This window comes from Salvelinus alpinus, chromosome 23 (assembly GCF_045679555.1).
Source record: "Salvelinus alpinus chromosome 23, SLU_Salpinus.1, whole genome shotgun sequence".
Classification (NCBI taxonomy): Eukaryota; Metazoa; Chordata; class Actinopteri; order Salmoniformes; family Salmonidae; genus Salvelinus; species Salvelinus alpinus.
In genome coordinates this window covers 40,739,991-40,884,169 of record NC_092108.1, presented here as the reverse complement: position 1 = coordinate 40,884,169, position 144,179 = coordinate 40,739,991, and the positions used below count along the sequence as shown (strand labels likewise).

Sequence of the window (144,179 nt, the reverse complement as noted above, 5' to 3'; positions counted from 1 at the left end):
GAGAATATTCCTCATCATCGATCAGGCATGTTGGAGAATATTCCTCATCATCGATCAGGCATGTTGGAGAATATTCCTCATCATCGATCAGGCATGTTGGAGAATATTCCTCATCATCGATCAGGCATGTTGGAGAATATTCCTCATCATCGATCAGGCATGTTGGAGAATATTCCTCATCATCGATCAGGCATGTTGGAGAATATTCCTCATCATCGATCAGGCATGTTGGAGAATATTCCTCATCATCGATCAGGCATGTTGGAGAATATTCCTCATCATCGATCAGGCATGTTGGAGAATATTCCTCATCATCGATCAGGCATGTTGGAGAATATTCCTCATCATCGATCAGGCATGTTGGAGAATATTCCTCATCACCATCATTGTCTTTTTGACCGTTCACTCAAGGGATTTATCAATTTAACTTTTTTCAATGTTTACACAGTTTTGGTTGAAACATCTCCAAAAATAAAATACATTTTGCAATGAATTCCAATAGCTTACTGCCAGCTGTTAATTTCTCTCTTAGTTTGCATGGTATTTTAGTAGATGTGTTTGTGTGCGCGCGCGTGTGTGTGTGCCTGTGTGAGAATGTGGAATATTTTGACATAATGTATACACTGAGTATACAAAACATTAAGAACACATGCTCTTTCCATGATATAGACTGATCAGGTGAATCAAGGTGAAAGCTATGATCCCTTATTAATCACTTTAAATCCACTTCAATCAGTGTAGATGAAGGGGAGGAGACAACAGGTTAAAGAAGGATTTTTGAGCCTTGAGACATGGATTGTGTGTGTGCCATCCAGAGGGTGAATGGGCAAGACAAACAAATGTAAGTGTCTTTGAATGGATGGTAGTAGGTGAAAATGGTTAACTTTGTTAAAGAAAGACCCTAAACTCTCGTGTATTTTCTGCACTATGCAATGATATGGGGAGCGACCATGTAACGCTTTTACAACATACAGAAGTGCGCTGGTTATCAAGGGGTAATTGTTGTTTTTAAATTGAGAGACGAGCTTAAAGTTTTCTTTACTGACTATCATGTTCACATGCCTGAACGCTTGCATGATGACGAGTTTCTCACACGACTGGCCTATCTGGGTGATGTTTTTTCTCGCCTGAATGATCTGAATTTAGGATTACAGGGACTCTCCACAACTATATTCAATGTGCGGGACAAAATTGAGGCTATGATTAAGAAGTTGGAGTTCTTCACTGTCTGCATTAACAAGGACAACACACAGGTCTTTCCATCATTGTATGATTATTTTGTGTGCTAATGAACTCAAGCTTACGGACAAAGTCAAATGTGATATAGCGAAGCACCTGAGTGTTCTGGGTGCGCAATTACGCATGTACTTTCCCGAAATGGACGACACAAACAACTGGATTCGTTATCCTTTTCATGCCCTGCCTCCTGTCCACTTACCGATATCTGAATCATGAGAGCCTCATCGAAATTGCAACAAGCGGTTCTGTGAAAATTTAATTTAATCAGAAGCCAATGCCAGATTTCTGGATTGGGCTGCGCTCAGAGTATCCTGCCTTGGCAAATCGTGCTGTTAAGATACTGATGCCCTTTGCAACCACGTAACTATGTGACAGTGGATTCTCGGCCCTCACTAGCATGAAAACTAAATACAGGCACAGACTGTGTGTGGAAAATGATTTAAGACTGAGACTCTCTCCAATACAACCCAACATTGCAGAGTTATGTGCATCCTTTCCAGCACACCCTTCTCATTAACCTGTGGTGAGTTATTCACCATTTTCGATGAACAAATAAGGTTTTATATGTAAGATGGTTAAATAAAGAGCAAAATGATTGATTATTATTACCCTATTATTATTTGTGCCCTGGTCCTATAAGAGCTCTTTGTCACTTCCCACGAGCCGGTTTGTGACAAAAACTGACACTCATTCTTATGTTTAATAAATGTATCGTATAGTGTGTGTGGCAGGCTTACAATGATGGCAAAAAACAACATTTGAGAGTGCGCTGACCCTGGTGCTAGAGGGGGTACGCAGCTGGAGGTTGAATGTTTGAAGGGGAACGGGACTATAACAATTCTGGGAACCACTGCTCTACAACATCCGTAGAGTACGACCCTACCTCACAAGGGAGCGGCGCAGGTCCTAATGCAGGTACTTGTCCTCGCTCATCTGGACGACTGCAACTCTCTGTTGGCTGGGCTCCCCGCTTGTGCCATCAAACCCCTCCAACTTATCCAGAACGCAGCAGCCCGCTTGGATTTCAATATTCCCAAGTTCTCTCATGTCACCCCGCTCCTTCGCACACTCCTCTGGCTTCCAGTTGAAGCTCGCATCCACTACAAGAACATGGTGCTTACCTACGGAACAGGAAGAGGAACTGCCACTCCCTACCCTCAGGCTATCCTCAAACCCTACACCCCAATCCGAGCACTCCGTTCTGCCACCTCAGGTCTCTTGGCCCTCCCACCCCTATGGGAGGGCAGCTCCCGCTCAGCCCAGTCCAAGCTCTTCTCTATTCTGGCACCCCAATGGTGGAACCAGCTTCCCCCTGAAGCTAGGACAGAAGAGTCCCTACCCATCTTCCGAAAACATCTGAAACCCTAACTCTTCAAAGAGTGCTTTAAATAATCCCCCCCTTCTAGCTCTGACTCTACTGATAGCTATGTTATTGAGGAAAAATGTACTTTCTATGCCTGTGGTATGTGGTTGTCCCACCTAGCGATCTTAAGATGAATGCACTAACTATAAGTCACTCTGGGTAAGAGTGTCTGCTAAATGACCTAAATGTAAATGTAATGTCATCATTGAGGATCCCCAAATGAAACCGAATCAATTGTTTAGTGTCATGACGTGACTGACGGGAGATGTATTCATTCATGTGTGACAATCCAGCACACTGGTGAAGAAAGAAACAGGAATACAGAGATGTAATTGTTTGGCTGGATATTTGCATACATCATTGTGGTTTCTCTCTGGCCCCAGATTGTACTGCACTATTTCTTGGTGGCCATACTTGGTTTATAGGCTACAGAAAGGTCACATACACAGTGGCGGACTTACCATTAGGCAGAATAGGCAATTGCCTCAGGCCTCACATCATCAAGGGGCCTCATGAGCTGGGCATAATTAAAACAAATTATACTAGTAATAATAATAAAACAATTTAAAAAAATCTCTGCTAAGACAAAGGGGCGCTTTCGTTCGCTCAGATGCTTTTTCCGGTGGGATTGTTTCAGCCACTTGAAGAAAAGTTGGTGAGTGCACTGTTCAGATGCTGGAATTATTTTGGATGAATGTGCTTTTTGAAGTGATTTTTTGGTTGTGTTCATGGTACATAAAAAACCCATTGAAAATGTTGGTGCACTCGCTTATGGGCCTCAGACTTGCCTCTGCCTGGGGCCTCCAAATCACTAAGTCCGACCCTGCACATACACATTGCTTTACATGAATAGGAAACAGAGGTCAGCCAAATCTGTGACTCGAGATTTCAATTACTTATTTTTGCTCTATTATACAATTAAAATAGGCCTAAATTGTGATTGGACCCAACATACATATTTTATAATTAATTGACAGTCTTATATCTGAGATGGCAGTTGCTGCTAACTCTCTGCACGTTCTCTTTCAAATTGGCAAGAATAAGGACAACAAAAACATTTCACAAGGTAGCATTGAATTTTAATATTGACAGACTATATTCAGCAAAGTCATACATTTTGTGTTTGGCAGAGTATATGAGTTGTTGGTGAGCTGTCTACAAGCGATGCTTGTTGTTACATTATCGACTTATGCGTGTGTAAAGGTCAACAATAAACAGCTGTATATGTTTTGTTTTGGCAATAATATTAAAACGGAAACAATAAATAAGGCAAATAAGGTACATTGTTAAATTATAAAAGGCTTGCCACATAATTTCAAGCATAAAATGTACCTATGAAATACAGTAGTAATTGTAGTATTCAATACAGTAGTACAGTAGTAAAACTAACACAAGGGTGGCCAACTGTTCCTGGATAACCAGTGTGTGCAGTCTTTATTACTTAAAACTCTTTGAATCAGGTGTGCTGGGCTGGAATGAAACCCTGCACACACTGCTGCTACCCTCGGAGCAAAGTTGTCCATCCATGGTCTCTAACATGATCCTGACCTTATTAACACATCAGTACTCACTCCAATCGTATTGCATATTACTGGCAATTAGCCTTACTGTTTCAGCTGTGTAGCCTTTAAATCAGTCGATTCCGACGGAAGCACCAACACCTGTGTGCTAACATTCACAGATCTTTCCCAAACATGGATAGGCTAAACAAATATCCTATACAGGTCCAGTACCATAATAGAGTAACTATACATCAGCCTGGTTAAGACTGTGTTAACATAAAAAGGCAATGGCTGGAGCTAAGTCAGGGTTTGATCCTGTATACGACCAAGGAACTTACAGCATTTTTATGGGCTGATATAAGGGCTTATCATTCCACAACAATAAAAGTCCCAAAAGGTAAATGTTTTCTCTTTTTTTTCTCTTCAGGACAGTGTCAGTCCGTTGACAGTAGAACACACTGCTGTTGTTTGTTGGTAGAGAACAGTAGATCACAGTATGCAGTGCTGGTTGAGTCAGAGAGTCATCTTCTCATTGATGCAGGAGGGGTGATCTCCAGTTGTGTGTCATGCTGAATGCCAACGTGTGAGACGGAAGTGTGTGTGTAAGTATGTGTGTCAGGACGATCTAGCACTCCAGCTTCAGAGTAAATGGTCAGAAGAAATGAAAACAAATGGTTTTGGGTGTAGGTGTACGTGCGTGTCAGAGAGAATGCCAGGTATCCAGGTTGCAACAGTTCCCAATCTTCCCCAGGTTGATCGCTTGCTACACCATCAACAAGGGAGAAGAGACAATCTATAACATAACAATAATGATGACCATATCATGACATTGTGACCTCATCACCACCTCTACTCCCCGGCCCTGTTCCCCACAGGACCACGCTTGAACTTGACCACCATGACAGTGATGTTGTCTGGGCAGCCGCGATAAAAGGACTGCAGCACAATGCTCTTGGCACCGTAGTGTGGCTCGTCCAGGCGCTCGCGCACAAAGCGCACCGCCTCCTCGTTGCTGAAGGCGTCCCACAGGCCGTCCGACGCCAGGATCATGAACTCGGGCTGCAGCTTGTCCAGGTCAAAGGTCAACACGTCAGGGTCGGGGATGACCACGTTGAGGTTCTTCAGGGGGTAGTCGCCCAGCGAGCGAGACATGGCCAGGATGCCCTGGACACGCCATGAACCGTTGAAGCTTATGAAGCCCCCTGGTGGTGAAGGAATGGAAGTGCAATGCAATTGAATTAAACTATCTGTAACTTTATTATTCCACACTGGGACATTGGTCATTCATTAGTCATTCATTGTGTACACAGAAAACAACACAGAAAAAAGTGCAGACTGAGCATAGAAATGTCTGTATCCTAGTCAAAGTACATAATATCTATAAATATTATATTTACCAAATCCAGTGGCGTAAAGTACTTAAGTAAAAATACTTGAAAGTACTACTTAAGTAGTTTTTCTGGGTATCTGTACTTGACTTTACTATTTAGATTTTTTACAACTTTTACTTCACTACATTCCTAAAATGATGTATTTTTTACTCCATACATTTTCTCTGACAACCCAAAGTACTCGTTACATTTTGAATGCTTAGCAGAAAAGGAAAATTGTGAAATTCCCGCACTTATCAAGAGAACACATGGTCATCCCTACTGCCTATGTTCTGGCGGACTCACTAAACACAAATGCATAGTTTGTAAATGATGTCTGAGTGCTGGAGTGTGCCCCTGGCTATCCATACATTTTAAAAACAAGAAAATGCTGCCATCTCCTTTGCTTAATATAAGGAATTTGAAATGATTTATACTTTTACTTTTGATACTTAGGTATATTTTAGAAATTCAATTAACTTGTGAAACTTACGTAGACTTTTACTCAAGTAGTATTTTACTGGGTAACTATCCCTTTTACTTGAGTAATTTTCTATTAAGGAATCTATACTTTTACTCAAGTATGACAATTGGGTACTTTTTCCACCACTGACCAAATCCAGCAAAGGATATATTAGTGCTTCCTATCATTTGTCAGAGCTAATAACCCTCGCAAGGCTGCCAGCCCAGACGGCATCTCTAGCCGTGTCCTCAGAGCATGCACAGGGGCTTGGCCTCTAAAACCCTCACAAACTTTTACAGATGCACAATTGAGAGCATCCTGTCGGGCTGTATCACCACTTGGTACAGCAACTGCACTGCCCGCAACCACAGGGCTCTCCAGAGGGTGGTGCGGTCTGCCCAACGCATCACCGAGGGTAAACTACCTGCTCTCCAGGACACCTACAGCACCCGATGTCACAGGAAGGCCAAAAAGATCATCAAGGACATCAACAACCCGAGCCACGGCCTGTTCATCCCGCTATCATCCATAAGGCGAGGTCAGTACAGGTGCATCAAAGCTGGGACCGAGAGACTGAAAAACTGCTTCTATCTCAAGGCCATCAGACAGTTAAATAGCCATCACTTGCCGGCTTCTACCTGGTTACGCAACCCTGCACCTTAGGGCCTGCTGCCCTATATACATAGACTTGGAATCACTGGCCACTTCAATAATGTTTACATACTGCTTAAGTTTTCTCATATGTATATACTGTTTTCTATTCTACTGCATTTTAGTCAATGCCACTGCGACATTGCTCAATCTAATATTTATACATTTCTTAATTCCATTATTTTACTTTTAGATTTGTGTGTATTGTTAGATACTACTGCACTGTTGGAGCTAGGAACACAAGCATTTTGCTACACCCACAATAACATCTAAATATGTGTATGTGACCAATACAATTTGATTTGATAAGACATCACTGTTTGCATTTCCAAAGAGGGCCAACAGGTGGCGACTCAAGGCTGCAATTCTTAGTCTCTCTATTTGACACTGATTCATTCTAGTGATTCATCCTAGCGTGCCATTGTGATCTGCTGAAATGTGGGAAACATTTTATGAGGATAATTATACACTGCCTGCCACAGCCAAGCAAATGTATGTGTGTTTTGTTTCTGTGACACAGTTTGTTTTCCTGGACAGTTTGAAGGCCCAATGCAACAGATTTTTATTATCAATAACAAATCCTTTCTGGGTAAAAATGAAGTACATTCCATTAAAATGGTCAAAAAGAAAGAAAAATAGCTTTTTAGCAAAACACTATTTCTGAAGCAAGAATTTTGCTAGGACTGTCTGTGAGTGGTCTGAGTGGGGAGGGGAAAACTAGATGATATTGGCAGAGAGGTTTGGAAACACAGGAAAAAACAGAATTTAGACAGCACTGGAACTTTAAGCCTGGTGCTGGACTGAGAAGCATTTTAATGGAGATTTTTTCATTCAAAATGCTTTTTTAGTTCCGTTCTAAAACAGCCCTGTGAAATTTAGCGTGACTTCACTCTGTAGTATTTACAGTTCAGCTAGGTTTGACACAAACGTCTCTACAACGTCCCCATGGCGTTGTGGTCCTTTTGATCCATGCAGCGCTCCGCTCACCTGCCCTCTTGATCCTCTTGCGCTCTTTGAGCTGGTAGGGCTTGTGGTCATGTGACAGCGCCACCGCATTCCCATCCTTGTCACACAGCACGCCCCGCGAGTCCCCAACGTTGGCCACCGTCAGCTCCCGGTCCGATAGCAGGGCCACCAGACATGTAGTGCCTACGAGAGGGAGAAATATATATATATATATATTTTTAAAGGGACATTACATTCCAAAACCATAGCTAGATCTACACAACCGATGGCCTGGGACGTGGATCATTTTGATATTAGTCTACTGTGAAGTACTGAAAACATTTGACAAACTTTGATTGTTTTTATGTGATGTCCCTTTAAGTTTACTTGAATACATTTTTCACCTGTGTTTCTCATTCTCAGAATACAATATGTGTATCCTAGTCTGCTAATCAACCGCAATACTGAACGCCATAGTGTATATACACTGAGTGTACAAAACATTAAGAACAGCTGCTCTTTTCATGACACAGACTGACCATGTGTATCCAGGTGAAAGCTCTGATCCCTTATTGGTGTCACTTGTTAAATCCACTTCAATCAGTGTAGATGAAGGGGAGTAGACCGGTTAAAAAAGGGATTTTTAAGCTTTGAGACAATTAAGACATGGATTGTGTATGTGCGCCATTCAGAGGGTGAATGGGCAAGACACAAGATTGAAGTGTCTTTAAATGGGGTATGGTAGTAGGTGCCAGGCGCACCGCTTAGAGTGTGTCAAGAACTGCAACGCTGCTGGGTTTTTCAGTTTCCCGTGTGTATCAAGAATGGTCCACCACCCAAAAGGACATCCAGCCAACTTGACACGACTGTGGGAAGCATTGGAGTCAACATGGGCCAGCATCCCTGTGGAATGCTTTCGACACCTCGCAGAGTCCATGCCCTGATGAATTAAGGCTGTTCTGAGGGAAAAGGGGGGGGTGCAACTCAATATTAGGAAAGTGCCTCCAATGTTTCGTACACTCAGTGTATATCATAACAATGAAAGCATCCGAGTAACAGGAGTGAATGCTATTCCTGGCCCTAATAACTTATCTGACAAAGGTTTACCTTTTCATTCTGCCCATGTCCTCCTCTTCCATTGGAAATCCAGTGATTTATAAGGTACTGTTTCCAGTACAGGCATCTAATCCATTTCTCAGGGCTGACAATAAATCTCCCAGGGCAACAAAGGGTAACGACATTGACTTTGTGTCTTGACCTTCAAAAGGTCTTCTACATGGAGACATTTCACCGCCGCCATAACAAATAATACTACATTTGATGTATACGGCTTTTCTTCTGCACAGACAAAAACTGTAAAACATCTAAAAAGTGCTTTACATTTATAGTGTTCCTTGTCTCTCTGTTTTCTCTACGCAGAACGTCATTAGGATGTTTTACAGAGGGGCAACTCTGACCAGTCTTAAACAGGGTTACGTTCAATAGGTGGAAAACAGAGTGAAACAGGGAGGTACTACCTTAACTTGTCCAATAAGAACACATATTTTCGTTTCCTACTGAAGATAACTATCTGACCTACTGTCTTAACCCCTCCCCCATTGTTGCCACCTTTTCATTGTGTGACACCTGGGCTCGTATTCACAAAACGTCTCAGAGTAGGAGAACTGATCTTAGATCAGCACTCATACGGTCGCTCACCTGCTTCGTCATGATTGGCGGAGAGCTTGTCCACCATGTCTCGGTCCACAGCCAGGATGCGCTGCTCCAGGATGCTGTGGTAGGAGAGAACACCCTCCCTCTTCTCCCTGTCATAGGACAGTAGCTGCTGCCTCAGAGACTCTGGCAAGTGGGCCTTCACGTAGTCAGCTGCAGCCTGAGAGAGAGAATGGAGGATAGAGAGAGAATTTCCCTTATTTGGTTGAATTTCAGTTATTTGACTGGTCGACATTCCAACGATTTGTTGATACAACACCGTGCCGTTACATGTACAGAATGTTAGCTTTTTTTCTTATAGCCAAATTCATCCAGACTCAACTTTGTTATGTTTGAAAGACGCACATGATTATTGTCTATACTCAGCAGTGTTCTGAGTAAATTAATGGTAGCCTTGAGATAGTGTCTATGTGCCCATCTTTTACAAGAGCACAGACAGGAGATTTTATTTTATATTTAACTAGGCAAGTCAACGGCGGCTAAACCCTAATCCGTACAACGCTGGGACAATTGTGAGCCTCCCTATGGGACTCCCAATCACGGCCGGTTGTGATACAGCCCGGAATCGAACCAGGGTCTGTAGTGACACCTCTAGCACCGAGATGCAGGGCTTTAGACCGCTGCACCACTCGGGAGATAGCTGCCAAGGTAAACAAAGTATCAGATGTTTAGTTTCAAAATGTCCGTTTATATCATGGTTCAATTTAAATTGAAAGTCAAAACAAGTTCTTCAAATTGAAATACATTGAAATGGACTTGACCCCAAAATACAAGTTGAAAACACTATTTTTTTTATACACACGAAAGGCACGACATGACACTCAAAGATACCAATGCTTTCTAGGAGCTACCAGAAATATTCATAAAGACTAGAGGGTGCCTATTCATTATTTACAGTAAGACCCAGTACTTTAAGAGCATATCTAAACAAAAAGCTATACATAGTGCAGGACCATAGAAGTTATATTTGACCAAGCACATTTTATATATACAGTGTAGAAATGGTTTCAATGTATATGGCAGTATGTCTACACATAATTCATGTGTTTACATACAGCACTGAGTGAATGGAGGCTATTTGTAAGATATTTTAATATGCATGCCCAAACGCACACTTGGTTGAGTTGCTAATTTCAATGAATCATGCCTGGCTGTTCAGGAATTAATTGTGTAAGGGATAATCAACGAGAGGCTATGCGTTCTGTGGAAAATAATGAACGACGTGGAAGGTGTGTTCCACGACGCGCTAGCAGAATGGAACTGACTTTCCACGGAGTTGCATTATTTTCCAGAGAACGCATAGAGCGCCGAGTTCATTATAATTTTTATACCATGGCTATAATTTAACACATTTGCCGGTAGAAATGTGTTCAACATCCACTGAAGTTGCTAGCAAGTTTACTAGATAGCTACAGTAGTTGCCGTGGTAGCCAAACAACCAGACGTGCTAGTTTAGCTAACCAAAACATCAGTCATTGCTTGTCATTATGAAAATCGAATTCAACAATGCCAATAATGTTTTCAATTCGACTTTTGCTTTCAAAAGCAGCTCAAACATAGAAAGTGTAAGAAGGAATTATAGCCATTGAATTCTATCGTGCAAATATACTGTGCATTATAGGTAAATAATGCATGCTCTAGAATGCCTGTCAAGCCAATCAGAAACAAGTACAATGCCATGGTATTGTTAAGCAATAAGGCCTGAGGAGATGTGGTATATGGCTAATATACCACGGCTAAGGGCTGTTTTTAGGCGCATCGCAGAGTGCCTTGACACAGCCCTTAGCCGTGGTATATTGGCGATATATCACCCCCCCAAAATGTATACATTTACATTACATTTAAGTCATTTAGCAGACGCTCTTATCCAGAGCGACTTACAAATTGGTGCATTCACCTTATGATATCCAGTGGAACAACCACTTTACAATAGTGCATCTAACTCTTTTAAGGGGGGGGGGGGGGGGTTAGAAGGATTACTTTATCCTATCCTAGGTATTCCTTAAAGAGGTGGGGTTTCAGGTGTCTCCGGAAGGTGGTGATTGACTCCGCTGACCTGGCGTCGTGAGGGAGTTTGTTCCACCATTGGGGTGCCAGAGCAGCGAACAGTTTTGACTGGGCTGAGCGGGAACTGTACTTCCTCAGAGGTAGGGAGGCGAGCAGGCCAGAGGTGGATGAACGCAGTGCCCTTGTTTGGGTGTAGGGCCTGATCAGAGCCTGAAGGTACGGAGGTGCCGTTCCCCTCACAGCTCCGTAGGCAAGCACCATGGTCTTGTAGCGGATGCGAGCTTCAACTGGAAGCCAGTGGAGAGAGCGGAGGAGCGGGGTATAATATGTAAATATCACAAACTCCTGAGGGTTTGACCTGCACTGTTGGTTAAGGGCTTGTAAGTAAGCATTTCACTGTAAGGTCTACACATGTTGTATTCGGAGCATGTGACAAATAAAGTTTGATTTGCCTTATTGAACTGGTTATCAATGTAATTAAAGCAGTAAAAATAAATGTTTTGTCATACCCCTGCTATACGGTCTGATATACCATGGCTGTCAGCCAATCAGCATTCAGGGTTCGAACCACCCAGTTTATAATAGTTAATAATGACTAATCAATTACCATGGGAAGAGCTCTACAGTGTGCATGAAGGTTAACATTGGTTTCCAGTGATGATGATAAAAAGACTGTATATTGAGATTACTGTGTATTAGGGAAAGGGGGATACCTAGTCAGTTGAACTGAATGCATTCAACTGAAATGTGTCTTCCGCATTTAACCCAACCCCTCTGAATCAGAGAGGTGCTGGTGGCTGCCTTAATCAGCAACCACGTCATCAGCGCCTGGGAACAGTGGGTTAAATGCCTTGCTCGGGGGCAGAATGACAGATTTTTACCTTGTCAGCTCAGGGGTTCGATCCAGCAACCTTTCCGGTTACTGGCCCAACGCTCCTACTTTCTCCTCAGATCATGTTCTCCATACTGAACACTAATTCAGCTGCTAGACGTTCAGAAATATTTCAGTAGAGAACCGTTCGAAACTCTCTCAAACTTGAGGCTCCAACGCTCATGTCGTTTGCATATTCGTTACACTTTGCAATCAACAGTTGTTGTGTTTTCGTCAGTCCTGTAATCAAGGCATCCAATTAACCGAGGCCGATGAGATATTAACGAACGAACTCATTTCACCCATAGTGATAATTATAGGAGCAGATTCATTTGAGAGAGAAAAGGAGAGGGGGGTGTAATGATGAAGTGAAATGGTATAAATAAATGATCAGAAACAACCAACTCTTCATTAGTCACTGGTGTCTCTCTCTCTCTCCCATTCTCTGGATAAGTGTACACAGGGAGCATTGAATAGTGAACAGTAGTTACCCATCCAAGAGCCCAAATGACTGAGCCATGTAAAAGTCAATGCAGTCTTCATGGCTGTAGACTCAACTTTATGTGGTAGAAAACCTTTCAGAGAGAAGTTCCCCCTTAAACTCAACTGTCAGTTTGAATCAAAATAAAATGAAGAATATTAACTTGTAATGGCCTTGTGGTTAAGAGTGTCTGGCCTGAGATTGGAAGGTCGAGAGTTCGAGCCGTGTCATTCCAAAGACCAAAAAATGGGACCCAATGTGTGTCTGCTTGGCATTCAGCATTAAGGAGAGAGATTGGAGGTAAGGTCCTGTGATAGACTAGCATCCTGTCCAGGGGTTGTACTTGTACATCAAGTTGTCTCACATTAGAGAAACAGGAGATAGGCTCCTGCTACTTTACTGGCCTTTTACCTTTTGGTCAAAATAAGGACTGCTGAATGATTGAAAAAAGAAAGAGAGTTGAGAATATGCAACATATTTGCAGTTTAAGGACACACTGCTCAGTTAGGAACAAGCTGTTCTGTACACAGATATTTTTTTGGGAGACATTTCGCTCCATTTGATACTGGGGGACAAGCAAACATTTATATTTACCAACTTGCAGAAAATTCTTTGGAAAAAAGCCCTTGAACACAAACACCTCCTGCGACTTGAAGGCGGAAGAGTGGAAGATTTTTCTTAATTCCTGAGACTTGGGTAACTTAAGGTTCATACTGAAAAGGTGAACATTTATCCGTCTGAGTCTGTTGGGTTTGGTGCATACAAACATACACATGCTTTCTCAAACTAACACACCTCTCCTCTGTTACTCTCACCACATGCTTGCCAAAAGAGCTCAGCTCCGGATAAGTTCATTCAACACCCGGCCCCTTCTGACAAAAAGTTCCACAACACATTCCTATATGCATGTTCTTATAACTCATTCACTCAGTGGTCTATAGTCTACTGCGTGTGCTTCTCTTGACGTGTCTCTGACACTAGTCAGGATGTTGTGCAACCTTCTCTTAGTTGAAGATGGCGCCGGAAGAACTGGCAGCCATTTTACGGGTGACTAACCAATTGTGCTATTATGTGTTTTTTTTGCGTTATTTGTAACTTATTTTGTACATAATGTTTCTGCAACCGTATCTTACGGCAAAAAAAGAGCTTCTGGATATCAGGACAGCGATCACTCACCTTGGATTAGACAAAGATTTTTTCTTCAACAAGCAGGACGCACAGGATGTACTTCAGACACCTGACAAGGACAAAATCCCCGTTATTGGCAGGAGAAAGAGACGCAGGTATAGAGGACACAGGGCGGGGTGCCTCGTAAGGATCCGCCGACGGCGAGTGGGAAATCTGCCCTTACCATCAATATTACTTGCCAACGTACAATCATTGGACTATAAATTAGACGAGGTACGATGACAAATATCCTACCAACGGGACATCAAAAACTGTAACATCTTATGTTTCACCGAATCGTGGCTGAATTATGACATGGAAACATTCAGCTAGCGGGATATACGCTGCACCGGCTAGACAGAACAGCACACTCCGGTAAGACGAGGGGTCTGTGTATATTTCTAAACAACAGCTGGTGCAAGAAATCTAAGGAAGTCTCTAGATTTTGCTCACCTGAAGTAGAGTAGCTCATGATAAGCTGTAGACCACACTATTTGCCAAGAGAGTTTTAATAAAAATTTGTGGCTGTTAATTTACCACCACAGACGGACGCTGGCACTAAGACCGCACTGAGTCAGCTGTATAAGGAAATAAGCAAACAGGAACCGCTCACCTAGAGGTGGCGCTCCTAGTGGCCGGGGACTTTAATGCAGGGAAACTTAAATCAGTTTTACCTAATTTCTATCAGCATGTTAAAAAATTCTAGATCACCTTTACTCCACACACAGAGACACGTAGAAAGCTCTCCCTTGCCCTCCATTTGGCAAATCTGACCATAAATATATCCTCTTGATTCCTACTTTCAAGCAAAAATGAAAGCAGGAAGCACCAGTGACTCGGTCTACAAAAAAGTGGTCAGATGAAGCAGATGCTAAACTACAGGACTGTTTTGCTAGCACAGAATGGAATATGTTCCGGGATTCTTCCGATGGCATTGAGGAGTACACCACATCAGTCACTGGCTTTATCAATAAGTGCATCAAGGACGTCGTCCCCACGCGCGTCGGATGTGGCAGGGCCCGCAAACTATTACAGACTACAAAGGGAAGCACAGCTGCAAGCTGCCCAGTGACACAAGCCTATCAGACGAGCTAAATCACTTCTATGCTCGCTTCGAGGCAAGCAACACTGAGGCATGCATGAGAGCATCAGCTGTTCCGGACAACTGTGTGATCACGCTCTCCGTAGCCGACGTGAGTAAGACCTTTAAACAGGTCAACATTCACAAGGCTGTGGGGCCAGACGGATTACCAGAACATGTGCTCCGGGCATGTGCTGACCAACTGGCAGGTGTCTTTACTGACATTTTCAACATGTTCCTGATTGAGTCTGTAATACCAACATGCTTCAAGCAGACCACCATAGTCCCTGTGCCCGAGAGCACTAAGGTAACCTGCCTAAATGACTAGAGATCCGTAGCACTCACGTCCGTAGCCATGAAGTACTCTGAAAGGCTTGTAATGGCTCACATTAACACCATTATCCCAGAAACCCTAGACCCACTCCAATTTGCATACCACTCAAACAGATGCACAGATGATGCAATCTCTATTGCACTTCACACTGCCCTTTCCCACCTGGACAAAAGAAACACCTACGTGGGAATGCTATTCATTGATTACAGCTCAGCGTTCAACACCATAGTGCCCTCAAAGCTCATCACTAAGTTAAGGATCCTGGGACTAAACACCTCCCTCTGCAACTGGATGCTGGACTTCCAGACGGGCCGCCCCCAGGTGGTGAGGGTAGGTAGCAACACATTTGCCACGCTGATCCTCAACACTGGAGCCCCTCAGGGGTGCGTGCTCAGTCCCCTCCTGTACTCCCTGTTCACCGACGACTGCATGGCCAGGCACGACTCCAACACCATCATTAAGTTTGCAGACGACACAACAGTGGTAGGCCTGATCACCGATAACGACGAGACAGCCTATAGGGAGGAGGTCAGAGACCTGGCCGGGAGGTGCCAGAATAACAACCTATCCCTCAACGTAACCAAGACTAAGGAGATGATTGTGGACTACAGGAAAAGGAGGACCGAGCACGCCCCCATTCTCATTTATGTGGCTGTAGTGGAGCAGGTTGAGAGCTTCAAGTTCCTTGGTGTCCACATCACCAACAAACTAGAATGGTCCAAACACACCAAGACAGTCGTGAAGAGGGCACGACAAGACCGATTTCCCCTCAAGAGACTGAAAAGATTTGGCATGGGTCCTCAGATCCTCAAAAGGTTCTACAGCTGCAACATTGAGAGCATCCTGATTGGTTGCATCACTGCCTGGTACGGCAACTGCTCGGCCTCCGACCACAAGGCACTACAGAGGGTAGTGCGTACGGCCCAGTACATCACTGGGGCTAAGCTGCCTGCCATCTAGGACCTCTATACCAGGCAGTGTCAGAGAAAGGCCCTAAAAATTGTCAAAGGCCCCAACCACCCCAGCCAGACTGTTCTCTCTGCTACCGCATGGCAAGCGGTACCGGAGCGCCAAGTCTAGGGTCAAAAGGCTTCTCAACAGCTTTTACCCCCAAGCCATAAGACTCCTGAACAGGTAATCAACTGGCTACCTGGACTATTTGTATTTTTTTTATTTTTTTTATTTATTTCTCAGGAGGACCGCCTCACTATCACTGAACCCCTTTACACTGATACTGTAAATGGGACCTGCCTCATGTAGACATTGACAACTCTCTCCTGTGGTACTCTGGGCTCAACTACTTGGTCCTGCTGCTGACAGACAGGTTTATTGCCTACGTGGCCAGCCTGGGCACAGTGTACCTACTGTAAAGTGGACCTGCCTCATGTAAACATTGACAACTCTCTCCTGTGGTACTCTGGGCTCAACTCCTTGGTCCTGCTGCAGGACCACTCTACCCAGCTGCTGACAGCCAGGTTTATTGCCTATGTGGCCAGCCTGGGCACAGTGTACCTAAGCATTGGGTCAACAGAGCCGCCTTCCACTCTCAGATGCTGGTGCACCATGTTCCAGCCTCTAAATGGTGAAAGAGCTACGGTTCGGTTTGTTCGCTTCATGTCACAAGAGTAGCCGAAGAAAGAGGCAGGTGAATGTTTGGTACGGGAGTTGGCCAGGTCCTTTTTGTGACAAAGAGACAGGCGAGACACAAAGAGTTCCACTCCAAATGAAAAAGATGGATGGGAACTACCAAGAGACTTCTGCCAACAGATTGTGGTGGAAATTCAACACAAGGGACACCTGAAGCCAATCTTAAAATGAATCACTTTTTATTATCAGCAAGCTGGAGAGGTTACAACAAACTCTGCACACTGTACAGGTCTATCAGAAGCTCTGTTGGGGCGGTCCCAGCAGCTGTCTTATATACAGCTATACACAGACAAGTTATATTTGCATGATTTAGCATAATTAATTCATCACTACCGGTGGCTCGCACATGTGACTGACCAATACCTCACAAGGCTCTCTCTCTCTCTCCAAGTTGAGACCTTGAAACTGAAACACCTCGGTTGTTTCCATAGCAATATTCTGGTCGACTGCCAAGTTGAGGATCAGTGATAGTGAGGATTCCTCCATACGCGATCAGTCCGTCACCTGCACGAACCCATCTAATTAGTGATTAGGAAGTAGCATTGATTTGATACATAAAACAGAACATTTCCCTCACATGATCAAGGAGGCCTAAATCACGTTCACCAACTACCAGCAGATCACAGGCATGGAGGGTTATTTCACAGCCATCCAGGGGAACCTGACGCCTTTATAGTTACAGCGTGGCGTCTTCCATGTTTCCACTTAACTGTCTCTAGTAAACCAAACCAGGCGGGGAAGTTGGAGTCGGTACATTGACACACTGATGCAAATAAATGAACATGGTGTGTATACAATGAACCACGTTGTCTGCTTTTAAAAGCATCAGAGGAGCATGACGATCTTCGGTTCATTATTTATTTATTTTATATTGGGACGGATTTAACATTTGCAGTTCTGGAATTTGTTATGTGTTAAGTTTGTGCGTGTGTGTGTGTGTGTGTGTGTGTGTGTGTGTACTCTGATTTGTGTGTTTCTAGCAAAAATCCCACTGAGAACAAGGTCATAGTAACCCAGCCTGCAGAGTAATAGCTCATGCATGTCACTATGTCACCATGACAACAGAAAACACACACACACAGCAGGGGTGGTAATTGGCCCACAGAGGGATGGGGGACCAGACAGGAATAGGCAGAAAGGTACAGATAGATATGTAAACAGCATGCCCAATCAAACTCCCTCCAGCCTTCACTACACAACATCAACAACCCTATTCAAAGCCTTAAGGCTAAGGAGGTCCCTTATATTAACAGGATCTAGCCAACCTATTTAGATAAGGAATAGCATGACTGACATAGTACTACTAATGGTTTAAAGTTGATGTAGGTTGAACTGGCTTTCGTTTTCAGTGTACATTTAAGACTGGTAATACAACACAAAATAAAATGTTTTTTTAAGCCGTTTTTTTTTTTTATCATAAGAAAGAGCCAATAACATAGAGAACACAGTAAAATCTGCCTGAAGATGATGCCAACAGTTTGTGGACTAAATTATTAGACTACAGGAGATGAGCATTACCAAAAGATAAAAAGCAGAGAGGATTAACGACTACCACATGAACCTCAAAATGGCAGACTTGAATACCTCTCTTCTGTAGTCAATATAAGGTCTAATGTGGGTCTCCTTACAATGCATGCATGGTGGACAAACTCCTAAGAAGTAAATGGACAAGATAGAGCATACTATTTTTTCATCAACATAAATCTTTTAGTATTTTCATTTGTGAAGATAGACACAGTCACCATACTTAATGAGTAAACTAAAGTGGCATTTGTGACTTCTAAAATGCACGTGTAAGAGTGTGTAAAAGTGTTTGTATAATAGCTATGTAATAGTCGCTCCCTATCCCAGTCTGCTGTCCCCACATGCTTCAAGATGGCCACCATTGTTCCTGTACCCATGAAGGCACTCAACGTCAACAAAACAAAGGAGATGATCGTGGACTTCAGGAAACAGCAGATGGAGCCCCCCATCCCATCCCATCCCATCCACATCAACGGGACAGTAGTGGAGAAGGTGGAAAGTTTTAAGTTCCTCTGCGTACACATCACAGACAAATTGAAACGGTCCACCCACACAGACAGTGTGGTGAAGAAGGCGCAATAGCGCCTCTTCTACCTCAGGAGGCTGAAGAAATTTGGCTTGTCACCTAAAACCCTCACAAACTTTTACAGATGCACAATAGAGAGCATCCTGTCGTGCTGTATCACCGCCTGGTACGGCAACTTCACCGCCCTCAACAGCAAGGCTCTCCAGAGGGTGGTGCGGTCTGCCCAACGCATCACTGGGGGCAAACTACCTGCCCTCCAGGACACCTACAGCACCCGATGTCACAGGAAAGCCAAAAAGATCATCAAGGACAACAACCACCCGAGCCGCTGCCTGTTCACCCTGCTACCATCCAGAAGGCGAGGTCAGTACAGGTACATCAAAGCTGGGACCGAGAGACTGAAAAACAGCTTCTATCTCAAGGTCATCAGACTGCTAAACAGCCATCACTAACCCAGCTGCTTCCTACATACAGACTCAAATCATTGGCCACTTTAATAAATGGATCACAAGTCACTTTAAATAATGCCACTTTAACAATGTTTACATATCTTACATTACCCATCTCATATGTACACTACCATTCAAACGTTTGGGGTCACTTTGAAATGTCCTTGTTTTGAAAGAAAAGCATTTCTGGGCCATTAAAATAACATCAAATTGATCAGAAATACAGTGTAGACATTGTTAATGTTGTAAATGGCAAACTGTCTCTAACCAGAATAAAAAGAGGAGTGGGAGGCCCCGGTGCACAGGGGTGGAGCCAGAGGGGTGTCTGGGGTGGCATTGGACACCCCTGACATCTGATTGGCCACCCCGGGTGCCACCCCAAAATTGCATTCGCTACTGGCAGTTTGATGCTGATTGACATCTCATTTCACCTCTTGTTGAAAGAAGGATTTATTTTGACATTCGGCAGCGCATTTTTCAAATCGAGGTCGAGGAAGAGAGAATATTAAGTTGGTTGCGAGATACAGAAGAATAAGAAGAACATCCAGAAGAAGAAGAGAGAATATTTCCACAGCTCCACGAGCTCTCTTCGCGATTGGCGAAAGCATCATATTTGAAGTAAGTTTTAAGGTTTAGCATTGGGTTTAGGCTTCCTGTACAACTGTTACGAAAATTGAGTCGCTGTGTAAGTTAACATTAGACCTTTGGCTCCATTAACAGACAGTTAATCAGATTAGAGAGATCAGTTAACAATTTAGCCTAACATTATGTTTACATCTGTGCTAGTAATACACACATATACAGTGCAGTGTCGTAAGTTACAGTATATGAATGTGTAGCTAATGTGGGGTAACTAGTAAGCTACAGCTGTCAGTGTTCAGCAAGTTAACATTCAGCAACTTGAAATCCATTACCTCAGTTAGATTTTTGTACTTTAACTCAAAATGAACAATTGTTACTATCAATCTGTTAACGTTACTCAAAAGATTACTACAATTTGCTGGTTAGCCTGTTTGCTATCGTAAAGGTGTAAGAAATTATAGCTAGCTAGAATACTTACTGCAAAGTAGGGCTAGCCATGATCTAACTAGTAACTTAGGCTGGTAGTTGATTTTAAGGTACAGTTATGATAATAGGGTTTGTAATTAAGATTGGACTAAAATGTGGGTAATTGGATGCTTAGATGTAACCATAGACTGTCTTATTTTTGCATAGGGTCAATTAAACATGAGAAGGGAGAGATATCGGACTTCTGTTCCTAAAGGACCCAATGGTAGGCCAGGCCAATACTTTAAACTACACATTTTAGTTACCAGCTGTTAGTATCTAATTTTGTGGTTCTCTTAATTATACATTTCCATAGAGATATGACACATTATTTAACGTGTATTTCAGACATTTCAAGATCCAGAGAAGAGGGTCCTGTACAGCCGTGTTTGAAAACATTTCCCAGAATTCAGCATGGTACTAAGAGAAGGGCTTTCAACCTTTCCTGGTATAAGGACAATTCATGGCTTGAATATTCTGTAGGTCAAGATTCAACTTATTGTTTCGTCTGTAGGCATTTTTCTCTGCCCAATACACCTGAATCTGCCTTCACATCACAGTCAGGTTTTTGTAACTGGAAAAAGGCGCTGTTTAAAGATTCTGGGTTTAAGCTCCATTCGAAGGCAGAGCATCATATCAATGCTATGTGTGCTTGGAATCAGCATAAAAGGGATATTGACAGCAACTCATCAATGTTAGATGTCAGAAATGAGGACCGGAAAAAGAAAGTGGAGGAAAACTGTACTTACATTAAAACAATTGCATATGTGCTCCTATTAACTGCCACTCAAAATATAGCGCAAGAGGGGTCATCGAGATTCTGGTGACTCTCACAACAAGGGTCATTTTTTTGACAATCTTAGAAGAAATTGCAAAGCATGACCCTCTCATAGAGTAAAGGATGAATGCATGTGGCAATGCTAAGTACACAAGCCACCAAATCCAGAAGGAAGTTCTTGAGGGTTTAGCTGAGATGGTACAAAGTCAAATAATAAGAGAAGTAAAAAAAAAGGTGACGTTTTCAGTGTCATTGCAGATAAAACCAAAGATTTAAAGAAAAAAGAACAAATGTCTTTAGTTGTGAGGTACTATTACAACGGGGACATCCACAAAACCTTTTTACACTTTCAGTCAGCTGAAAGCTTAGATGCAGCAGGTCTCACAAAAATGATCATTGATTGCCTTGAAAAACATGGTCTGGACTACAGAAATTACCTTGTGGGGCAAGACTATGCCGGTGCGTCGGACCATGAGCGGAAAGCATTCTGGTGTGTCTGCACGGATTAAAAACAGTGCACGATTTGCATTTTATGTGCACTGTAATGCACATAGTTTGAATTTGGTTCTTGTCGATGCTGTAAAATCAGTGCCTGAGGCAGTTCACTTTTTTGCTCTCCTGCAGAAGCTTTATAACTTTGTATCTGGCTCGTATGTTCATCTCAAGTGACTTGCAGTTCAGAAAGAGCTGTATCCACAGCAGCAGCCCAGGGAACTACAGAGACTTACGGATGTAAGGTGGGCATGCAGATACATGGCATGCCGTAATCTGAGGGACAGGCTTCCAGCAGTTCTGAGAGTGCTACAGGATATCACACTTGAAAATAGTGGTGATAGATCAGTGGAGGCAAGGGGCCTTCTTTCTCAGATAGATTTACATTTCATAGGGCTTTTGGTTACTTTTTGTAAAGTGCTTGGTGATGCCAAATGTCTTTCTGACATGCTCCAATCAAGCTCTCTTGACGTAGCAAGGGCTGTGGATCTAGTAGGTGCCCTTACAGACACATTACAGGACTACAGAAGTGAGGGCTACTTTGGAGAACTATGGAAAGAGGTTGAAGAGATTGCAGAGCACTGCAAAATAAGTGTACAAACAGTGTGTAAAAGACAGCTTAAGATTTCACGACTTATACCATCTATTGCATCTTCCATATGCTGCACGGCCATCACTCATCCAAATATTTATACTTACATATTCCTAATCCATCCCTTTACATTTGTGTGTATTAGGTAGTTGTTGTAGAACTGTTAGATATTACTGCACTGTCGGAACTAGAAGCACAAGCATTTCACTACACTCGCATTAACATCTGCTAACCATGTGTATGTGACCAATACAATTTGATTTAATAGTGTTTGTGTAATAACTTTGTAATAGTGTTTGTGTAATAGCTTTGTAACAGTGTGTAATAGCTATGAAATAGTGTGTAATAGCTATGAAATAGTGTGTAATAGCTTTGTAATAGTGTGTAATAGCTATGAAATAGTGTGTAATAGCTTTGTAATAGTGTGTAATAGCTATGAAATAGTGTGTAATAGCTATGAAATAGTGTGTAATAGCTTTGTAATAGTGTGTAATAGCTATGAAATAGTGTGTAATAGCTATGAAATAGTGTGTAATAGCTTTGTAATAGTGTGTAATAGCTATGAAATAGTGTGTAATAGCTTTGTAATAGTATGTAATAGATATGAAATAGTGTGTAATAGCTTCGTAATAGTGTGTAATAGCTATGAAATAGTGTGTAATAGCTTTGTAACATTATGTAATAGCTTTGTAACAGTATGTAATAGCTATGAAATAGTGTGTAATAGCTTTGTAACATTATGTAATAGCTATGAAATAGTGTGTAATAGCTATGAAATAGTGTGTAATAGCTTTGTAACATTATGTAATAGCTATGAAATAGTGTGTAATAGCTATGAAATAGTGTGTAATAGCTTTGTAACATTATGTAATAGCTATGAAATAGTGTGTAATAGCTATGAAATAGTGTGTAATAGCTTTGTAACATTATGTAATAGCTTTGTAACATTATGTAATAGCTTTGTAACATTATGTAATAGCTTTGTAACATTATGTAATAGCTTTGTAACATTATGTAATAGTGTCTTGTGAGAAAGAGAATCCCGCCTCCAGGCTCACTGAGGACACTGGAGTGGCAGATGGTTCACCAGACATGTGGTCTGGAGGCTCCTTTGGGAATTCACTGACCCTTGACAGAAAAAGGGGGAAAAAGGTTCACACCCATGTGTGTGACACACAAAGCCTTAAGACAGCCTCTTTGTGTGTATATGCAATTCAACTCCCATGTATTTGTGCTGATGACAACACAAGAAAAACAAAAGGAGCACAAAGATGGTGATTCTAGTTCCATCAAAAGGTACTGGGTAGGCTGCACACACAGGGCCTACTAAATAGTGAACAGGCCAGTGGAAACTGTATGACAAATTGCATTGCAGAGGATTCAGATGCTGCCTACTCAACTTCACTCTTATTCTGGTCAGGGTTAGCATGTCCCCAGACTATGTGACTTTCACAATTCTCTGTTAGAGTGATTTAGTTTTATGTATCCTGAAAGCTGGGGTGGGAACACATTATGTATGCACTTACCTCTCTCACTCCAAATCCAAATGAGAATGCTGTAATGACCATAGATATCTATTTTATTTCACCTTTATTTTATCAGGGAGTCATACTGGGACCAAGGTCTCTTTTACAGATGAGCCCTAAATTACTTAAATTACAGAAAATACACACATCAATATAAATACAAAATGGAAGCAGAAAGAAAGAAAAAGACGGTCATAAATAACAAACACATCCATCAGTAATAAGGTACTGAATTGCCCTAGAGGTACCAGAACATCACATTTAAGAACATTTTGAAGATTGTTCCACAAATAAGGTGCAAGAAAGGTAAATCAGCTTTTAGTTAACTCAGTAGAGACCAAAGTCATTTCCAGAGTTAATAACCATCCCTGAGACCAGGTGTGGTAACTCTAATGTCTAAAGTTTAGTAAAGATGTTCGGTACAGTGGGACTTTTTATAAAAGGGCTTTATAAATGAAAACATAGCAATATATCAACCTGTACATGACATCAAAGAGGGCCAACCAACTTTCTGGTAGAGAGTGCAGTGATGAGTACGAAAATTGTTGCCTGTAATAAAGCGCAGTGCGCTATGATAAACTGCATCTAACGGCTTTAATGAAGTGGCTGCTGTGTTCATATTGATGACGTCGCCATAGTCTAGGACCGATTCGAACATCGACTGAATGATCTGCTTTCTACTATTTTGTGAAAGGCAGGACCTATTTATATAGAAAAGTACAATTTTTATTCTCAGCTTTTTAACTACAATATACAGTCTATACAGAAGTATGTGGACACCAAATGAGTGGATTTGGCTATTTCAGCCACATCCGTTGCTGACAGGTGTATAAAATCGAGCACACAGCCATGCAATCTCCATAGACAGACATTGGCAGTAGAATGGCCTTACTGAAGAGCTCAGTGACTTTCAACGTGGCACCGTCATAGGATGCCCCCTTTCCAACAAGTCAGTTCATCACATTTCTGCCCTGCAAGAGCTGCCCCGGTCAACTGTAAGTGCTGTTATTGTGAAGTGGAAACATCTAGGAGAAACAACGGCTCATTGTGTGGTTGGCCACACAACCTCACAGAACGGGACCGCCGAGTGATGAAGCGCGTAAAAATTGTCTGTCCTCGGTTGCAACACGAGTTCCAAACTGCCTCTGGAAGCAACGTCAGCACACAAACTGTTAGTCGGGAGCTTCATGAAATGGATTTCCATGCTCGAGCAGCCGCACACAATCCTAAGATCACCATGCACAATGCCAAGTGTCAGCTGGAGTGGTGTAAAGCTCGCTACCATTGGACTGGAGCAGTGGAAACGCGTTCTCTGGAGTGATGAATAGCTCACCATTTGGCAGTCCGATGGACGAATCTGGGTTTGGTGGATGCCAGGAGAACACTACCTGTCCCAATGCATAGTGCCAACTGTAAAGTTTGGTGGAGGATAAATAATGGTCTGGGGCTGTTTTTAATGGTTCGGGCTAGGCCCCTTAGTTCCAGTGAAGGGAAATCTTAACGCTACAGCATACAATGACATTCTAGACGATTCTGTGCTTCCAACTTTGTGACAACAGTTTGGGGAAGGCCCTTTTTTTGCATCAATCTTAAGCAAGGCATCTAGCCCATCACAGATAGTAAATTGTTGAAATGAAAACAAAGATTCACTAGAAGCTGACTGGTTAACCGTCGAGTCAGCTAGAGGCTGGCAGAGGGAAGAGCAGTCGATTGACTGACCAGAGTCAATTAAACCACCGTTTCTCTCAAATAAAAAGCCTGCCGAGATAAAATGATGATTAAAAGCATCACTTATCCCATTCTTCTCAGTCATGATGCCAGAGTCAGACAGAACTTGCTGAGGCAGGGAAGAAGAGGAATGTGTACACTTCAGTGTGTTTACTGTTTTCCAAAATGTTGAAGGATCACCAGCAGAGTCAAAGATAGAGCTTAAAAGGTAGCTTGATTTAGCTTTATTAATTGAGACCTTACATCTGTTTCTCAATTGTCTGAAAGATTGCCAGTCAACTTGATTTGGCCCAGGGCTGATTTCTCATTCGAATGCGCTCAGATAGCTCAGAAGAAAACCACGGGTTAGATCTATATTTCACTCTGAATTGTTTAAAATGGGCATGTTTATCTGCCAGAGGAATAAATATGGGGGATACATTTTGTAGAACCAACCCATGGTCAGGAATACAGGAGAAAGTGGCTAAATCAGAGTAGTACATGTCATGTCTCCCTCACCCTTGAGGGGATTTTCTTTTAAATGTGTCTTCTTAATTAAATGATGAGTATTTTGCGGTTAATTAAACAATGAGTATTTTGAGGTTTCTTATCTCTAATACATACTATGGGACAATGACCACTGAGATCATATGCAAATACTCCACTGGACAAATATGTATGGAAGTTGTTAGTATGAATTAAATAAATCAATGAGGAATTAACAGGGTTTTTCACATTTAGCCATGTTGGTTTTGAGATCAATTGAGTCCGAATAAAATCAATACATATTGATTAAAATTCACATTCCCTAAAATTCCCTAAAATGACCAACTCCGAGGAAAATGATGATAATGATGCTGACCGTTTAGGCCTATTTTAGGCTGTGTTTTTGAAAGACACCCACACCTTTGATACATACCTCACCACCGTGACCGTCAAATATCCCGAATATAGACGGATGACTCTTGTTGGTGATGTCAGTGAGCACCTCGAAGCGGTCCTCCATGTGGTCACGCCGCCCCTGAATGGAGTACACTGCTACATTGTTATTTTTGAACTCCCAGGTTTTGGAGAACTCCGCGTCTAGGACGTTCAGGCCCCCCAACCTGTCGTTCTGCATTATCTCCGCCACTTTCCCCTTCACCATCTTCACGGCATCCCGGCTAGACTTGACGATGGTCTTCACCTCGTCCGTGTGGAAGAAGTAACTCCATAAGGCCAAGCTAATGCATAGTAGAAACAATGTCTCTGGCCTCAGGAGGAAATAACGCATGATCCGACCCAAAAGAGACAACAGCGTCATTGTGTCTCCTATCATCACACGCAAGAAAACTACTGACTGTCGCTCCCCTCGTGCAATTCACTCCATTATATCCGTTCAATGGGACAATAAAACACTTCCACCATATAAATGTCTGATGTCAGAACTGCTATAAATATCAAATTGGATTTAAATGGTCAATGTATTCCCAGGATTTACTCAGCCGAATATAGCCACACTGAAGTGAAGAGCGAAGGACGAACGTGGTCACAGTCATTGGCTAGGCCCGCTGTCTTGACATATACACGCGAGACTGTCCTCCTGGCTCTCCGAAGGACAGCTGCAGCAAGAGGATCTCCCGACAAAACCCGTTATGAAGCCGCTTTCGTCTGTAGCCCATTGCAGGCTTCGCGAATAACGGGCGAAGACCCAGCGGAATGTGAGGAGTTGTCACCGGGGACGACGTAGGGGTTTGGTGGCCTCTTTTTGCGTTCACCCCGTTTCTTGTGTGGGAAATGCTCCTATTCAGCTTCTACTCACCCGCATCAACAACAACACCCCCCCCCCTCGCTCAGTTTTCAACTCTAGTATGATGACAGCGTGCGCAGCTGCGGCAGAACGTCCTGATGGATCATCACAACACTTGCAGCAAGTGGGGGAATAGCCTTATTATTAATTATTTCTTAAATATAGCTTTCATTTTATTCGAGTAGGCTTATTTAGTTTTCTTGAGGAATATGACACCTTTCAGTCCGGTCTGCTTACTAAAATGTCATTAACTGTAGAGTTGTATTATCATTAAATGTTTTTATTGAAATGTTAGGGCTATTCAACTTATTACACTTGGGTATCAGGTGTGTTGGTGTTAGGATGCACATTGGTGGCTGTCGGGGAAAGGGTTAGTGACCACTAAACACTAGCCTAAACAAACAGTACCACAAGTAATGTTGTCTTGTAGCCCTCTGGTGGCTGAAACCAATTTCCCTTTGTCCCTTATTGAGATGAAATACAAATTGTCCCTCTAAACTGCTTTTCGACTGTAACGCCAGTTTTTCACTAGTGTATACATCCATATAGTACTAAGGAAATTGTGTTGCCATAGCTAGGGCTGACAGTGAGGGCTTGTGAATCAACGACCTCTGCATAATCAAAACAGTTTATATATAAATGATATATATATATATTATTTTTTCTATATGTATACTTTGACAATGTAAGTAATAATGAACTTGCCATGTCAATAAAGTAAATTGAATTTAATTGATTTGTGAGAAGGTGTGAAAGTTCACAGTTAGCCATTGTTATATAATGCCAGCTGAACCATGGCCCAGTGAGACACGAGTACTGGCCCGCATAGATGGAAACAGAAACGTCTGAGCCTTTTGGGTATTTCATTTTTTATTTAAGCTTTATTTAACCAGGCAAGTCAGTTAAGAACACATTCTTATTTACAATGACGCCTAGGAACAGTGGGTTAACTGCCTTGTTCAGGGGCAGAACAACAGTTTGTTAACTTGTCAGCCTGGGGATTCGAAATAGCAACCTTTAGGTTACTGGCCCAATGCTCTAACCACTGTAGTAAATCCTGTATGGAAATGGAATTCAATGTTACATATATATTTACATTGTAATTACATAGGCACGCACATTGTGTATACATTGTTACAGACCTCTTACAAATTATATACCTGTTTTTGGGGTTGCCCATTTTCAAAGATTTGCAAATAAACTCACAATGGAAATAATGATCATGTAAGGGAAGGTCTAACCACAGTTAAGTTAATGAATTATAATACACATAAACATTTTATTCTGTAATTCCACAAACTGCAAATAAATTGTCACATGCTATTGTAGGCTACAATGTAACAATGTGAACCTAAGCTGTAATACTGGCCTACACTGAGTGTACAAAACATTAGGAACACCTGCTCTTTCCATGACATAGACTGACCAGGTGAATCCAGATGAAATTGATGTCACCTGTTAAATCCACTTCAAACAGTGAAGTCGAAGGAGAGGAAACAGGTTAAAGAAGGATTTTCAAGCCTTTAGACAATTGTGACATGGATGGTGTATGTGTGCCATTCAGAGGGTGAATGGGCAAGACAAAATATTTAAGGGCCTTTGAACGGGGTATGGTAGTTTGTTGCCAAGCGAACCGGATTGAGTGTGTCATGAACTACAACGCTGCTGGGTTTTTCACAGTACTTGACTTGGACTGAAATAGGTGCTGTTTATATTTAGATGCAGGAGCTCCACTAAACTTTTGAGCTAATATTCTATAAGAGGAACCAGAGCTGCAGCAGTAGAACATTTGAGGTGCCGGTACTCTGCTCCAGTGAGCTCCTGCCCAAGTCAACCACTGGTTTTTCACACTCAACAGTTTCCCATGTGTATCAACAATGGTCCACCACCCAAAGGACATTCAGCCAACTTGACACAACTGTGGGAAGCATTGGAGGCAACATGGGCTCCTCTTTTCAGTTCACTGCAGCTAGCGACTAGAACGAGCTGCAACAAACACTCAAACTTGACAGTTTTATCTCAATCTCTTCATTCAAAGACTCAATCATGGACACTCTTACTGACAGTTGTGGCTGCTTTGTGTGATGTGTTGTTGTCTAAACCTTCTTGCCCTTTGTGCTGTTGTCTGTGCCCAATAATGTTTGTACTTTGTTTTGTGCTGCTACTGTGTTGTGTTGCTACCATGTTGTTGTCATGTTGTGTTGCTACCATGCAGTGTTGTCATGTGTTGCTGCCTTGCTATGTTGTTGTCTTAGGTCTCTCTTTATGTAGTGTTGTGTTGTCTCTCTTGTTGTGATGTGTGTTTTGTTCTATATTTATATTGTATTTTTACATTTTTAATCCCAAGCCCCCATCCTCTCAGGAGGCCTTTTGCCTTTTGGTAGGCCGTCATTGTAAATAAGAATTTGTTCTTAACTGACTTGCCTTTTAAATAAAGGTCAAATAAATAAATGGGCCAGCATCCCTGTTGGATGCTTTCAAGATCTTGTAGAGTCCACGCCCCGACAAATTGAGGCTGTTCTGAGGGCAAAAGGGGGTGCAGCTCAATATTAGGAAAGTGTTCCTAATTGTTGGTACACTCAGTGTATATAACATGTGAATACACACTTTTTTAGCACCATGTAATGTAACATGGGCAGCCTGGCTGACTCGACTCACGTGGGGACACAGTGAGAGAGAACTGTGATACACTGGTCTGGAAAGGAGCCCGTTGTTAGTGCAGTATTCGTACAGAAGTTGTCTGTTCACCCTGCTATCATCCAGAAGGCGAGGTCAGTACAGGTGCATCAAAGCTGGGACAGAGAGACTGAAAAATAGCTTCTATCTCAAGGCCATCAGACTGTTAATTAGTCATCAATAGCCGGCTTCCACCTGTTTACGCAACCCTGCACCTTAGAGGTTGCTGCCCCATAAAACATAGACTTTAAATCACTGGCCACTTTAATAATGGAACACTAGTCACTTTAATAATGGAACACTAGTTACTTTAATAATGTTTAAATACTCTTTACATACGGCTCTACTCATTTCAACTGTATATACTGTATTCTATTATATTGTATTTTAGTTTATGCCACTCCGACATTGCTCATCCTAATATTTATATATTCCTTAATTCCATTCTTTTACTTTTAGGATGTGTGTATTGTGTGTATTGTTGTGAATTGTTAGATATTACTGTACTGTTGGAGCTAGAAACACAAGCATTTCGCTACACTCGCAATACCATCTGCTACACATGTGTATGTGACAAATAACATTTGATTTGAGCTTTGATTGGTTCTCTCAAAGTATTTTCTCCATGGGGGGGGTTGAGACCCCTTGTTGTTTGGATTTGAAAATCCAACAATTGTATTGGAAGGGGGCAGCGCTCGGGTCTGTATGGGTCTGTATGGGTCTGTCCATGTTGGTGTTTAAGTGAGAAAGAAACAGAGGAGAACCAATCAGTAATGATCGACTAATCTTGCTTACAACATCCTGGAGCCTTTCCAGACTCTGAAGTCAGGAAGACTTTGAGTTAAGGGTTAGCCAGGCTATAATATGGACCAAATTATTACGAAGCTCTCATTAAGATATATATTGGGGATTTGGGGTGTCAAACTCAATTCCTGGAGGGCCATGGGTCTGCAGGTTTCACTCCACAAGACAGAAATGGCCGAACCCAGAGAATTCACTGCAATTTTGCGCCACACAATGGTCACACATGCATATTCATCAGACGTTCTCACTTTCAAGAATAAGATCTTAAGGCAACAGCCGCTGGATATCAAATGTGAGCCGAGATTTGTTTAACAAAGGTCTCTCTATCTTAACTTCCTTTGGTTGATTCTCTCCCTCTCTGTTGAATGAAGAACATAGTTGCGGCCTACCCCAACCCTATAGCTCATGGCTAGTGGACATTCAGAAAAAAGCACATCGAGAATGTGATTAGAGTTCGAAAGCCATTTAAGCCTACAACTTCCCCAAAAAATCCTTACCTCAGAACACCTCCCCAGGTGTTTCTTTTCTTTTCTTTAAAAATAAAGAAAAAGTTGCACTCGGTGTCTGCATTGATCATGACTTCATTCACGGGACAATCAAGCAGGGTCATGTTTCGGTGTAGGAGCCTTGAGTAGGAACCCCTCATGAGGCACCTAAAGCTTCAGAGGAGCACATGCCAATAGCGACTGCTGGTGTTGGTTTCACAGACGAGGCCACAGTACAGCATCGGAGGGGGTTCAAACTTCAAGCCTCAAACCACACCCCATCCGGTGTCAAGATAGAGGGTTGACATCCTACCTATAAGGCCCTCTGAGAGGAGTTGTAAAAGTCAGCAGTACTGGGTTTCCTAAAAGTTGGTGGGATGTTAGATCAAGGTGGTTATGGAGGCTCATTTGAGAAATGTATCCCTCCCTCTGCGGTTGTGTTTTGGTCCCTTTCCGCTTTGAGGCGGTGCCAATGTGGTGTGGTCGCCCTGATGCCTGACCGTACGGTCCTGACACCATCTCATATGGGGTATGATCCATTACTAACAGGTGTGTGTGTGTCTGCGTGTGTGTGTGTGTGTTCGTCTGTTTGTGGCAGCCATATAGAACATCATATCACACATCACAAAGACACAAGGTGAAAGGAAAGAAAGTCCTGTGTTGTAGTATGTTATTCTAGCACATCATGACCATATCCCTCAGGTTCTCACCTTGTGTCCGTGCCAACCCACCCTTCCTCCAAATCCCCAGTGTGTCCCTTAGTCTTCTCTCATTGGTCAAGCTACGGAGGCAAAAGGCTAGCAGACACAATAAAAGGGAAAAGGTTTGTTGTTGAATCCACCAAATGCAGGGAATGGAATGAACAGCAAACCATTTAATTTAAAGGTAAGCACAGAGTGCTTCATTTGAGGTCACTTTTTATGCGAGGTAACTTTTTTGATTAGGTCAGTCCTCAGAATTGGTCATGAGTTGATAGCTACCTGTTACTAAATGTGATTTACTATCTTCATCTATGTTTATTTTCTCTCTCCACTTCTCAGATCAATGCACACCAAAAGCCGCTGACATGCTCTCTCTTCGTTTGCTCGCCATTCTCACAACCCTGCTGGCGGTAGTCTTGATGTCGAACCAGTCATCCGCAACCAGAACAACCCGCAGACCAAAGCCTCAGAATACCAAGAAGCCCCCTCGCGGTAGTGGTACCGGAGGAGGTGGTGGAGGGGGAGGAGGTGGCGACCAGCCGGCCCGTCTGGGCTTCAGGCAGACCACCACCACCATGGCCCCCTCCAGTAGCCTGGGCACCGACGAGACCACAGAGGATCCCATGACGGACGCCTACTCCCTGTCGCCCACTGACAGCACCACCTACGCAGGCGACGCCTACCCCACAGAGTTCCACACAGACTCCATGGCTCTCCCTGGGGCCGGCATGGGAAACTATACCCTGGACTACAGCCACTGCTACTTAAACATCTGCGAGTGCTGCCCGCCCGAAAAGGGCCCCATGGGGCCCCCAGGGGAGAGGGGGCCCCCAGGGCCTGGAGCGGAGAGGGGACTTCCAGGTAGACTAAAGAATATAAATTGTGTCGATTTTAGTACAGAGTGACTAAAAGTATACATAGGGATCGTGACTGTACTGGATAGTGACCATGACTCGTAGTTTGTGTTTGGTGTGCTTGCATACAGTATTTTGTGTGTGTACTCCTAAATAGCTCCTCATATCCCCAACTCCCCTACCTCTGCTCTTCCCCTACTTCCTTCTGTCTTCTTTCAGGTGTACCTGGAGAGAAAGGTGATGTGGGACTCATGGGACCTCCTGGACTGGATGGTATGCCTGGAGCTACTGGACTTGAAGGAGATAAAGGTTAGCTTGCCAACTCTTAAATACAACTTTTAAAGGACCCCCCCCCTTTTAAAGGACCCCCCCTACTATTTCGACGTCATTTCCTGACCTAGAGAGGAAATGCCCATTTTGGTTTCACCTCTGAAGAATGACGAAGGCTATTAATACATATTCACAAATTGGGTTGGCAGAGTTCCCCTGTCCAGTGTCGGTGTTCTTTTGCCTATCTTACTCTTTTCTTTTTATTGGCCAGTCTGAGATATAGCTTTTTCTTTGCAACTCTGCCTAGAAGGCCAGCATTCTTGAGTCACCTCTTCACTGTTGACGTTGAGACTGGTGTTTTGAGGGTACTGTTTAATGAATCTGCCAGTTGAGGACTTGTGAGCCATCTGTTTCTCAAACTAGACACTCTAATGTACTTGTCCTCCTGCTCAGTTGTGCACCGGGGCCTCCCACTCCTCTTTCTATTCTGGTTAGAACCAGTTTGCGCTGTTCTGTGAAAGGAGTAGTACACAGCGTTGTATGAGATCTTCCGTTTCTTGGCAATTTCTCGCATGGAATAGCCTTCATTTTTCAGAACAAGAATAGACTGACAAGTTTCAGAATAAAGTTATTTGTTTCTGGCAATTTTGAGCCTGTAATCGAACCCACAAATGCTGATGCTCCAGATACTCAACTAGTCTAAAGAAGGACAGTTTTTTTGCTTCTTTAATCAGAACAAACAATTTTCAGCAGTGTTAACATAATTGCAAAATGGTTTTCTAATGATCAATTTGTCTTTAAAAATGATAAACGTGCCATTGGAACACAGGAGTGATGGTTGCTGATAATCGGCCTCTGTACGCCTATGTAGATATTCCATAAAAAAATCTGCCGTTTCCAGCTACAGTAGTCATTTACAACATAAACGATGTCTGCACTGTATTTCTGATCAATTTCATGTTATTTTTATGGACCAAAAATGAGATTTTCTTTCAAAAACAAGGACATTTTGAAGTGACCCCAAACTTTTGAATGGTAGTGTATATATGTTATTTTTTTATACAGACTAGCTTAAAAATAAGTGACAAATTGAAAAATTATGATTATGATTATGATAACTTTCTGGTTAAGAATGTGGAGGTGCAAAAACATACGTTTATTGCGCCATGGCTCAGGCGGCCAAGGGGACACAAGGCTTTTTCGATCATCTCAGTCACAAAAAGGAATAACTTTGAATCTGTTTCTGATTCATAAACAATTCAATGCTGGTGGGTGGTAACATTAAAACAAAACCCAGCCCTGAATTAAAACGTAGACAGAAAATAAATTGTATTTCACATCATAGTAAAAGACACCACATTTCCATGGATATTCACAAAGTGGGCAGTTCAGATTTGTCACTTCAAGCCCAAATATATAATACTTTGACTAAAAGAAAGGATGACTTATTGACTTAAATCGTTGTTCAACATCATGGGTAAGCTCTGGCCATTGTCTTTCAGCTAAAAAAAAAGTGGATTTCTACTGGTGTAGGTGTTTAAAGAATGTAATCTTGGTTTTTACATTTATTGCCCAAAGTGTTAGCTACTATGCTATCTGTTATCTCATTCTTGAACACGTCGCTTTCTGGTGCTGATTTCAACAAATCTGTAACTTTGATCTAAAATGGAGCATTAATGCTGGGGACTGATATCTATACCCACACGTTTAAGACACCAATCCTTCTCTCTTTCTATTTGATAGGTGATCAAGGAGACACGGGGATGTCTGGTGCTCCAGGGATACTTGGGAAACAGGGGCAGAAAGGTATACAATGTTCCTTAGATGACATCAGAGTAGAGTAGCCCTAGTATAATGCTATTGCTAGAAGACCACACTCTATTAGGGGAGAACAGTCATCTTATTAGACTGAATGTCAACTGTTATTTCACTATCAAAGACTTTCTTGCAACAGTAAGTGACTAATTTCCTTCTCACAGGTGACTTGGGCCCCAAAGGAGAAAAAGGAGAAACAGGCCTCCCTGGCTTGAAAGGAGACCTGGGAGAAAGCGGAAAGCCTGGGAGGAATGGGACCCAGGGCGAGAAAGGTGACCTGGGTAGAATAGGCCCTGCAGGTCCCTCCGGGTTGACTGGCCCAATGGGACAGAATGGCCAAAAGGGAGAGATGGGGGAGTGTCCAACTGGCGAGAAGGGAGAGAAAGGGGAGGCGGGCTTACCTGGCCCCCCTGGGCCGAGGGGGTTGGTGGGACCCCCGGGAGTAAATGGAACCAATGGTCTACCAGGACCTGTAGGTCTGAGGGGTCAGCTAGGCTCCCCGGGAGGGAAAGGGGAGGCAGGGGGGCGGGGACCTCCGGGTCCCCCAGGCTTGAGGGGCATGCCTGGGCCGAAAGGAGAGAAAGGCCCCAAGGGCCCACGAGGTGTGCGGGGTCCCAAGGGCCCCCAGGGGGAGACCGCAGAGCAGATACGCTCTGCCTTCAGCGTGGGCCTCTTCCCCAGCAAGTCCTTCCCCCCTCCAGGCCTTCCCGTCAAGTTCGACAAAGTCCTCTACAATGAAGAGGAACACTGGGACCCAATGCTCAGCAAGTTCAATTGCACCCACCCCGGAGTCTATGTGTTCTCCTACCACATCACCGTGCGCAATCGGCCCCTGCGTGCCGCACTGGTGATTAACGGCGTGAAGAAGCTGCGGACGCGTGACTCCTTGTACGGTCAGGACATCGACCAGGCGTCCAATCTGGCTCTGCTGCGTCTGGCATCAGGGGACCAGGTTTGGCTGGAGACGCTGAGGGACTGGAACGGAGTCTACTCCAGCAGCGAAGACGACAGCACCTTCACTGGCTTCCTGCTCTATGCTGACCCCAAGGCCTGACCTACGACCTCGCCTGTGAACCCGACTTGACCTCTGCATGACCTTCATCTGACAACTCTGCATCCCCTCCAAACTCTTTGCACTACTCTGCTAAATCATCTCTGTCAATATTGCTATTGCTACTGCTACTACCTATGTTTCTGCGTATTGCTATCAAAACAATCTGACCAAATGCTTGCTGTATTTGGATGGGAAAGGCTGTACGCGTTCTGACAATGCAATAAAACACTGCTAATGCTTGAAATGAATATTGTGTGAGTATATAGATTTGAACATATCTAGACTTCACTGATCTTACCCTTAGATTCAATGAGATCAAGCGTTAACCGGTGATAGCCAACACCCGCATAGCTAATGTTTTGGCGGTGTCGGACATGTAGCTATGTTGGAGCTGTCAAGTTGGTGAGCAGCTGCTCTTAATAATTGTCACAGAGCCACACCTGCCCAACTCGCATTAGAAGTTCAGAGTGAGAAAGTGTAGTCTATACATAAATAATGTCGCAAAATCATAAAACAAAATAAATTAGGATTTCTATTAGCCTAATCGAGGTGTAGACTACATCTCACATTCCAGTGTTTGAACTTGTAAACAAGGCTGCATGGAATTTCTCCTAATGCGTCTCCATGCAGCCAATGGCAATGTCCACTTTAGGTATAATATCAGGAGCTACTTGTGGATTTGACAGCTCTAACGCAGTTCCACCTCCAACACTGCCAAAACAACCGTTATGCGGATGTCGGGCAATGCGGATCTGATTGAATAGAGCCCTTAGTTTTGTCAACTTCCCACTCCCAGCTCTGATTAGGGACAGTTTCACCCATTACTACTTGAATGTGCTCCTTACAGTAATGAGCCTTCATCATTGTTGTGTCATAGAAATACAGCTCCAAGGTCTGGGAGGGATGGTGGTTGATATATGAATGCATTATGTATTAAAGCCAACTAATGTACTCGTATATGGTCACCACCAAAATATGTCTGACTGAAACTTACATTTTATTTCTCCCACTAGAGGGCGCTGGGATATCACAGTTTGAAGAGGAGGGCTGAATGAGGATTGTATTGATTGTACAGTATCATGTAAAAAAAAATCATGTTTAAATACATGAAAATAATGTTGATATTCATGAAAAGGAATATCAACAGCACAAACACACACACATGCTATACATATTTGTGTTACACTATCCAAGCACCAATAGCCAAATAGAATTAGAAATCTAAATAAAGCAGGTTTATACTCTGTTATTACTTAAACAATAAGGCACGAGGGGATGTGATATATGGCCAATATACCACGGCTAAGGGCTGTTCTTGGGCACGATGCAACGTAGAATCTATGACCAGTCTATGACCTCCCTATAACTACATGATGTCATCTTCTTGGAGTTGGATGGAGGGAAAGCAGACTATTTGTTTATGAGATTAATTATTTTAAAAGGCAAAAAAAAAGCTAAACAGAAAAGCATGGAATAAAATATTTCAGAATAACTTAATTTCTATTTCAAGTATTTTTGTTTTGAATATTTAAGCTGAAATAATAATAATACATTTAATTTGTATAGCGCTTTTAATTACAGTGTTCTCAAAGCTCTACATAGGCAAAAATAATGAAAAAATAAATAACAGCAAAAACTATAAAAACATCATACATTTAGTATCAAGGCAGGAAAAAGCAATAGTAGGCTAGGTGCTAAAATGCCTTTCCAGATTAGGTCTATAAGAAAGACAGTCTGTAGAAATGTGTTTTAAGGCTCATTTTAAAAGTTCTGATTGATGGAGTGGTCTCAGATGGTCAGGGAGAGCAATCCATAGGTCGAGGGGGAAGGCAGTAGAATGCCCAGTCCCCAATAGTAAGGAGACGTGTCTTCGGGACTTGAAGCAGTGGTGAGTTGCTGGAGCGGAGAGTGCAAGGTGGCTCTTCGATAAAAATTAGGTCGCTGTTTTAGGTGGGAATCAATCCATTCAAGACTTTAAACACGAGGTGGAGGATTTTAAAGTCAATCCTACAGTTGGCCAGTAGCTAGTGGAGTTCAGCAAAAAAGGGAGTGATGTGGGATAACGTTTTGGTCCTGGTTAGGACTCTAACAGCACTATTCTGGAGAAGTTGTAGCCTCTGAAATGATTTGGCTGGAAGACCCCCAAACAGAGCATTGCCGTAGTTGATCCGAGAGAAGATGAAGGCGATAGTTTGAGCTGGGCGATGTTTCTTAGATGGAAAAAATATATGTTTTGCAGTTATGTTTTATGTGGGCATCAAATGACAAAGAAGGATTAAACTTGACTCACATGTTGGAGATGACAGAGGACATATGGATGGCTTGACCGTCAATTGTAGGGCAGATGTTTCTACCACTGGTGACCAGCTTGGGTGTCCCAATAAGCATAGCCTCAGTCTTGCTGCTGTTGGAGGAAGTTCTCTTTCATCTATGCCCTGATGTCATCTAGGCAGCTGCCAAGTTTTGATAAGGCTGAGATGGTGTCCAGTTTGGTGTTAATATATACCTGGGCATCGTCAGCGTAGCGGTGGAAGTTATAGTTATAGTCTCTGAGGATTTGGCCGAGAGGGAGCATGTAGAATAGGTCACAGCACTGACCCCTGTGGGACACCGCATGTGACTGTAGACTCCTCCGACCTGGACTCTCCAATGGTGATGTATAGCTTCCTGTTGGAGAGGTAGGAGGAGCACTGCAGTGTGCTCTCTGAGACACGGCAAGAGGATGCTGTGGTCAACGATGTCAAAGGCAGCACTGAGATTTAAGAGGAGGAGGCAAGGTGATCTAAAATCTCAAGCTATCAGTAGGTTGCTGGTAACTTTCACCAGAGCTGTTTCAGTGCTGTGCAAGGGCCGGAAACCAGACTGGAACACTTTGTACAGTTGATTGAAGGTGGTTTGCAACTACCTTCTCCTGTACTTTTGATAGGAAGGGGAGGTTGGAGATGGGCCTGTAGTTGAATAGGATGTCATGGCCAAAGTTGAGTTTCCTCAGTAAGGTACCTCCCTGGGCATCAGGGACTTGTTGATGAGGGTGGTGACAAACTGAAGCAGGTTAGATGAGCAGGTTGAGAGTTTGCCTGTTTGATGGTTCGTCTGATGGCATAGCACGATTTCTTATAAGCACCTGGATTAGTGTCCCACTCCTTGAAAGCCTCAGCTCTAGCCTTTTGCTCGGTGCGTATGTTGCCTGTAATCCATGGCTTCTGGTTGGGATATGTACGTATGGTCAATGTGGGGACAACGTCGTCGATGCACTTATTGATGAAGCCGGTGACTGAGGTGGTATACTCCTCAATGCCAATGGATGAGTTCCGGAACATATTCCAGTCTGTGCTAGCAAAACAGTCCTGTAGTGTAGCATCCACATCATCTGCATTAAAGTCCCCGGCCAGGAGAGCCGCTTCTGGATGAGCATTTTCTTGTCTGCTTATGGCCTTATACAGCTCGTTGAGTGCTGTCTTAGTGCCAGCATTGGTTTGTTGTGGTAAATAGACGGCTACCAAAAAAAAAGATGAAAACTCACTTGGTAGATAGTGTGGTCTACAGCTTATCATTTACATTTACATTTTTAGTCATTTAGCAGACGCTCTTATCCAGAGCGACTTACAGTAGAGTGCATACATTTTATTACATTTTACATACTGAGACAAGGATATCCCTACCGGCCAAACCCTCCCTAACCCGGACGACGCTAGGCCAATTGTGCGTCGCCCCACGGACCTCCCGGTTGCGGCCGGCTGCGACAGAGCCTGGGCGTGAACCCAGAGACTCTGGTGGCGCAGCTAGCACTGCGATGCAGTGCCCTAGACCACTGCGCCACCCGGGAGACAAATTATCATGAGGTGCTCTACCTCAGGAGAGCAATACCTCGAGACTTCCTTAAATTTCATGACCCAGCTGTTGTTTACAAATATACACACATCCCCACCCCTCGTCTTACCAGACGTAGCTGTTCTGTCCTGCCGATGCATGGAAAACCCAGCCAACTGTATATTATTCGTGTCGTCGTTCAGCCACGACTTGGTGAAACACAAGATATTACAGTTTTTAATGTCCCGCTGGTAGGATTGTCTCGAACGGAGATCATCCAGGTTATTCTCCAGTGATTGCACGTTAGCCAATAGAACGGATGGTAGAGATAGGTTACCCACTCGCCGTGAATTCTCACAAGGCACCCCGATCTTAACCCCCTGTATTTCCATCTTTTCTTCACGTGAATGATGGGGATATGGGCTTGGCCTCAGGAAGCAGTATATCCTTGGTGTCGTACTCATTCAAAAAATACATCTTCATCCAGTTAGAGGTGAGTAATCGCTGTTTTGATATCCAGAAGCTCTTTTTGGTCACATGAGATGGTAGCAGCAACATTATGTACAAAATAAGTTATAAACAATGCAAAAAAAACACAAAATAAAACACTTGGTTGGGAGCCCTCCCCTCCGGCGGCATTATATTAAAATACTCAACATTCAACACCATAGTCCTCTTCAAGCTCATCACTAAGCTCGGGACCCTGGGACCCGGAACACCTCCCTCTGCAACTGGATCCTGGACTTCCTGACGGGCCGGCCCCAGGTGGTGAGGGTAGACATCAACACCTCTGCCACGCTGACCTTCAACACGTGGGCACCTCAGGAGTGCGTGCTTAGTCCTCTTCTGTACTCCCTGTTCACCCATTACTGGCTGGCCACGCATGACTCCAACACCATTATCAAGTTTGCTGACGACACAACAATGGTAGGCCTGATCACAGACAGCGATGAGACTGCCCACAGGGAGGAGGTCAGAGACTTGGCAATGTTGTGGCAGGACAACAACCTCTGCCTCGATGTCAGTAAAACCAAGGAGCTGATCGTGGACTATAGGAGAAAGAGGGGAGAGCAGGCCCCAATCCACAGGGCTGTAGTGGAGCGGGTCGAGAGCTTCAAGTTCCTTGGCGACCACATCACTAAGGACTTAACATGGTCAACACACACTTGCACAGTTGTGAAAAGGGCATGAAAGCGCCTCTTCCATATCAGGATGCTGAAAAGATTTGGCATGAGCCCTCAGATCCTCAAAAAGTTTTACAACTGCACCAGAGCATCTTGACTGGCTGCATCACCACTTGTTATGGCAAATGCACCACTCTCAACAGCAAAGCACTACAGAGGGTGGTGCGGATGGCCCAGTATATCTCTGGGGCCATGCTCCCTGTCACCCAAGACCTCTATATCAGGCAGTGTCAGAGAAAGGCCCAAGAAATGTCCAAAGACTTCAGCCACCCAAGCCATAGACTGTTCACTCTGCTTCCGTCTGCAAACGATACCGGAGCATCGGCTTTCAGACCAACAGGCTCCAAGACAGCTTCTACCCCCAAGCCATAAGACTGCTAAATAGCCATAAGACTGCTAAATAGTTGTGTAAATGGTTACACGGATTATCTGCATTGACCCTTTCTTGCACTGACTCTATACACACTACACCAGGATTCCCCAACTGATGGCCCATGGGCAAATGTGGTTTTATTTGGCAATCTAAGGTTTCTGAGCAAAAAAAAAAGAGTAGATATATATGTTTTTATTTTCATTGTTAGGCATACAAGACTAAAAACACCAGGAAATCAGCTATTTTAATTTTAGAAATCTGTTCCGAAGTATTCCCATGTATAAAAGAGAGACATATGTGATCGTATACAAATAATAATTCATAATAATTGATTGAATTTATATAGCACTTTTCTACTAACTGAGGTACTCAAAGCACTTTACGTACTCACCTCATCCACCATCAATATGTGTAGCACAGTGATGCACGGCGACCATTTTTGTACCAGAACTCCCACCACACATCAGCTACCAGGTGGAGAGGAGTGATATATGCCAATTAGGAATGAGGGGGATGATTAGGTGGCCATGATGGAATGTGGCCAGGTTGGGAATTTAGATTAAAAAACATGAGCTGGCGCACACCCAGAATAATAGTTTGTGTGGAGGTGCTTACTAACGGCGAATAACCTACAAACTATCAAACTATCAAAATATACACTCCATGTATATTCTCCCAGCAATTTAATGGGTATTTACCAACGTTTCAGCATCACTGTGCCTTCCTCAGGGTGATGTCATGAATACTTGAACCAGGTTATGTAGACACACAGTGCAATTAGTGTAACCAATGACAGTAGTGAGGGGTGTGTCATAATGATTAGGTTAATTCAAATGAATTAGTGAAACTGTTAAAAAATTGTACATGGCATATTAAATATATTACGCTATTGTTATCGCTATTGTTATGGAATATTGTACATCATATTAGCATCAACATACATTCTTTCATTCAATTTCACATAATAATTTCATATTTCATTTTTGTTACATGTAATCTTTTGGTTCAACCTTAATATATAATGAACATCAACAGGGGGAACATATTAGGTGTACGCTAATAAGCTCTAAAAATAATTGTTCTATTTATAAGACTTGTTCATGAAGGAAAATGGTGTTCATAAGAAGGGCCTGAGATCAAAGTCAATATTCAGACCACTGGGGCTCAATGTTTTTTGAACGATGGTGTGCTACACTAAATAAATGTTCAATAGACCTGATGACTGATCATTGAACAACTTAAAAAGGATATTACCGAGATCGCAACCTCAGTTGAAAATTCACAGAAAGCTCTACGACTCGTAGACTACGAGAGGAGTTTAATGACCCTATTAAACTGGATGATCTCATTATGAGTAACGCTGACCTTCAGACTAAGATTACAACCGAACTGAAGGAGAGGAAAATCAAGAAGTATAAAGCGATTTGGAAGATAAGAACAACGGACTAATATATCTCTGGCGAGACTCTGAGCACAAGAAACCAAAAAAACGGAAGAGACAAGCCGATGACAGACCAACTATCGACAGACAACGCTAACTCTGGCTCCTCTACCAACGGTGAGCGCTTTTTCTACAACAGAGGGCGTGGACACCGGGGACAACGTCGAGGCCAACACCCCCAGCACGTAAGAGGGTTCGACGCATACGTCGGGGGAAGAAGAAATCCACTACCACCCCGTGACACCTATCAATTGAGACCCAGGACGGGCCCCCAGTCCAACAGGAGCTAGATGTCTTCAAGTTATCAAGTAAGACCCTGACATCCGCTCACCTCAGTGTTCTGAATAAGGGGTTAACATTTGTACCCACTGCATACATTAATGACTTTGATGTCCAGATAGATCTATTCAAGTTTTTCTGTAATCTGAGATTGCGTGAGTTCTTTGATAAGAGTGAAATTTACATGACTCCACTTGAAATGTCATCCTCGGTGAGATGTATACATAGGTCTACCACGCTAATCAATAGACTTACCTGTCCGTAGACTTACCTGTCCAACCGTGAGTCAAGGAGGAGATGGAGCCTTTAACCCAGTTGAGGTACCTGAGAACTCTGAGAGAACCACATTTAGAGCAAAAAGTTCATTTGTACCTCCCCCCAAACGCAATGCATCCATAGAAACTTTCTGTAGGATTGTTGAAAATGATGTAGGTGACGTACTGAAAGACAAACAGAAACACAAATCCTACTGTAATCCAAGTAGAGACGAGAGAATGGCTCTTAAGGACTTAAAGTCAGATCCTTCGATTATCATTAAAAAATGTGACAAAGGAGAAGGAATTTGTATACAAAACAAATGTGACTATGTGAATGAATGTCGCCGACAACTATCTAAAGGTGACTTCTATCGCAAACTGAATTGTGACCCTACCCTGGAATTCCAGCATATCTCATTCACAGTGGAAAACTGTTTGGAATCAGGACAAATCACTAAAACAGAAGTTGAATTTCTATGTGTGAAATTTCCCAAGATACCAACTTTCTATACAGTCGCTAAATTACACAAACAAGTGTCTCCTCCTCCAGGTAGACACATTGTAGCAGCAATCGACTCTGTGCCATCCAATATTTGTACATTTGTGGATTACCACATTCAACGGATGGTTGAGAATCTCCCATCTTATGTCAAAGACACTAGTCACGTGATCTCATTGATAGAGGGCTTAGGAAGGATACCAGAGGGCACTCTGCTGGCCACTTTTAATGTGGAGAGCTTGTACACTAACATCCCACACACTGGAGACTTGCAGGTGCTACAAAACTTCCTTCAGCAGAGAGACTCTACCCTTGCTCCATCCAATGATCGCATCTTACAACTTACTGAACTGGTATTATCCAATAACTACTTTGTCTTTGAGTCAGACCTTTTCATTCAAATTGGGGTGTAGCCATGGGCTCCCCTTTTTCCCACAACTATGCAAACCTGCATGTGGGACAATTTGAAGAAGCATTCCTTTTTAAAACAGAGAGACACCCCTTACTTTCTAAAATCCTCCCATGGAGGAGATACATAGATGATGCCTTTGTGCTCTGGGAAGGAAGTCAGCAGGAACTAAATTAATTCCAAACTCTACTAAACGAGAGCTCTGAATACCTCAAATTCACCATGCAGACTGATGAGAGAAAAATAAACTACCTGGACTTATGGATCATCAAAGAGAATGATGCATTACACACAGACTTATACACAAAGCCCTCAAGAATGGTCTACCATACAGTCAGTTATGCAGGGTTAAACGAATCTGTGGCCACCAGACAGATTCTAACAGCAATGCTAAAAGAATGACAGATAAATTAAAAATGAGAGGCTACAAAGACAAAACTCTTGATGCTGCAATGATGAAAATATCTCAAAAACCAAGAGCGGAATTACTAAAAACTCAACCAAAGAAGAAAAACAACGCAACCATCGTTTGCACTAAATACACCAAGGGTTCGGAGAAAATGAACGCAATCCTGAAAAAGCACTGGCATATTCTGCAATCAGACAAAACAATCGCACACCTCTTCAAGGAACCCTCACTGGTGGTCTATAAGCGTGGTCGCAATATTGGAGATAGTTTGTTGAGATCTGACCTGCCCCTGAGCCCCCTGAGCCCACTCAGACACTCTTGACACCTATCCCAAATGGGAACTACAAATGTGACTCATGCGCACAGTGCAATAGCACTATAAAAACGTCTTTCTTCAGACACCCACATACAGGTCGAAAGATCCCTGTGAGGGGTATCATCTCATGCAAAACCAAGGGAGTAATCTATCTCATCACCTGTTCATGTGGAAAAGCCTATGTAGGACAAACGAAAAGACAATTAAAACAACGCATAGCTGAACACCGCAGCTCAATCAGGTGTAAGAACATTGACTATCCAGTAGCAGTTCACTTTGTTGAAGCTAACCATCCCATCTCCTCCCTCAAATACACAGGCATTGTGCATGTTGCTCTACCAAGGACAGGAGGTAACATCGAGATCCTACTACTACAAAGCGAGGCTTACTGGATATCCTATCTAAAATCATTGACCCCTAGTGGTCTGAATATTGACTTTGATCTCAGGCCCTTCTTATGAACACCATTTTCCTTTATGAACAAGTCTTATAAATTGAAAATATTTTTTTACAGCTTATTAGCGTACACCTAATATGTTCCCCCCGTTGATGATGCTCATTATATATTAAGGTTGAACCAAAAGATTACATGTAACAAAAATGAAATATTAAATTATTATGTGAAATTGAATGAAACGATGTATGTTGATGCTAATATGATGTACAATATTCCATTATGTTTCTATAGGATAACAATAGCGTAATATATTTAATATGCCATGTACTATTTTGTGCAAATCAATCCCAGAACAACAGCAAAGGACCTTGTGAAGATGCTGGAGGAAACAGGTAAAAGAGTATCTCTATCCACAGTAAAACGAGTCCTATATCGACATAACCTGAAAGGCAGCTCAGCAAGGAAGAAGCCACTGCTCCAAAACCGCCATAAAAAAAGCCAGACTACTGTTTGCAACTGCACATGGGGACAAAGATCGTACTTTTTGGAGAAATGTCCTCTGGTCTGATGAAACAAAAATAGAACTGTTTTGCCATAATGACCATCGTTAGGTTTAGAGGAAAAAGGGGAGACGCTTGCAAGCCGCAGAACACTATCCCAACCGTGAAGCACGGAGGTGGCAGCATCATGTTTTGGGGATGCTTTGCTGATGATGATGTGGATATATTGAAGCAACATCTCAAGACATCAGTCAGGAAGTTAAAGCTTGGTCGCAAATGGGTCTTCCAAATGGACAATGACCCCAAGCATACTTCCAAAGTTGTGGCAAAATGGCTTAAGGACAACAAAGTCAAGGTATTGGAGTTGCCATCACAGAGCCCTGGGCAGAACTGAAAAAGTGTGTGCGAGCATGGAGGCCTACAAACCTGACTCAGTTACACCAGCTCTGTCAGGACGAATGGGCCAAAATTCACCCAACTTATTGTGGGACGCTTGTGGAAGGCTACACGAAACGGTTGACCCAAGTTAAACAATTTAAAAGCAATGCTACCAAATACTAATTGAGTGTATGTAAACTTCTGACCCACTGGGAATGTGGTGAAAGAAATAAAAGCTGAAATAAATCATTCTCTCTACTATTATTCTGACATTTCACATTCTTAAAATAAAGTGGTGATCCTAACTGACCTAAGACAGGGAATTTTTACTAGGAATAAATGTCAGGAATTGTGAAAAACTGAGTTTAAATGTATTTAGCTAAGGTGTATGTAAACTTCCGACTTCAACTGTATATACACACTCACACACACACTACACTGACACGCTCACACAAAACCCACACACATTCACATACTGTACTTACACTACGTACACACACACACACACATATATACACACACTTTTAACTCATCATATGCTGTGGCTACTCTGTTATTTATTCTTACTATTATTATCTATTGTGATTCCTAGTCACTTTATCATGCATTTGTGTACATATCTGTCTCAAACACCTTATAACCCTGCACATGAATCTGGTCATCCCTGAATACAATTTAATTGTTGTGTATTTTATTCCTTTTATGTTACATATCATTTTTGTATTTTTTTACTCTGCATCATTGGTAAGGGCTCATAAGCAAGCATTTCACGGTGTAGTCTACACCATTTGTATTCGGCGCTTGTGACAAACACAATACAATATTATTTTATTTAAAATAAATTTGACACTTAGTAACAATGTTTACTGGGATTAACACCTAAACCGCGAAGTGGGTGACTGACTGGAAAACAACTGTCTCTGGAGGATTAGATGAAAAAATCAGGTCATTGTTTACAATCTGTGTCCAATACTTTCTATTTTAAAACCTTCAGGAACTATGTAAACAGTTCCGTTAAACAGGCGTGCTAATCAGAGGAAAAGAGGACCCATATCATTACTAGCAAACAAAATAGAAAAAATAGTAACTTCTATCAATGCAATCAATGAACACTTGACGATCCATTATTTTCCCTGCATATTTTTGTAGTAGGCTTAAGGATATTCCTAAAATTCTATTTAAATGCTTCGTTCAGGGGGTTTCCATGTTGCATTGGACGTTCAGCACTGCACACACTCAACACAAATATAGAAGTGACTATGAATTTCACACAATGAAATATAAAAAAGAAAACAGTGTTATTGTTTGAAACATTTGTGTCTCCTGCATACCTGTTTTGTTACACCTACTGACATGGGCAATTAAAATAATGAATGTGACCCTCCATGTATTTTTTTAAAATGTTCTGCGTTTGTGAAAATAGAAACCGATACGATGCCAAATAAATGGTAACTGGGACCGTTTTTTTTTTTTTTTTTTTACTTCACTCTGCTTGTTGCGACAAAGACTTTCACATGATACATAGCCTATTTTTTCCACTGAGGTAATAATTTGACACAGGTAGACTTTGCTCATCGTGTTATTGATAGACGTTGCATGCAGAATGTCAGCACACATTTACCCAAACGGGTGTAAACAAACTCCAATCTCGCTTTCCTGACCATTTTTATTTGTTGTAAATTATCTCTTCAAGTGGTTGTCTTCACCTACAATTATCTGTTCTTCTCAAGGTTTCTTCTCTTGCCAGTATTGCTCTGTGAATGAGAAGCGCCTAAACGTAATTTGTAAAAATGTAAATAAAAAAAATAAAAAATACAACACCAGCATAAAAACACAAAGGGTGCAAGAAAAGGTAGATGGGACTTTGTGACAAGTCTAACAAACCAGTTATACTAGCCATCACATCTAATCAATCATCTCATGCCAGGTTTAGACTCAATTGTTTCTGTCTGCTGACCAACTGATTATGTTGCCTCACATGCTTCTACAATGCTTCTACATCTGCATTGCTTGCTGTTTGGGGTTTTAGGCTAGGTTTCTGTACAGCACTTTGTGACATCGGCTGATGTAAAAAGGGCTTTATAAATACATTTGATTGATTGATTGATTGATATTTGTGCACCAGCACTGCCTGTGCTGTTTACCCTTTCTCTGTACATAGGATAGTATGGCCATAGAATGTCCATGCACAAGAAGACCACGTTTGATCAAAATCCAAATAAAGGAAATCATTTCTGTTGTGTGCCATAACTTGGATGATGAGTAAATTACAAGTCAGCCCTTCTCCTGGTGATGGTCTTGAGTCATATACGTTTAATAGAAACCATAAAAAGGAGTGACATCGCCACCTGTGGGTAGAGAACGAGAAAAGCAGCTTTCCACCGTCCTATTTTTCCAGGTCAAAAGATATAAACCATTTATGTGTGTGTGTATGTGTGTTGGTATATACTGTGTGTGAAAATATAAATAACTGCCATGGCGGTGTAGGCAGTGTAATCTGTACCCAGCAGGCTGGATCCCCACTGTGGGAGAGTCAGTGTATTGTTCCTGCAGCGCAGCAGATAACAACTCATTAACATACAGAATCATTTGGCTGCAAGAGCCACTCTGCCATCCATCTGCACTGAGCTGATAAATCCGCTCACACGCGCACGCGCACGTGCACACACACATGCACGTACACACACACATAGACACCCGCACGCACGCACACACACTCACACACAAACACACACACAGTCCCCCCCTGCCTTTTTCTGTCACTCTCTCTCATGCATTTCTCTGTCCCTGTTTTCCTGTTTCTCTATTTGGATGGACAGTATGACTGCAGTCTCCAGGCTGCAGGTAAATGTTTGGCAGTCGAGCCACAGAGTTAGTTATCGAGGTCACAGTCCAGTCAGTCATAGCCTGATGTGGAATACTGGAGAGGTCCTAGAACACCTGGGTGCCTCCGCTTTACTAGAAACACTGCACTTTGGTTTTGCTATATCTGCAGGTGGAGCCGATATCACAATAATTCATACAAAAACATGAAACATATTTTTACTGCAAGATGATCATTAAGTTAAATGGTCGATGTAGCGTTTATGCATTATAATGGCTTCTGTGGTTTACTTTGAAGGTTTGTGCCGCATCATCATGAATGAATAACTCTTCATGTTTCATGTGATTGTTTGGTAATGCTCCAGACGGACTGAGTGTGGAAGGTCTAAAGAGTGTGAACCACTTTCACAATGGCAGGATATCCTGAAGGTCACTGAGCCACTCTGACCTTTGCAGGAAGTTGTCACTTGCTAAGAGGAAGTGAGGATTCCAGACTCCAGTGGGAGTATTTTACATGCCTTGATATGGATTTACTGCACATTGTCCAGGCTGTGTTGAAGGGGGTGGTTCACTGCATTTGTGCTTAATTTAGCCCCCAAATATAGGAATGAGTTGGTTTTTAATTCTTGCAATTGTTGTTCAATAGTCTGAATTATGTGATGGGTGATGCTTCCTAAAAATATATATATAAGTAAATAAAGAAAACTGAATCATAAGAACGCTGGAAAATAAATTGTATGTGATACACATGATTTATAACATACATAATCAGTATTTCTTTTGCCTTTTCCTGTGTTCATTTTATTCAGCATTTTATATAAAAGTCATCAAGTTAACATTGCATATAGTCATAGATATATTTATCATACAACAAACATGTTATTTTTTTACTAAACAGAACATACAATGTCCCTTTGCTTAACTGTAGTTCATAAAATAGTAACCAAAGGTACCAAGATAGGCTACTAAATGTATGTTGAAAAAGCCGTAATGAAATAACCAAACTACAGTGATGTACACCTCACTGCTTACTGACATAAAACTGCTGGTGTTGTTGATCATTCCAACAGAGAGAAGGAGGGCGTATTTAGGAGGCGATATACTTAGTGTACCATACCAAACCACAACTGCAATACAGTGAGAAAAACATTAAAATAGATATTTATAATATACAAAATGGTTGGAAGTGAGCGTTTGATTTCACTGGATCTCAGTTACAGAAATACTATTTGTACCTCTTGACAGGATTCATTTTGAATTTTTATACCTGTGGCTGTTGTAGTTGCTAGCTACCTCGCCGCACATATGTCCATCTACATGCTTAGGCAATGTGTCTCAGAAATCAAAATTGTTCACACAGATTGTACTCGATATGTGTGTGTGTGTGTGTGTGTGTGTGTGTGTGTGTGTGTGTGTGTGTGTGTGTGTGTGTGTGTGTGTGTGTGTGTGTGTGTGTGTGTGTGTGTGTGTGTGTGTGTGTGCGTGCATGCTTAACGGTCAGTTGCCATGTTACTCTGCCTCGTTTTACTCAACGCTAATCAGTTACGTGTGACGGAAATAAATAAATAAGGTACCACATTTGTTATATCATTATATGTGTTTGACATTCATTTTCTAGTTGACATGTTGTTCACCCACTGTTGAATGAATAGTTTGTCATCAGGAGCACAGAGCAGAATCCTTCTCAAAAAGCCACCTGCCTGAAAGCCCTGTCTAAAACATAGGCCACTATATCAAACTGCCTAATCACATCACTTGACATGAACCACTGTCAAAATATTTTGGAAGGTAGGCGTTATATGTACACGTTTGATCGTGTGTTGAGAGTGCTAAATCCTTGCTAAAGATAACACATTTTCAAGCAAATAATAATGGTCTTCAATGTGTGATTAAATGTGCATTTTTTGTTGTTGTGAGGATTTGGCATCAAGCCATTGCTATCAGCGAAACAGTTCTGTTGCTGTCGTAAACTTTCAGAACAGTTCAAATGGCCCTCATTGACAACTGGCAAAGATTGATCTTATTCTTAACCCAAGGTGAGAGCATGATGACATTCCTATTGACATTTCCTGGTGTCGACTGATGCGTCGCCTGCTGGTACCATGGCATCAATTACTTTCATGACGATGACATAGGATGTATACTGATAACGTGATAGTGTAACAGAAGCACACTGTATTTGAACATTCATAATGCAGGAAATATGAGGTGTTCCTCAACCCAGGTCCTAGACAGCATGAAGCATGCAGAATTTACAAGTCTTTCATTTTGTTAACCAACTGACCAAAAAAGGACCAAAAAAGGACATTAGAATCCTGATGAAGTGAAATTCTGGCATCAGCATGCTCCCAGAACCTGAAGCACCGTTCTTTAGATAGAGCTCAGAGATGCTAGGGCCCTTCTCACACTCATCCATATTTGAGTCATCTCTCTTCCGGGGACATAAGTCAATCCCTTTGTTTTCCTGCGGTCCACCATCAACTCCACCAACTCCGTATCCACCATCGTCATCCCCGACACCACGTCACCACCATCCCCACCACTATTATCATCAACGTCATCGCTGGCTGCCGCCATCTTGTGGGCGTGCATTGCGTCGTAGGTCCCTACCGCGCGGGACGGGCACAGTTCTCGGGGCTGGAGGTGAGTCTTGGTCCTCGGTGAAGCTCTCGGGGCTGCCGTCCCCATCTGGCAGACTCCCGCAGCTGGACCCGGGCGACAACGCGCCCTGGAGGAGGAGGTCGTCCTCCCTGGCCAGTCCTACCCCGTCCTGACGGGGGACCTGGGGTCCACCCTCACGGCCCCCCACCAGCAGCCCTGTCCCGTCACCCACGCCCACGGTGGCCCCTCCGTCCTGGTCGTCCAGCAGGTTGGACAGGAAGCTGATGTACTTCATGGCCAGACGCAGGATCTCGTTCTTGCTCAGCTTCTTGTCCGGTGGGTGGGTGGGGATGAGTTTGCGGAGCTCGGAGAACGCCCCGTTGACATTCTGCTGCCGCCAGCGCTCCCGGCTGTTGGTGAAGATCCGCCTTACGATCTTTGGTTGGCCAGCTGGCGGAGGAGAGGAAGAGGGGAGGGGAGTGGAGGGGTAGTAAAGAGGAGTAATGGGAAAGATACAGGATGTGGGAAAGGGGATGCACAAATGAAGAGTAAGACTCAGTCAGTCCAAATGTCGTATTCTCTCAAATTCTGCCTTGATGTTTGTCTTATCTGCTCTACAGAATATACTTGGTCACTTTAGATGTAATCCTTCCTCTTCACAAAGTAAATTGAAAAGCGACAAAGTGATGAGAATGTTTTAATGGTGGTAAAGTAGTCGAGTGAGATACAAAATGAGAATAGTGGCATGACAGAAGCCAGCGTAAAGGTGGTGACGAGTGACTGCATTTTCCATTTCTGAAGACAGCTATACGGTGCCTTGGTTAACGAGCTGGTTATGTATTGTAAAGCAACCCGAAGTGGGACTCTTTAAACACTAGCACAAGATATAACGTAGTGAGCTGACCAACTTATTTAGACAACGGCACTTTTATAATCTGTATACATGTATTTGTCTATGCTCTGCCATATGTAAAGAGGTTCCTGAGTTTGGCACACCGATTACATTATTGGGTTGGCGAGCACAGTGCCGCTGGATGGACTCTAATCTTGGCTTTGCTACACTGATGTCAGAAGTGGGATAGGAGACGCAGCGGGTAACATAAATGTATGTTATTCATTATCATATATTTCCCAATGTGGTTTTTGATATAATGGTACATATAGCCAATGAATAACACCTGCGGCTCGCGTCAGAAACTGTGGGATGCATTTGAGAAATACAATATCCCGTTGGTGTACAGTATACCATTTCTTCCTCTTGGAACACACCCAGCCTCCCGTAATCTGCCAGCTTACTATGCAGCAAAGCCTTGGCAAGGTGGAAGCTAACTCCCTCCACCCTCCCCCATGCTATTTGACTGTGAGTGGTTGATCGAGAACACGAGATGCTGTATCTTACAGATGTTTCTAATAAGCTAAAACCATAGATATCATATACGACATCATTGACTAGTTTTTGGAGATTTGTTTAGGAGTGCTCTATAAATTGATGGTCGGTAGCCTATTTTCTTCAATACCTGCCCATGTTGCGGCCATGTCGTTGGATAAACGGAATGGGATGATATTGGGATGAGGAGAGGATTGAGAAGAAGACTGTAAGCAGCAGGAGGACACAGCAGAGGTGCGTCTTACCATACTTAGAAAGATCTAAAAATGCGCCTACCCTCGTCGAGCTCAACCTCGTAAGGCGCAGGACGGCGCTTTACCCTGTTGCTGGGGTACATGCCGTACTGTTCCGACTCCCCTCCAAGACTAGTGGCAGAGAATAGATATGAGAAACAGGTACACACACTACCATACACACAAACTACTTACACACAGGCACATATACAACAGCTTACCAATATGATGTGTAGGCAATACCAAAGTCTTTCACGAAATATATATCCTTATTATAGCCTGTATAATATATGACATACAGATGGTCTCTGCGTCCAAAATTGCAACCAAAACACATAAAGTGTAAGGGTATTATAGGCACAAGTAGTCTAACCTGAAATCTTCGCTATTCAAACTAATAAACAGAAATAAATCTGACTGCAATTAATCAACACAGGTAGCCTAGAGGTGAAGGCTCTGACAAATACCTTTGTGAAGGTGAATGAGCCAATAGCCTAGTTAACAAGCTACTACATTTACTTTTCTGTTTCTCCGTTATTTAGGTTTATAGGTAGGCTATAAAAAAAACATGTTTTGATGTAGGCTATACCTGTAAGTAATAGCTTACAAAGGATTAGGCCTATTCTGCCACAAAAATAAACGAAGATGAATAACGTATAGACGTCTATAGGCTATAATTATAGGCTATATTATTTAGGGGGGGGGGGGGGGGGGGGGTAATCAGGATAATATTTTTCAAAGCTATTTTATAGTTTATTTTACTTTACCTGTTGATGGCAGCGAGAGGTTGCGCCAAGTTGTAGAGCATTGCTCGCGCCGGGAGAGGGAACGCGTTTGGGCTCAGCTGAACCATTCGAGCGTCGATCAGCGCGTCTCGGTGCGGCAGCGGCAACGGCACGGGTGGTCTGCGAAGCTCCGTGATCGGTACCGTTTGACTGTCGGTTCTCTGCTGTCCCGTCTTTATATCGTCTCTCCTCAAGAGCTCGATCACTGGTACTTCCCTTTTCAGGTCAAGGGCGTCGTAAGCGGTTTCCTTGGCAACGCCGTTGAGGATGATGGTCCCGTTGCGCGTGTTCCGCAGAGGCGCGTCATCTGTCTTAACCCCTTCCCCAGTGAAGTTTTCCTCCTTCGAGTCCTCCAGGTCTTGGCATCCATTCTCCCTGATGGAATCCTGCTTCAGTGGGATGCACGACTTGGCACCGGGACTTCCAGGACAAAGATCCAGCTTCATTTTTTCCATAATTTCATCACGTTGCAGTTATATCCTATGAAATGTCTCTCTATAAATCAGCTGTCGAAAACACCACACTGTGGGGCAGAAAACACTTTGTAAATGCATGCAATAAAAGAGGACTGATATAGAAGCATTATTGTTGTTGATTCAGGTCAAGGCAGTCAACAAAGGCATTTCCCGATCATTTCATCACTCCACGATTCCATCATTATAAGGCTGTTATTACTCTGTGTAGGGCAGTTGGCATAGGCCTACATGTAGCCTATAAAGCACCACATATAAAGAGAAAATGTATTCATTTCGTATAGACTATCAAGAAAATAGCCCCTGAAATGCAGGCATCTGCGCAGCAAATGTTAACATGCTTTCAATTCAGAACTGGTGGTAAATGTCCTCATCAATGCTACAAATATACTGTGATTCGCAACTCCTTGCCATGTTGTTTTGGAGGCAATGGTTGTTTTATTTCCCCCCCACATCTTGGATTAGACCCTAAATAAATCCTATAAGGCTGATCGAAGGGTTCGCTATTAGGAAACAAAATAGACTAGGCCTTGTAATTCTCCAAATAGCCTACCTATGGGCATGTTTGAGTGCACCACACTGAATATTTTTCAGAAAATAAGTAATAAATGTAGTGTGAACAGCGAACACAATGGATATGAATAAAGCGCGGTGCACGTTACGAGAGGTCAGTCAAAAACGTCATTGACTGCTTTTGATGGCCAATGGTGTTGTTCAGCGAAATACTTTCCACCTCACACTACTGTTTTAAAACGTCCGTTATTGTCATTTGAAAAACAGTGACCAAGGCCTATATGGAGCAAGCATTCAATGTGACATTTGAAATGAAAATTGGTGCTGCTGTTTTCGAAAATGACCTTTTATTTAAATCATATATATATTTAAAAAAACATTTTGTGAGAAAAGCCGCCTGAATTGTGAGCATTAACTTGAAATATTTCCTTTTGAAATGACCTATTAGGCCTATTTAATTTGATCATGTGAAAGAATGTGTTATTAACAAGAGAGTAAGTGAATCTCATTCTTAATTGTCTTTATTGTTGAAACAAACCTCATCAAAATGGCTTTTCTCTGGGGAATTTTCTTTTCTATGGTTAAAGCTATAGCCTACGATCCAATAGGCAGTCACTTCGATTATAGATTGCATCAGACATTTGGAACAAAGGTTGACATCACCGAGCTATTGTTCGAATGTTTGATTTATTTTTCGTTCCCTTTTTGGTTCTATCGATGCTGTAGTACTGACATGTGTAGCCTACCATAATCCAAAACAACGAAGAAACCACAAGCCAATCATTTTGAACTGTAGGATAATAATATAGCTTACCATTGTCAATGAGACAATAACAATAATTATTCCTATTCATACAATCATTAAAATAGGCCAAAACAATCACACAAAACCGTTTCGAACCAATAGCCACATAATTATTTATGATTAGCCTATAATTGTTTAAAAATAAATCCAAGAAAATAATAGGGCCTAATGCGTTCCTAATGTATTCTAAAGTGGCCAACCAACGAACAATAACGAAAAAACACTTCAAACATACTCCTAATTGTAATTCAAAAATATTTACCGTTCAAACCCCAGGCATGGAAAAAGGAAATATCGATTAATTTTATGCGCTTACCTTTCCTGACTTCTTGTTGATGCTAGTGTGAAAGTGGAGCCATTTTGTGAGTGGGTCATCCATGTCTGAGTTTTTTTTTAGTGCCGGTGAAGTGCAGTGTGGAACTGGAAGTGAGGTTTGAGTTATTCCTCACTGCGTCCAGCGCGCCCGCTCAGTATGGGGAGCGGAACACGAGCGCAATGTGGCCAGGCGAGATAAGCGCACGGCAGCGGACTCTTCGTTCCTGATAAGCCACTAAACCCATTATTTATGAAATGATTCATTATTATTTGGCTGTCGTAGGCTATATAGGCTTGTGGAGGGCAAAGCATAAAGACATATGGATGCAGCTCCAGTAACTACAACGATGCGAGGTATAGGCATAAGGTGAATCTAGGTGGTTATATTTTTCTGATATTATTCCGCCCCTGGAAAACAAACAAACAACTCTTTAAGGTACAATGTTTATCTTTGTCGTGCATAAGGCTTAATTTAAATTAAGCAATAAAACCGTATAATTTGTAGACCGAGACTGATAATAATAGTCATAGGATATAATAATAATAGCCTAATAATCATAATTATAAACTAATCATAATCATTAGGCTGTAATAATATACATTTCAGTTGAATCTAGGCCTATTCTCTAATATTCTATTCTATTCTATTCATTTCAACATCAGTACTTTAGAGATGACCAATGTGTAATATTTTGGTCTAAGTTGAATACACAAATGGACCCAATACCAAATGACTTCTGATGCTGGAAGGAATTGTTCACTGTCATTGTTTTTATGTAGCTTATCTATGGGGTAGCCATGCCTGGTATTCGTGGCAAATTTAGCGGGAGTCCCCCGGGGTGACATGGCTGAGAGAGATAAAACCCATATCAGCTCGCTTTCATCGGATAAGCCGAGGGAGAAATCAGCAGTGACGCACCATCACTGGAGGACATACAGCATAGGCTATAGGCTAAATGGTCAGGTATTTTCCGCGCTTTTTTTGTTAATTCAAATGAAGGGCGAAACTAGCCTATCATAATTCAGTTTTATTGGAATATCTTACCCCATGTTCGATAAGGATAGGCTATAGCCTAGTAGGCTACGAGTAGGAATATAGGCCTTGGTTTACAGTCTGTCTATAGCCTAACCTACTTTGTCGGACCATCAGAGGTGGCAAGGGTTAGGCCTATTCTACACTTAGTATAATGTATAATAAGACTTACTTGGCCATTAATATGTAGCCTATTCTACAAAGACAAGTTGAGACAGAGTGTGCGGCTGTCCTTCTACTCCAGCACCTCGCCTAAACAGGTGTGCGTTTCTTTCGCCTCCAGAGACATATTTACTGACATGTCTAAGCTTCAGACTGTGGAGAAAACGTCCTCGGCTAATCGGAACACATTAGAACCACTTACTTCCATTGATAAAAATCCCCACCAATATCCCCTCGTTCACTAGCTCTCTGTTTTCACGCCTTGATAGTTGACCGTCACGACCTTTGACATAATATCACGTGCTGTGGATCACTGGTCACGACAAGCATCCTCCCACATCCAGTAAAAGCAGACTGGGCAAGCTGTCGGCTATACAAAAAGAGAAAAACAAACACTAGCCTATTTCCCAACCTTTTTCGTTAAAGTCAATACATTGACTGCAGAAGGAGACACTGCCACACACAAAATAAGAATAACATTGTGAATTAAGTTTCTGATGAAGTTGACCAACGGCGTGGAGCTGAGACTAACTAACATCGATTCGCCCAAGGTAAATAACAAAAATAAAAAGTAAATTAGGAAACGCCCGCCTTGTACGTGTTTGCCCTCTGTAGTTGCGTGCCTTTCTTTGTTTGCTGAAATCCATAGGTTTTCAATAAACGTTAATCAAATAGCCTACAACTTTTATTGAAAGCAAACAAAGGCACGCAACTACAGAGTGCAAACATAGGTACAAGGTGAACGTTTGATATATATATATTTTTAAGTATTGACCTTCGGCGAATCAATGTAGTTGGAGCTAGATTCTACAAAACCTGGTCTCGGGCCCCAAGCTGTTGGTAAAGTTCATAAGAAAGTCCGCTACCTCGGTAGTAGAGATATTTGATGAATGAGCTTTTTCAACAAAGCTTGCAATTCGATTCGCAAGGTAGGCTGTGTGTTAGAAAACCTATTGGGTTGCACTGTCATTTAGCAAGTTACCAAATATTGCAAAGGACGAGTGAGTGCAGGTTAAACAGGTAGCCTAATTAATAAACAGATTTCATTATCACCTTCGAAACAATATGTTATTTATTGTGAAATGCAAAATGACCATTAGGTGCAGCATCTTCTTTCTCCTCTGTTTTATCTGACATCAGTTTTGATTTACCGGTACTTACATTTGCCTGAATCTTCAAAGACTAGGCCTAATAATGGACAAGTATAATTAGGTTGATTATTTCCTTCCTTTGGTTCTCCCAGAGTTAAAAATCTCTCATTATGCTTGCTTATTTCCATTCTCGTGTTTTCGTCATGACATCATCACGGGGCAGTGTCCAGTGTGTTTTAAAAATATTTAAATGGATAATGGAATATTCCAGTATTGCATTGCTCATCGCTGGTTCCGACTGAGAGGCAGGATATATGGATAGAGGCGGTGCTGTTGCGGGTCATGAGACGTGACACCTGATCCAGGGTCAGTCCAGCCACTGCCTCCCCGTTCACCTCCAGGATCTCATCCCCAGCGCCCAGGAACCGCCCCCTACCTGCTCCACATACACACCTGAGATGAGAGAGAGAGGTGGAGAGAGAGGGGTGGAGGGAGGGCGATAGAGGGATGGAGATAAATGGGGAAGAAGGTAGAAAGAATAGGGGACACAATTACTTTCTCCACAAAGCCTAAGCCTATATGCACAATATGTAATGGCATTGGTACACAAACACCAGAATATGTACATTCAAAATCATTAAATAGTATGTCATTGCACACTCAGGTAAAATTCCCTTCCAAGCACCCAACTAAAATCCATTCAATTAGGTGTTCCATGAATATGCACCCTCACATCCACACTTTAACATGAACATCTAATGGAACCCAGTTATACCGCCGAGGTGCTTTAGTATACCTGTGACCGGTCGACCTTTGCCTCGTGAGATGACAAAACCAAAGGGGCCATTTGGGGGTCTGGTAAGCTCTAGGAGAAGGATCCCATCAGGGAAGTCCTGGATGACCCGCCCCATGGGACGCACCACCCGTGGGGCTAACACCTCTTCCACACCCAGGGCTCTCTGGATCACTGTAGAGATAGTAGGATACAGACATTTCGGTGAAATGTAGTGGGGGTATATTTACCCTCATGAAAAATTGGTGGGAGTTCGTCAAAATCGGGTTGCTCTTGGAAATTGGGTTCTTACAATAATCTAGCTATATGGCTTGTATGAACACAAGGCATTTTGCCAAGTCAAACATTGCCTAGTGTGAAATAAGGTCTACAATCTACACTGAACAAAAATATAAACGTAACATGCAATATGCAATTTCAAAGACTTTCCTGAGTTACAGTACATATAAGGAAATCAGTCAATTGAAATAAATAAATTAGGCCCTAATCAATGGATTTCACATGACTGGGAGTACAGATATGCATCTGTTGGTGACAGATAACTTTTTTTTTTTAAAGGTAGGGACGTGGATCAGAACACCAGTCAGTATCTGGTGTGACCACCACTTGCCTCATGCAGCGTGACACATTTCCTTCGCATCGAGTTGATCAGGCTGTTGATTGTGGTCTGTGGAATGTTGTCCCACTCCTCTTCAACGGCTGTACGAAGTTGCTGGATTTTTTAATTTTTTATTATTATTATTTTTTCACCTTTATTTAACCATGTAGGCCAGTTGAGAACAAGTTCTCATTTACAACTGCGACCTGGCCAAGATAAAGCAAAGCAGTGCGACAAAAACAAAAACACAGAGTGCAAATGAAGTAAGGAGGTAAGGCAATAAATAGGCGAATAGTGGCAAAGTAATTACAATTGAGCAATTTACACTGGAGTGATATACTGTATGTGCAAATGACGATGTGCAATTCAAAATACTGGTGTGCAAAAGAGCAGAAAAACAAAAACAAATATGGGGATGAGGTAGGTAGTTGGTTGGATGAGTTATTTACAGATGGGCTGTGTACAGCTGCAGTGATCGGTAGGCTGTTCTGACAACTAACGCTTAAAGTTAGTGAGGGAGATATAATTCTCCAACGATTGGTTGGAACTGAAACACGCTGTCGTACATGTCGATGCAGAGCATCCCAAACATGCTCAATGGGCGACATGTCTGGTGAGTATGCAGGCCATGGAAGAACTGGGCCTGCTTCCAGAAATTGTGTACAGATCCTTGTGACATGGGGCCATGCATTATCATGCATCACATGAGGTGATGGCGGCAGATGAATGGCACAACAATGGGCCTCAGGATCTTGTCACGGTATCTCTGCGCATTCAAATTGCCATCGATAAAATGCAATCTTATTCGTTGTCCATAGCTTATGCCTGCCCATACTATAACTCCACCGCCACCATGGGGCACTCTGTTCACAACGTTGACATCAGCAAACCGCTCACCCACACTACGCCATACACGCCGTCTGCCATCTGCCCGGTACAGTTGAAACCGGAACTCATCTATGAAGAGCGTACTTCTCCAGTGTGCCAGTGGACATTGAAGGTGAGCATTTACCCACTGAAGTTTGTTACGACGACAAACTGCAGTCAGTTTAAGACCCTGGTGAGGACAACGAACATGCAGATGAGATGGTTTCTGACAGTTTGTGCAGACATTCTTCGGTTGTGCAAACCCAAAGTTTCATCAACTGTCCGGATGGCTGGTCTCAGACGATCCTGCAAATGAATAAGCCAGCTGTGGAGGTCCTGGTAAGGCATGGTTACAAGTGATTGTGAGGTCGGTTGGACGTACTGCCAAATATTCTAAAATGACATTGGAGGCGGCCTATGGTAGAGAAATTGTCACGTCTGCTCCCGCTCTTCCCCTCCCCCTGGCGCTTGAGGGCGCCAGAATGCCTTGCATCACTCACTCCTGCCATCCATCACGTACACCTGCCTTTCCTCGTCACGCGCATCAGCGTTATTGGACTCACCTGGACTCTCTTATCACCTGTTCATTTCCTCCCCTATATGTGTCAGTTCCCCAGCTCTGTTCCCCGCTTCTGCATTGATTGTTTTCTGTTTGCTAACGCTGTTTATGTCTCGTTCCATGTCCGTTATTTATTAAATGTTACTCCCCGTACCTGCTTCGTCTCTCCAGCGTCATCCTTGTGACAGAATGCAGAAGCCAACACACGAAGCATCGGGGAGTACTGGCGTTCTGGTTGGTATAGTGGCATCGGCTCTGGGTCACCACAGATGGAACCGGGGGTGCCTAGCCTGCTCGTCGGGCTTCCACGCCCTAGCAGGCTCGAGAGGTTTCCTTGCCCCGGTTGGCTCGGATGGCGCCCATCCCACGTCGGGCCTCAGCTGGATCGTCAGTTCTTGTCTGCCCAGCCGGTCCAGGAGTTTTTTGTTTGTTTGTTTTTTGTTTTGTCGGTGACGTCGGGGGTGGATTCTGCCGCCGATGGAACCGGGGGTGCCTAAGCCAGCCCGTCGAGCTTTCATGCCCTGGCTGGCTCGAGAGGTTTCATTGCCTCGGTTGGCTCGGTGGCTTCCCATCCCACGTCACACTCCACCGAATCATCGGGTTTCCTCAGCGGGATCGACAGGCGTCTTGACTCAGCCGGATCGTCAGGCTCCCATGTCTCAGCCGGCTCGCCAGGCTCTCACGCTCCTGCCGGTTCGTCGGGCTTCCACGCCTCAACCGGCTTGCCCAGCGCCCATGTCTCGGCCGGTTCGCCCAGGTGGGACGCCGGGTGGCGCCCCTAGAGGGGGGGTACTGTCACGTCTGCTCCCGCTCTTCCCCTCCCCCTGGCGCTTGAGGGCGCCAGAATGCCTTGCATCACTCACTCCTGCCATCCATCACGTACACCTGCCTTTCCTCGTCACGCGCATCAGCGTTATTGGACTCACCTGGACTCTCTTATCACCTGTTCATTTCCTCCCCTATATGTGTCAGTTCCCCAGCTCTGTTCCCCGCTTCTGCATTGATTGTTTTCTGTTTGCTAACGCTGTTTATGTCTCGTTCCATGTCCGTTATTTATTAAATGTTACTCCCCGTACCTGCTTCGTCTCTCCAGCGTCATCCTTGTGACAGAAATTAACATTAAATTTTCTGGCAACAGCTCTGGTGGACATTCTTGCACTCAGCATGCCAATTGCACACTACCTCAAAACTTGAGACATCTGTGGCATTGTGTTGTGTGACAGAACTGCATATTTTAGAGTGGCCTTTTATTGTCCCCAGCACAAGGTGCACCTGTGTACTGATCATGCTGTTTAATCAGCTGTTTGATATGCCACACCTGTCAGGTGGATGGATTCTCTTGGCAAAGGAGAAATGCTCACTAACAGGGAAGTAAACAAATTTGTGTACAAAATTTGAGAGAAATAAGGTTTTTGTGCATATGGAACATTTCTGGGATCTTTTATTTCAGCTCATGAAACATGGGACCAACACTTTACATGTTAAGTTAATATTTTTGTTCAGTGTAGATGAAGAAGAACTGCGTGTGTTTGTAGTGTGACAGTATTCACATTCCCCCTTTATGTTCCATATGTTGTCCTGAAATTTCTTGATTGGAATTGAATTTCTGTTTCATTGTAGTCATTTTTTTTTTACTGTTTGAAAGATTGGAAAGTACAGAGTACTATTGGCAGAGCTAGTTGATTTAGAGCCTATACACAATGATAAATCTCTTTTGTCCTTCTCTCTCCCCCCACACACACACACACACACACACACACACACACACACACACTCTCTCTCTCTCTCTCTCTCTCTGTACCTGGGTGCCAGGCTTTAAGGCACGGGCACCCCTCCCAGAATGGTCGAAAGCTCCACTCTCCTCTCCAGACTGCACAGAGGAGGCTTCCGAAGCTGGGCCAGTGGGGACACCTGGTGACAGAGTAGCACATTGCAACAAGGTGTCATCATCCGTGCAGTTGATGTTGTCTCATGAGTGCTGACAGTCACAGACAGTCTCTTGTACGTCAGCCATGAAAATTGCATCTCAACATGAAAATGTTAAAGAATGGTATAAAAGTAAAGTGCCATAGGCCTTTCTGTTGCTTAATGAGTTAGTGAGAATGCAACTGAGCTGAACTGAAGGGCTGGTGCTTACTGTGCACAGGGCCTGTAGTGAGGGTGTCCTCTGCAGGCGGGTGTTGGGGTGAAGCCTGTGGGTGGGGCTGGGTGAGGCTGAGATACTGAGCTGTTCCATGCTGCTGGAGTGCCCTCCCTTCACCAGCCCTCCCTTCACCAGCCTGCCCACACTGTGCAGCCCAACGGAGGAGAAGAACCGTCGCAGTGAGAGTTTGGGTCTACCGTCCCACTCTGCCATAGACCTCCCACACACGTTACCAACGCATACAGACAGAGCAGCCTGGAGGTGTGTTTTGGGTCATTGTCCTGTTGAAAAACAAATGACAGTCCCACTAAGCGCAAACCAGATGGGAGGTGTATCGCTGCAGAATTCTGTGGTTGCCATGCTGGTTAAGTGTGCCTTGAATTCTAAATAAATAACTGACAGTGTCACCAGCAAAGCACCCCCCACACCATCACACCTCCTCCTCCATGCTTCATGGTGGGAACCACACATGCGGAGATCATCCATTCACCTACTCTGCATCACACAAAGACATAGTGGTTGGAATTAAAAAGACCAAAGGACAGATTTCCACCGGTCTAATGTACATTGCTTGTGTTTCTTGGCCCGTGCAAGTCTGTTCTTCATATTGGTGTCCTTTAGTAGTGGTTTCTTTGCAGCAATTTGACCATGAAGGCTTGATTTACGCAGTCTCCTCTGAACAGTTGATGTTGAGATGTGTCTGTTACTTGAACTCTGTGAAGCATTTATTTGGGCTGCAATCTGAGGTGCAGTTCATTTGAATGAACGTATCCTCTGCAGCAGAGGTAACTCTGGGTCCTCCTTTCCTGTGGCAGTCATCATGAGAGCCAGCTTCATCATAGTGCTTATTGGTTTTTGTGACTGCACTTGAAGAAACTTTCAAAGTTCTTGAAATTTTCCGGATTGACTGATCTTCATGTCTTAAAGTAATGATGGACTGTCGTTTCTCTTTGCTTATTTGAGCTGTTCTTTCCATAATATGGACTTGGTCTTTTACCAAATAGGGCTATGGTCTGTATACCACCCCTACCTTGTCACAACACAACTGATTGGCTCAAACGCATTAAGGAAAGAAATTCCACAAATTAACTTTTAACAAGGCACACCTGTTAACTGAAATGCATTCCAGGTGACTACCTCATGAAGCTGGTTGAGAGGATGCCAAGAGTGTGCGAAGCTGTCATCAAGGCAAAGGGTGGCTACTTTGAAGAATCTTAAATATAAATAATATTTTGATTTGTTCAACACTTTTTGGGTTACTACATGATTCCATATGTGTTATTTCATAGTTTTGATGGCTTCACTATTATTCTACAATGTAGAAAATAGTACTAATAAAGAAAACCCCTGGAATGAGTAGATGTGTCCAAGCTTTTGACTGGTACTGTATATATAAACTGAACAAAAATATAAACTCAACATGTAAAGTGTTGGGCCCATGTTTCATGAGCTGAAATAAAAGATCCCAGAAATGTTCCATACGCACAAAAATCATATTTCTCTAAAAAGTTTTGCACTCATTTGTTTACATCCCTGCTAGTGAGCATTTCTCCTTTGCCAAGATAATTCATCCACTTGACAGGTGTGGCATATCAAGAAGCTGATTAAACAGCATGATCATTTCACAGGTGCACCTTGTGTTGGGGACAATAAAAGGTCACTCTAAAATGTGCAGTTTTGTCACAGAACACAACGCAACAGATGTCTCAAGATTTGAGGGAATGTGCAATTGGCATGCTGACTGCAGGAATGTCCACCAGAGTTGTTGCCAGATAATTAAATATAAGCCGCCTCCAATGTAATTTTAGAGAATTTGGCAGTATGTCCAACCGGCCTCACAACCGCAGACCACGTGTATGGCTTCGTGTGGGCGAGCGGTTTGCTGATGTCATCGTTGTGAACAGAGTGCCCCATGGTGGCGGTGGGGTTATGGTATGGGCAGACATAAGCTAAGGACAATGAACACAATTGAATTTTATCGATGACAATTTGAATGCACAGAGATATCGTGACAAGATCCTGAGGCCCATTGTCGTGCCATTCATCTGCCGCCATCACCTCATGTTTCAGCATGATAATGCAGGGCCCCATGTTGCAAGGATCTGTACACAATTCCTGGAAGCTGAAAATGTCCCAGTTTTTCCATGGCCTGCATACTCACCAGACATTTTTTTTAAGGTATCTGTATTCTCAGTCATGTGAAATCCAAAGATAGGGCCTAATGATTTCATTTAAATTGACTGATTTCCTTATATGAACGAGAATTCAGTAAAATATTTCAAATTGTTTTGTGTTGCATTTATATTTTTGTTCAGTATATATGCCATTTAGTAGATGCTTTCATCCAAAGCGACTTACAGTCGTGTACGCATACATTTTTACATATGGGTGAACCCAGCGGGAATAGAACCCACAACCTTTGGCATTGCAAACGCCAAGCTATGCCGACTGAGACACACAGGACCCCTGTATATGGTTGACTTGAATTTATTGTCAGCGTGGGATCCACACTGACCGAGTCCCCTCTAGGCCGTCGTCCCACTGAGCCGCTCTCAGTAGCTCTGCCCTTAGGTCCTCAGCTCGGGAAAGTAGCGCAGCGCAGGGCGACACTGGAAGAACCACCAACATTTCTCAACACACTTCACCACTCAGCACCAGACCTGGAAGAGAGAGCGATTTTAGATGTGTGACTGAAAGACATTCAGTGGACAAAATATTTTTGAGTAATGTGACATCACATCAAGTTAACTTCCTTCCAGTGCAATACATATTTTCAATTTACCAGCTCCATCTGCAGCAATATCCCAGAGTTCCGCAGGAGGGAGGTCAGGGGTGATCCTGAGGGAGGATGGCCGGATGCAGGGGACCAAGGCGGAGCTATGGGGAGACCCTGGGGGGGCAGAAATAGGACCCTCTCCATGCAGCTCTGCGGTGATGAGGTCATCGTACCCCCAGGCCTCATCCAGATTGATGAGACGATACTGAACCGAAGGCAGGAGCTTGACCGCAAGCTGCCCACTTGCCCTGCTCTTGGAGCCTGACTTCAGAGCTGACCTAATGGGCAGCGTCGGGGTGGGGGCGTCCCTGTCCTTGGGGATGCTGTTTCCGGAGTCCCCCACCAGAAGGCGGTCCAGAGCTACAGGGCTGCCCAGAGCAAAGGTGACGGCTCGCCTGAACACATTGACCCTGTTCTGGGATTGGAATTTCGACGGAGGGCCCACGAGGCACCATTAGGGGCCGTGACCCAATCCGACCCATTTCAGCCGGCTCTCTCCCTTCTTGCTGCGTCTCCTCAGCTTCCCAAAACCTGAGGCCTTCTCCCCCCTCCACCCCCGCCCTCGGTGTCCTCTCCCAGAATCAGGATCTCCCCGAAGGTGACCGCTGCCACTTTGGGGCAGACACTGCTGGGCTGTTCTAGTTGGGGGATCCCATCTGATTGAGCTGGTAGGACACAGCGAGTGACCTTCTTCCCCTGATTCTCCTCCGCGTTTCCGGGCTGGGCCGTAGCAGTCTGTGGTTCGGGCACCGGAAGATCCCTAAGATTAGATCCACAATCTTCACATTTCCTCACCAACATCGCTAACTCCGTCACCTGGGTAGAAGCAGCATTCGTGAAACTGACGTCCTCCAGTATTGGAGTAGGGCCTGTGATGCTCATTCTTCTTTTCTAGAATGCCCTTGGATTTCTGGCCCGTGGCCCGCCCACTCTCCCTTGCCCGATCCAGGTAGCAAGACTCCGCTTCGTTCTCTGATTCGTCCTCAAACCGTACCCGCGTGAGCGAGTTCCCATACCGAAGATTACACCCCCCCCAGGGGAGGGGTCTCTGCTTTGTGGGATGAGGAGTGGGCTCGGTGCAGGAGGGTCTGTTAGCTCTTCTTTGGGATATACAGCCACAGCCTTTTGGACCGGTTGTGAACCACTCCCAGACTGCTGCCTCCTGCTCGATAGAACAGGGAAGCACACTTATAGTAGATAATACAATCATGAATTTAAACACTTACTGGCATGCTGTAAATATGTAAATAGACACAACTGAGTAATCATTTTGTGTGTGTGTGTGTGTGTGCCTAATGGTAGAGCAAAACACATGGCAAGGTACTGCTCTGTTTCAGCCGTTAAGGGCAGCCTAGATGTGTGGAGGAGAAGGTACTGCACTGTTTCAGTCGTTAAGGGCAGCCGAGATGTGTGGAGGAGAAAGTACTGCTCTGTTTCAGCCGTTAAGGGCAGCCTAGATGTGTGGAGGAGAAGGTACTGCTCTGTTTCAGCCGTTAAGGGCAGCCTAGATCTGTGGAGGAGAAGGTACTGCTCTGTTTCAGCCGTTAAGGGCAGCCTAGATGTGTGGAGGAGAAGGTACTGCTCTGTTTCAGCCGTTAAGGGCAGCCTAGATGTGTGGAGGAGAAGGTACTGCTCTGTTTCAGCCGTTAAGGGCAGCCTAGATGTGTGGAGGAGAAGGTACTGCTCTGTTTCAGCCGTTAAGGGCAGCCTAGATGTGTGGAGGAGAAGGTACTGCTCTGTTTCAGCCGTTAAGGGCAGCCTAGATGTGTGGAGGAGAAGGTACTGCTCTGTTTCAGCCGTTAAGGGCAGCCTAGATGTGTGGAGGAGACGGTACTGCTCTGTTTCAGCCGTTAAGGGCAGCCTAGCTGTGTGGAGGAGAAGGTACTGCTCTGTTTCAGCCGTTAAGGGCAGCCTAGATGTGTGGAGGAGAAGGTACTGCTCTGTTTCAGCCGTTAAGGGCAGCCTAGATGTGTGGAGGAGACGGTACTGCTCTGTTTCAGCCGTTAAGGGCAGCCTAGATGTGTGGAGGAGACGGTACTGCTCTGTTTCAGCCGTTAAGGGCAGCCTAGATGTGTGGAGGAGAAGGTACCGCTCTGTTTCAGCCGTTAAGGGCAGCCTAGATGTGTGGAGGAGAAGGTACCGCTCTGTTTCAGCCGTTAAGGGCAGCCTAGATGTGTGGAGGAGACGGTACTGCTCTGTTTCAGCCGTTAAGGGCAGCCTAGATGTGTGGAGGAGACGGTACTGCTCTGTTTCAGCCGTTAAGGGCAGCCTAGCTGTGTGGAGGAGACGGTACTGCTCTGTTTCAGCCGTTAAGGGCAGCCTAGATGTGTGGAGGAGACGGTACTGCTCTGTTTCAGCCGTTAAGGGCAGCCTAGATGTGTGGAGGAGAAGGTACTGCTCTGTTTCAGCCGTTAAGGGCAGCCTAGATGTGTGGAGGAGACGGTACTGCTCTGTTTCAGCCGTTAAGGGCAGCCTAGATGTGTGGAGGAGAAGGTACTGCTCTGTTTCATTAACTGTCCTTGCAAAAACAACCTATGAAATGTTTGAATCCTTTATGATGTAATGTGATTTGTGGATTCAAATAAAGTATTTAAAATGTGTTTTGTGTGTGTGTGTGTGTGTGTGTGTGTGTGTGTGTGTGTGTGTGTGTGTGTGTGTGTGTGTGTGTGTGTGTGTCAGTATTCCTAATACCATTTGCTGTGAATAGATCCCACTGATACAGTATAAGAGGGGATTTCAGGAACAAAATAACCATTACGTGAATGCCATGGTGTAAGCCATAGAGCAGTCTCTGTATCTCTGAAATACCCGCTCTGTGTTTCCAATCAGAAACCAGAGTTATGATTCTGAAACGATCACTCATTGGTAGCTGGGTCGTTCCATGAAATGAGTGCCTTTTGCATCCCTTTGATATTTTAAGTAGAAATTGTGCATCAATACTGAATTTTAAAAGCCTGTTACATGAAATAAAGTGCCCTTTAATATAGACCACTTGGATAATTCAATAAATCTGATTTTTTATATGAATAAAGGCTTGCTAAAGTGCAAATATTCAGCATTTTGACATGTGCCTCCATCAACCTTGTGCCAATTCTAGGAAGATTTCAAGCCACTTAATCCAAACATGTCTCCAAGTTTTCACCATCATTGTAAAGCCCTAGCTATTTTGTAGCTTTGACGAAGTCATTTCTGAAGATTATTTATTTATTGTGATTAGTGATTCATTTACGTCTGTCCCTCATTCTCAGGTCAACCTTGTTATGTGAACTAAACTTTTAATATGGTGAAACTATTCCTTTTTTATTATTATATAGAAATATTAAACACCTAATAGTCAAATCATTGTGCAGGTGAGCTGGTAAAAAAAAAAAAAAAGGAACATTTTCTGGTGTTTTGTGGTGGAAAACTGAGCTGGTCGAGCATAACAAGTCAACCTTGTTACCCGTAGATAGACGGGCTAGAAATGACCGTTTTTTGGGGGGGTGAAGCTTGCCTTCAATTGCTACTCTTTGTTGCACACAAAAAGCTTCCATTTCTGCTGTCACGAGAGGATTGACGGCTGATTTATGATTAAATTGTCAACCCTGTTACGGTCAACCCTGTTTCGGTCAACCCTGTTTCGGTCAACCCTGTTAATTTATTTGGTACTTAATAGGCACTTACTATAGTCATTTTTAAATTTAAGCTCTTGAGATGGGAAAACATGTTTTTTATTATGTTAAACATGTGCTCTTCATGACAGAATGTAAACATTTTGTGAAATAAATCAAAAGGGCTTTTTGGAACAAGTTATACTTCTCAAAAGGTACAGGTAGACAGGTAGTCAGATGAACAGAAGGGGGTGTTGATAGAGATCGACAAAGGAACAAATACAGTTGATTGACAGCAGGGCACAGCTGACTTATGGGTTCTATCTCTGGGCAGAATGGGCACGGCGGGTTGGGGGGGCGTTCCCCTTTGGCGTGATTGAAGCGGGCTTTTAACCGAGCCTTCTCCAGCAGTGCATGGCCCACTCGTGTCTGGGGCTCAGGGGAATTTTGTCAGGGTTGAAGTGTGACCTGTTAATCACATAGAGACAGAGGGTAAATGGGAGAGGGAGATATAGAAATAGTATGTATATATATATATATATATATATATATATATATATATATATATATGTGTATATATATATATATATAGGTGATATAAATGTCTTACCAATCCTTGCCAGGAGAGGGCGTAATCACCCTGTGGGATACTTGAAAAGTTTCTTGGGATGATTTGGGATCAGGGTTGTCTTTGAGCTAGTGATTGAAGTGGCAACATGTTTGTTTTTTGATTGATCATAGATATGGAAAGATAGCACACCTTTTATCTTCGTAAAGGCGTCTTTTGTTACAGCATGGGCAACACCATTGGGGGCTAGCTCCATTTGAAAGTAGTCAATGTATTCTTCTTCTATTGGTGTATTAGCGGTTTGTAAACAAACTAAAGAGGTGCATACCAACACCTAATGTGCTGGAGTATGTATAGTCTGAACAGTTTTAAAGCTGCTGACCTGGTTGGAATTCTGTGATTCTTCCTTATTAACCCATAGCAAGTTCCACCTAGTTGACTACTTCGAAATTGTGAAAGTCCTCAATGGTGCTGCCCATGCTAAAGCAGGCTTTTGGTCTATGATATTGCGACAACACCATTGAAGAATGCAGTTGCCCTACCCTTTACTGAATCCTCGCCTTGCACAATTGATGGCAGCGGTGGGATCCGAACCCACACGATTGAAATGTATTTTTTTCTCGACTCATTTGCCTGCACCACACATCTGGGGCCTTCAGTTGTACCGACCTGATTCTGCACCGGTACATATCCAGAGAACATCATATGCCCTACGGATAGACTTATAGAGAGTGGAGCTATGAACGCCCGAATCTTCAACGTTAAGCCTTCTTATATAAAATCAGATAGGACTGGAGCATTAGGAGAGGAGCGTCATATGCCCAATAGCTTAGCCCCTGTATTGTACTTTATCCACTGTATTCCACTTGATCCTCTGCTCTATCTGCTTTAGTGGCCAAGAGAGCATGACACGCCCTTATCCCTGTCATCTGCATACTCATCCACTCCTGTATGTAAGGAAGATGGAGGAAGATGTTGTGTCTGTAGCTTAGCTATGTAATGCTTCGTATTTATCCACTACTTCCACTCTCAGGGAAGAGGTGTGATCGGATGGCATATGCTTTCTTAGCATCTTTACGTAGCCTATGTTTCAATCTGTAGCTCTGACAAAAATTCATTTTTGACATGGTTTTCCAGCTGTGGCCAGCCTGTTTTCATTGATTTGTTCAAAATGATTTACGCTTCAACCATGTCCCTCGTGGCAATGCAACGATCAGGTGTGCATGATGCTAGTGAGGACAACATTTTATTTTTGAACCAAATAAATAATAGATAGGGGGCAAAACTATCCCCATAAAGGTAGATGAACCCCCATCCATCCTTGCACACACACCACCCCACTTTTCTATGCAGACAGACACTAGTGTGATATTCCTTACCCGGGCAGCTCTTGTTGTGAAATGGCTGAATCCCACTCATGGTCCCGCAAAGGCAGATGTGTCTAGAGACACCGAAAACAAAAGAGACCTTTCACCATTAAAATAAAGCTTTCCAAACTTAGTTCCATGCCATGCAAATGGACCCTCATGCATCCGTTGCAACAAATCCAAAGGAACAGTTCAACCCAACAGGCTTAGCATTAACACAAATGCTATTACATTGTTACACAAAGCCAATTTCAATTCACATGGTAGACGTTTAGGGGTGAAGATGCATCAGATACATTTTCATGGTAGGATATTTGAGATGCTTTGTTCACAATTTAGCTCTAATGCATATTGAGCAGCAGAAGTGCATTGTTAAAGCATGTACGCAGGTACTAAAACTGCGGAGGGCTTTACTCAGCCGTAAAGGTTGAAGGTAAGCCACACATCACATCAAACCCATGGAACGTCCCCAAGCTCATCTCTGATCCTAATGCCTGTCAGATTCATGGGCCTTACAGATCGGTATTTAAACGTTATCATCTGATCGTGCCATGCACTCAGTGTCACTGTGGTTCAACTTTAACCCCACCCCTCACAATCACACGCATACAAACAAACAGACAAACGCACACATGGGCAGACGCAATCAAACACGCAAAGAAGGACATAAACAGACTCACTCCTCCCCAGAGTGCTAATAATAGCTCCACAACACCAACACATCTGTTCCTCTAAGTGCTCCTGATGGTGGGAGGTACTCACGGAAACAGAAACCATTGAGCTCTGATCGTCTGACACAAGATCTGAGACTGGGCCCCAGACTGAACAGTTGTAAGCACATTTTATAACGAATGGATTTACTTAACCAATGACGCCTGGTTTGCTTACAAAACAATTGACATTCACTTGAAAAGGAGGTGCATCTAAAAGGTGAAACTAAGCCCTCCTTCCCAATCCTATCATTATTGAGCAAATGATTTGTGTTCCAAAGCGGGACCTATTTGTTTACCTCCCACACTCTTGATGGACACTCTGTCCCACAGCACATGTGCTACCATGTACCATGTTCTTCAACCATGAGCGGTCAACAAGAGGAATTTAGTATCTATCTTTTTCAGTTAACTTCTCCAAGTACCCAGACTTGTCTTACAAGGCGTACCAACATTTCATATCTTCACTGGAACTTCATGATCATACCATCTCTGTTGTCTATCTGGTCGACACAGAGGTATGGGATGTCCACGGCACCTTTCTCCTCCCCTCTCCGGGTAGCAGTGCAGGCTGTCCGAACATAGCATGTCCCAACGGCCCTTGTTCTTGTCCTTGAGAGGGTGGCATTAGCAGGGGGTTTGTCCTTCAGAGATACAAATGACGAGGCTATGGGCATCGTAGTCTGAGTGCCTACGGTAGACTGAGTGGCTACTCCGTTCAGAGTCTCTGTGCATGCCACCCTCCAGAAGCCTTTAGGGGGTGCCCAGTGTCTGTGAGAGGAGTGAGATGAGGAAGATGAGGCAGAGGAGGATGAAGGAGCAGGTTTTGGAGGAGGGGGGTCCTCCATCTTTCCACCGGTGCTGTCCGACTGGATGTTGTCCAAGCTGGCCCCCTCCCCGAACCCACGAGGCTGCCCTGGCACACATCCAGCCAGGCCTCCCCTCTCCCCCTTCTATGCCCCCTTCCCCATGGTACCCCAGCTCTCCTGCTCCCTCTGTGGTTCAGTCAGGTAGGTGTGGAGCTGTACCCTGGCCACCATCTCCTGCACCACATCGTCTTCACTACTGCTGGACCTCCTCCTTTGGTCAAAGCACCGGGAGGGCACGTGCTGTGGCACCTCCCCCCTACTGCGGGCCTTCTGCCTGGGCCGGGCCTGAGACGAAAGGCCCCCCTGCCTGGAGCTCTAAGGCCCTCTTGTCCTCCAACTCCCTCTTTCTCTCTCTCCTGCTGGATTTCTGGGAGAGTGCCTTCACTTTGGACTGCAGGGCATGGACGGCAGAGCCTGGAGCAAAGGGGGAGGAGGGGGAATGTAAGGAAGAGGAGGCAGAGAGTGTGCCAGGCTCGGGGACGAGGCTCAGGAGGAAGCCCCGGTCATCAGAGGCTTTTGTCCAATGTGAAGAGCTGGCAGAAGGCGATATTTGTGTGATTTGCACATTTTCCTCCTCCATTGGCTGACAAGGCAAAGAAGACAAGTTTGATTGGAACCTAATGAGGAGAAAGGGATCACTAATTGTTCCAGGCAGCTTGTAAAATAGACTCACTAGAACTAGGATATCTAAAGTAGTGGATTTAATTCAATGTCTACCCTTTATCAAATGATTACTACATAGGATAATGGATAATCATTTAGAATGGAAATAAGCTCCAGTACATAAGAAACATATGTGTGATAGCTGGCATTGTACTGACCATATAAAAAAGTGGTGTTGCCATAAAAGACATTGGATGAAGACATTAAAATATATATAAAAAAGTGCATTACTTGTGTGTTTTGTTCTATTTTTCTTTATGATCAGTTGCAGAATGATTAGGCACAGGATGTGTCCAGTTGTATTAATAGTTAAAAGTAAATAGTATAAGGACAACAATTATCTGTTACTAAGCATCCAACTGTAGGCTATCACACATGAATTAATTACCTATTTGCAATTGAAAGAATTCCCCTGACATTGAGTTTCAAGTGTACCAGAGGATAAAAATACACTATCACAAAATAATTTCAAAATGACTATAAAATATTTGAACAAGGTCAATAACCTACCTGGACATCCACCACCCTTAAAGAAAATGATGATTTTCATTAAATGTTGGGTGTTTAATTTAACATTTGTACACCTGTGGTGTTCCTGGTAAAAACAAATGACCGGTCATTAGAAATGAATGAGTGAGACTAAAATGTGTGTATAAAATTGAGTTCAGGCACATGCCCATTCATCAGATGGACACAGTTCCTCTCCCAGACCCCCACATGCATGTGTGTTTGAGCGCACACCTCACTCCCCTTCTTGGCATCCATGGCAACCTCCACGGGAACCTTTCCCCAATAGAATCTTCCCCCACGGGAACCACACCTGTTGGCATTCTCACAAACAATCGCAACATTGTTTCAATAATACATAGAACTTTTCTCGCAGCTCTGGTATATAGCTTTTTTGAGGCCTTGCTCACTATTCATTCTGTGACAGCACAATGATCTTGATCATATCTTTGATCATGACACTGGTGAGGAGGAGAGAGTCCTTGTTAAACTTTCACACAAAGTAGTCTGTGATAAATAGCACAATATATTTCATCTGAGTAGTTGTTAGAGTCAAAATAATCCATACATTTTACTCAAAAACGAGTTGTATGAGCTCAGGTCAATGAGGCCTACAGGCCATAAATAGCTAATAGAAGTTCAAAACTTGTAATGTTCACAATAACTTAAGTTAAAAAGATCTAACACAACATTAGGAGATAATATATGTATTATTATGGATTTATAATCAGCTATAATGGGGCGGTCATTCTGGACCGGGAACACAGAATTAATAAACATGAAACAAACACAAAAGGAGGGTTATTATAATTAGGATTGTTGACGTCAACCGCCTGTATTCAATGGAGAGTGATGCTATGCTACTAGTCTCAGTCATGAATATAAATAGCCATGCCGTGACAACTCTAATATAAATATGTTTTTCTCAAAGTTGCGGGGATGTCACGTGTCTTACTTATCAAATCAAATGTATTTATATAGCCCTTCGTACATCAGCTGATATCTCAAAGTGCTGTACAGAATCCCAGCCTAAAACTCCAAACAGCAAGCAATGCAGGTGTAGAAGCATGGTGGCTAGGAAAAACTCCCTAGAAAGGCCAAAACCTAGGAAGAAACCTAGAGAGGAACCAGGCTATGAGGGGTGGGCCAGTCCTCTTCTGGCTGTGCCGGGTGGAGATTATAACAGAACATGGCCAAGATGTTCAAATGTTCATAAATGACCAGCATGGTCAAATAATAACAATCACAGTAGTTGTCGAGGGTGCAGCAAGTCAGCACCTCAGGAGTAAATGTCAGTTGGCTTTTCATAGCCGATCATTAAGAGTATCTCTACCGCTCCTGCTGTCTCTAGAGAGTTGAAAACAGCAGGTCTGGGACAGGTAGAACATCCGGTGAACAGGTCAGGGTTCCATAGCCGCAGGCAGAACAGTTGAAACTTTAGCAGCAGCACGGCCAGGTGGACTGGGGACAGCAAGGAGTCATCATGCCAGGTAGTCCTGAGGCATGGTCCTAGGGCTCAGGTCATCCGAGAGAGAGAGAGAGAAAGAGAGAAAGAATTAGAGAGAGCATACTTAAATTCACACAGGACACCGGATAAGGCAGGAGAAGTACTCCAGATATAACAAACTGACCCTAGCCCCCCGACACATAAACTACTGCAGCATAAATACTGGAGGCTGAGACAGGAGGGGTCAGGAGACACTGTGGCCCCATCCGATGATACCCCCGGACAGGGCCAAACAGGAAGGACTTATATCAGTACACTCGTAACAACCAGCATTAAGAAACGTATATTCAATCAAATAAACCTCATGTAGCAAATAACCCATTCCTTTTTTTTGACCAAATTAGAAACGGTCATTGATCTCCATACAAAAAAAAATCATTGCTTGGTAGGCGAAAAACGCCACCTACTTGAAGGGACACATATTTTCCATCGACATGTGCCGCTACCGCTTCCTCTCTGGCCATATCCACTAGACGTGACAGATGGCGATGCTGCCCGACTTGTTTGCTGTGCACTGGCATTCTCCCACCAACCGGGGGTGCAGTCGCTCCTCGCCCAACTCCAATGTTAGTTAACAAGCCAGACACTCAGTTGACACCCTCAAACTTCGGCAGCAGCCAAGCTGCATAGTCGACATGGCGACCGATAAAATAACACAAGATTTTTCTAAAGACAGATAAAAGTCTTCCAAGTGTTTTGGAATGAGTGAGTAATTTGTGCATGTAAACGCTAAAATGTTATGAACAGTAAACAATACATGTTAGTTAACGACGCCTAGTTTCTGAGCTAGCCTAGACAGCTGGCATGACTGAGAGCTAGCATCCCACTCAGCTCGCTAACTACGTAGCAGTATGTTAACTGGCTAATTGAAATTTACTCGACAACAACATTCTGCAACCTGGTTTAGTAATTGGATTGCCACACAACGATAGCTAGCTAAATCTTTGATATTCAGTTAACTAGACGTCCAATATAGTTAAACGGTAGTGTTAAATCTAGCTAACGTTAGCTAGCTTAGCTAACACAATTTTAGCTATTGCCACATGAAATGGCTTTACGTTATCTAGCTAGCACGATTTCCCTTGTAGTTAGCTATTTGTTTTACTTGTAATGTTAATGTGGCTAGTTTGTTAACAGCTAACGTTAGCTAACTTACATAGTTTCTTTAACTAAATTCGTTTCATGCGTTTTTGTTTTCATTTCAGTCATGAAAGCATCTAACGTTAGCTAGATATCTAAGGATGTTTACCATATATAGTAGCAAGTTACTTAATTTTCGCTCGAATTTAACTCCACTATTTAGCGACTTGCCATAAAGCTAGCTAGACGTGTTGTGTGTTTAACTAATTGGTATTTGAAATAAAACGCATGAATATATAGAAGCTGTAGCTAATCTTGCATGATCAAATTGTTAGTTAGCTAATTCTGCGCAGCATAAGTTGGCTAACTAGCTACGTTAGTTCAAACAGCATAAGTAGCTAGCTTCGTCGCCTCTTCGTCTTTGTCCACTAGCTAGCCAGGCCATAGGCTAACAACGTCAGTCGTTGTTTTGATCTGTTATTTGGCCGACTGGGTGGCCAGCCATTCATTATGAATCTGAAGGCTGAATTTTCTGGCGATTTGAAAATGATTGAACCACCTAGAACAGGTTTAATCAGGTAGTTGGCTGGTTAACTAAAGACGACACTGCTGGATGGCAATCATGCTAACGTTACTAACTAACTATTCAGCATGCCGGTGGTGGATTGTCTTTTTACCTAGCCATTTTGAATTTGTAAGGCAGCGGTATTGAACTGACTTGCCTTGTGCAGCTAACCAGAATCTATTCTCTAGGCGTGTTCATTGAAGCTATTCATATTGTTCCTGTTATTATTTTAATGAAAATATAGTTAGCTAGACGTTAACGTTTCTCTGTCAGCTAAGTATCGTTAGTTGGCTAACAGGACACTGGCCAATGGATTTGTCCAACGTTATTTTATTGTAGCTCAAATGTAGCAATTATTGCTTGACCTGTGCAAAGAAGAGAAATTAGATCCACTTTATCAGCTCCTGTAACTTGGGTTGTTTGTTATGAGAAGTGTAGCTATGCAAATTGTTGCCAGCCATAAATGTCAACAATGACGGTTTGAGTCATCCGTTGTATCAAGGTAATTGGCTCGGCTAATGTTACATTGTGCAAGAGTCACTGTCAACACAATATAACCCACAGGCTTTTAACCAATGATGTATATAGAGTTCGCCCGTTTGTAGTCCTAAAACCCGGAAATGAGTTATCTTTGGTTAGTTAAAAACATCGATATGGGGGAAATAAGAAGGTTTTGGACTAAATGCCGAAAATAAGGTTGGAGGTTAACACACGTTTAGGTGATTTTATACGTTTTGTTCTATGAGATTATAGCAGTCAGTTAACATAACCTTTATGAATTATGAAGCCTTTGTGCTTTTTCTTACAATATAAATTCTTAACAATTCACAAGGGACGTTAGCTGATAAAGATTCTCATAATCAAATGTTTAAAGATTTCCTAAGCTTGTGTTTACCACAGACCTTATTTTCAGCGTTTATCCAAAAATGGCATTCATTTTCCTCATAGGCTTTGTCCAACGAACCATGGCGGTGTTAGTGCCTACAAAAAGACGCCATTACTATTTCTCTCTGTAAACCCTGGATTGCAGATGCTATGTATTGGCAATGGATAGGCTGTGAAGCCACCGGTAGGCCATATTGGCACTTCCCAGTAGGAGCGGTCCTTTATATGAATTAATGGAATTCTACAGTATTTCAATTACATGTTTCAAGGAAATTACATGTATTTAAGTATTTTTCTTGTTGTAGTGGGGACAGTAACATTAGCAGTCTCAAAATTATACTTTATCGAATGATTTTATAAATGTTTTCATTTTGTAGTTTTATGTTTAGCGCACATATATTTCAAATTATTCATTAAGGTGTCTGTAATATAATAAATGTGTCCAAAAACGAATGTAGACATTAATAAATGGATTTCTACAGCTTCAAAAATATGTTTAACAATGGAGGAGTGCCAAGATGTGGTCCCGTGTGGCTCAGTTGGTAGAGCATGGCGCTTGCAACGCCAGGGTTGTGGGTTCATTCCCCACGGGGGGACCAGGATGAATATGTATGAACTTTCCAATTTGTAAGTCGCTCTGGATAAGAGCGTCTTCTAAATGACTTAAATGTAAGATGGAGACATGGTGACTTCAACACAGCGCCCCCTATTTGTCTTCTAGTGTATATATAATCCATTGCTTTTAACCCACTATGATTGTTTTCCTTCTCTTTCAGGATTTGTGACGTGATGCGCATCCACGATGTGTGACATTTGAAGAACAATTGAGTTCGGAAGAAAAATCTTGATTCCAGTGGAATCTTCCAATATTTTTTTAACACTTGCACACACACCCACCCACCCAACCCCTACACACGCTGCCCAGCCATGCCCGTGCAAGCACCACAATGGACAGAGTTCCTGCTGTGTCCCATTTGCACTCAGACGTTCGAGGAGACGGTGCGGCGGCCCATTTCGCTGGGCTGTGGCCACACAGTCTGCAAGATGTGCCTGAACAAGCTGCACCGCAAGGCCTGCCCCTTCGACCAGACGGCCATCGCCACTGACATCGAGCAGCTGCCCGTCAACACAGCCCTGCTGCAGCTGGTGGGGGGACAGGTGAGCCGTGAGACCTGGGAGCGGGGCGTCAGGGTTGGAGGGGGGTGCCTCAATTCAGTTAGAATCTGTTCTTTGCGCTGTCCCACCACAGTGTTCCCCCTTTTCTGAGGTGCCAAAGTCTTTAGGGTTAGGGATACAGGATCATGGGAATTCTACTAGCAGAATAGTATTGGAGATGAATCCATCAGATGTGATAGTTAGGAGCTGATTGTGGATGTTTAGGGTGAAGAAACAGAGTAGTTAATGATAAGAGGAAGACCTAGCTATTGGGGAGTTATTTAGGATCTGTGTTGTACAGAGATCTTTCTGGTCAGTAGTTGTGGTGCATGTACCTGGTCGCCTTAAAGGTAGGGATGGGCATGAGTACTCGAACGTACGTCTCAACTCTTATCTTTAACCCAGAGATCACGTTTTTCTTTAAATACTGCAATACTATTTGTCAGATTTATTTCGTAACTCCTGCTCTACCCAATACATATTCCCACACACTGACACACCAACACACACATATCCACACACATTTATACTGACTGCACACACACACTCACATACAATCTTCATTTACGCTCTTGCTACACTGTTTATCATACACCCTGATGCCTAGTCACCTTATCTCTATACATAGCTACCTCTCTCACTCTAGTATTCCTGCACATTGTAAATATGGTACTGGAACTGACCCTGTATATAGCTTCTTAGTTTCTCGTTCTTATTTTTATTGTGTGGTTTTGTTCTACTTTATCTTATTTTTAGTTCTGCATTGCTATTAATTACTGCATTGTTGGATTTAGAGCCTGCAAGAAATTTCACCTTACTTGTGACATTGACATTTAAAACCTGTTATATTGTCAGAGAGTGATTAACTATCACCTTACAACTTATTTAAGATTCAAAAATCTAAATGACAACTATTTTATGTTGATTGGCTATGGGGTGTCTGTTTCAGGCGCATAGCGCGAAGTGGGCACTATCAGCATGGTGGCCAAACTCAGTGAGGTTTGGAAGCAAGGTATTTTGATCAAACTGATGAAACCCATGTGCAATGCAATATCAAGCTCTCCTATCACAGCACATCTAGTTCCATAAGAAATCATATGCTTATCAAGCACAAAGAGACGTTCTCAGAGGGGGACAAGTAGCAGAAATCTCGCATTACACGCATAGGACTGCCGTGACCCTGCCAGAGCCGAGCAGGTAACACAGCTCATTACAGTTTCAATGAATGATTCTCAAATGGCACTGAATATGTATGGGGAAATTTGATTTCAGCTCTTATTTAATTACTTAAGCTACCATTACATAGTCCTTTTGATTCCTAACATAAGGCTTCTACAAGCAAGAGCCACTGCCTCTTTTGAAGATTGTGTTCCACGCTATAATATAACCAGTTGATACGGTTTCAGTGAATTAATCTTAAGTGGCACTGTTTGTTTTACATATAAATATAGATATACAGTGGGGAGAACAAGAATTTGATACACTGCCGATTTTGCAGGTTTTCCTACTTACAAAGCATGTAGAGGTCTGTAAAAAAAAAGAAAATCCAGAAAATCACATTGTATGATTTTTAAGTAATTAATTTGCATTTTATTGAACAGTTTCAACTGTTCTGCCTGTGGCTAATGAACCCTGACCTGCTCACCGGACGTGCTACCTTGTCCCGGTCCTACTGTTTTCAACTCTCTCTCTACCGCACCTGCTGTATCGACTTCTGAATGCTCGGCTATAAAAAGCCAACTGACATTTACTCCTGATGTTTTTTATTTATTTATTTTATTTTACCGTTATTTTACCAGGTAAGTTGACTGAGAACACGTTCTCATTTGCAGCAACGACCTGGGGAATAGTTACAGGGGAGAGGAGGGGGATGAATGAGCCAATTGTAAACTGGGGATTATTAGGTGACCGTGATGGTTGAGGGCCAGATTGGGAATTTAGCCAGGACACCGGGGTTAACACCCCTACTCTTACGATAAGTGCCATGGGATCTTTAATGACCTCAGAGAGTCAGGACACCCGTTTAACGTCCCATCCGAAAGACGGCACCCTACACAGAGCAGTGTCCCCAATCACTGCCCTGGGGCATTGGGCTCTTTGTTTAGACCAGAGGAAAGAGTGCCTCCTACTGGTCCTCCAACACCACTTCCAGCAGCACCTGGTCTCCCATCCAGGGACTGACCAGGACCAACCCTGCTTAGCTTCAGAAGCAAGCCAGCAGTGGTATGCAGGGTGGTATGCTGCTGGTAGCTGAATGTAATGTAATGACCTGTTGCACCCTCTAGTCTAAAACCACTGATTTATTATTTGAACCTGCTGGTCATCTATGAACGTTTGTTCTTCAAGATGTTCAATCTGGCCTTAAATGGCCATGTACTCTTACAATCTCCACCCAGCAAAGCCAAAAGAGGACTGGCCACCCCGCCGAGCCTGGAACTCTCTAGGTTTCTTCCTAAGTTACTTCATTTCTAGGGAGTTTTTCCTAGCCACCGTGCTTCTATATCTGCGTTGCTTGCTGTTTGGGGTTTTAAGATGGGTTTCTGTATAGCACTTTGTGACATCTGCTGATGTAAAAAGGGCTTTATAAATACGTTTGATTGATAAATGTTGTCGCTCCTTTAGAAAATGTATTCTATATCTGCCGTTTCCATTACAAATTGCTTTTGTCGAATAAACCTGGGTCAATGGAAACCTGACTATATATTAAATCACAAAAGGCAGTTTCTGTTTGGGATGTTACTCACCAGGGCGTCTCTCGCTTTTTTATTGGATTGTTTTTTGGGGTGTGGTGATGGCACAGTAGTGTTGTGGGATCGCTAATGTTGTCGATGTGAAAGGACATTGTTCTGATGCAGAGTGGTGTGGCAGATATTGATCCATTTATTCGTGAAGTTGCCAGATGGCCTGTCAGGTAACATTACTATTACTGTCAAGACGCGCTGTCATCACACTGTTTCCTCTATTAAGAGTGACAATCTGTGATAACATTTGACTCACATAGCCAGCCAAGGGTGTCAAAGATGTTATAGCTGTGAAGTTTGGTCAATTCTCTCTGCTCAGTGCGTGTCTATGCCCATTGACATACAGTTATAAGAACTACAGGGTTTTTCCAGGATCAAAAAGGGGCTTAGGTGGCGGGTGTGTGGTCAGTGCAATTGTGTATGTTACATTTGTTTTATTTGATTACTTTATTATTTCTAAGAAATCTCATCTCTATAGAGCTGTTGCCTATGCTGTCCGACAACTGCCAAGTGGGTGGGTCAATGCCATCCCAGGCCCACCCATGGCTGCACCCCTGGCCAGTCATGTGAAATTCATAGATTAGGGCCTAATGAATTTATTTAAATTGACTGATTTCCTTATATGTACTGTAGCTCAGTAAAACCTTTGAAATTGTTGCATGTTGTGTTTATATTTTTGTTCAGTATATGTCACTGCGTATAGGGGAAGTAGAACCTGAACACTCAATACATAACTGTATTGATTAATTCATCTAATTATATTATAAACCAACAAAGGTATTTGTTTGATTATTTGACTGTGTAAATTAACCCATTTACACACTTCCCAGCATCCTATTAAATGTGACACGTGTTTTAATTGTTTATTTTCATACATTAATATTCCATTGTGCCACTTGTGTGTCCCATCAATTCCAGGTTCCCAAGGTCCAGCCGGTGGCCCTTATCACCAGCCCAGAAGATGCGCAGCACTATGAGGAGGCCAGTCAGTGTGTGGAGGAGCTGGCTCTCTACCTCAAACCCCTCAGCAACACCAGAGGTAAAACGCACGCGTATACACAGTGTTGAACCAGCTCTGACTCAGGACGATTATAGTAGAATGGGTCCCTGGTATAGTAGTAGATGATAGTAGAACAGTAGAATGGCTAAAGAATTGCAACATTTACCTTGAGCTAACTCTGCAAATGGCACTCCTGGGTTATTTTAAAAAGTCATAGTCAATAGAGCAATAATAAAATGATACTTTTAGCAGAAAAATATATTTAATTTACAATCTGTAGAACTATGAGAATAGAAAGGGTCAGAACTTCTGTGAAACATCACAGCACAGTTGAAAAATATATGGCAAATACACATTAAAAAATGGATGGTGTTAAAAGATAGATGGGAGGGATTGATGGTAGCTGGAGGATGGGATTAACAACAAACAAAAGGGTTCTATTGTAAAATACATTGTGTCCGTAAAATGTACAGTGCATTCTGAAAATATTCCGATCCCTTGACTTTCTCCATATTTTGTTACATTGCCGCCTTATTCTAAAATTGATTTAATAGTTTTTTTCCCTCATCAACCTAACCAATAATGACAAAGCAAAAAGTTATTTTTTATTTTTATTTAATTTTTGCATATTTATATATATATACATTTTTTTATTCACGTAAGTATTCAGACTCTTTACTATGAGACTTGAAATTGAGCTCCGGTGACTCCGGTTTCCATTGATCATCCTTGAGATGTTTCTACAACTTGATTGGACATGTGGTAACTGTGGTAAATTTAATTGATTGGACATGATTTGGAAAGGCACACACCTGTCTATGTAAGGTCCCACAGTTGACAGTGCATGTCAGAGAAAAAAACCAAGCCATGAGGAAGAAGGAATTTTCCGTAGAGCTCCGAGACAGGATTGTCGAGGCACAGATCTGGGGAAGGGTGCCAAACATTTCTGCACCATTGAAGTTCCCCAAGATCACAGTGGCCTCCATCATTCTTAAATGGAAGATGTTTGGAACCACCAAGACTCTTCCTACAGCTGGCCGCCCAGCCAAACTGAGCAATCGGGAGAGAAGGGCCTTGGTCAAGGAGGTGGCCAAGAACCCGATGGTCACTCTGACAGAGCTCTAGTTCCTCTGTGGAGATGGGAGATCCTTCCAGAAGGACAACCATGAGAAACAAGATTATCTGATCTGATGTAACCAAGATTGAACTCTTCGGCCTGAATGCCAAGCGTCACGCCTGGAGGAAACCTGGCACCATCCCTACGGTGAAGCATGGTGGTGGTAGCATCATGCTGTGGAGATGTTTTTCAGTGGCAGGGACTGGGAGACTAGTCAGGATTGAGGGAAAAATGAACAGAGCAAAATACAGAGAGATCTTTGATGAAAACCTGCTCCGGAGCGCCCAGGACCTCCGACTGGGGTCGACGGTTCATCTTCCAACAGGACAACAACCCTAAGCACACAGCCAAGACAACGCAGGAGTGGCTTCGGGACAAGGTTCTGAATGTCCTTGAGTGGCCCAGCCAGTGCCCGGACTTGAACCCGATCGAACATCTCTGGAGAGACCTGAAATTATCTGTGCAGCGATGCTCCCCATCCAACCTGACAGAGCTTGAGAGGATCTGCAGAGACGAATGGGAGAAATTCCCCAAATACAGGTGTGCCAAGATTGTAGCGTCATACACAAGAAGACTCGAGGCTGTAATCACTGCCAAAGGTGCTTCAACAAAGTACTGAGTAAAGGGTCTGAATACTTATGTAAATGTGATATTTCTAAAAGCTTGTTTATTGCTTTGTCATTATGGTGTATTGTGTGTAGATGAGGGGGGGAAACTATTTAATCAATTTAAGAATAAGGATGTAATCTAACAATGTGGAAAAGGTCAAGGGGTCTAAATACTTTTCGAATGCGCTGTAGTATATGCTGGAAGTAGAAGGCTAAGTGTTGTCCATTAGTTTACTCCAATTAGGGGAGGGGTGGTAGGGTTAGGGAAAATATATTTAAAAGAGATAATGTACTTTTATTTGTTATATATTTTTACCAAATAATTGGGGGATTGGAAGTGATGCAGACAATAACATTTATGCAAGCTGCAATCTATCGTCAATACAGTTGGAAGTCGGGAAGTTTACATACAAGGTTGGAGTCATTAAAACTCGTTTTTCAACCACTCCACAAATTTCTTGTTAACAAACTATAGTTTTGGCAAGTAGGTTAGGACATCTACTTTGTGCATGACACAAGTCATTTTTCCAACAATCGTTTACAGACAGTGAGTTATAAGTTAAATAATCTATCACAATTCCAGTGGTTCAGATGTTTACATACACTAAGTTGACTGTGCCTTTAAACAACTTGGAAAATTACAGAAAATTATGTCATTGCTTTAGAAGTTTCTGATAGGCTAATTGACATCATTTGAGTCAATTGGAGGTGTACCCGTGGATGTATTTCAAGGCCTACCTTCAAACTCAGTGCCTCTTTGCTTGACATCATGGGAAAATCTAAAGAAATCAGCCAAGACCTCCGAAAAAAAATTGTAGACCTCCAAAAGCCTGGTTCATCCATGAGAACAATTTCCAAACGCCTGAAGGTAACACTTTCATCTGTACAAACAATAGTACGCAAGTATAAACACCATGGGACCATGCAGCCGTCATACCGCTCAGGAACACCATCCCAACCGTGAAGCACGGTGCTGGCAGCATCATGTTTTGGGGGTGCTTTGCTGCAGGAGGGACTGGTGCACTTCACAAAATAGATGGCATCATGAGGGAAGGGAAATTGTGGATATATTGAAGCAACATCTCAAGACACATCAGTCAGGAAGTTAAAGCTTGGTTGCAAATGGGTCTTCCAAATGGACAATGACCCCAAGCATACCTCCAAAGTTGTGGCAAAATGGCTTAAGGACAACAAAGTCAAGGTATTGGAGTGGTCATCACAAAGCCCTGACCTCAATCACATAGAACATTTGTGGACAGAACTGAAAAAGTGTGTGCGAGCATGGAGGCCTACAAACCTGACTCAGTTACTCCAGCTCTGTCAGGAGGAATGGGCCAAAATTCACCCAACGTATTGTGGGGAGCTTGTGGAAGGCTACCCGAAACGTTTTACCCAAGTTAAACAATTTAAACTTCTGGCCCACTGTGAATGTGATGAAATAAATAATTTTCTCCATTCTGACATTTCACATTCTTAAAATAGTGGTGATCTTAACTGACCTAAGACAGGTACTTTTTAAAACAATTAAATGTCAGGAATTGTGAAACTGATTTTAAATGTATTTGGTTAAGGTGTATGTTAACTTCCGACTTCAAATGTGTATTTTTTAAATTAAAAACCATTCTATGGTGTCTCTTTCTCCACCCCCCAATCTCCTTCCCGTTGTCTTTCACAAGGGGTGGGTCTGAACAGCACGACCCTGAGTATGCTGAGTCGACCCATGCAGAGGAAGCTGGTGACCCTGGTCCACTGTCAGCTGGTGGAGGAGGAGGGCCGGGTGCGGGCCATGAGGGCAGCAAGATCTCTGGGGGAGCGCACGGTCACAGAGCTCATCCTGCAGCACCAAAACCCCCAGCAATTGTCGTCCAATTTGTGGGCCGCCGTCCGGGCCAGGGGCTGCCAGTTTTTGGGCCCAGGTAGGATGATATCAAGTTTACACACACACCCGCCTTGACTATACCAGAATTTCTCAAACCTCTCCTCGGAAACCCCCAGCCGTTCCATTTTCCAGTTGATCTATTCCGTAGCAAACTCCCAGATCGTCCAGAGCTAATCCTCAAGTTCTTGACTAGTTGAATCACTGCTAGTTCAGGACGACAGCAAATTTGTGAAACATCTGTGGGTCCCCAAGGATAGGTTAGAGAAACACTGTCTTATACAATGACATTTACTACCGTAAATGTTTGTATGTTTTCAAACTTGCACAAATGTCTTCTCAAATGCTGTGGGTGTGCTTGTGGTCTAAACCTACTTGTATGCGTTCTCCCACCCAGCCATGCAGGAGGAGGCTCTGAAGCTGGTGCTTCTGGCTCTGGAGGACGGCTCAGCCCTGTCCAGGAAGGTCCTGGTGCTGTTCGTGGTCCAGCGGCTGGAGCCACGCTTCCCCCAGGCCTCCAAAACCAGCATCGGTCACGTGGTGCAACTCCTTTACAGGGCCTCCTGCTTTAAGGTAGGTCTGACTTTACCTACACACACAAACACAGTTCTAGGAGCTGGTTCTTGTTAATTTGGTACAAACCGGAGTGAAATGGAGAGGTACTATCTAACGTTCCCAATAACAAACACGGTTTTGTTTTCTGTTGTATAGTGTTTTGGAACGTTCGCTAGAGTGTGCTCCAATGAATATGACCCAGCATAGGCCACGTGGTTCACAAACATGTTTTGGGCTATGACCTCCCTAAAATTCTCTAAACCATCTATAACCAATCAGTAGATCCTGACCCAGTGTTTTTAGGAAACTCTAACCTAACGCCCTCTTTCCCGGTTGTCTAGGTGACCAAGCGGGACGAGGACTCGTCGCTGATGCAGCTGAAGGAGGAGTTCCGGACGTACGAGGCGCTGCGGCGCGAACATGACTCCCAGATTGTCCAGATCGCCATGGAGGGCGGCCTCCGCATCGCCCCTGACCAGTGGTCCTCCCTGCTCTACGGGGACCAGTCACACAAGTCCCACATGCAGTCCATCATTGACAAGGTACCTGTGTGTCTGTTAGTGTGTCTTCGACAAAGTGTCTGCGTCTGTTTAGGTCTATGTTACTCGTCCTAGAAGTAGCTGTCATGTACAGTACCAGTCAAAAGTTTGGACACACCTATTCATTCCACAGTTTTTGTTTTTACAATTTTTTTCATTGAAGAATAATTGTGTAGTCTTCAAAACTATGAAATAACACGTATGGAATCATGTATTAACCGAAAAAAGTGTTAAACAAATCTATTTTATATTTAAGATTCTTCAAAGTAGCCACTCTTTGCCCTGATGACAGCTTTGCACACTCTTAGCATTCTCTCAACCAGCTTCATGAGGTAGTCACCTGGAATGCATTTCAATTAACAGGTGTTCCTTGTACATTTGTGGAATTTCTTTCCTTCATAATGTGTTTGAGCCAATCAGTTGTGTTGTGACAAGATAGGGTTGGTATACAGAAGATAGCCCTATTTGGTAAAAGACCAAGTCCATATTATGGCAAGAACAGCTCAAATAATCAAATAGAAACAACAGTCCATCATTACTTTAAGACATGGTTAGTCAATCCTGAAAATTTCAAGAACTTTTAAAGTTTCTTCAAGTGCAGTCACTAAAACCTTTAAGCGCTTTGATGAAACTGGCTCTCATGAGGACCACAACAGGAAAGGAAGACCCAGAGTTACCTCTGCTGCAGAGGATAAGTTCATCGGAGTTACCAGCCTCAGAAACTGCAGCCCAAATAAATGCTTCAGAATTCAATTAACAGAAGCATCTCTGTTCAGAGGAGTGTCAACATCAACTGTTCAGAGGAGACTGCGTAAGTCAGGCCTTCATGGTCAAATTGCTGCAAAGAAACCACAAAATAAGAAGACATGCTTGGGCCAAGAAACACGATCAATGGACATTTAGACCGGTGGATATCTGTCCTTTGGTTCCCACCGTGAAGCATAGAGGAGGAGGTGTGTTGGTGTGGGGGTGCTTTGCTTAACAAGCTGGCTACCACAGCATTCTGCAGCGATATGCCATCCCATACGGTTTGTGCTTAGTGGGACTATCATTTGTTTTTCAACAGGACAATAACCCAAAACACACCTCCAGGCTGTATAAGGGCTATTTGACCAAGGACCGTGATGGAGTGCTGCATCAGATGACCTGGCCTCCACAATCCCCGACCTCAACCCAATTGAGATGGTTTGGGATGAGTTGGACCACTGAGTAAAGGAAAAGCAGCCAACAAGTGCTCAGCATATGTGGGAACTCCTTCAAGATTGTTAGAAAAGCATTCCAGGTGAAGCTGGTTGAGAGAATGCCAAGAGTGTGCAAAGCTGTTAAGGCAAAGGGTGGCTATTTTTGAAGAATCTATAAAATATATATTGATTTGTTTAATTTTTTTTGGTTACTACATGATTCCGTATCTGTTATTATTTTATCGTTTAGATGTCTTCGCAATTATTCGACAATGTAGAAAATAAAGAAAACCCTTGCATGAGTAGGTGTGTCCAAACTTTTGACTGGTACTGTACGTCGTACAGTCCATTATCAACGAGGTGTGTGTCAGTTACGCATATTCACAAAAATCCCACATTCACTCATGTAAACATCTACTTATCAGTTTGTGTATTTGTCTATATAACTGTCTGTGTGTACACATGAAACCACAAAATACCCATAAGCTTCCACTAAAGGAGCAGCACTTTGTCTGTGGGTCAATCCTTCACAATAGAAAACATGTTATTGCAAACAATGCTGATAGGATACAGGATAGCAGGAATGATCATATCCACAAAAGAGTGGGAGAAAATCCAGGTGCAGGCACTCAAATGTTGATTAGAATTTTCATTAATATCCCGTGTCCCCTCCAGTTGCAGACGCCGGCTTCGTTTGCCCAGAGCGTCCAGGAGTTGACCATCGCCCTGCAGAGGACGGGCGACCCCGCCAACCTTAACCGCCTCCGACCACACCTGGAGCTCCTGGCCAACATCGACCCGAGCCCCGGTGAGAGAGACACACACACACACGCTGGCTCCCATGCACATCACACACCCCGCTCAGGGCCAAAGCTTGACAATGATGCATGCAACTGAAGATTGTATTCGAACCACAGACACACCAGGTCTGCCTTTCCGCATTCAAAATTGTTCTCTAAGTCACTCCTGTTTTTGTGTTGTCCCCATTATGGGACGGATGGTACCAATTAGCTGAAAGCATTACCAGGAACTTAGCCAAATTATTGCATTCCCCTTTTCGGTCCCATCAAATTCTCGAAGGGCAGGGAACAAGTGCATAGAGGGAGTTTTCTTGAACTTTCTGGAATGAAATACAGCCCAGTGTGTTCCAATAGTTAAGTGGTAAAGAATCAATCAATCAGTGTAGAACAGGTTGTGTTTCTTTGAGCTTCATGTGGCTGTGGTCAGGGAGAAGAAGTTGTGATGTTATCAGACTGATTCAAATGAGTATGACTCATTGGCCCTTATGACCCATCTCACCTATGGATTTTTACTATCTGTCATTCCAATCATGGTTAAGTACCGTTTCATTGAAGCACTTTTGTTTAAGAGCCCTTTAAGCAGTAGCCTATGTTTGAGAGGGAGTGAAGTACCCAGACAGCCAAATTCTTTTCCCAATTATTTGCATGTCTGTTACCTATCTGGTATTTTTCCTTATGTTTAACAACCACATGGAATCTCATCTTTTGACTTCCCGATTTTTATACCACCTGCATATGTGGATCTCAATCCTGATACAAACACGATCCACCATTTGCGACCTCTGTCTACACGCTCAGATAAGATCATTTTGCTCTGAAGTGTTTTTTGGTTGTTGCACATGACCTGCTGTTACCATGACAACCACCCCAAATGTTCGAAAAGGAGAAGTGACATGAAATGACCATTGCATCGGTGTACTACTTCAGAGGATACATCAGTGTGAGTGTGCAAATCTGATATGGGTCACATGTAATTCTGAGTGTGGACAGTCAGGAAAAAATGGAAAACGGATATGGAAAGAAAATCAGATTTGGGTTCTTAGAGTGGCTATGTAAACACAGCCGTATTGTCATACTTGTGTATGTGTTACCCTTCTTTTTTTCAGGCAGCTTTCTTATTTCTTTAACTATGCTAGTACTGATAGAGAGATAGCCCCCACCTGATAGAACCCAGGTCTTATCAGGGCATAAAATTAACTTTTTGGTCTACAAGCCACAGTGACGGGTAGATTTAAAAATCTACCAGCCACTCAGATCTTTTACCAGATATTTTGTTGTTGTTGCCAAAATTACACCAAAACAAAAGAGGATGAGTGAGCTTTGTAATGTTTCTAAAACAATACATTAATTACTAGTAAGAACTAATGTGGTATGTTTCAGTTCATTTTGTGACCGGTGTCTTTTAACCAAAATATCACAGATGAGGCAAATGTTCACCTGCCCCCTTAAGGGTGGGATGTTACCGTGGTAAAGCGACTCGAGTCATGTTTGTGCGTGTGAGATTGAGTCTGACTAGTACTATTGTCTTCTCTTCCCTAACAATTAACTCCAACATAGAAAAACAACCTACCTTATGAACAAAACAATGTAAATAGCCAAGAAACGCAAGGACAAAGTCTCACTTCAGTAGACTTTAGTTTCAAGTAAATTAGACCAACTTTTATGCCTGTGCGCACCGCTTCTAAAGAATGAGTCTTTCACTCAGCTCTTAACGTGTGCTCAGCCCCCAGCTAGACAGTGTTGCAACGCGAGTTAGAATAGGCTATATAGGATTCGTAGTTCTTTGACTTACTTTAAATACTTTAAATGTGACTAGCTGTTTTCATTATCCTGTAAATGTGATCATACTTGACTATTTTCATTCACAAATGCGAGTGACATGCTCGCACTGTGGAGCCCAGACCACACGCCGATGTGCCTGGTGAAATAGACATCTCACCTGCCAATGCCAAAATCTACCCGCAGGTGGCGAGTGTTCATTTTAGGCCCTGGCTTATATATATATATATATGTGTGTGTGTGTGTGTGTGTGTGTGTGTGTGTGTGTATTTATGTATGTGAGTGGCAGTAATAGGCAAGGGGGGTGTATATGGTTAGCATCTAGGCCTACAGGACACTGTGTTTTACCATGAGTTAGTAAACCCATGAATGATACGGGGAAGATATACCATAAGAATGTATATGCAGGGTTGCCAGGTCAAGCTAAAAAAATCTAGCTCAATGACCATTCAAACCCTACCCAGAAGGCCTGAAAACTAGCCACATTTTTTATTGTTTTTGAATCAAGAGATCATTTGCCATACACCCTTTTCCCATAACTGTATCAAGCCAATTAAGGATTATCACGTTAGAAGCAAAATTCGGTTTTCCTCAAAATAAGAATCATTGCAAGCTATGACATTGCTTAATCATAGCAGTTAAACGAGTTAAATCGGCATCCATTGATGGAAAACTATAAGGCGAGTTTTATAAGGGCGAATTATCTTTATCACTTGCCACATTCAAATTACGTCATAAGGCACAAGGGCTATGGTATATGGCCAATATACCACGACTAAGGGCTATTCTTAAGCACAATGCAAAGTGGAGTGCCTGGATACAGTCGTTAGCCATGATATATTGGCCATATACCACATACCCCCGGGGTGCCTTATTGCTATTATAAACTGGTTACCACTGTAAATAGAACAGTAAAAAGTATACCATGGCTTTCAGCCAATCAGCATTCAGGGCTCAAACCAGGTTTATAAATGTAAATCAATCCTCTTTGTGCATGTGCATAACTATAGAGAAATCCGACAGGAGAGTTTGAGTGATGAAAGCTGGACAGAGGATCTCAATCTCTGAGCAAGAAACACTTGGATGAACAAAAAAAAACTAATATTAGTCTTTTCTCTGGCAATTGTGCTGTCATGTGCCAGATGTTAAGACTACAAACCCTTATAAATGGCCCATTGGCGAGATTGACTTTTCATTAAAATGGGTGTAGGCTACAGACTCAAATCTGGTTTTATGATTGTAATTACATTTAGCCATAGTTTGCTTAGATAAAAGCAATTAGCCTATAGCCCCTGATAGGCCTACATCTAATTTCAGATAGTTTACAGTAGCCTAAACAAGATGTAGGCAAGATGTAAACTGAACGATTTAGCAGCTTGTTTAGTTCTGTAATGTTCGTCTAAGTCGTTCTCCTCCTCAGACGAGGAGGAGCAAGGATCGGACCAAAATGCAGCGGGTGATGAATACATGATGAATTTATTTAGACAAGACGAAACACGAAGCACACTTGATAAATACAAAATAACAAAACGACGTAGACCGACCTGAACATGAGAACTTAACAAACAACGAAGAACGCACGAACAGGAACAGACTACACAAACGAAACAGTCCCGTGTGGTACAAACACTGACACGGAAGACAATCACCCACAAACAAACAGTGAGAACAGCCTACCTTAATATGGTTCTCAATCAGAGGAAACGTCAAACACCTGCCCCTGATTGAGAACCATATAAGGCTAATTAACCATGAACCTAAACAAGAAACAAATAACATAGACTGCCCACCCCAACTCACGCCCTGACCATACTAAACAAATACAAAAACAACGGAAAACAGGTCAGGAACGTGACAAGTTCAAATTAAGACAGACAATTTCGCAGTAAGAAGTGCTTGTTTCCCAATAGCCTGCTGCAATAAACTGGGGTCATAATTTAAATAACTGAATTAAATATTAATAACATACAGTACCAGTCAAAGGTTTAGACACACCTACTCATTCCAGGGTTTTTCTTTTTTTTGTACTATTTTCTACATTGTAGAATAATAGACATCAAAACGATTTATGTCCAAATAGCTATTTTTGTTAGCGTGTTTGGTAAACATCCAAAGTCAGGAAGCGCGTTCACTAAAAGCAAACTATGTCAAAAAGTTCCGTAACAGTCAGTAGAAACATGTCAAACGATGTATTTAATCAATCTTCAGGGTGTTTTTTACATAAATCTTCAATGATGTTCCAACCGGAGAATTCCATTGTTTTCAGAAGTGCGATGGAACAGAGCTCCCTCTCATGTGAACGCGCATGGTCAGCTCATGATAGACCTTACTCAAGGTTCTACACACTGTTGACATCTAGTGGAAGTCGTAGGAAGTGCAAACTGACCCATATCCCACTGTGTATTCGATAGGCGATGAGTTGAAAACCTACAAACCTCAGATTTCCCACTTCCTGGTTTGATTTTTTTCTCATGTTTTTGCCTGCTATATGAGTTCTGTTATACTCAGACATCATTCAAACAGTTTTAGAAACTTCAGAGTGTTTTCTATCCAATACTAATAATAATATGCATATATTAGCAACTGGGACTGAGGAGCAGGCAGTTTACTCTGGGCACCTTTTCATCCAAGCTACTCAATACTGCCCCTGCAGCCATAAGAAGTTAAGCACTTTGAGCACAGTGCCTATAAATAATTTATATTAAGAGTTATTGTTAATCATTGACATAACCGACCAAGATATCTAAGTTATCAGCCTCACTATTGTAATGCTGTGTTATACTCCTTCAGGCCAAATATTGACTCCTATCTCCCTCCGTTCTCTGGGTCTCTAGACGCCCCCCCTCCCACGTGGGAACAGCTGGAGAAGGGTCTGGTGGCGGTGAAGACTGTAGTCCACGGCCTGGTAGATTTCATCCAGAACCACAGCAAAAAGGGAGCCGACCCACAACAGGTACCGTAGCTCACACGCCTTGCTCGCTATGTCTGATCACTCTACAGCAGCCTTTATTGGTCACGACCCAAAGTGGGTTGCGGACATGTTAGTGGTGGGTCGCGACATGTCAGAGAGAAAAAATATATATACATTGCCTTCAGAAAGTATTCATACAGATTTATTCCACATGTTGTGTTACAGATTTTGAACTTCTGAGTGATAGAGACCACGAGGACTAACACCAATCGGCCTACACCACTGTGCGCACGCCTGTCGTTACTATAACAACTAGCGTAGCCATGTCAGCAAATGACTGCTGTCTGAACACGCATCCGATTTGGTCACCTTGTAACTTGCTGTTTGGACAGTCAGTATTCCAAAACGGATTTGAGTGCTGTCAAATTGGTTGTTGATCATTGCTAGACAAACATTTATGTCTTGCAATACATTTTCAAGTAGATTTAAGACAAAATTGTTACTCGGCCACTTGGGAACATTCACTGTCTTCTTGGTAAGCAACTCCAGGGTAGATTTGTCCTTGTGTTTTCGGTTATTGTCCTGCTGAAAGGTGAATTCATCTCCCAGTGTCTGGTGGAAAGCAGACTGACTGAACCAGGTTTTCCTCTAGGATCCTCAGTCCTTAATGATTATAAGCCAAAGGGTGTGACTACTTTCTGAAGGCACTGTATAGAGTAATATAAATGTTGCTTTTAAGGTGCAACGTTCCAAAATGTAATGTACTTCCCAATTGTACTATTGATTGCCCTGTCATGTTTCAAATAATATGTGGCAAAACTGACTTTGACAAAAAGGGATTTAATATGGCATAGGTCTTTCAAAATCTACTTTAAAGATAAGATACAGATATCAGAATTATTTCACATTTTCTAAGTTTGTACAATATTGGCTCATTGGGAGAATATTCTATCCTGTAGAGCAGAGAATTTCAAACACGGGTTTTCCAATGCATCGCAATGTAGGGCACCTATTGGTAAATAAAAAAATCTGATATTGAATATCCCTTTGAGCATGGTGAAGTTATTAATTTAACTTTGGATGGTGTATCAATACACCCAGTCATGACAAAGATACAGGCGTCCTTCCTAATTCAGTTGCCCGAGAGGAAGGAAACCGCTCAGGGATTTCACCATGAGGCCAATGGTGTCTTTAAAACAGTTTAATGGCTGTGATAGGAGAGAACTGAGGATGGATCAACAACATTGCAGTTGCTCCACAATACTAACCTAATTGACAGTGAAACGAAGGAAGCCTGTACAAAATAAAAAATATTCCAAAACTTGCGTCCTGTTTGCAACAAGTAAAACTGCAAATAATATCATTTTAATCCGTTTTGAATTCGGGCTGTAACATAAAATGTGGAATAAGTCGAGGGGTATTAATACTTTCTGAAGGCAATGTAAGTTTCCATCCAATTTGTGACAGATTTTCAGGCAAATGATCTAAAATTTCCATAAAGAAAATAGAGCACACAATGTACCTTTTCACTTCCAAGTTTTCATGTACCGAATAAAATTCTAAAGTGCAATGTGTTTCCATCTTATTTTCAACTCTACGGACAGTTATGTCAGAAGCTGTTGTGTTAAATAGCAAATGTGCCCACTCTGGTCTTGCCACGTGCTCTCTAGCCAACAGCTCACAGTTACAGTGCAGGTAGGCTTTGCGTGTAGGCAAGTCTACATGAGATTTATTATGGATAAGAGCAAGAATATTTTTATTTGTCAGTTAAGCATCGATCATCAGGTCACCAGAATAAAACCCTCAATATTTAAAACCTGTAATAAACTGCATGGTTTCCCGAGTCGTAGTGGGAGCACCACACACCATATTATTGTGTGACGCCAGGTTTATTTCGATAGAAGGGTTATTATATCAATATTTGCGCATAAATGCGTTTTTCCGACGCCATTTCTCACATAATTAATTTTACAGACACAAAAAGATCCCACCATGTTGAACGAACAAATTATCTGTCTGCATGTATAAAATTCTACTGCAACTTTCCATCACAGCTGTCGAATAAAAACTGTGGCTGGAAACGTGGTTACTCTAAAATGTCTCTCTCTTCAGCCCCCCCAGCACAGTAAGTACAAGACTTACATGTGTCGGGACATGAAGCAGAAGGGAGGCTGTCCCCGAGGAGCCAGCTGTACCTTCGCCCACTCTCAGGAGGAGCTGGAGAAGTAAGTCCCTTTCAGAAATATAAACACCTCACAACCACCACCCTTTTGATTGAAATGGAATAGCGCACTCTGCCCTCTTTCCCATTTAAATCAATACACCTAAACATATTTTGCTCTTACCTCTTTCTGAGTTTGATAGTTATCACTTAGAATGGCACTGTTTTAAAACCTCTTCCACTTGGTGTAGATTTTTTATTTTTTAAATCTACTATAGGATGACTTTTCTGTTTTATAGCTACTGTAAAATTAAAACTGTATTTTGTGTTTATAGCAAGCCTCCAAGGCCAGAAGTATAACTGTATTTTCTGTTCGTAGGTACCGTAAAATGAACAAGCGTTTGGTAGCTCGCCTCCCCGGCTCATCTGGCCTGCTGTCGGACGATGGACTCTCTCTGGACGTGGGGGTGACCCGGAAACCCTCGCCCCTCACCAACGGCTCAGCCGTACCCCCCTTGCCCCAGCTCATCGCCCGTGGCACCGACCTTGTGACCTACGACCTGTTGCGCAAGCCCAAGATGGACGGCGGGAGCAACAGCTCCCCGGGATCGCCACCTGACTCGTAAGTGGGAAACACCGCCTTTCAGCCAACCTTATAATTATATATATTTGGTTAATCTATTTTGTAACAGAAGACAATGTGTTTTAGCTATATTGTTTTGGTTAAATAAACATATTTATTTTATTTTTTTTCATTGATGCAAAAACTTGATTGATTTATGTAACATTGTATCCAAAACTCTCACTCTGTTTTTCTACCCTCAGTCTGGACTCTGGGCCCAAACAAGGGTACCCCCAGCCACCCCATGCCATGGGCTACTCCAGGGGGCCAGGAGACCACATGTCCATGCCCAAGCAGATGCCCAGTGGCGTGGTGCCCCGGGGGCCTCAGATGTACCCACAGCAGCAGCTACCTGAAATGTACTACTCCGACTCTCGCCCCCCGCCCTCCGCCTCGCAATACGAGCCCTCGCAGTACCCCCAAGGTGAGGCTGCTAAATGTTTGTTTTGTACTTTTGAAACATCTGATTTGTTTCTGTCCTGTTTTTACTTTCACTTATTTCAATGCTTTCATTGATTGTGTTTTGAACCTATATTGTTGAATGACAATATGAAGAAAAAAGTGTGAAGAAAATCAACATGTCATTTCCCCCTCGCACCACAGGTTACCCCTACCAGCAGCCCCCCCAGTACGCCCCCCAGCGCTACATCCGCAACCCCCCTCCCCCCAGCGAGCCAGCTGGACCCCCCTACCAAGACCCCTACCCCGACTACGGCCCACCCGATCGCCCTTACCCGGCCCCCCACTCGGGCCCTCCCTTTTCCTACCCTCCCCCATCCCACTATGACACCCGGGGCCGCCACGGCCCTTACCCCGGCCCCCCTCCTCCCCCCCAGCCCTACTCCTCGCAGAGGGACGACATGGTCCGGATGAGCCCCTCGCCCCTGGAAGGGCCCCCTTACCACCAGGAGCAGGCTGCCAGGGAGAGGTACCCCCCAGAGGGATTCTACCCACCGGGGGCCCAGCCCCAACCCTTGAGGTCCTACGTCAGAGTGAGTTTGGTTCCTCCACAGTGGTCAGCAACCCTGGTCCCGGAGAGTTACAAGGTAGATTGGCTTTTTGGTCCGGACCAGTAGTAAAACCTTATTCAACCAGTCCAAGGTCTTGATGAACAGTTGATCAGTTGAATCCGGCTGTGTTGCCACTGGGCTCAGCAAAAAGCTAGCAAACCCTGTAACTCCAGGATGGTGACCATTGGTGAACATACACACTGACTACTATGTGGTTGTCTTATGACTCATAAGATATGAGCTGCATCTCCCTTGAGTTATACATTTGTGTCGTTAGAAGTTGGCCAGAAGTCAGATGTATTTAATATTGAATAGCGTGCTAGCAGATACCCATAGACTTCCAGTCATTGCGCTCACGCTAGTCTCATGAACTGTGTCCCGAGGTGAGTTAACTAGGAGCAGTATGGCCACTCTTCCCAGCCCAGTCTGGACGACCTGCACCATTGGTGTACACTATATTTAATTGTAACTAATCATTAGAATTGTTGTCCTGTGGTTTGTTAGGAGCCGTACGGGCGCTCCTCCCAGCCCAGCCTAGACTACTTGCACCACCGCCGTAAGGAGCTGATGGCCCAGCTGGAGGAGAGGGAGGTCATCTCTCCCACCCTCCCCCACACCTTCCCCAGCGACTACCCCCCAGAGGTGAGACCCCCACACACAGAATGTCACTCGGGGTCAACACACAAAAGTCAAGAGTTCTGCCTGGTCCAGAAACAAACTGTAAAGTGACTAGTGTTGTCCTTCAAAGCTCCCCACTGGTCGTTTTAATGTCATGACATTATCTAATTGGGAAGTGAAACTACTGTCTATTTGTAACAGTTTCAAAACAGGGCTGCTGGTGCTGTTTTAGCTATGACACTCATTTATCTAGCGATCACCCTGTTTCAGTAAAATTCAATATTTTACATTATTCCACCCTATAGACACTTTTCCAAAATGCCTACGTTTTAGCATGTTTAAATGCTGTTTCCTAGTTAGCATGGGTATACAAGTAAGTTTCTAACACACCTGCCTGTCTCCACAGTATGGGGAGGAGAGCTCCAAAGCCTTTGGGAAGTGCAGGGAGCCTGACTACGCGGGCCAGTACTCTCCCTGGTCCTGTGACACCATCGGCTCCTACATCGGCACCAAGGACTCCAAGCCCAAAGATGTCATGGCGCCCGGTGCCATGGAGATGATGGTGAGTGACAGTCGGAATGTGCCGGTGGGTCTTAGTGAGAAGTGTATGTGTCTGAAAGTGTTACTGGTTCAGATGTCACAGGAGCAGTGTTGTGCTTGATGAGGAGGATTAGAACAATAAGTTACATGAGCTGTATTGTTCCTAGTGTCTTCCTCCCTTTTTTATCTTCTTACTTCACCATCTCTCCTCCCTATTACTAATTGTAATTGGCTTTGGTTGAGAGCATCTGTTAAATGGTTAAATTGTTAATTGCCCCTCTGCCTTTCGCTCTCATTTTCCTCTCTCCCCCTTCACTTTCTCTTGGCCCCATCTTTCCCTCTTTCCATTTTGTTTTAATATTGTATTTCACTCTGGATGAGCGTGTCTAATAAATGGCTAAATTCTAAAATGTGCCCCTACGCTCTCTTTCTCAACCCAGACTTTTTGTTTATTTCTCTTTCTCTCCCACAGAATGGCTCTGTTAAATTATTATTAAATGTAGGGCCTGCTACTAAGGGGCCTGCTAAATTACCATTCTAAATGCCCCCCCCCCCCCCTCTCTCTAGAATGTGGACGGTAAAGGTAGGCGGGGGGAGCCCTCCATGGAGGCCCAGGTCAGGCGGGGGACAGAGGTGAAGGACGACGACCCCATCATCCCTTTCGGCCCCCAGCCCACTGTGTCGCGCTTTGGGGCCATCTCACGCACCTCCAAGACAGGCTACCAGACAACAGGCCCCATGCAGGCCTTGGGCTCCGCCCAGGGACCCAACCCCAAGCACATGGCCATAGCCGGTAAGGTTACTCACACTGGGCACTTGCAACTTTATTTTGACCATTCACTGTTGTCACCTTTATCAGGGTCATATTCATTAAGCACCAAACAGAAGGAAACAGGGATAGACTACCTGGAACACTTCATTTTGCTTTCAGTTGCATGCCTCAATGAATAGAACCCAGAGTCGAACCAAGTTTCTAAGACATGATCGGTGGTTAACGCGTCATTATCCCGCCAACAGCCGAGTACTCCTATGGGAACCACGGAGGCTGGGGCGGAGCCTCCTACCCCTCCCACCAAACGATCTCCTCCTCTCAGGGACACTTCAGTGAAAGGTACGGCCGAACACACCTCTCATCCATTTATCGATCTTCTCATCCATCAATCACTCATTCACTCCTTCCAACTATTAATGCATATTTATCAGTACTTCTGACGGTTCTCTTCTCTCTCAGGCTGCCTATGCCAACTCAGGACAGAGAGCAGCTGAAGACTGAGCTCCAACAGGTCAACCAGCAGATCAACCAACAGTCTCAGATCCACAGCATGGAGGTGTGTGTTCACACACACACACACACACATAGAGAGATGGGACAAAAACTTGTAATACTCATGTGTAGACACCCTCAACCAGAATCCAGGACTGGCAACATCAACATTTTGCATTGAAATTGAGACAAAAACCTAGCGATTTTTTTGGTGCGGGGCATCCGAGCTGGTAAATATTGGTAGAGAATGGGGTTAATTGTAGGGGGAAAAACTGACCTTACTAACACTTGACTCCCTCTTCTTCCACCAGCTCTCCCAGCCAGGTCAGAACCAGGGCCAGCAGGGGGGGAAGTGGCCTGGTCCAGCGGGGGGTTCCGGCAGCGCTGCCACAGTGTCCAGCGAACAGCTCAGCATGGAGCTCCACCAGGTGGAGAGGGAGATTGGCAAGAGGACCCGCGAGATGGACATGGTGAGGGAGAGGTGGAAGGATTGAGGGGAGAATAGTAGGTTGTCTGTATTACAATGCGGAATCATTCTGCCCTGCTCCCAACACCCTATAGAGTTATTGCTAGTCTTATGCCACATCAAATCAAATTTTATTTGTCACATGCGCCAAATACAACTGGTCTAGACCTTACAGTGAAATGCTTACTTTACAAGCCCTTAACCAACAATGCTTTAAGAAGTTTTAAGAAAAATAAGTGTAATAAGTAAAAAATATAAATAAAACAGCAGCAGTAAAATAACAATAGCAAGGCTATATACAGGAGGTACTGGTACAGAGTCACTGTGCAGGGGCACCGGTTAGTTGAGGTAATATGTACATGTAGATAGAGTTAAAGTGACTATGCGTAGATAATAAACAGAGTAGCAGCAGTGTAAAAGACGGGTCTAGGTAGCCCTTTGATTAGATGTTCAGGAGTCTTATGGCTTGCGGGTAGAAGCTGTTAAGAAGCCTTTTGGACCTAGACTTGGCGCTCCAGTACCGCTTGCTGTGTGGTAGCAGAGAGAACAGTCTGACTAGGGTGGCTGGAGTCTTTGACAATTTTTAGTGCCTTCCTCTGACACCACCTGGTGTAGAGGTCCTGCATGGCAGGCAGCTTAGCCCCAGTGATGTACTGGGCCGTACGCACTACCCTCTGTAGTGCCTTGCGATCGGAGGCCGAGCAGTTACCATACCAGGCGTTGATGCAACCAGTCAGGATGCTCTCGATAGTGCAGCAGTAGAACCTTTTGACGATCTGAGGACCCATGCCAAGTCTTTTCAGTCTCCTGAGGGGGAATAGGCATTGTTGTGCCCTCTTCACAACTGTGTTGGTGTGTTTAGACCATGATAGTTTGTTGTTGATGTGGACACCAAGGAACTTGACGTTCTCAACCTGCTCCACTACAGCCCCGTCGATGAGAATGGGGTCGTGCTCGGTCCTTCTTTTCCTGTAGTTCACAATCATCTCCTTTGTCTTGATTACTTTGACGGAGAGATTGTTATCCTGGCACCACACGGCCAGGTCTCTGACCTCCTCCCTATAGGCTGTCTCATCGTTGTCGATGATCAGGCCTACCGCTGTTGTCATCGGCAAACTTGATGAAGGTGTTGGAGTCGTGCCTGGCCATGCAGTCGTGAGTGAACAGGGAGTATAGGAGGGGACTGAGCACGAACCCCTGAGGGGCCCCGTGTTGAGGATCAGCGTGGCGGATGTGTTGTTACCTACCCTTACCACTTGGAGGCGGCTTGTCAGGAAGTCCAGGATCCAGTTGCAGAGGGAGGTGTTTAGTCCCAGGGTCCTTAGCTTAGTGATGAGCTTTGAGGACACTATGGTGTTGAACGCTGAGCTGTAGTCAATGAATAATATTCTCACATAGGTGTTCCTTTTGTCCAGGTGGGAAAGGGCAGTGTGGAGTGCAATAGAGATTGCATCATTTGTGGATCTGTTGGGGCGGTATGCAAATTGGAGTGGGTCTAGGGTTTCTGGGATAATGGTGTTGTGAGCTGTGACTAGCCGTTCAAAGCACTTCATGGCTACAGATGTGAGTGCTACGGGTCGGTAGTCATTTAGGCAGGTTACTTTAATGTTCTTGGGCACAGGGACTATGGTGGTCTGCTTGAAACATGTTGGTATTTCAGTCAGGGACAGGTTGAAAATGTCAGTGAAGACACTTGCCAGTTGGTCCGCGCAGGCTCGGAGTATACGTCCTGGTAATCCGTCTGGCCCTGCGGCCTTGTGAATGTTGACCTGTTTAAAGGTCTTACTCATATCAGCTACGGAGAGCGTGATCACAGTCGTCCGGAACAGCTGATGCTCTCATGCATGTTTCAGTGTTTGCCTCGAAGCGAGCATAGAAGTTATTTAGCTCGTCTGGTAGGCTTGTGTCACTGGGCAGCTCGCGCCGCCTTTGTAGTCTGTAATAGTTTGCAAGACCTGCCACATCCGACGAGCTTCAGAGCCCGTGTAGTACGATTCAACCTTAGTCCTGTATTGATGCTTTGCCTGTTTGATGGTTCGTCGGAGGGCATAGCGGGATTTCTTATAAGATTCTGGGTCCCGCTCCTTGAAAGCGGCAGCTCTACCCTTTAGCTAAGTGTGGATGTTACCTGTAATCCTTGGCTTCTGGTTGGGGTATGTACGTACGGTCACTGTGGGGACGACGTCATCAATGCACTTATTGATGAAGCCAGTGACAGATGTGGTGTACTCCTCGATTCCATCCCATCGGAAGAATCCCGGAACATGTTCGTCTGTGCTAGCAAAACAGTCCTGTAGCTTAGCATCTGCTTCATCTGACCACTTTCTTATTGACCAAGTCACTGGTGCTTCCTGCTTTAGTTTTTGCTTGTAAGCCGGAATCAGGAGGATAGAATTATGGTCAGATTTGCCAAATAGAGGGCGAGGGAAAGCTTTGTGTGTGTCGTTGTGTGGAGTAAAGGTTGTCTAAAGTTTTTCCCTCTGGTTGAACATTTAACATGCTGATAGAAATGAGGTAAAACGGATTAAAGTTTCCCTGCATTAAAGTCCCCGGCCACTAGGAGCGCCGCCTCTGGATGAGCGTGTTCCTGTTTGCTTACAGCCCATCGAGTGCGGTATTAGTGCCAGCATCGGTTTGTGGTGGTAAATAGACAGCTACGAAGAATATAGATGATAAACTCTCTTGGTAAATAGTGTGGTCTACAGCTTATCATGAGATACTCTACTTCAGACGAGCAAAACCGAGACTTCTTTAGATTTCGTGCACCAGCTGTTTGCAAATATACATAGACCGCCACGCCTTGTCTTACCAGAGGCCGCTGTTCTGTCCTGCCGAAAAAGCTTAAAACCCGCCAGTTGTATGATATTCATGTCGTCATTCAGCGAAACATAAGATATTAATTACTGTTTTTAATGTCCCGTTGGTAGGAAATACTTGATTTTATTTTATTTTCCATTGATTGTACTTTGGCTAATAGGAATAATGGTAAAGGGAGATTACCCGCTCGTCATCGGATCCTTACAAGGCACCCGAACCTTCGTCCCTGATGTTTCTTTCTTCTGCGAATGACAAGGGCCTTGTCGGGGTCTGAAGTAAATTCTTCCCATCAGATTTGTTAAAGAAAAAGTATTCGATATCTAGAATCTCTTTTCATTAGACACGGCTGCAGAAACATTATGTGGAAAAAAACATGCACAATTGGTTAGGGGATCGTGAAACGGCAGCCATCGATGTTGTCGTCTGGTATTATAGCTGGTTTGTGTTCATGTGTTTGTATTTTATTATGGATCCCCATTAGCTACTGCCAAGGCAGCAGCTACTTTTCCTGGTGTCCAGCAACATTAAGGCAGTTATAGAATTTAAAACATTATGACACATGTGCACAGACACCCGCCCCATGACATGTGAGTGTATTGATGTGGTCTCTACAGGACAGCCAGGTGGCTCATGAGGTCCTGTACAAGACGAAGACTGCAGAGAATGGCCAGCAGGACCACAAGGCCCAGCTGGAGGAGATTGCTCTGGCCCTGGGGTGAGTGGAGACACAACTCAATAGTAAAACATGTGTATAAAGACAGATGACATGCTGAAGGATAATACCACATCGGAAGTTTAATGTATTTGGCTAAGGTGTATGTAAACTCAGTTTTTCACAATTCCTGACATTTAATCCTAGTGAAATGTCAGAATAATAGCGGAGAGAATGAATTATTTCAGCTTTTATTTCTTTCATCACATTCCCAGTGGGTCAGAAGTTTACATAAACTCAATTAGTATTTGGTAGCATTTTGTTTAACTTGGGTCAAATGTTTCGGGTAGCCTTCCACAAGCTTCCCACAATAAGTTGGGTGAATTTTGGCCCATTCCTCCTGACAGAGCTGGTGTAACAGTCAGGTTTGTAGGCGTCCTTGCTCGCACACGCTTTTTCAGTTCTCCAAACACAACGATGGTCATTATGGCCTAGCAGTTCTATTTTGGTTTCATCAGACCAGAGGACATTTCTCCAAAAAGTATGATCTTTGTCCCCATGTGCAGTTGCAAACCATAGTCTGGCTTTTCTATGGTGGTTTTGGAGCAGTGGCTTCTTCCTTGCTGAGCAGCCTTTCAGGTTATGTCGATATAGGACTTGTTTTACTGTGGATATAGATACCTTTGTACCTGTTTCCTCCATTTTCAAGGTCCTTTGCTGCTGTTCTGGGGATTGATTTGCACTGTTCGCACCAAAGTACGTTCATCTCTAGGAGACAGAACGCATCTCCTTCCTGAGCGGTATGACGGCTGCGTGGTCCCATGGTGTTTATACTTGCGTACTTGTGGCAGACCAGGGGGTTTGGTCAAGACGTTTACACAGATCAGACATGGACAGAGTGTGATTAGTTCGGTTTCAAGGGTGTTTATTAAATAATAAATCAAAAAGAATAGGATAGGTCTCCCCCATGACACCCTCTCCAGGATACCGTCTTCTGGGCTCCGGGTCTTGCTGTATCCTGTCGGGCACAAAAACTGAACTCCCTCCTCATACCTCTGCAACTGTCCCCAACTATACGCGAGTCCTTTCTCTCCTTTGTGTGCTGCCCTTCTGGCAGCTTTATGGGTCTTGCACAGCTGGTGAGCAATCAGTCCTTGATTACTCACCAGATCCCAATCAACCCCAATTAGTCCTGGCCGGAGAGTCCGTCGAGACCTGGCACGTCCAGCAGATGGAGCCATCGCCTCGTGATGTATACTCCGTCTGTCACCAGGCCTCGACGAGTCTCCCCCTGGTGGCTGACCTGCTGTACGCCACAGTACTATTGTTTGAGATGAACGTGGTACCTTCAGGCGTTTGGAAATTGCTCCCAAGGATGAACCAGACAAATTTTTTTCTGAGGTCTTGGCTGTTTTCTTTTGATTTTCCCATGATGTCATGCAAAGAGGCACTGAGTTTGAAGGTAGGCCTTGAAATACATCCACAGGTACACCTCCAATTGACTCAAATTATGTCAATTAGCCTATCGGAAGCTTCTAAAGCCATGACATAATTTTCTGGAATTTTCCAAGCTGTTTAAAAGGACAGTCAACTTAGTGTATGTAAACTTCTGACCCACTGGAATTGTGATACAGTGAATTATAAGTGAAATAATCTGTCTGTAAACAATTGTTGGAAAAATGACTTGTGCCATGCACAAAGTAGATGTCCTAACCGACTTGCCAAAACTATAGTTTGTTAACAAGAAATTTGTGGAGTGGTTGAAAAACTAGTTTTAATAACTCACTCCAACCTAAGTGTATGTAAACTTCCGACTTCAACTCTATGATCTTAATCCTCTCTGTTTCTCTCTCTGTTTCGCCTCTCTCTCTCCGTCTTTCTCCCCGTCTCTAGTGAGGTGTCGAATGGCTCCAGCGGTCTAGGGCAGGACGGCGGTGTGGGCGGAGCCATGCTGTCACTGACCACTAAGGCGTCATCGCTTAGCCTGTGTTCTGAGCCAGGACCCGGGGGCTCCGATCTGCAGAAGAACGGTGTGGTCCATTCCTGCTCCTAGACCATACACACTGCGACACACACTGCGACACACACTCACACTCAGAGCCTTTGTTCTAAAGCATGCACACACATACTGGTTTTATTTAGAAGATGAGCAGTATCTGCCGTGATATGAATTTTCTTTCTTTTTGTTCTGTGAATGAGCATTTTTTTTTTTCATGACTTTCATCGCCTGGAAACCATTTGATGACATTTTATTTCTCTTGTTTTTTTTTTTTACTGGGATTATAAAACAAGACTCTCAAAGTAGATCTGTCAAAAAAAGCAAATGATGATGATAATTGTTCAAAGAAGGCTATCCCTCCTACATAGATATCACATACCAAGACACGTAGTGGATCGAAGGGTGGAGTATTTCTCAATTCTCCCCCTCTATTTTTGTGCCCATTACCAGGGTAAGCAACTTGCAGGGACCTAAATACCCCCAAAGATGGTTTTAAGGCTGTGAAATGTAAACGTTCTATTTCGTAACCAATTTAGTATCGAATCCTAACTCAAGTTATGGTCGTTTTGGTCTTATGTACTACATAGCTATCAAAAGTCTTGGTGTTTTACGACGTAGTTATGTCAGCTGTCATAAGTATCATGTAAGTGTCTGTTTATAATGCATTAGGCAAGTCAGTTAAGAACATTAAGAACAAATTCTTATTTACAATGACAGCCTAGGAACAGTGGGTTAACTGCCTTGTTCAGGGGCAGAATGACCGATTTTTACCTCGTCAGCTCTGGGATTCGATCTAGCAACCTTTCGGTTAATGGCCCAACGCTCTAACCACTAGGCTACCTGCTGCCCCGGTATGACACGTTGTTTCTTTCTGATACCTTTGACAGCTAACTAACGGTTAGTCAGTGTAGTATCCGTTCTGTTGGCGTTCAGTAATAAAGGTGTAACCGCTAGTGTTCAGGAATACGCCACCCCCAGAATCGTAAAACGTGGTTGACCAGATGGGGGGGGAGTGAAAACGTTCCACCAACGCTCAGTCAACCCTCAGAGCCAAACAAGACCATGTCGCTTCAAGCCGCATGCAGTTTTTAACCCGCCATGAGAAGTCTGATTTTATTAGTGCATTTTATGAATACATCATATGTCTGTTTCATACTTGAAAAGCAGTATCTTATTAACCAAAGCATTCTGTTTTAAAGATTGCAAAATGTATCTTTTTGATAATAAGCTTTTCTCATGTTTTCTATAAGGGAACATACTATGTGCTTCTCGTGGGATGTGGTGTGACTTGCTGCGGAAATGTCTTGTTTGTACTTTGATGGGCTGGAATTCAATAGAACTTGCAGTGCGGAAATGCAAATTCCAGGGAGTGTAACAAAACATTAATTTTCACATTGCAGGAAGATCATTTTCCATGATGCAAGAGAGATTGAATCCCCTCCTAGTGTGAATTTAATCATATGGGGTGATTGGTGTTTTTGTTCCTCGTCTTCCTCAGAGCTCCTTATCTGGTCATTGAAAAGGCCTCCCCATTGGGATTATCTTGTCATTGGTTCTCCTTAACTTCTATGAAGTTGCGTTCCCTTGTTTTTTTGCTTGCGTAAATTGCGATTAAGGGGGTGTGGCCTGCCTGAACGCTAGTCTGTAATTGGAGGGGAAGTAAAATGGTTTAATATGCAAATATTTGGTCCTCTTGTTCTTAATACGTGTGTGTAAAAGGTGTCTGTAGTCTGCCAAACAGTCCTTTCAATGGTTTGTGCGTCAATGTCAACAGTTAAAGAGTAGCGAAGTGTCTTAAATAATTGTCATTTACAGGCTTAAAAAAAAAGTCCTCCTATCCCTTTTTTGTTTTTATCCGCGTACTATTAGTTCATTTTAGAACAAGTCTGTATCAAGACACATATTCAGGGTATCTTAGTGGATTCAAAACCCAGAACCTTGGGCCACACATGTGAGGCTTAAAGCAAGCAGCCAGAGTGTCTTGCCCCTCAAAAAGCCTCTACTCAGTCTTGACCTTTTTAATGATATTTTTCACTATATTGTTTTCTGGTGCTATTATTATTGTAAGCTATAAAAACAAAGAGTTGCACACTCCATATGTATAACCTCACAGTAATTTATTGGGTAAAAAAAACATGTTTCAGCATCACTGTGCCTTTCAGTGTTTTTTTTTGTTTTTTTTACCCAATAAATTACTGGGAGGTAAAACGAATGGAGTGTGCGACTCTTTGTTTTTATAGCGTACAGTTTATTTACCGTTAGTCAAAACCTCTTACACTAAATAATGTTCTCTGGGTGTGTGCCAGCTCATGCTTTTTATTATTAGCATTATTACTTTATTACTGATGTTCCTGTCATGGTAATTGTTTATCGCTGATGCTCGTTAAGGAGCTCTCTGCCTTTTGTAAACAATCATCATGATTGGTCATTGAAAAAAGGCTGCGCTGAAATGCAAAGAGGTGGATCCCAGTGCTCAAACGGTTAAGAATACACGGAATGTAGGTGACGATCGGGTTTCATAATTTGGGTTCAGGGAAAAACGGTCAGCTTCTTGTCAGTGTAGATGGGTGTTGAGGGCCAGGGTCAGTTATAGGGTGTTTGTTTTTTTTCAACCACACTTCATGCCTCTTGGGCTACTCTTTGCTATATTTTATTGTTTAGGTAAACAACTCACTTATACATATGAGTATGTATACATACATTAATATACTAAGCACTGTTAACGTGCCACCTCTTATTCTACTCGCTCAGCATTTATATTAAATGATCTCTACTTAGAATCAGCTAAATGTTTTATTTTATTTCTCCACTGGTTGCCAACAGACTTTATCCTTTCCCAGTTGAAGGACTTCTGTGCGCATTGACGTGTGTTCACTTAATTTTTTTGTGTTCAAACAAAGATAAGTTCTCTACTGAAATATGCTTCCGAAAGAAGACACATTTAATGACGAAAATTTACAACAACAAAAAAAATGTTTTTGTGTGTGTTAGGTTGTACTGTAGAAAATGTACACTGTCTTTTTTTTCAAAGTAAAGTGTGCTGTACTGGGTGACGGTGTGGAAATATTAGAAATGTGTTGGGGTTTTGTCTTTTTTTAAGAGGTAATCCGGGTAAGCCTTTAATTTAGTCAAAGGCTTGCTTCATATTCTCAAGGAATACTCCTAGGCCATTCATTCCAACAGTATGAGGTCATTTGGAAGCACCCTAACCAAATTGAAAGCAATCTTAATTGGCACACTCATTTTGTCACCACCATCACTAATCACATGACCGGCAGAGACACATGTTTTGTCATACTTAGAACAAAAAATGTGTTTCTGCTGGGGAAAATGTAATTGACTAGTTGGATTTGTTTTTATTTCTTCCTGACGTTGTGAAATCACTTACTTCCAAGTCTTACAGTGATCTATGTAACGCATCCCAAGGCGAAGTATCATGTTGTCCATCCACAGGGAAACTGTCAAACTTGGCGTCACACTCATCCACACACAGGTTTTCATTTGTTTCAGAATAGTCATGAAAATGTGCTTACTCTTAAGTCCCTCCAGCCGTGAGCCTTCAAGATAGAGTTCACTTCAAATTTGTCTAATGATTTTAGATATCAAAAGTGGTCTGTTGACTTGAGGCCACATTCCATGCCATCTGTTGTGAAGATCCAGCTATAAGCCTCAATCCCCAAATCAATGGCAAAGATGGACCTGGACATAATTCAGTGCCTATCATTTCCACTCATTTTGGGTTTAAGCCATATAGTTTATATATATATATATATATCAAGTGGTTTATTCAAGGTCACGTCCCAAACCGTGTGTGTGTGTGTAATGTTTTGGGACGTGACCTTGAATAAACGTTAAACCACTTGAGATCTAAAATGTGCAACAAACTTTGATTTTGGAGTAAACTGTCCCTTTCTTAAAGCCTATAGGTGAGTAGAATTAACAATTATATGGTTTCTATGGGAATAGCAATGACGTTCATGTCAGTCTCATGCTTTCATTTGTTTCTGAGTGAAACTGCTGCCTACACCTCCTTCACACAGCCATTGAACTCTTTCCCCAAACCACAGAACTCTTACTGCTGTTTTGGGCTCACATTTTAATTCCTAACTTTTGGGGAAAAGTCAATGGCTGTTTTTATATGATTAATCCCTTGTAAAATATCTCTTAAATTAAGGTACAGTTTTAATTTCAGCAAGAAAATACGTTTTTATATGTATTATACTCCATTAAGGAATGTTTAGAATTATCTTCCTCCAATGTGGATGTAGCCATTATTACACCATTTTATGACTTTGTAAGAGAATTCACTATGTGAAAATTGGTTTGCATTTTTGTATAATACAATCTGCTTTTTTTGTTTGATAGGAGAGGGAGGTCAAACTGGAAGTTTTTAAGAGAGAAATGAACCTGTGAAATTGAGATAATCTTTTTTTTTTTTTTATATGTACAACAGTGATTCTATGCTGAGGGGATGGATTAAATGATATTGCTAACTCTGTTATTGGCGTCTTGTTTTACTTTTCCATGGGGAAATGAGTGAACATCTTTGAGTGCAAGTATTAACATGCATAACACCACATTCTTTTTATCTGGCCATGCCAGTTAGCCCACACATCTTTATCCACCCCAAACTGGAGGACAGAGATGAATTCTGCCCACCACCAACTCAAGGGATCAAAACAGAATTTGAGAGAGGATTAAGGAGTATCAACCAACTCTGTGGCTCTCCCTTTGGCAAATGCTCAAGGGGAGACATGACTAATAAGTAGGTATGCCAGGATACGCACAGGGCAGGTGTGAAATTATGATGCAATGTTACACGGGACGGGATAGGCGTTACGGCCACATTGATGGCGTGTGTAATGTTGCACAGCGGAGAGTCGAGTGGAGACATGTTTAGTCAGTTGTCCTGATGAGCCCTTCCCAGCTAGTGGAGGGTATACACCATATCAATAAAGCCGATTGAACAGAGAATGTTTAGCTTAATGTTGATAAGCTTTATTTCTCCACGTTTTAGGCGCAGCAACGTGCGAATGTCCCAAAATGCGTTCTTAAGTGCTAATGGTTTCAAGGACAAATATCCGTTAGAAATTTAGAAAGAGGGCTGATCTAAAGATGCAAAAACTATCATGGGTTGCTAATATGATTTTGGCTACAGGCTACTTTGAAGCAAGGTAAGAAGCGCTTCATAATATGAAGTAAAACGTTCAGGTTTCAAAATATTAAGGAACAGGAAAAATACAGCGATCCTATTACAGGCTGAACGTCTTCTGGTAGATGGAAAGGCTTTCCCAAAAAGCCTAATTAAATGTTAACTAGTTACAAAGTAGTGTATGCTTATCTGGTAGAATGATATGATTATTTGCATCAATCCCGTGGCCATTTGCTTTGCAAACTCCAACTCGTGTGCTCCAGAAACACCTATAACCAAACAGCAGTGCTTGGTGTATGCACACTTGAATTAAAGGGTAATAGTAGTTCTACAGTAGTGTAGTTCTACACAAAAAAATCTAAATGTCTTAAAAGTGGTCTCCAGATGTGGTGCTTTAAAACATCTTTTTTTTTTGTGTGACTAAGAATGAAAACCTGTGAATTTCTGACTCAGTTGACAGCCTTTTATCTGTTTCAATAGTATGGCTACTATTAGCTTACTGCACAGTACAGCTTGAGTTGGCCTGACTGAAAGACGATATGGTTTTTATAATTCTTGGTAATTCAAAGTGTATGTCACTGTTTCTCATATAATGTTTTACACACATTTGGGACATTTTTGGCAAAATTAGAGTATACCCACTTCTCCAGGCACCACTTTGCCACTGCTGGCTGGCTAGCTGGCAACAACAACGTGGCGCTATTTAAAACTTATTTAAAAGAAGGCGATCTTTTTTTCGATGGGCGAGGGAGAAATAACTTGTAGTATTGGTCACTTGTAGTATTGGTCGACGTGGAGACGGCCAAAAACTACAGTTCCTTGGCGTACACATCTCAGAGGAGCTGAAATGGTCAAACCACACGGACACCATGGTGAAGGCACGACAGCGACTGTTCAACCTTCGAGAGCATACCGTCGGGCTGCATCCCAGCGTGGTACAGCAACTCCGCTGACCGCAAGGCTCTACAGCGGGTAGTATGCTCAGCCGACCGCCCCATTGGGTGCACACTGCCTACCCCCCGGGACACCTACACCACCAGCTGTCGCAGGAAGGCCATGAAAATCATCAGGGACCCGAGCTATGGGTCCCTTCATCTGTCAGTAAATTTAATTGTTGAATCATGTTTTGTCATGATTATGACTCATTTCAAGTAACTATCTGCAGGTTTAAAGAAACATTCAATATACTTTACATAGAAACACAAATAAAAGCATGTAGATAGAAAGATGTGTGTGTCATGTATGCTAGAATGAAGGCTTAAAAACAGCTGCATATGCATATTAGCTGATACATATGGCATAGCATACACATATAGGATACCTTGCACTTCAGTCTTCTTTAAAAACTATTGTACAATGTGCTCTGCAATGAGATAACCAGAGTTTGTTTGCAACTTTACTTGTTGCATCTATGTTTTTGTTCAGTGTAGGTGGTTTAAATTACTAACTTACAAACTAACCTAAACAGTTGACAGTGCCAACATCTTGACAATCCATTCAGTATTCTACTAACTATGACTGAGTGTGAGACGTTTTCCATAATGTATGTTTCATGCATATACATTCAAACAAAGAACACCATCACAGTGTTTCACCTTTTATTGAATATGGAGACAAATGGCAAAGTTGTCTTGGGCAGTATTTTCAGAAATTATTCATACCCCTTGACATATTCCACATTTTGTTGTGTTACAGCCTGAATTAAAAATGTATTAAATATATAAACTCGGCAAAAAAAGAAACGTCCTCTCACTGTCAACTGCGTTTATTTTCAGCAAACTTAACATGTGTAAATATCTGTATGAACATAACAAGATTGAACAACTGAGACATAAACTGAACAAGTTCCACAGACATGTGACTAACAGAAATGGAATAATGTGTCCCTGAACAAAGGGGGGGTCAAAATCAAAAGCAACAGTCAGTATCTGGTGTGGCCACCAGCTGCATTAAGTACTGCAGTGCATCTCCTCCTCATGGACTGCACCAGATTTGCCAGTTCTTGCTGTGAGATGTTACCCCGCTCTTCTACCAAGGCACCTGCAAGTTCCCGGACATTTTTGGGGGGAATGGCCCTAGCCCTCACCCTCCGATCCAACAGGTCCCAGATGTGATCAATGGGATTGAGATCCGGGCTCCTCGCTGGCCATAGCAGAACATTGACATTCCTGTCTTGCAGGAAATTACGCATAGAACGAGCAGTATGGCTGGTGGCATTGTCATGCTGGAGGGTCATGTCAGGATGAGCCTGCAGGAAGGGTACCACATGAGGGAGGAGGATGTCTTCCCTCTAATGCACAGCGTTGAGATTGCTTGCAATGACAACAAGCTCAGTCCGATGATGCTGTGACACACCACCCCAGACCATGACGGACCCTCCACCTCCAAATCGATCCCGCTCCAGAGTACAAGCCTCGGTGTAATGCTCATTCCTTCGACGATAAACGCGAATCCGACCATCACCCCGCGACTCGTCAGTGAAGAACACTTTTTACCAGTCCTGTCTGGTCCAGCGACGGTGGGTTTGTGCCCATAGGCGACGTTGTTGCCGGTAATGTCTGGTGAGGACCTGCCTTACAACAGGCCTACAAGCCCTCAGTCCAGCCTCTCTCGGCCTATTGCGGACAGTCTGACCACTGATGGAGGGATTGTGTGTTCCTGGTGTAACTCGGGCAGTAGTCGTTGCCATCCTGTACCTGTCCCCCAGGTGTGATGTTCGGATGTACCAATCCTGTGCAGGTGTTGTTACACGTGGTCTGCCACTGCGAGGACGATCAGCTGTACGTCTTGTCTCCCACTAGCGCTGTCTTAGGCGTGTCACAGTACGGACATTGCAATTTATTGTTGTTGATCCATCCTCAGTTCTCATATCACAACCATAAAGGGATACTTCGGGATTTTGCCAATGAGGCCCTTCATCTACTTCCCCAGAATCAGATAAACTTGCGGATTCTATTTTTATGTCTCTGTGTCCAGTATGAATGAAGTTAGAGCTAGTTTTGTGAGTCAAAGCTAACTGGCGTTAGCACAATGACTGGAAGTCTATGGGTATCTGCTAACATGCAATGCCAAAAGCCTGGGCCTCTGATGGAGACTCTAGAACTCTTATCAATGCATGCTTCAGTATTCCCTTCTCTCTAAGAGCATTTGTGTGCTCAGGCCCCATAGGCCTATCAACATTTCCCCACGCTGGTCACCAATGTAGCTGACCAATGTAGAGAGAGATGTTTACATCTTAGTCTTATCCAGAGCGACTCACAAGAGGAACACAGACAGATTTTTTTAACTAGTCACTTCGGAGATTCAAACCAGCAACTTTTCGGTTCAGGCCCAATGCTCTTAGCCACTAGGCCACTAGGCCACCGGCCACCCTGTCAAGACCGAGTTAGACAAAACCCACAAAGAAAAGACAACAGGCAAATGCATATGCAGTGTCAATGTCTAAGTAGTGAAGGCAGGGTAGTTTAAACTGCAGGACTTGGTGAATAGATCTTGAGAGACAAAAGTGAGAGACAATAATGAATAAAAATGCTCAAACAAGCATGTGTATCCGTAGTGGGTGTTCTTCCACTCTAAAATACACTGGTCTGTAAAACAAAATTTATAAAAGAAAAGAGAACAGGCAAGGTTAGGGCTAGTTCAAACTGCAGTAGGATGGTTCTCCTCACAGGTGAATGAATCGGCCCATGCTTGGTGAATAGCACTTGGTTGATTTCTGGGAGCAGGACACAGGAGAGCTGAATAGATCATGTGAGAAAAAAGTTAGAGACAAGAAGGAATAAAATAAATCATCACAGCAAAGGAATGTATTTTGTGAGTTAGAAAATGTACATCCTGACAGCTCTGTAATCATCCTACTCCAACTATTGCCAGGGATAATGTGGAATTTCTTATTTGTCAGTATGAATGAAATTAGTCGGTCTTGCTTTGATTACTATCGATTTTTGTAGTCTTAAATTATTACTTGGAATAAACTGAAAGCTAAAACTCCTCCTGGAATGACATGCTAGCTAGTGATAAAGGCAAGCTATCTAGTCCTGCTAACTTGCAGCATATTTACTTGTTTTAACTACACTGAACAAAAATATAAACGCAACATGTAAAGTGTTGGTCCTATGTTTCAAATAACAGATCCCAGAAATGTTCCATACGCACAAAAAGCTTCTTTCTATTACATTTTATGCACAAATTAGTTTACATCCTTGTTAGTGACCATTTATCCCTTGCCGAGATAATCCATCCACTTGAAATGTGTGGCATATCAAGAAGCTGATTAAACAGCATGATCATTACGCAGGTGCACCTTGTGCTGGGGACAATAAAAGGCCACTCTAAAATCTGCAGTTTTGTCATACAATGCCATAGAGGTCTCAATTGGTATGCTGACTATAGAAATGTCCACCAGAGCTGTTTCCAGAGAATTTAATGTTGATTTCTCTACCATAAGTCATTTTAGAGAATTTGGCAGTACGTCCAGTCGGCCTCACAACCGCAGACCACATCTGAACAACACTTTTCTGTGTTTGACTAGAGCTTACCTTCGACCTTAGTGATCAAGTTGCAGGACAAGTCGAGCCACCAGGACGCCTGATGCAGATCTGTGGGTTTGCACAACCGAAGAAGTTCTGCACAAACTGTCAGAAACTGTCTCGGGAAAACATATTTACATGCTCGTCGTCCTCACCAGGGTGTTGACCTGACTGCAGTTCAGCATCGTAATCGACTTCAGTGGGCAAATGCTCACCTTGGATGGCCACTGGGACACTGGAGAAGTGTGGTTTTCACGGATGAATCCCTGTTTCAACTGTATGGCATCATGTGGGCGAGCGGTTTGCTGATGTCAGTGTTGTAAGACAGAGTGCCTATGGTATGGGCAGGCATAAGCTACGGACAATGAAATAATTGCACTTTATCGTTGCCGATTTGAATGCACAGAGTTACTGTGACGAGATCCTGAGGCCCACTGTCGTGCCATTCATCCGCCGCCATCACCTCATGTTTCAGCATGATAATGTACAGCCCCATGTCGCAAGGATCTGTACACAATTCCTGGATGCTGAAAATGTCCCAGTTCTTCCATGGCCTGCATACTCACAATTGATCATGATTGGGATGCTCTGGGTCGACGTGTACTACAGTGTGTCCAGTTCCCGCCAATATCCAGCAACTTCACACAGCCATTGAAGAGGAGTGGGACAACATTCCACAATCAGCAGCCTGATCAACTCTATGCAATGGAGATGTGTCGCGCTGCATGAGGCAAATGGTGGTCACACCAGATACTGACTGGTTTTCCGATCCACGCCCCTACCTTTTTTAAGGTATATGTGATAAACAGATGCATATCTTTACTCCCAGTCATATGAAATCCATAGATTAGGGCCTATTTTATTCATTTAAATTGACAGATTTCCTTGTATGAACTGTAAATCAGTAAAAATCTTTGAAAATGTTGCATGTTGCGTTTATATTTTTTGTTCAGTGTAGCTCGCTAGCTAACTCTTCTCCTTCTTCGTCTTCTTTGGTGGTCGGCAAACAAATATTATAGGTGCATGCCGCCACCTACTGTATTGGCTGTGTATCAGCCTACAATTCTGAAGTATGAATTCATTACACTTTGTGAAAAACTTGCCCTACCAACTAACCCTACACCCATTAAATCCTGCCCACTATTCCACTCCTTTGGCCCTCTCTGATCCTACTCAAGGCCAGCAGCCTGGGAGAACAGGACAGTATCATTCAAAACATCTTGTAACTCTTCTGCAGTAAACTCTCGTACACCCAAGTACTTCTCTCCAGCTGCCACCACAACATATATCCTCTGTGATTTACATTCCATTCCTGCCGTACAAATGACAACCAAGGCCATGAATGCCAAAAAAAGAACCTTACTGAAGACTCTCTATTGGCTTCGACCTACTCACATGGATCGTCTTAGGATCCCTCACCCTGGACCCATCTTCCTCTACTATTCTCTTCACTGCCTCAGCATACGACACCTTGTACATGTAACAGTATAACTTTACGTTGTCCCCTCACCCCGACACGGGCGCGAACCAGGGACCCTCTGCACACATCAACAACGGTCGCCCACGAAGCATCGTTACCCATCGCTCCACAAAGGCCACGGCCCTTGCAGAGCAAGGGGCAACACTACTTCTAGGTTTCAGAGCAAGTGACGTAACTGATTAAAACGCTACTAGCGCGTACCCGCTAACTAGCTAGCCATTTCACATCCGTTACATACACTACTCTAATCCTCGCAACCTCAACCTTTATCTCATTGGACACCTCTTTATCTCAGTGGGCACCTCTGATATCCAGCACCATGGGTAGCCCTACAGTTTACATACACAACTTCTTCTACCGATACTACACATTCCTTTGTCTCATGTCCTCCTGTACACTTCTCACATCTAGGAATCTCCCTCCTACACACTGCTGCCACATGATCATAAGCTTGACACCTAAAACACTGTAATGGGTTCAGGACAAATGCTCTCACGGGATAACTAACACGTCCTAACTTGACTTTATCTGGCAATGGCTCTGCATCAGAACTCAGTAATACAGATAGTATTTTCTCTGTTTCACCAAATGGCGGGCGTCACAGACACTGGCAAATATCAACTTCAGTTGATCATCCTCAACACTTATCGCCACTCCAGTTTTTCACTACTTTCAACGGCGCCCTGCTCCGGAAAGGAAAACAAGTTACAGGTCTTGTCCCCAGTCACGTGGTGTGGAGCGCACGCTCCCTCTGGATGGCAGAAACGCAAAAAAATCAACACAATTCCATTTCGAGTCACTTTCACTGACACAGCATTCCCTAACCTCTTCTCCACCCAACCTGACGCCACAGATGGATCAGCTAGAATGCAAGGATCCATTCTCTCCAAAAATCTCACTCCCACTGGACCAAAATCACCTCATCAGGATGAGGCTCAAACTCGGCGGTCTTCACAGCAGTTAATTCATCCTCCCTCTCATCATGTTCAATTTCCTTCTTAAGCACTCCATATTTACTCTTAATATGTTCCACTTTCTTCCTTTTTTTCATTGCTCGCCTTCTTACCAACCGCTGTGTGTTCCACTGACTCCATCTCCAAATCTGACAACCATTCGGGTGTACCCGCCATCTTGTCCCTCACCTTCTTCCTCCCTTCCATCCAGCCCACCACCTACCTGTGCATGTGACTTTATAAACTCTCTAAATTTAAATCACCATCTGGAATCTGGATACCACGGTGACATGCAAAATTAGCTAACGTAACAACAAGCCAGAGTGAATGACCAATTCCTGCTGTATGCAAGGAAAGAGGAAGGGAGGAGGAGTTGAAGCCCCTCTGAACTTGTGTTATAGATTCGCACTGTTGCTTCCCACTGCTGGGCAGCAGTTGCTTCACCGGGCAGCTAGCTGTATCACATGCTGTTGGCGGTGGCTAATGTGGCCAATTTGTTCCATACTCAATTATAGTTTGAGTAGGATAGCAGCATACACGAGAAATAACTTGTAATATTGGTAGTAACCATCTGGATGTCACCGTGATACAGTCTACTCCTGCTGGTCAATTGGGAGAGTTTGAGCTGCAAGCCGGTAACACAACAACACTGGGCACAGTGAGTCCTTCGCTCCCGAGTCGTGCTTGCCATGCAGCGCTGCAGTAACTTAGAGGGAATTGGCTGGATAGTGTAGTTAATATCGGGCCAGGGTGACAGGCAGGTAATGCACATTTGTTGATTTTGCAGTCCAATAAAAACGAAATGTTTCTGAACACTCTCAAGTCCCTTCTTTGGGAGAATCATTTTAGGATGACTGACTGAACCGATAACGTTCGTCACCACTCAGCTCTCGCTGCACGACATACGTCATACATTTTGGACAGCAGTCGTGTCCCTATAGCCTCTCCCCTAGAACACCTGTGCACGAGATAGGCAGGTTGAGGTTACCAGGCTTAGAGTAGTGCAAGGGGTGTCATATGCTGCACAGTGAAGAATGTAGAGGAAGAGGGGTCAAGGGTGCGGGATCCTGAGAGGATCCGTGTGAGTAGTGGATCTGTGCCAGCACAAAGGGATAGGCCAATGGGTGATATATACTTCAGTAAGATTGGCTACTTAGCGTTCATAGCACAGGAGGTTGGTGGCACATTGATTGGGTAGAACGGGCTCATGGTAATGGCTGAAGCAGAATAAGTGGAATGGTATCAGATACATCAAACACATGGTTTCCATGTGTTTGATGCCATTCCATTCCCTCTGTTCCAAACATTATTATGAGCCGTCCTCCCCTCCCCATAGCAATGGTATCAACTGTACAGTAGGGATAGAACATAAGTCACAGAAAATAGAGGTTGTGATGTCAGCTGCAGATAAGTATTTGGGGATACGAGATTACAAGGTGTGTTGAGTGGTGGGGTCCCGTCCTTCCAGGCCATTGGCCTGGCGTAGGACCAGATAGGGTTAAAGTAGTAGTGGAATAGGGGTGTGTTTTAATGAATGTAGGATTCGAGGGTAGAGACATTTTACGTTTTTTTTCCTTTCCCCTTTTTTCGTAGCGCAAAGTATAATGTTTTTTTTTCGTCGCGCAAAGTATAATGGGTTTATACCCCCGTCTAGTTGGTGAAGGTACTTGCAACATACTGAATACTGGATGCCAAACGCTGTAAAACATCATCAAAGAAGAAGACCTGTGCACAAGGACGGCCTGCGCATTACCGCCACCTGCAGTGCTTGACCAGTAATGCAACTGAATATGAACGGAACTCGATGACAGAGGCGGCCAGTTCAAGTGGAGCGGCGGCAAAACAACAACAACAGATGCTGAACAACTTCTACAAGTCACATTGCACTGGAGGTTAGTATTGGATTAGGACAGTACACACGGCACACATTTAGCTATGTTTTGTTAGTGGTTAAGGTTGTCGTGGGAGGTTTGCTGTTTCTGTGTAGTATGTCGGTTTGTTGTTAGCATGGCTACAGTACGTTAGCTAGCTAACGTTAGTTCCATAGTTTTGAACACTTAAAAAAAAATATATGTTACACATGTCTTTATGTCTAACATTCGGATGAGGTTGTTGGTAAGTTGCCGGGCTACATTAGCTATCCATTATATCTAGAAAACCCTTATTTGATAAACGTTAGTAGCTAACGTCTTAACCATAAACTGGCACGCTAACGTTTAGCTACACTAGAACCACAATCTTAACAATAAGACATCTTTGCTAGAACAGTGCAGTAGCTAGGTAACGTTACTACTAGCACATATAACGTTAGATACATACCTTAAGTGCACTGTCATAAAGTCCCATTTTGCCATTTCAACACCCTACCACTTTGTTTGGTCAACTGAAGGATATGGCTGTAGAAATGTAACCACTGAAATTGTGCATGAATGAAACTGGCTATTTATTTTTGATCTTCTAGGCGATGGCGGATGGAGAGCTGTGTCTGATAGATAAGAGCATATCAAGGTAATCACACCTTCGTCTTCCAGTAAAATCTTCACCTGGAACTTCTGTATGAAATAATCAATGGAATTCTCTCATCATGTCACCCTCTGTGTAGTTTGCTGGAGGTCCCATTGCGTGCCAATGTCACATCCCTGAATCTGCATTGTAACCGTATTCTGAAAGTAGAGGGCTTGACCACTGCTTGGCATCTCCGACACTTGGATCTGTCATCCAATCATATCTCTCGCATCGAGGGACTCAACTCTCTAGCCTCACTGAGAACCTTAAACTTGTCCTGCAACTTGATCACTAAGGTCGAAGGTGAGCCCTGGTCAAACACAGAAAAGTGTTGTTCAGTTTTTATTTTTGTCACACACATTCGGAATTTGGCCACCCTGCCGTTTTTGCGTGTAAGATGTTAATTTCTCCTTTTCAGGACTGAATGGACTTGTTAACCTGATAAGATTAAACCTGGCCTATAATCAGATAAGTGACCTCACAGGTAAGTTTCAGTTCATACTTACATGCACAGTGTGCAGTCTACTGACCACAACATTCATGAACAGGGATGGGCAACACTGTCCCAGAATATTAGAGTTGCCCATCCCTGCTCATGATGATCACACATGGCCAAGTTTTCCATAACATAAATTTACATTTACTATCACATGAGGGTGATACTCATTGGTTGTAATACCCAGGTTTGCTGTATCTTCACGGGGCGGAGTACAAACTGAGACACCTCCATCTCCATAGCAACCGCTTGGACAGCATCAACCAGCTGCTGCAGTGCATGCTGGGACTGGAGAATCTGAGTGATGTCACCCTAAGCGTGGAGGGTGCAGGCAATTCAGTCTGCAGCTTACCAGGTGAGTGGTGATGAAAATGGAGTGCTGTTGCAGTGCTATTTGAGCTACACAATTCCTGGGTAGCCATACTAAATCTCCATTCTGAGTGAAAATGCAATAGTATGTCCATGAAAAACCAAAATGTTGCAGTTTCTTGAGATTTAGCCAGAGATACAGGGCCTCCACATTTTGTTGTGTTACAGCCTGCATTTCAAATAGATTACATTGAGATTGTCTGTCACTGAATTACGCTCAATACCCCATAATGTCAAAGTGTAATTTTGTCTGTTAATACATTTTTGAAATTATTATTTTTTTTAATGGAAGCTGAAATGTCTTGTCAATAAGTATTCAATCCCCTTTGTTATTACAAGCCTAAATTAGAGTAAAAATGTGCTTAACAAAATGCATAATAAATTGCATTGACTCATTCCCTGTTTGAAAATAGTGGTTAACATGATTTTTTTAATGACTACACCATCACTGTACCCCACGCATACAATTATCTGAAAGGTTCCTCAATCTAGTAGTGAATTTCAAGAACAGATTCAAACAAAAAGACCAGAGAGGTTTTCCCAATGCCTCGCAAAGAAGGGCACCGGATTAGTAGATGATTAAGAAGGAAAAAAGCAGGCGCTCAATATTCCTTTGAACATGGGGAAGTTATTAGGCTTTGGATGGTGTATCAATACACCCAGTCACTACAAAGATACAGGCGTCCTTCCTAACTCAGTTGCTGGAGACGAAGGAAACTGCTCAGGGATTTCACCATGAGGCCAATGGTGATTTTAAAACAGTTAGAGTTTAAAGGGATACTTTGGGATGCTAGCAGATACCCATAGACCTCCAGTCATTGCGCTAACGCTAGTTAGTGTTGGCTCTCGAAACTACCTTTAACCTCCTTTATACTGGACACAGAGACATAAAAATATAATAGCCAAAATCCTGAAATATCCCTTTTAATGGTTGTGATATGAGAACTGAGGATGTATCAACAGCATTGTAGTTACTCCACAATACTAACCTAAAATGACCAAGTGAAAAGAAAGAAGCCTATACAGAATACAAATGTTCCAGAACATCATCCTTTTTTCAACAAGAAACTAAAGTAATACTGCAAAAAATGTGACAAACTTTTTTGTCCTAAATACAAAGTGCTATGTTTGGGGAAGATCTAACGCAACACATCACTGAGTACCACTCTTCATATTTTCTAGCATGGTGGTGGCGACATCATGTTATGGGTATGCTTGTCATCGACAAGGACTAGGGAGTTTTTTACGATAAAAAGAAATGGAATACAGCTAAAAGCACAGGCAAAATCCTAGTGGAAAACCTGGTTCAGTCTGCTTTCCAACAGACACTAGGAGACAAATTCACCTTTCAGCAGGACAACAACCTAAAACACAAGGCCAAATATACACTGGAGTTGCTTGCCAACACGACATTGAATATTCCTGAGTGGCCTAGTTACTGGTTTTACTTAAATCTATGGCAAGACTTGAAAATTGTTGTCCTCCAATGATCAACATTCAACTTGACAGCTTCAAGAATTGTAAAAATAATAATCGTCAAATATTCTACAATCCAGGTGTGAAAAGCTTAGAGACTTTTCAGAGACTCACAGCTGTAATCCCCGCCAAAGGTGCTTCTACAAAGTATTGACTCGGGTGTGAATACTTATGTAAATTAAATATTAAATTTTGAATACATTTGCAAAAATGTAAAAAACATGTTTTCGCTTTGTCCTTATGGGATACTGTGTGTAGATTGGTGAGAGAAATTCAGTCTGAAACACAACAAAATGTGGAATAAGTCAAGGGGTATGAATACTTTCTGAAGGCACTGTAGGTCATGTAAAGTAAGTATTTTGGACATTACATTTACATTTAAGTCATTTAGCAGACGCTCTTATCCAGAGCGACTTACAAATTGGTGCATTCACCTTATGATATCCAGTGGAACAACCACTTTACAATAGTGCATCTAACTCTTTTAAGGGGGGGGGGGTTAGAAGGATTACTTTATCCTATCCTAGGTATTCCTTAAAGAGGTGGGGTTTCAGGTGTCTCCGGAAGGTGGTGATTGACTCCGCTGACCTGGCGTCGTGAGGGAGTTTGTTCCACCATTGGGGTGCCAGAGCAGCGAACAGTTTTGACTGGGCTGAGCGGGAACTGTACTTCCTCAGAGGTAGGGAGGCGAGCAGGCCAGAGGTGGATGAACGCAGTGCCCTTGTTTGGGTGTAGGGCCTGATCAGAGCCTGAAGGTACGGAGGTGCCGTTCCCCTCACAGCTCCGTAGGCAAGCACCATGGTCTCGTAGCGGATGCGAGCTTCAACTGGAAGCCAGTGGAGAGAGCGGAGGAGCGGGGTGACGTGAGAGAACTTGGGAAAGTTGAACACCAGACGGGCTGCGGCGTTCTGGATGAGTTGTAGGGGTTTAATGGCACAGGCAGGGAGCCCAGCCAACAGCGAGTTGCAGTAATCCAGACGGGAGATGACAAGTGCCTGGATTAGGACCTGCGCCGCTTCCTGCGTGAGGCAGGGTCGTACTCTGCGAATGTTGTAGAGCATGAACCTACAGGAACGGGTCACCGCCTTGATGTTAGTTGAGAACGACAGGGTGTTGTCCAGGATCACGCCAAGGTTCTTAGCACTCTGGGAGGAGGACACAATGGAGTTGTCAACCGTGATGGCGAGATCATGGAACGGGCAGTCCTTCCCCGGGAGGAAGAGCAGCTCCGTCTTGCCGAGGTTCAGCTTGAGGTGGTGATCCGTCATCCACACTGATATGTCTGCCAGACATGCAGAGATGCGATTCACCACCTGGTTATCAGAGGGGGGAAAGGAGAAGATTAATTGTGTGTCGTCTGCATAGCAATGATAGGAGAGACCATGTGAGGATATGACAGAGCCAAGTGACTTGGTGTATAGCGAGAATAGGAGAGGGCCTAGAACAGAGCCCTGGGGGACACCAGTGGTGAGAGCACGTGGTGCGGAGACAGATTCTCGCCACGCCACCTGGTAGGAGCGACCTGTCAGGTAGGACGCAATCCAAGCGTGGGCCGCGCCGGAGATGCCCAGCTCGGAGAGGGTGGAGAGGAGGATCTGATGGTTCACAGTATCAAAGGCAGCCGATAGGTCTAGAAGGATGAGAGCAGAATATCTATTTAGCATATTCAAACTCAATGACTCCTGTGTTCCCTGCTGCAGGTTACAGAGAGATGGTGCTCCAGTCCTTATCCCAGGTCTCCAGCCTGGATGGGGTGGACCGGCTGGGGAACCCTGCTCCTCTGGGGGAGGACAGCCCCATCGACATCCCCGGCCTGGAGGATTACGTGGACTTCTTGCTCTCTTCAGACACCAGTGCCAACGAACTGGTAAACTTTAATCACAACCAAATAATATTCTATATAAAGTATGCCAAAAGGGTTGTACCACATCTTAAAACTGACGTGTGTTTATATCACCCTCTATGTCAGTGATGGGCAACCCCTTTTGTAGGCCCGCGGATCAATGTTTTTTAGAAGGTGCATTTAAAAAAAAATGTGTTTGTGCATCAGCAGTTTCTCTTGTTATGTCAGTTACTGACAGTCACTCAATTAGCCCATGCCAGCTAACATTTTTGGGAAGGGTAAGTTAGTCTCGCGTCCAGATATCTAAAGTTGTAGTAACCATGGTCAAATTACCGACCGGGGGGGCCCCATTGATTTTGTTAGTCACTCTCACTCAGATATCATATTAAAAACTGCAAACCTTTCTCCCCACCCTATGGCAAAATGTGTAGTATTCCAGGAAATTAGCTGTGAAACTGCAAATGTTTCTCTATGCCCCATGGCAAAAATAGTAGTATTGCAATAAATGAGTTATAAAATTGCTAAATTAACTCTAAAATGTAAATTTTTCTCTTTCCGCTGTCAAGAGGGGGGGGTCCGCTAAAATGTTTTGCTCACAGTGTGTGTGGGGGGGGGGGGGGGGGGGTTACAACAAAATGTTGCTTAGGGCCCCCAAAACACTATGGAGGTGGGTACCCAGATGATTTCAGATCAATGTTGCACTTCCTGCTCTATGTAGGATGACTACTTACATGACAAGTAATTTTATAAGCAGTGTATATGAATACTTTTTGTAATTTGAAGTAGTTTAAGTGTCACCATTTTGGGTCACTTTGAACTGTTTTTCTCTATCTGGCACATGGCATGTTTCTCTGGGTGTATTATGTTGTAAAATTAATATCTCAACATAAGATGTCCCCACAGGCCAGGGTTGACGGCTCTCCCACCACTTCCCGTATTGACGAGGTGCTGAAGCAGTTCCGCCAGCGGGCAGGGGGCCCAGTGGGGGCCCCAGATCCAGTCAGACGGCCCCAGGTTTTACAGCCAGGTTGGGCTACAGTGGGCAGCTTTAGTACAGCAGCAGACCCAAACAATGAACAACGCATCCAGAAACTAGAGCACCAGGTGTCCCGGCTGTTCCAACAGGTGAGACTGGATGGAACGGTCTAAAGACGTCTGACTGATGCTGATCAGCACCTGTGTGAAGACTGTGTTGCTGTATAAACATTCACATACACTGAGTGTACAAAGCATGGCAGACTGACCAGGTGAATCCAGATGAAAGCTATGATCCCTTATTGATGTCACCTGTTAAATTCAAATCAATCCGTGTAGGTGAAGAGACGGTTAAATGAAGGTTAAAGAAGTATTTTTAAGCCTTGAGACAATTGTGCCATTGAGGGTGAATTGGCAAGACAAAAGATTGAAGTGCCTTTTGATTCGGGTATGGTAGTAGGTGCCAGGCGCCCTGGATTGAGTGTGTCAAGAACTGCAAAGCTGCTGGGTTTTCACACTCAACAGTTCCCCGTGTGTATCAAGAATGGTCAACCACCCAAAGGATATTCAGCTAACTTTACACAACTGTGGGAAGCATTGTAGTCAACATGGGTCAGCATTCCTGTGGAACACTTTTGACACTTTGTAGAGTCCATGCCCCAACGAATTGAGGCAAAAGGAGGTGCAACTCAATATTAGGAAGGTGTTTTATGTTTTGTACACTCAGTGTATAACACATCACGCATACAATGAAATTATGGCCCAATTTTATAGTAGTACTATACAGTGGTGTAGTGCTCTCTACACTGTAGAGTATTTGAGTTGTATACTACAAAGTAGTGTGGTAGTATTGCATATGGTTTATCCACCTGCATCACTGATGAAGCTCCTAACCTGGTTGCCAGACTCCTGCAGGGGAGGTCTCCAGCAGCTCCACCCCCTTTGTGAAGGTACGGAGGCCCAAGAGGGACATAGACAACACGTCAGAGAGTGAGTGTGACAGCGGGAAGGAGAACCGGGGGCGTCGCTCCAGGATCCCAACTCGGCACAGGGGTAGCAACAGTACTGTAATGAAGAGGACCATCAAGCAGCCCACCAAGGCCAAACAACCAGACAGGTAACAGACAGGGCCTCTCTGCTGGCAAGTTTCTTATTTGACAATTTCACACCTGTCATGATCTCCACACATGACGCAGTGACATTGACACTGTGGTTATGCTTCATCAGATTCTTATCATACGCGCTCAGTTCGAGTCATTTTGTTTTAGTGAACCTAATCAATCATAGTTGACACATTTTCATACTCATTCTGAAACCTATAAAGCGCGACCCTTATTGAGACTGCTTTGCTTTGACTTTTTATGTGTAGTGATCAGGAGAGAAGCAAAGGGAAAAGTTCAAAGTGTTCAGTTGTCCCTGGGAGGAAGTCAGGCGTCCATCAGGTCTTTGGGGTTGCCGACTCAGTAGGACCAGTCAGGAAGACCCCCAGCAGCACCAAAGAAGCAGTGGAGGAGACCTATAGGGTACGGACCATAGACCACAGTTCTCATATGCAGTATTTGTGTACATCAGTGATGTAGTGTTTTTTAAAATATTTTTTTTATGGTGGGTAAACACTGATCACCGTTCGCGGTGAGTAAAGTAATGCTCCGTATACTTTAATGCTGGGTTCCCTAGCTGGTTTTATTAGGGCCCCTAAGTTTTCTGAGCAACATTTTTTGGGAGTATTTTTATTACATTTTATTCTTGGACATAAGACTGTAAAAACACCAGGAAATCAGCTCCAAGTGATGTTAATTTAAGAAATCTGTTTCCAAGTATTCCCACGTGTAGTAGAGACGCTTGATCTTTAACAAATGTAAGCAAGGTTTGAAATGATTGTGTTTTAGTCAAACATATCTGTTTTGGATTGTTGCGATCAATTTCCATTCTACAAATAATTTGTAATCATGTTCCGGCCCCTGAACGTCCGCTCAAGAAAAAAATGGTCCCGTGGCTGAATCTAGTTGATGAACCCTGCTTTAATGCATTTTTCCGCAAAAGGATGGTAAATGCTCGTACAGGTGTGTAAACGTCGTTTACGTGCGTTTAACGTCCTCTACACCACTGCTGTACATATCGTCGTTGAACTTAACTAGTTCGGCTGTCATATCATGCATAGATTCCCTGTCTAATTGAATATATCAACTTAGTGATTTTGTAAACTACTACTGATACTATGAAAGTGCGTGCATAATTAGTGCGCCACAATGAACTTTGTGTTTGCGTGCCTCCCTAGGCGATCGTGGAGGAGCGTGATCAGGAGAGAGAGAGGCGGTGGAAGGCTGAGCAGGCTGTGAGGAAGCTGACCGAGCAGATGAAGACCTTGCAGACCCAGGCCAGCCAGGAGAAAGACCTGCAGAGCATGGCCCTGCACACCACCGACAGGTTAGAGTATAAACAAACACAGAAATTCCTTATGCTCTTGTCACAAAAAGTTAAAATCTCTGCTAAATTCCCACACACACTTTACTTCCGTTATCGCATGCTTCCTGTAGGTTTTTAATACAAGCTAAAGTTGGACCTTGTGTCTCACTCCCCTGTCTCTCTTTCCACCTCCCAGACTGAAGGAGCTGTTGTTGAAGGAGCGTTCGGAGCGCTCTGGTCTGCAGGCTCGCGTGGAGGAGCTGGAGGAGAGGTGTCAGAGCTCCGCGCTGCAGCTGGAGCAGGTCCTGCAGCGGGAGGAGCAACACAAGAGGGCGCTGCGCAGCCTGGAGGACAGCACGTCCCATAGTGAAGCACGGAAGGCCCGCCGGCAGGCTGAGGAGGTAGAGCTACTGCTGCTTCATAACCCTTGATACTTCATGGATATAGTAGAGCTTCCATAGGTAGCACTGGGACGAAACGTTGCAACGTGGTCAGGAAAAATTCCAAGCCCTTGTGCTGCAACATAGTAATATTACCCGTACTGAGTAGGGTTTGACCTTTTGATGACCTTTCAGATGAAGAGGAGCCAGGAGCTGGAAAACAAGGCGTCGGCCCTGATGAGAGAGCTTGAGATCCAGCGAGCTTCGCTCCGACAGCATAAAGACAAGCTACGGCAGCTCCACGAACTGCTGGCCTCCAGGGAACAAGTGCACAGGTACAGTTAACAAACTATAGTTTTGGCAAGTCAGTTAGGACATCTACTTTGTGCATGACACAAGTAATTTTTCCAACAATTGTTTACATACAGATTATTTCACTTATAATTCACTGTATCACAATTCCAGTGTGTCAGAAGTTTACATACACTAAGTTGACTGTGCCTTTAAACAGCTTGGAAAATTCCAGAAAATGATGTCATGGCTTTAGAAGCTTCTGATGGGCTAATTGACATCATTTGAGTCAATTGGAGGTGTACCTGTGGATGTATTTCAAGGCCTACCTTCAAACTCAGTGCCTCTGCTTGACATCATGGGAAAATCAAAAGAAATCAGCCAAGACCTCTGAAAGGTCTAAAATTGTAGACCTCCAGAACTCTGGTTCATCCTTGGGAGCAATTTCCAAACGCCTGAAGGTACCACGTTCATCTGTACAAACAATAGTACGCAAGTATAAACACCATGGGACCACACAGCCGTCATACCGCTCAGGAAGGAGACACGTTCTGTCTCCTAGAGATGAACGTACTTTGGTGCGAACAGTGCAAATCAATCCCAGCACAACAGCAAAGGACCTTGTGAAGATGCTGGAGGAAACGGGTACAAAAGTATCTATATTGACAGTAAAACGAGTCCTATATCGACATAACCTGAAAGGCCGCTCAGCAAGAAGCCACTGCTCCAAAACCGCCATTAAAAAAAGCCAGACTACCATTTGCAACTGCACATGGGGACAAAGATTGTACTTGTCTGGAGACAAGGGGACAAAGATTGTCTGATGAAACAAAAATAGAACTGTTTGGCCATAATGACCATCGTTATGTTTGGAGGAAAAAGGGGAGGCTTGCAAGCCGAAGAATACCATCCCAACTCTGAAGCACGGGGGTGGCAGCATCATGTTGTGAGGGTGCTTTGCTGCAGGAGGGACTGGTGCACTTCACAAAATAGATGGCATCATATGGAGGACAATTTTGTTGAAATATTTTAAGCAACATCTCAAGACATCAGTCAGGAAGTTAAAGCTTGGTTGCAAATGGGTCTTCCAAATGGACAATGACCCCAAGCATACTTCTAAAGTTGTGGCAAAATGGCTTAAGGACAACAAAGTCAAGGTATTGGAGTGGTCATCACAAAGCCCTGACCTCAATCCTATAGAACATTTTTGGGCATAATTGAAAAAGCGTGTGCAAGCAAGGAGGCCTACAAACCTGACTCAGTTACACCAGCTCTGTCAGGAGGAATGGGCCAAAATTCACCCAACTTATTGTGGGAAGCTTGTGGAAGGCTACCTGAAACGTTTGACCCAAGTAAAACTATTTAAAGGCAATGCTACCAAATACTAATTAAGTGTATGTAAACTTCTGACCCACTGGGAATGTGATGAAAGAAATAAAAGCTGAAATAAATCATTCTCTCCACTATTTATCCTGACATTACACATTCTTAAACAAAGTGGTGATCCTAACTGACCTACGGCAGGGAATTTTTACTATGATTAAATGTCAGGAATTGTGAAAAACTGAGTTGAAATGTATTTGGCTAAGGTGTATGTAAACTTCTGAGACTACAGCGCCTTTTTTTGCAGTACGGTGCCATCATTAGGGCACACAATGGAAAACGAGCGTTTCTTCACCTTTTCACTCAGTTTCAAAATGTTTTCTCCCTATTGAACATGACCCAGATATCATTCATTTAGTTAGTCAGTCAGTGAGTGTCTTAACGGCGGCGTCCTGTTTCATAGGAAGGAGCTGGAGGGTCGGCTGGTGCCAGGCGGGGCAGAGTTCCGGGAGGTGGTGGCCAGGGAGGTGGCTGGTGTGGAGGAGAGACACGCCCAGAGCAGGGCTGGGTTGGACGACAGATTGGCCCAGGCCACACAGCAGTACACTGCCCTGGAGAACGAGTTCCGTATGGCTCTCACCATCGAGGCTGCTCGCTTCACTGAGGTCTGAACACTGAACTAGAGAACATCAAATAAAATCGTTTATTTATTATTTAACTTCCACTTGCATAAAAAGACAGCTGAAGCAAGGACACCTTTTGACCTGTTCTAGAAACTTATGTAGTGTATGTGTGTGTGTATTGTGGTAACGTTGACACTTTGGTTCATTAGGTATTAAATGTCCCCTAGATCTCTCAGTTCTCTAACTTTGACCTTCTACTAAATTAGCTTGAAGAAAACACATATTGCTGGTCAGATTGAGACAAACAGGGAATGCACAGTAGTGGACTTTCATAAAAAATTATGAATTAAGACAATAGGACTAAAGAGAGCCTTTGACTAATGAAATTGATGATGAGATGAATATGAAACTTTTTGATAGGAACAACTAACAACGTTTCTGCCTGTGTCCTCCGTACGTAGGTGGAGCAGGGCTGTACCCGGCTGAGTGCTGAGCTGTCGGAGGTGAAGGCTGCCCTGTCTCAGACCCAACAGAGAGAGAGACAGGCGGGGGGTCTGGTGCAGGAGCTCACCTCCATGGTCAAGGAGCAGAAGAGCCGCATCACAGAGCTCAGCAAAGCCAAGCGAGACGCCGTCACTGAGCTCAAGGTACAACATCACGACCGGGGCTCTTCAGCATTTTGCTTAAAGCTATCAAATTATTTAGAATCTGCAGTACCTGGTAGTGATGGGGGGAAAAAATGTATATAGATACATATCGCAATATTATTTTGGACAATATTATATCAATACTTTGACTCAAAGAATCAATTTGTAAAATGTATTTATTTATTTATTTATATATATATAGTACCAGTCTAAAGTTTGGACACACCTCCTCATTCAAGTGTTTTTCTTTATTTTTGCTATTTTATTAATTCTAAAATAATAAACTGAACGATTTAGCAGCTTGCTTAGTTCAAATTAAGTCTAATTTATTTGAGTTGCGAGGCAATTTCGCAATAAGAAGTGCTTGTGTTTCCCAATCGCCTGCTGCAATAGGCTGGGGTCATAATTTAAATCACTGAATTAAATATTAATAACGTACAATACCAGTCAAAGGTTTAGACACACCTACTCATTCTAGGGTTTTTCTTTTCTTTTTACTGTTTTCTACATTGTAGAATAATAAAGACATCAAAACTGAAATAACACATATGGAATCATGTAGTAACCAAAAAAGTGTTAAAACAAATCAAAATATATTTTATATTTGAGATTCTTCAAAGTAGCCACCCTTTGCCTTTGACAGCTTTGAACACTCTTGGAATTCTCTCAACAGGTGTACCTTGTTAATTTGTGTAATTTCTTTCCATAATCCTTTTGACCAAGTCTGTTGTGTTGTGACAAGGTAGGGGTGGTATACAGAAGATAGCCCTATTTGGTAAAATACCAAGTCCATATTATGTCAAGAACTGCTCAAATAAGCAAAGAGAAACGACAGTCCATCATTATTTTACGACATGAAAGTCAGTCAGTCTGGAAAATTCAAGAACTTTGAAAGTTTCTTCAAGTGCAGTCGCAAAAACTATCAAGCGCTATGATGAAATTGGCTCTCATGAGGCCCGCCACAGAGATACATCTGCTGCAGAGGATAGGTTCATTAGAGTAACCAGCCTCAGAAATTACAGCCCAAATAAATTCTTCAGAGTTTAAGTAACAGACATCTCAACATCAACTGTTCAGAGGAGACTGTGAATCAGGCTTTCATGGTCAAATTGCTGCAAAGAAACCACTACTAAAGGACACCAATAAGAAGAAGAAGACTTGCTTGGGCCAAGAAACACGAGCAGTGGACATTAGACCGGTGGAAATCTATCCTTTGGTCTGATGAGTCCAAATTTGAGATTTTTGGTTCCAACCGCAGTGTCTTTGTGAGACGCTGAACGGATGATCTCCGCATGTGTGGTTCCCACTGTGAAGCTTGGAGGAGGAGGTGTGGGGGTGCTTTGCTGGTGACCCTGTCTGTGATTTATTTAGAATTCAAGGCATACTTAACCAGCATGGCTACCACAGCATTCTGCAGCGATACGCCATCTCATCTGGTTTGGGCTTAGTGGGACTATCATTTATTTTTCAACAGGACAATGACCCAAAACACACCTCCAAGCTGTGTAAGGGCTATTTGACCAAGGAGAGTGATGGAGTTCTGCATTAGATGACCTGGCCTCCACAATCACCCGACCTCAACCCAATTGACATGGTTTGGGATGAGTTAGACTGCAGAATGAAGGAAAAGCAGCCAACAAGTGCTCAGCATATGTGGAAGCTCCTTCAAGACTGTTGGAAAAGCATTCCTCATGAAGCTGGTTGAGAGAATGCCAAGAGTGTGCAAAGCTGTCATCAAGTGTAGCTACTTTGAAGAACCTTAAATATTAAATATATTTAGATTTTTTTTAACACTTTTGGTTACTACATGTTTCCATATGTTATTTCGTGGTTTTGATGTCTACACTATTATTCTACAATGAAAAACATACAAAAAATAAAGAAAAACCCTTGAATAAGGGGGTGTCTAAACTTTTGACTGGTAGTGTATGTGTATCTATAGCTAGCTAGTCAGCTGACCTGCCCCCAAACTCCGATATTTTTCATCCTATAGCTTTTATTTCCATGATTGATCAAAACTCATTTTCTCATGCTCTCTCTTATCTCTCTGCAGCAGACATACAGTGAGCAATATGTTTGGAACATAAAATCACAGTATCGAATCGCAATACATAATAGAATCGTGAGAATCACAATGCATATCATATCGGCACCTAAGTATCGTGATAATATCGTATCGTGAAGTCCCTGGCAATTCCCAGCCCTAGTACCTGGAGTTTAAGACTACGGGAAGTGCCTATAAGGTAGTGTGAATGGGTTATGGGCTAAGATAATGGGGTAGGTGTTGATTGTTTCCGTGGTGTCTGGTCCCGTCAGGGCCGTGTGCGGTCTCTGGAGGCGGGGGCGGAGGAGGACAGGCGTCTGCAACTGCAGCTGGAGCTGGTGAAGAAGGACAAGGCCAGGCTGCTGTCCCAGCTCACCGCCCAGGAGTCGGTTATAGACGGCCTCAGAGCTGAGAGGAGGATCTGGGGACAGGAGCTGGCTCAACAAGGTATGCTAACACCTTGGAAATAGAATTACTTAGTTACTATTATTAAAGAAATAAGGCACGAGGGGGTGTATTCCACGGCTAAGGGTTATTCTTATGCAACACAGAGTGCATGGATACAGCCCTTAGTCGTGGTATATTGGCCATACACCACAAACCCCTGAGGGTGCTTTATTGCTATTATAAAATGGTTACAAACATAATTAGGAGTACAAAGAAATGTTTTGTCATACCTGTGGTATATTCCACGGCTTTCAGCCAAACACCTTTCAGTGCTCGAAACACCCTGTTTATAACAGTAATTAGCGCGTAAAAATCGTCTGTCCTTGGTTGCAACACTCACTACCTAGTTCCAAACTGCCTCTGGAAGTAACGTCGGCACAAGAACTGTTCGCCAGGCGCTTCATGAAATGGGTTTCCAATGCCAATCAGCCACACACAAGCCTAAGATCACGATGCACAATGCCAAGCGTCGGCTGGAATGGTGTGAAGCTCGCCGCCATTGGACTCTGGAGCAGTGTTTCCCCATCTGGCAGTCCGACGGACAAATCTGGATGTAGGCGGATGCCAGGAGAACACTACCTGCCCGACTGCATAGTGTCAACTGTACAGTTTGGAGGAGGAATAATGGCCTGGGCTGTTTTTTTTAATGGTTCCAATGAAGGGAAATCTTAACGCTACAGCATACAATGACATTCTAGACAATTCTGTGCTTCCAAGTTTGTGGCAACAGTTTGGGGAAGGCCCTTTCCTGTTTCAGCATGACAATGCCCCCGTGCACAAAGCGAGGTCCATACATAAATGGTTTGTCGAGATCGGTGTGGAAGAACTTGACTGGCCTGCACAGAGCCCTGACCTCAACCCCATCAAACACCTTTGGGACGAATTGGAACGCCGACTGCGAGCCAGGCCTAATCGCCCAACGTCAGTGCCCAACCTCACTGATGCTCTTGTGGCTGAATGGAAGCAAGTCCCCTCAGCAATGTTCTAACATCTAGTGGAAAGCCTTCCCAGAATAGTGGAAGCTGTTATAGCAGTAAAGGGGGACCAACTGCTTATTAATGGCCATGATTGATTTTGGAATTAGATGTTTGATGAGCATTTGTCCACATACTTTTGGTCATGTAGTGCAAATACACCCTTTACAGTGATTTCAATCTCAAATCTAGGCCAACCGGTTGCAGTTCACTTTTTTGTAGTTGCTATCCTCTTCCTTTTCCATTCATTTCATTGTGTTGGGCTGCGGTAGCCGCATATCTTTTTAAGCTATTTTAGTCTGAATGTTATGTATTGTTGTGTGTGATTTGAATGTACCTTGATGAACCTGAAGAAAGGCTCACCGAAAAAACATGATATGGATGTTCCTTCTCTAACATGTGATACTTTGCTGCCGTCTAGTGGCTGTTTGAACGCTCCACCAGGTCAATAAATACTGAATTCAACATTTCTCTTGAGTGACCCTTATTGACACTCGTCTTGTGTTTTCCCCTATGTTTGACCCCCCCCCCCCAAAAAAAACACACACATAGGAGCGTCTCTGTCCCAGGACAGGGGTCGTCTGGAGGCGAGGATTGAGGTATTGGCTGCTGAATTGGAAAGTCAGAAGAAACAGAACGAGCGAGACAACGACGCCCTGAGGATCAAAGTCAAGGTCATCGATGACCAGACAGAGACCATTCGCAAACTCAAAGAGGTACTCAAACACTTCCAAGGCCAGACAACCTCTTGTTGATTGCCCATTGGGCCAGATGTGAATTTACATTTTAGTAATTTATCAGACGCTCCTATCCAGTGCGACTTAGTTAGTGCATTAATCTTAAGATAGCTAGGTGGGACAACCACATCACAGGCATAGAAATTAAAATTTTCCTCAACGTAGCTATCAGTAGAGTCAAAGCTAGAAGGGGGCGGTCAAGTGCAATGCTGGTTAAGTGTTCTTTTTTGTTATTTTTTAGGGGGGGGGGGGTCAAGGTGAGGAGTATTTTATATACTCTTTGAAGAGGTAGGGTTTCAGATGTTTTCAGAAGATGGGCAGGGGTGCCAGGACAGAGAAGAGCTTGGCTGAGCGGAAGGGCCAAGAGACCTGAGGTTGCAGAACGGAGTGCTGGGGTTTAGGGTTTGAGCATAGTCTGAAGGTACAACGGGATGGCCGTCCCACTGTTGATGGCGCATCAGCAGGCAATAATGGAACGCACCATCAGATTATCAATGCTGCTTTGACATGTAATAACCCATGTTGTACTCAAGTCATTTTAAAAACACAATGCTGTCGTTAACTAGCTCGACCAGTGCAGTCACAGTGCTGGGACATGGTTTAAAACCAGGAGGGTTTTATAGATACTGTTTTGAATTTTAAAAGGATGTGAGCTGGTGGGCTACAGTCTTCACTTGTTAAGGTTTATCTGGATCAAGGTCCGGTTTAATTACAGCCAATTTAAAGGAGCAATCTGCAGTACAAATAAGAGGTTCACCCCAGCACTGTTTTGGTAAGCTGCTGAGGGATGGGGCTGGAGAAATGTAACCACTTTCAAATTCATAGACTGCCATGGATGCAAGGACTGACCATCCATGAGATAAAAGTTGTTTTAACCATGTTTTGAGGCTATACAGTGTACTGTTTACAGTTACGTTGTTTAGAAAACAATGGCGTAAAACAAGCTTATATTTTGGGTTCAGATTGGGTACAAAAGTTTAACTAAGTGTATGAGGCATTTATAAGTTACATTCTTCTGAGTCAATTAATATGTACACTACATCACCAAAAGGATGTGGACAAAAGGCTTCCCAGAAGAGTGGAGGCTGTTTATAGCAGCAAAGGGGGAACCAACTCTACATTAATGCCCATGATTTTGGGGTGAGATGTTCGACGAGCTTTTGGTCATGTTGTGTATCATTCATTTTAAAGTATAAAAATGGATGTACCAATTGCAGATTGCCCTTTTTAAAAGACTCAGGAACTATCCCCACTTGGATAGATGTGTTTATAATGGTGAGCGTTGGTTGGGAGAAGTTCTTTGACCAGCTTTGTAGGTATGGGGTCAAGTTGGCAGGTGGTAGGCTTGGAGCACATGATACATTCAGCCGTGTCATTGTAGGCCCGGGGTAAATGGCTATACTAGGAGCAGGAGTAAGGACAGTATATCATTACGGGAAGGTCAAACCTCCCAACCCCCAATTTCCCTCTACATACCACCCATCAGATGTACAGTCGTGGCCAAAGGTTTTGAGAATGACACAAATATACATTTTCACAAACTCTGCTGCTTCAGTGTCTTTAGATATTTTTGTCAGATGTTACTATGGAATACTGAAGTATAATTACAAGCATTTCATAAGTGTCAAAGGCTTTTATTGACAATTACATGAAGTTGATGCAAAGAGTCAATATTTGCAGTGTTGACCCTTCTTTTTCAAGACCTCTGCAATCCGCTCTGGCATGCTGTCAATTAACTTCTGGGCCACATCCTGACTGATGGCAGCCCATTCTTGCATAATCAATGCTTGGAGTTTGTCAGAATTTGTGTGTTTTTGTTTGTCCACCCGGCTCTTGAGGATTGACCACAAGTTCTCAATGGGATTAAGGTCTGGGGAGTTTCCTGGCCATGGACCCAAAATATCGATGTTTTGTTCCCCGAGCCACTTAGTTATCACTTTTGCCTTATTGCAAGGTGCTCCATCATGCTGGAAAAGGCATTGTTCGTCACCAAACTGTTCCTGGATGGTTGGGAGAAGTTGCTCTCGGAGGATGTGTTGGTACCATTCTTTATTCATGGCTGTGTTCTTAGGCAAAATTGTGAGTGTGCCCACTCCCTTGGCTGAGAAGCAACCCCACACATGAATGTTCTCAGGATGCTTTACTGTTGCCACGACACAGGACTGATGGTAGCGCTCGCTCACCTTGTCTTCTCCGGACAAGCTTTTTTCCTGATACCCCAAACAATCGAAAAGGAGATTCATCAGAGAAAATAACTTTACCCCAGTCCTCAGCAGTCCAATCCCTGTACATTTTGCAGAATATCAGTCTGTCCCTGATGTTTTTCCTGGAGAGAAGTGGCTTCTTTGCTGCCCTTCTTGACACCAGGCCATCCTCCAAAAGTCTTTGCCTCACTGTGCGTGCAGATGCACTCACACCTGCCTGCTGCCATTCCTGAGCAAGCTCTGTACTGGTGGTGCCCCAATCCCACAGCTGAATCAACTTTAGGAGACGGTCCTGGCGCTTGCTGGATGTTCTTGGGCGCCCTGAAGCCTTCTTCACAACAATTGAACCGCTCTCCTTGAAGTTCTTGATGATCCGATAAATGGTTGATTTAGGTGCAATCTTACTGGCTTTCCTTGCAGGGAACCATGGATGACAGAGGAAGAACAATGATTCCAAGCACCACCCTCCTTTTTGAAGCTTCCAGTCTGTTATTTGAACTCAATCAGCATGACAGAGTGATCTCCAGCCTTGTCCTCGTCAACACTCACACCTGTGTTAATGAGAGAATCACTGACATGATGTCAGCTGGTCCTTTTGTGGCAGGGCTGAAATGCAGTGGAAATGTTTTTTGGATTCAGTTAATTTGCATAGCAAAGAGGGACTTTGCAATTAATTGCAATTCATCTGATCACTCTTCATAACATTATGGAGTATATGCAAATTGCCATCATACAAACTGAGGCAGCAGACTCTTTGAAAATTTATATTTGTGTCATTCTCAAAACTTTTGGCCAAGACTGTACAGTTGAAGTCGGAAGTTTACATACACCTTAGCCAAATACATTCAAACTCAGTTTTAAACAATTCCTGACATTTAATTCTAGCAACAATTCCCTGTCTTAGGTCAGTTAGGATCACCACTTTATTTGAAGAATGTGAATAATAGTAGCGAGTGATTTATTTCAGCTTTTATTTCTTTCATCACATTCCCAGTGGGTCAGACGTTTACATACACTCAATTAGTATTTGGTAGCATTGCCTTTAAATTGTTTAACTTGGGTCAAACGGTTTGGGTAGCCTTCCACAAGCTTCCCACAATAAGTTGGGTGAATTTTGGCCCATTCCTCCTGACAGAGCTGATGTAACCGAGTCAGGTTTGTAGGCTTCCTTGTTCGCACACGCTTTTTCAGTTCTGCCCACAAATTTTCTAAATGATTGAGGTCAGGGCTTTGTGATGGCCACTCCAATACCTTGACATTGGTGTCTTTAAGCCATTTTGCCACAACTTTGGAAGTATGCTTGGAGTCATTGTCCATTTGGAAGACCCATTTGCGACCAAGCTTTAACTTCCTGACTGATGTCTTGAGATGTTGCTTCAAGATATCCACATAATTTTCCTTCCTCATTATGCCATCTATTTTGTGAAGTGCACCAATCCCTCCTGCAGCAAAGCACCCCCACAACATGATGCTGCCACCCCGTGCTTCACGGTTGGGATGGTGTTCTTCAGCTTGCAAGCATCCCCCTTTTTCCTCCAAACATAACGATGGTCATTATAGCCAAACAGTTCTATTTTTGTTTTATCAGACCAGAGGACATTTCACCAAAAAGTATGATCTTTGTCTCCATGTGCAGTTGCAAACCGTAGTCTGGCTTTTTTTATGGGGGTTTTGGAGCAGTGGCTTCTTCCTTGCTGAGTCCATCTGAGGGTAATTGTTCTTGTTTCAAACAGACACTATACCATCTTTAATGGGATAGTTTACTAGAATTCAACACATCAGTGTTGTTGATTGTACATCACTTTACCTACGTTCTCGCTCTTCAGTTTTCCCACCTTGTTCTTGTGGAACTGCACCTCATTCTTAGTGACACTCAGCTCCACTCTCTGATCCACCACTTCTCCAATCAGTTCATCAGCATGGCTCTCACTGGCTGTCAGTCTGGCCTGCATGTTCCTCAGCTCCACTCTCTGTGCCACCACCATGTCCCTTAGCTCCTTCAGCTCAGTCCAGATGTCAGGTTGATTGTTCAGCATCACCTTCCCGACTCTCCCCTGTCACCTAGACCCCGTTGAGTGATGTAATTCTCTCTGACCCCTGCGTTCTCTCCCTGAGCCCATGCCCCAGACAAACAGAACAACACCAGCAGAACTATAGCACCCCTCATTCTGAAACAATGACTCTCCAGAACTAATGGAGTCTATTAGGCTCAGGCCCATTCTGTGTATATGTACACTGGTGTTATTGAACCAATACATGGGAACTTTAACTGGTGTCATTGGTGGACCATTTTGACAACTTTGCCAAGGAATATGTGCGATGTAACAGAACACAGGTTGAGATTATTTCATGCCATATCTTTCAAATATGAGGTGTTTCAAGGACATGGTAAAGATCAAACCTGTTACTCTGTTTTTAAAGTCTCCTCCATAAGGGTTGCTTATAGAAAATAAAAATCAGACCTTGATCAAATACATAGGTCAAGTACTTGAGGTGCACTTGATTTCAGAACTATTGGCATTTCTCTCTGTCAGCACTCTTTTGCTTTCTCTCTCTCTCCACCCTCCCTCTCCCTCAGGGCCTACAAGAGCGTGACGAGCAGGGCCGGAGGCAGCGTGAGGAGAGCCTGCAGGCCCAGCGGCGCCTGCAGCAACAGCTGGAGGAGTCGTCAGCCACATCGCAGGACCTGAGAGACACGGTGCAGCAGCTCAGTCTCCGCAAGGAGCAGCTCAAGCAACAGCTGGAGGACAAGGAGATGGAGCTGGACGAGGTCAAGGCCGCCTTCAGGTAGCTCACGACACACACACACAGACAAATACACTCGCACAGCACACTGCACTGAATTAACTTGAGCTCCACATGTTACTCATACATTTCCATAAATCATGCATTGATGTAAATGGGAGATTTGAATGAAACATTTTGTACAGATGTGGATCTCAAATTGGGATTTTACCTATCATAACATCATTCTGAGGACCACAATCCAATATGTCTGACACTGTGTCACCATCCTCAATTCTTTTAATGTATGCACATTGTCCCCACTACATTCCTTCATACATACTTCATGTTTACTACTTCTATGTTCTCCCCTGCAGTGTGTCCAATAAGAAGTGGCAGGACAAGGCTGACCTGCTGACCCGGCTGGAGAGCCAGGTGAAACGCATGAAGGAGGGCTTTGACTCTAAAGAGAGCCTGCTGCTGGAGGAGAGGGACAAGGCCTCACAGGCGCACAAGTACGCTGACTAACACACCTTCAATAGGACAGCATATAGGGCTTCCTATCTAATCCAGCCGTGTATCATTATTATAATATGGTCATTAGCAGATGCTTTTATCCAAAGTGACCTATGGTAAATACATAGATGCATTCATTTCATTATATGTGGCCCATATGTATGAGGGAATGAAACAGAAGTCCGGTGTTGCAAACACCGAGCTCCAATGACCAACTGAGCCACCGGAACCATATAAGAGAATATAAGACATTGGTTGAAGAGCTGCAAGCCTGCAACGGTGGTCTAGGTCAGAGTAATGACAACAGTGTATCTGTGTTTGTGGTTTCCCCTCCAGAGCGGTGGTAGAGAAGCTACACAGTATAGACGATGCATTCCGGCGACAGCTGGAGTCGCTACAGGCATCTCATCAGACTGAGCTCCTACGGCTGGCCAATGACAAGCAGAAACAGATTGAACAGTCCAATCAGAAGGTAGCTTACGGTCATGGTTACCACAGTCACTACACTGACCTGCTCAGTCGCATAATAAGGAATGAATGCTAACTTGAGATCCATGCACGTAACTTGAAATTCCTTGCACATCTCCTAATGCATTATTTATGCAAATGGCTCAGATGTATGACCGTGTGTGTTTTACTCAGGTATTTCAGGTGGAGGAGGAGATGCGTCAGCTCCTGGAGGAGACTGAAACTGAGAAGAAAACAATGGAGGAGAAGATGAGACGTCTCACCAGTGTATTGAAAGACTTCTAAGTACAGCTGATGGTGTATATCATCTACCTATAGAGTCACCTGTGTTTCTACTTGGACGTTACACTGATGAGGTGACAGCGTTTGTTGATGTGAATTATTTGCAAAACGTGAATGTTAAGTTGTTCTGACAGTCACTTTTTTAGGGGCGGACAGGTTTTGGACTTTTGTGGTTAGGCCAGTAAGTTTTAAATTAGCCCAACCGGCCGCCAGAGGGCACTATTATTCCTTTTATATAGTGTGTCATCTGCGTCTGACTTTGTGCGCAGCCGGCTATAGACAAGTTGGTTGTTTAGCAACAAAACCGACGTGTGCGCAACTGTGAGGCAAAACAGACGGGGTTGGCTTAGATTGTTGACAATATGTCAACTATATTTATTCTACAATGTTTATCGAAAACATACATACATTTGCACAATGAGCATTTGTTGTCTCTCCTACATTGTTACAGTTGTTGGTTAGCTAGCTAACAAATTTTATCCATTAGCATCAATCAAAACACCTCAAAACAAGAAATGGTATCAATAACAAGCAGTTTCTTGTCATTGTTGGTAGCTATCTGGGCATCCAGAATCACAACTCAGACTTCTGTCCCATTGAAGCGTACGTATCATTTTCGTGATGTTATCAGCTAACCCATCTATAGACTCCTGCCCCCGGCGACTGGCTCGTACATAAAGCATCCTCCATTCAGGATGCAAACATGTTGGTTTCCTCCTTAACTCGATTGGCGGGCCAGCCCCCCAAAATATCCGTACTGTCTTAATAAAACAAACATTTTCCCCGCCATTTTTCTAATAACGTCCGGATGTTGCACACAGTGTTCAGGTCATCAGTCTGTTGTTAACCCATGGCTGAACAACATCCGGAAGATGTCCGAAAATGGTGGGGGGAAATTATGTTTTGTTACGAGTGCGCATATTTTCACAATTTTTTAAATATATTTTTATTCAGGCCGGCGGGCCATTAATTAAATCGAGTTAAGGAGGAATACAACACCAGGATGAACTACGCCCTCTAGAGCACTAGTTTGAAATGTAATACATTTACATGTTGTGTAAATATTTGAATTAAGTTATCAAATATGTGTATATTTTTATCATGCTAAATAAAAGCAATTTTATTCCGCTTTCGTTGCCAAGTCTTAGAAAAAGTTTTGGGCTGTGATGGGGGCCTGGGGGGGTTGGTGCACATGGTGCAGAGATACAAATATCAGAGAGTTTCTAAAAGACTGTAAAAAAAATTATAAATAAAGCAAAGTCATCGATGAAGTCACCCCATTGTTTTCTATGAGAATGCTCAGCGGCGCATTTGATCAGGAAGTGTCATTTCAGCGTGTCGCCAACTTGCTACATGGAGTTTTTGGAAACATTGCATGCGTTTGAGCTACTCTAGGAAGTGACTGTTGCAGCCTAGCTCAGTGCTGGCCAACGTGCAATCATTGGAAAACAAAATGGATGATATACGATAAAGACTATCCT

The 144,179-nt window shown here is 43.4% G+C and overlaps 5 protein-coding genes and 2 long non-coding RNA genes across 8 annotated transcripts; 3 read left to right on the top strand and 4 right to left on the bottom strand.

The window, feature by feature from the left end:
• Nucleotides 1-3,659: 3,659 nt before the first annotated feature.
• LOC139551003 (protein phosphatase 1L) lies at nucleotides 3,660-27,303 on the bottom strand. Its single transcript, XM_071362331.1, has 4 exons — nucleotides 26,395-27,303; nucleotides 9,232-9,406; nucleotides 7,576-7,737; nucleotides 3,660-5,306 (listed from the first exon to the last, which is right to left on the bottom strand). The coding sequence occupies exons 1-4, from the start codon at nucleotides 26,791-26,793 to the stop codon at nucleotides 4,954-4,956; spliced, it is 1,089 nt and encodes a 362-aa protein (XP_071218432.1). The 5' UTR covers nucleotides 26,794-27,303; the 3' UTR covers nucleotides 3,660-4,953.
• Nucleotides 27,304-32,068: 4,765 nt separating this feature from the next.
• Nucleotides 32,069-36,182, top strand: otol1a (otolin 1a). Its single transcript, XM_071362329.1, has 5 exons — nucleotides 32,069-32,114; nucleotides 32,270-32,791; nucleotides 33,004-33,093; nucleotides 34,798-34,860; nucleotides 35,034-36,182. The coding sequence occupies exons 2-5, from the start codon at nucleotides 32,296-32,298 to the stop codon at nucleotides 35,921-35,923; spliced, it is 1,539 nt and encodes a 512-aa protein (XP_071218430.1). The 5' UTR covers nucleotides 32,069-32,114; nucleotides 32,270-32,295; the 3' UTR covers nucleotides 35,924-36,182.
• A 13,533-nt stretch (nucleotides 36,183-49,715) lies between these two features.
• On the bottom strand, nucleotides 49,716-56,253 carry LOC139551002 (T-cell acute lymphocytic leukemia protein 1-like). Its single transcript, XM_071362330.1, has 4 exons — nucleotides 56,112-56,253; nucleotides 53,987-54,527; nucleotides 53,263-53,351; nucleotides 49,716-52,049 (listed from the first exon to the last, which is right to left on the bottom strand). The coding sequence occupies exons 2-4, from the start codon at nucleotides 54,457-54,459 to the stop codon at nucleotides 51,556-51,558; spliced, it is 1,056 nt and encodes a 351-aa protein (XP_071218431.1). The 5' UTR covers nucleotides 54,460-54,527; nucleotides 56,112-56,253; the 3' UTR covers nucleotides 49,716-51,555.
• Nucleotides 56,254-71,520: 15,267 nt separating this feature from the next.
• Nucleotides 71,521-76,409, bottom strand: LOC139551000 (uncharacterized). The gene is made up of 3 exons (XR_011670175.1): nucleotides 74,410-76,409; nucleotides 72,855-73,853; nucleotides 71,521-71,731 (listed from the first exon to the last, which is right to left on the bottom strand). It is a non-coding gene; the product is annotated as an uncharacterized lncRNA (long non-coding RNA).
• A 90-nt stretch (nucleotides 76,410-76,499) lies between these two features.
• On the top strand, nucleotides 76,500-111,355 carry LOC139550998 (roquin-1-like). The gene is made up of 20 exons (XM_071362328.1): nucleotides 76,500-76,618; nucleotides 79,220-79,601; nucleotides 83,258-83,378; nucleotides 86,741-86,980; nucleotides 87,338-87,513; nucleotides 87,837-88,037; nucleotides 89,891-90,023; nucleotides 94,629-94,747; nucleotides 96,818-96,930; nucleotides 97,246-97,488; nucleotides 97,692-97,912; nucleotides 98,092-98,480; nucleotides 99,003-99,140; nucleotides 99,523-99,678; nucleotides 100,224-100,449; nucleotides 100,674-100,767; nucleotides 100,888-100,984; nucleotides 101,232-101,390; nucleotides 104,818-104,918; nucleotides 106,749-111,355. Exons 2-20 carry the CDS (start codon nucleotides 79,371-79,373, stop codon nucleotides 106,906-106,908), a joined length of 3,318 nt encoding a protein of 1,105 aa, XP_071218429.1. The 5' UTR covers nucleotides 76,500-76,618; nucleotides 79,220-79,370; the 3' UTR covers nucleotides 106,909-111,355.
• A 2,234-nt stretch (nucleotides 111,356-113,589) lies between these two features.
• LOC139550997 (uncharacterized) lies at nucleotides 113,590-119,516 on the bottom strand. Its single transcript, XR_011670174.1, has 2 exons — nucleotides 116,545-119,516; nucleotides 113,590-115,743 (listed from the first exon to the last, which is right to left on the bottom strand). It is a non-coding gene; the product is annotated as an uncharacterized lncRNA (long non-coding RNA).
• A 93-nt stretch (nucleotides 119,517-119,609) lies between these two features.
• On the top strand, nucleotides 119,610-143,827 carry lrrcc1 (leucine rich repeat and coiled-coil centrosomal protein 1). Of its 2 annotated transcripts, none has more exons than XM_071362327.1 (20): nucleotides 119,610-120,860; nucleotides 121,430-121,476; nucleotides 121,571-121,776; nucleotides 121,892-121,957; nucleotides 122,157-122,324; nucleotides 125,515-125,681; nucleotides 126,561-126,782; nucleotides 127,538-127,749; nucleotides 128,002-128,155; nucleotides 128,911-129,059; nucleotides 129,235-129,439; nucleotides 129,614-129,753; nucleotides 131,496-131,697; nucleotides 132,117-132,302; nucleotides 134,619-134,793; nucleotides 136,320-136,483; nucleotides 141,287-141,495; nucleotides 141,810-141,947; nucleotides 142,285-142,420; nucleotides 142,591-143,827. In XM_071362327.1, exons 2-20 carry the CDS (start codon nucleotides 121,433-121,435, stop codon nucleotides 142,699-142,701), a joined length of 3,054 nt encoding a protein of 1,017 aa, XP_071218428.1. In that variant the 5' UTR covers nucleotides 119,610-120,860; nucleotides 121,430-121,432; the 3' UTR covers nucleotides 142,702-143,827. The 2 variants fall into 2 exon arrangements, with proteins under 2 accessions (XP_071218428.1, XP_071218427.1); XM_071362326.1 differs by having other exon boundaries at nucleotides 126,549-126,782.
• Nucleotides 143,828-144,179: the final 352 nt, after the last annotated feature.

Excerpts from the sequence above, each read along its gene's own strand:
- LOC139551003 (XM_071362331.1), bottom strand. The coding sequence starts at position 26,793 with ATGATAGGAGACACAATGACGCTGTTGTCTCTTTTGGGTCGGATCATG. Across the intron at positions 9,407-26,394 it reads TTGACGGTCACGGTGGTGAG|GCTGCAGCTGACTACGTGAA; the intron begins GTATGTATCAAA and ends TCTCTCTCTCAG. Across the intron at positions 5,307-7,575 it reads CAAGAGGATCAAGAGGGCAG|GGGGCTTCATAAGCTTCAAC; the intron begins GTGAGCGGAGCG and ends CTTCACCACCAG.
- otol1a (XM_071362329.1), top strand. The coding sequence starts at position 32,296 with ATGCTCTCTCTTCGTTTGCTCGCCATTCTCACAACCCTGCTGGCGGTA. Across the intron at positions 33,094-34,797 it reads TGGACTTGAAGGAGATAAAG|GTGATCAAGGAGACACGGGG; the intron begins GTTAGCTTGCCA and ends TCTATTTGATAG. Across the intron at positions 34,861-35,033 it reads TGGGAAACAGGGGCAGAAAG|GTGACTTGGGCCCCAAAGGA; the intron begins GTATACAATGTT and ends TCCTTCTCACAG.
- LOC139551002 (XM_071362330.1), bottom strand. The coding sequence starts at position 54,459 with ATGGAAAAAATGAAGCTGGATCTTTGTCCTGGAAGTCCCGGTGCCAAG. Across the intron at positions 53,352-53,986 it reads CCTCTCGCTGCCATCAACAG|TCTTGGAGGGGAGTCGGAAC; the intron begins GTAAAGTAAAAT and ends CTCTGCCACTAG. Across the intron at positions 52,050-53,262 it reads CGAGGTTGAGCTCGACGAGG|CTGGCCAACCAAAGATCGTA; the intron begins GTAGGCGCATTT and ends CTCCTCCGCCAG.
- LOC139550998 (XM_071362328.1), top strand. The coding sequence starts at position 79,371 with ATGCCCGTGCAAGCACCACAATGGACAGAGTTCCTGCTGTGTCCCATT. Across the intron at positions 87,514-87,836 it reads ACAGGGCCTCCTGCTTTAAG|GTGACCAAGCGGGACGAGGA; the intron begins GTAGGTCTGACT and ends CCGGTTGTCTAG. Across the intron at positions 88,038-89,890 it reads TGCAGTCCATCATTGACAAG|TTGCAGACGCCGGCTTCGTT; the intron begins GTACCTGTGTGT and ends TGTCCCCTCCAG.
- lrrcc1 (XM_071362326.1), top strand. The coding sequence starts at position 121,433 with ATGGCGGATGGAGAGCTGTGTCTGATAGATAAGAGCATATCAAG. Across the intron at positions 122,325-125,514 it reads TTCAGTCTGCAGCTTACCAG|GTTACAGAGAGATGGTGCTC; the intron begins GTGAGTGGTGAT and ends TCCCTGCTGCAG. Across the intron at positions 132,303-134,618 it reads ACGCCGTCACTGAGCTCAAG|GGCCGTGTGCGGTCTCTGGA; the intron begins GTACAACATCAC and ends TGGTCCCGTCAG.